General features: G+C 37.1%; 17 protein-coding genes across 17 annotated transcripts; 4 read left to right on the top strand and 13 right to left on the bottom strand.

The window, feature by feature from the left end:
* Positions 1-3,757: 3,757 nt before the first annotated feature.
* On the bottom strand, positions 3,758-4,000 carry BDCG_17486 (uncharacterized protein; the record flags this gene model as incomplete). The annotated part of the gene is made up of 1 exon (XM_045426603.1): positions 3,758-4,000. One exon carries the CDS (start codon positions 3,998-4,000, stop codon positions 3,758-3,760), a length of 243 nt encoding a protein of 80 aa, XP_045282054.1.
* A 22,858-nt stretch (positions 4,001-26,858) lies between these two features.
* Positions 26,859-30,752, bottom strand: BDCG_07235 (protein kinase C substrate 80K-H). The gene is made up of 3 exons (XM_045423032.1): positions 30,503-30,752; positions 29,446-30,384; positions 26,859-29,361 (listed from the first exon to the last, which is right to left on the bottom strand). The coding sequence occupies exons 1-3, from the start codon at positions 30,609-30,611 to the stop codon at positions 28,703-28,705; spliced, it is 1,707 nt and encodes a 568-aa protein (XP_045278516.1). The 5' UTR covers positions 30,612-30,752; the 3' UTR covers positions 26,859-28,702.
* A 75-nt stretch (positions 30,753-30,827) lies between these two features.
* On the top strand, positions 30,828-34,170 carry BDCG_07234 (uncharacterized protein). The gene is made up of 3 exons (XM_045423031.1): positions 30,828-30,925; positions 30,977-31,427; positions 31,501-34,170. Exons 1-3 carry the CDS (start codon positions 30,906-30,908, stop codon positions 31,993-31,995), a joined length of 966 nt encoding a protein of 321 aa, XP_045278515.1. The 5' UTR covers positions 30,828-30,905; the 3' UTR covers positions 31,996-34,170.
* BDCG_07233 (uncharacterized protein) lies at positions 32,365-34,780 on the bottom strand. The gene is made up of 3 exons (XM_045423030.1): positions 34,237-34,780; positions 33,638-34,088; positions 32,365-33,497 (listed from the first exon to the last, which is right to left on the bottom strand). Exons 1-3 carry the CDS (start codon positions 34,716-34,718, stop codon positions 33,204-33,206), a joined length of 1,227 nt encoding a protein of 408 aa, XP_045278514.1. The 5' UTR covers positions 34,719-34,780; the 3' UTR covers positions 32,365-33,203.
* Positions 34,781-34,874: 94 nt separating this feature from the next.
* BDCG_07232 (acetyl-CoA acyltransferase) lies at positions 34,875-36,871 on the bottom strand. Its single transcript, XM_045423029.1, has one exon. It carries the CDS (start codon positions 36,407-36,409, stop codon positions 35,168-35,170), a length of 1,242 nt encoding a protein of 413 aa, XP_045278513.1. The 5' UTR covers positions 36,410-36,871; the 3' UTR covers positions 34,875-35,167.
* A 2,070-nt stretch (positions 36,872-38,941) lies between these two features.
* BDCG_07231 (uncharacterized protein) lies at positions 38,942-41,169 on the bottom strand. The gene is made up of 2 exons (XM_045423028.1): positions 40,748-41,169; positions 38,942-40,623 (listed from the first exon to the last, which is right to left on the bottom strand). The coding sequence occupies exons 1-2, from the start codon at positions 40,826-40,828 to the stop codon at positions 39,523-39,525; spliced, it is 1,182 nt and encodes a 393-aa protein (XP_045278512.1). The 5' UTR covers positions 40,829-41,169; the 3' UTR covers positions 38,942-39,522.
* A 1,198-nt stretch (positions 41,170-42,367) lies between these two features.
* BDCG_07230 (uncharacterized protein) lies at positions 42,368-42,978 on the bottom strand (the record flags this gene model as incomplete). Its single annotated transcript, XM_045423027.1, has 3 exons — positions 42,368-42,409; positions 42,503-42,783; positions 42,858-42,978. 3 exons carry the CDS (start codon positions 42,976-42,978, stop codon positions 42,368-42,370), a joined length of 444 nt encoding a protein of 147 aa, XP_045278511.1.
* Positions 42,979-43,003: 25 nt separating this feature from the next.
* On the top strand, positions 43,004-46,478 carry BDCG_07229 (3-deoxy-7-phosphoheptulonate synthase). The gene is made up of 3 exons (XM_045423026.1): positions 43,004-43,383; positions 43,453-43,508; positions 43,634-46,478. Exons 1-3 carry the CDS (start codon positions 43,338-43,340, stop codon positions 44,678-44,680), a joined length of 1,149 nt encoding a protein of 382 aa, XP_045278510.1. The 5' UTR covers positions 43,004-43,337; the 3' UTR covers positions 44,681-46,478.
* On the bottom strand, positions 46,090-46,744 carry BDCG_07228 (uncharacterized protein; the record flags this gene model as incomplete). The annotated part of the gene is made up of 2 exons (XM_045423025.1): positions 46,090-46,258; positions 46,380-46,744. 2 exons carry the CDS (start codon positions 46,742-46,744, stop codon positions 46,090-46,092), a joined length of 534 nt encoding a protein of 177 aa, XP_045278509.1.
* Positions 46,745-48,333: 1,589 nt separating this feature from the next.
* On the bottom strand, positions 48,334-49,243 carry BDCG_07227 (uncharacterized protein; the record flags this gene model as incomplete). Its single annotated transcript, XM_045423024.1, has 3 exons — positions 48,334-48,588; positions 48,707-48,749; positions 48,828-49,243. The coding sequence occupies 3 exons, from the start codon at positions 49,241-49,243 to the stop codon at positions 48,334-48,336; spliced, it is 714 nt and encodes a 237-aa protein (XP_045278508.1).
* Positions 49,244-49,509: 266 nt separating this feature from the next.
* On the top strand, positions 49,510-51,400 carry BDCG_07226 (uncharacterized protein). The gene is made up of 2 exons (XM_045423023.1): positions 49,510-49,989; positions 50,178-51,400. Exons 1-2 carry the CDS (start codon positions 49,680-49,682, stop codon positions 50,651-50,653), a joined length of 786 nt encoding a protein of 261 aa, XP_045278507.1. The 5' UTR covers positions 49,510-49,679; the 3' UTR covers positions 50,654-51,400.
* A 734-nt stretch (positions 51,401-52,134) lies between these two features.
* Positions 52,135-52,823, bottom strand: BDCG_07225 (uncharacterized protein; the record flags this gene model as incomplete). The annotated part of the gene is made up of 2 exons (XM_045423022.1): positions 52,135-52,350; positions 52,485-52,823. 2 exons carry the CDS (start codon positions 52,821-52,823, stop codon positions 52,135-52,137), a joined length of 555 nt encoding a protein of 184 aa, XP_045278506.1.
* Positions 52,824-53,759: 936 nt separating this feature from the next.
* On the bottom strand, positions 53,760-54,177 carry BDCG_07224 (uncharacterized protein; the record flags this gene model as incomplete). The annotated part of the gene is made up of 2 exons (XM_045423021.1): positions 53,760-53,891; positions 53,971-54,177. 2 exons carry the CDS (start codon positions 54,175-54,177, stop codon positions 53,760-53,762), a joined length of 339 nt encoding a protein of 112 aa, XP_045278505.1.
* Positions 54,178-55,807: 1,630 nt separating this feature from the next.
* BDCG_07223 (cytochrome P450 alkane hydroxylase) lies at positions 55,808-59,139 on the top strand. The gene is made up of 5 exons (XM_045423020.1): positions 55,808-56,837; positions 57,011-57,409; positions 57,484-58,305; positions 58,442-58,705; positions 58,849-59,139. The coding sequence occupies exons 2-5, from the start codon at positions 57,133-57,135 to the stop codon at positions 58,998-59,000; spliced, it is 1,515 nt and encodes a 504-aa protein (XP_045278504.1). The 5' UTR covers positions 55,808-56,837; positions 57,011-57,132; the 3' UTR covers positions 59,001-59,139.
* Positions 59,140-60,719: 1,580 nt separating this feature from the next.
* On the bottom strand, positions 60,720-65,865 carry BDCG_07222 (hexokinase). The gene has a single exon (XM_045423019.1). It carries the CDS (start codon positions 63,200-63,202, stop codon positions 61,421-61,423), a length of 1,782 nt encoding a protein of 593 aa, XP_045278503.1. The 5' UTR covers positions 63,203-65,865; the 3' UTR covers positions 60,720-61,420.
* A 163-nt stretch (positions 65,866-66,028) lies between these two features.
* Positions 66,029-67,659, bottom strand: BDCG_07221 (uncharacterized protein). The gene has a single exon (XM_045423018.1). It carries the CDS (start codon positions 66,539-66,541, stop codon positions 66,146-66,148), a length of 396 nt encoding a protein of 131 aa, XP_045278502.1. The 5' UTR covers positions 66,542-67,659; the 3' UTR covers positions 66,029-66,145.
* An 801-nt stretch (positions 67,660-68,460) lies between these two features.
* On the bottom strand, positions 68,461-77,459 carry BDCG_07219 (acid phosphatase). Its single transcript, XM_045423017.1, has 4 exons — positions 75,625-77,459; positions 72,074-75,545; positions 71,386-71,914; positions 68,461-71,312 (listed from the first exon to the last, which is right to left on the bottom strand). The coding sequence occupies exons 1-2, from the start codon at positions 75,771-75,773 to the stop codon at positions 73,943-73,945; spliced, it is 1,752 nt and encodes a 583-aa protein (XP_045278501.1). The 5' UTR covers positions 75,774-77,459; the 3' UTR covers positions 68,461-71,312; positions 71,386-71,914; positions 72,074-73,942.
* Positions 77,460-143,590: the final 66,131 nt, after the last annotated feature.

Raw genomic sequence — 143,590 nt, 5'->3', positions numbered from 1 at the left:
ATAATCAATTAAATGAACAGATAAATTCATATAGAATATAAGAAGATGTTTTACAGAATTTTAAAATGTATCAAGATAAAAATATTTAATAATTAATTTTAAATTAATTTTAAATTGATTTTGAATTGATTCTGAATTGATTCTGAATTGATTATAGTAATAAAAATAGATTCAATTTATATATTTAAGTAATTAATAATTGATTGAAAATCAGTTGATAATCAATTCAGTGTAAATTATATAAATACTTACTTTATTATTAAATTCAAGAATAATTTCAGTATTAAATTGATTTTAAATTGATTTTAAATTGATTGTAGAATTGATACATAACGAGGTCAAGTGGCGCACTTAGCGAGGTCAAGTTTTCTGCTTTCTGGAAGGAAGGAACAGGAAGCAGAAAACTTGACCTCGCTAAGTGCGCCACTTGACCTCGTTATGTAAGCTGACCTCGCAAATGTGGCCCGTGCCACTACCTGACCTCGCTCAATACATCTTTTCTTGTAATTTGAAACCACTTAATTATTTATCATCAATTCTACAATCAATTCAAAATCAATTGTTAATTACTTAAATATACAGATTGAATTTATTTTATTACTATAATTAATTAACAATTAATTCAGAATCAATTCAAAATCAATTCAAAATCAATTTGTGATTCAAAGGTTGCTTAAGCCAGCGTACGATTACAGGCGTACACCGGCTTCTTATATATTGTAATATCATATGCTAATTTAATTAGCGGCCGCTATGGCCCCTTTACACTCATATGTGTATGCTAGTAGCTCGGAAGTGGCTGTATATGCTAGTAGTTCAGAAGTGGTCATGTTATTATTCAATGATTATATATTCTTTCAAATCACATTCTCTCTCATCAGATTCAGTCACACTCACATAATCATATTATACACTCTAGCTTCATGCAGATTAGCTCATTACTAGTGTTTTATAATTATATAATCTATCTCTGATTCAGCTAGTGTTCTGTATATACTCTTACAAAGAAACTTTTACTATATTATATCACTTATTCACTAACTTTTCTTATTTTTTAATTATCTTCTTCATTTCATTATCATTGAATATTATAATTATTCAAGATTTCTATCTCTTCTTCTATTTAACTCTTTCTATCTGTTTATCTATTACATTGTACATGTTTCTAACAATGATCTCTCATTCTCATAATAAGTATTATCATAGTGCTCATATCAGGCAGTTTGTTAGCAGTAAGTGTAATATGTTGTGAAACATGATCAGAACTTGTTTATCTTCTAATAATTATCAGAATGATATATTATTATAAATAATAACACATCTTCTTCATCTTCTTATACATTTCTGATTATTTTCTTCTCAGTGAGTTTCTGATTGTGTTTTCTGACATGATTTTACATGAACACAGATGCTGATATATTTGTTTTTATTTATATAGAATCTTCATGCATTGACAGATTCACATCTATCAATAATAGTGAACTCAGTATTAAATCATTGATTGAGAACTTGAAGAATGTGATAATGAAGAAATTATCTGTGTTATATATAATCAGATCTTCTGTGTCTCTCTTTATTCTCTCTATTTCTTTCTCTACTGCTTCTCTTTAATTTTCTATATCTATTTCTGTGTCTGATTTCTCTTCTGCTATCTCTGTTTCTGTAACTCTTACTTCTACTACTTCTGGTTTTACTGTCTCTGCTTTCATTATCAGCTCTTCTCATTTTAAGAAGATATTGTATAGACTTAATAAATTATCTCTCTCAGTATATATACTCTTACTCTTCTTACTGACTCTTAGAATAATTTATTGTATAAAGACAGTGTATAATATAACTATCTGAAGCTTGATTATAAACACTGATTATTACATTTGTTTTAAATATTTATAATAAGAGAATTATTCATTTATATCAGAGAATTGTCTCTCTTTTCAACAGTGTTGAAATTATAAGTCTTTTTCTTTTTCATCTTTTCTTTCTGATACTGACTTTTCTATTCTTAGAAGAAATTGTTATAAGTTTTACTGTGTATAAAGTCATAACATTTACAGATATCAAGGAACTTTTCACAACTATTAAATTTAATATTATAAGTATATCTGCTCTGACTAATATCTTCAAAATAATTGACTTATATCAGTCTATTCTCTGATGATTGTCATTCAACTTCATAATATAGATGAAGAATATCTGTATTTTCAGAAATGAAAACATGAATGTTGTACTCTTTTACACTCACAGATGTGAGACTTGTACATCTTGTCTGAGATATTGTCATAAGAATGAGCTGTTTGTATACTGTGTTCTGCTTTCTGTATTTCTCTATATCTCTCTCTCTCTTTCTGAGAAGTCTTGTATGTATTGTAATTATGTATACAATTCTAAGATCAGTGAGTGTTTATTCAGTAATTATTACTTCTGTTTTTATAGTTTTGTATACTAATAATAGTTCTTAGTTACTTTAGCATCAGAGGTCATTTTAATTGAAGATGATAATACTGCTGAGACTACTCTCTTCTGTTCTTAAGCTTCTTCTGTTACTTCTTCTCTCTCTTCTACAGAGAAGATTGTATACACACTGAGTTATAAGTGTTCAGCTCTGAATGACTTCTGTTATTATTATTATTATTATTATTATTATTATTATTATTATTCTTCAATTATAAATGTATGCAGTCAGAGACTATGACATCTACCTGAGAATCTTTAGTTCTCAGAGTTTTTCCTATATCTATAGAGTCAACTATTATACATTTATCAATTTCAAATATGTAAAATCAAAAAATTCCAGTCTAGAATATAAAAACTGTTTACAAATTGCAGTATTTCAACACCTTCTGATAGTTTGAAATCATTTGAAAATATTATGACAAAAGAAAAGAGAATATAGTCTTAAACTACGGGCGCTAGCCACTCGCAGAATGCATCTTAAGCTAATTACATTTAACTCTCTATAATTAACTGATCATCACGTCTGTCCTCTCAGGCCAGCCACTAATTTCCAGAGACATTAGTTAGTGACTGTCACTGCTCACTTGATAATATACACATCAAGCTTTCAGTTGCTGATCTCAGCCTTATTAAATGCTCATAGATCTATCAATCAGCTGTCATGGCCTCACTTGTAAGAATAAGTGCTCGCAGGCGATTATTCGGGTGTTTGCAGCTTGGCGTGATATGTACTGTTAACTACTAGAAGTGTTCATGGTAGAAAGATAAATGTAGGGGTCAAATGTATAATAGCATTCAAGCTGAGTTACAAATAGTATTCGCGAACTCCAGTCTATATAGTTGTGTGTAGCCAAGGGCCGCTAGCCCTATTGATTACATGAGAGATAGGAATAGGGGTAAAGGATCCGCGAGGAGCGGGATTTCTTACATATCCTCCTCTCTCTAAGACTTCATCCGCGAAGCCTTTCACTGAGTGACTTCATAGTCAGCTCAGCACTGCAGTGATACTCACTAAAAACCCTTCACATCTGTAAAAAACCTCAGTGAGGAAAAATCCCTTGTTACCACAAAGGGAAAAGAGTCTGTCACTCAGTTCCTTATTCTGCAAGGTTCTTTGTGGCCTACAGATCCTTCTCTGACTACCATGCAGATTCATCTCGCACCTTCCATACAGGAGGGTTCCGGTTGACTCTCAACCATTTCCACGAGGTTCTTGTGTGACCATCACACAGATCCATCTCGCAGGTGAATCACTCTCTGTGAGATCACCCCCATCAAAGAGAAACATTCATGAGTTGATCTTTCATTCATCTTCGCAAACAATGTCTGGCCGCCGCCGAGCTTCTCGTGGGCGTCCCCGCGACTCCTCCGGTCGCTTTTTGCCGGCTGGTGGAGCAGGGGCGCCGCCGCCCACGACCGCACCTCCACCCCCCCCAGCCCTGCCACCGCACCCGATCTTCGGGCCAGCGGCCCATCCCATCCCTCCCCCAGGCCAGCCCCTGGCTCCAAGCAGCGCAGTCCTTCCCTTTGCTGTAAGTCTTCTCATAAGTAATTCCTTACAGACCCTAGCTGACAGTTCTTACAAAGCTCTCAGTGTTGCCAGTGCCTCCTGCAGTCTCACAGGCCTACAACCACCCCCCCCCCTGCCCGCACAATCTCTGACCAGGCATATGTGAATATGCCTAGGTTCCCTATCAATGGTCCTCGCGCCGCGGCGCATTTCCACAATCCCATTGTCAATGAGAGATAGATCCTCAGATACCTGCAAAATCCAGGTAGTCAAGACAATGCAAATGTCATGAATTCATGACAGAAGTTGATCTGAACAGATGAGCTCTCTCTCTGTATTCTCATTGTTTTCAGGCTGAATACTTCAGCACAACTGAGAGAGCAGACACAGCTTCATGAGAAGTATCTGATCATATGTGTAGATGACCAGTCTTCAAGACTCTGCTGCAACTGCATGTGCTCTGATATTCAGCTTCTCTGAAGTCTGTGCATTTCTGACAGTCTTCATGTCAAATGCAACAATTATCTGTACTGCAGACATGATGCTCTCTGCTTCTTTAAAGAGAGAAATTAATAGTTGTGAGGAGATTGAGTGTCATAGATATTAATAATATAAGTGTGAGTTTTCTTTATTTTTTCTTTATTAATCTCTAAATTGTATTTGCAGCTCTGTTTATTTTCTTATTTTTTAGCTTTAATAAGAACATGTTTTCTTCTTTTCTTATGTATACTGCAGACTGTTCATCCCAGTAGAAACTCATTATCTTATAGACTAGAATTCACAAATGACAGTGTTAATGTCTTTATCACAATCAGATTCTTAGTGAAGACTGCATTATTCTGACTTATCAGAATTCATAGTATAAAAGTCATGTCTCAGCTTCTGTAGATATCTTATCTGCTCAGATGATTCTCAAGTGAACTCATTCATTTTATCAGAATACTCTTGTCACTGAATCTTGAATCAGAGCTTACAATCTCACTTCTCTGAGTCAATAATCTCTTTGATCTGATATTCTCTTTCACTCTCTAGTGCTTTACAGACAGAGTGATGAGTCACAGAGTTCTCTTCTGAGAATTCCTTATATTCATGAAGTAAAGAGACATGAAAAACATTATATATCTGTAACTCAGATAACAGTTTCAATCTATAGAACTGTAAACTAACTTTCTTCACAATCTTGCAAGACTCTGTCTGCAAGAGATTCAGCTTCTTGCTAGATCTTTATATAGTGATGTTTTCTAGACTCAGTCAGACTCTATCATCTTTCTTAAAACTCTTTATAATATACTTGAAGTCATAGTATCTCTTCTGATACTCTTGAGTCTTTCTCAAGAATTCACAGACTTTCTTTCAAATCTTCTGAATTCTCTCAGCTCATTCACAGACATCACCACACTCTATAGTGTACTCTCGCGGGTTCATCAAGATCATTCACAGATGAGTCTCAGTGAGCATCTCAAAGAGGGTTTTATCTGTGCTGACATGTTTTAAGTTGTTATATATGAACTCTGTAAGTGATAATCAATGCATTCAGTCATTCTGATTGTAATTGACAAAGCATCACAGATACTGTTTCAATATACTCATCAGACATTCTATCTGATTATCTGTCTGTTAATGAAAAGCTGTGCTTAGATCTTATAAGATCTTCAGTATAATTATCAGATCAGATCAGAACTCTTCTGTGAAAATTGATTCTCTATCTGAGATAATATTCACAGACAATTCATGCAACTGAATCATATTGCAGACAAAGATATGAGTCAAATTCTTTAACTTCAAGTCCTTGTGAGTGAATATAAAGTATGTTATCTTAATAAAGTAATTCACTATCATCAGCACACTGTCAAAGCAGGCATCATATATATTCTTACTTTCAGAGAGACTTATAAGAGCATTCATTTCTAGCTGTTCTCAAGGTTTCTGTGAGATGAATAGAGAAGTAAGTTCTTCATATAACCTGAACTGTACTATTCATAAACTCTGATAAATAGTATAAGAATTCACTATCTTCTTCACAAGTTCTCATATCTTCAGTCAGAAGTATTTTCTTGCAAGCAGCTCATGAGTTCTAGTGTCTATAAAATGACTCACTAGAGAAGAGTCATGATACCTTTTAATGAGTTCTACATGTAGAAACTTATTTACAGGCATATAAATCTGACTCTCTCTTCATAAGAGATTATTTAAGTCTCTTTAACTCTTTATTTCTGCAGGGTTGATCCCTGCTGTGAGCAGTTTTCAAATATACTGAGTATATTCATTCTTCAGTTGCAGTTCAGACAATCTGAATAGAAGATCTTGTGAAGACTTATACTCTGTTTCTCCTTACACCAGGTCTTCCACAGTACTTCTCAAAGCCTGCAAACTCTTCAGATTATAGATACTCTCTTCAAGAATCCTTGCAGAGATTCTCAGAGTGTTGACTCTCAGTGTTGTAGAGAGTAGTTGTACAGACTTCTTCTCTCTCTTTTCTCTCTTCTCTCACAGAGAATTGAGAGACTCTTCAATTAATCTCTTCACAACACTCAGTCTGAGCATTTCACAAAGCTTTTCTGTCTTCTCTAGTCTCTCTGTATCTGTCATCCTGATCTTCTTAACATAGTCTGGCCTGTGAGAGAGTCTGTCTGCTGAGTTCTTAGTTCTCTTGATATGTTCTATTTTGAATCAGAACTCACTCAGTCTCTGAGCTCAGCAAATCTGTCACTGTGAGAGTTTCTTGATTGAAATAAACTATCATAAGCTGTCATGATCAGTTCTAACAGTAATCACTGTCATGAGACTCTTGAAGTAGTGATATCAGTGATAGAAGAATTTCACTATTATAAGAAGCTTCTGATCATGAATGCTATAGTTAATCTTTACAGATTGCATCTTCTGTGAGAAAAAGGTCACTGAAACTCAGTTCTCATTTAACTGTAGTTGTAAGACTATTTCTGAAATCACAAAGAAGGAGATATCTGTCTTCAATCTGATTAAGAGCAAGAGATTAAAGTGAAACAGTATCACTGTATTCATGAATACCTGTTTCAACCTTGCAAAGGCTCTGCAAGCTTCTGAGATAAGAAAGTTCTCACAGTTCTCTCTTCTCAACAATCTTTTCATTCTTCATTCACAGAATGATTTCTTCTTGTTTTCATTCTTCAGCATGTCTGTAAGAGTCAAGAAGATTCTTATAAATGCAAAGATAAATCATCTATAGAAATTCACAAAGCTCAGAAAGATCTGAATCTCATGAATACTAGTTAACTCTGATCATGATAGAATAGTCTCAATTTGCAAAGATTTCATCTGAATATCATCTGCAGTGATTACATATTCTAGGAAATTAATTCAATAAGCACTGAAGTTGCACTTCATAAGCTTAATATACAGTTCTGTCTTATCTAAGACCTTCAACACACTTCACACATGCTCAGTGTGTTCTTTCTTCTTCATGAAGTACATTATCACATCATTCAGATATATTATCATGAAGACATTTAGATATGCACAAAGTGTTTTATTAATAAAAGACTGAAATGCTGTGAGAATATTAGTCAGATCAAAAGATATCACTAGATATTCAAATAATTCCAGTGCAGTTCTAAAGACAGTCTTTCATTCATTCTCAGATCATATTCACAGCTGTGTATATGCATTGATCATATTCAGTTGTATGAATATAACAGCTCTTATAAGACAGTTGATCACATTCTCAATCAGAGACAGAGAATAGTGACTCTTTATTATCTTGAAGTTCAGATTGCAGTAGTCTACACACAATCTGAGATCTTCATTCTTCTTCTTCACAAACATCACAGAGACTCCCGCAGAGGCCTGTGAAGATCAGATGAAGTCATTCTTCAGATTCTTCTTTACATAGGTCTGCAAGACCTCTGTCTCATAATGAAAGAGCTTATAGATTGATTCTCAGAAGAGTTTCTACTCTTCTATCAAATCTATTATCAGATTCTTCTTATAATAAGAAGAAAGCTCAGCTGCCTTAGCTGAGCTGAACATCTCTGCAAGATCTCAGTATTTCTCTGATATCTGAAGCTCAGTTTCCATAACTGTAAGGTTCTCAGACACTTGTAAAGTCATTATATAGATGAGCTTATCTTCTCTAATCAACTCTGCAGCATCAACTGCTTCTATCTCTGTGAGTGAGTCTGTTAACACTGATCAGAAGTATAAACCTGACTTGCAGACAGCTATGTGTGAATTATGTCTTTGAAGTCATGCAAGTTTCAAATACATGTTATCTGTGATATCTGTGATAATCACAGTTTTCATAAATCTTCTTCAGATTTCAGAGAGATCTTGCAATTTGAAGATGACTCTTATAAGTCTCTCAGCTCTCAGATCTGAGTTCTCACACTCTGCTTATTGCAAGAGCAGGTTCTCAGTCTTCATCTTTCAGCTCATTCACTCTGTGAGCTTTAGAGACATTACAGTGACCTGAGATCCTGAGTTCATCAATACTTTTCATGCTTGTGAGGCAGCAGCACCGCGGTGCAGTCTCTTCTCATAAGCAAGCATTTTCATTAAGAGAGCAACAGATTCAGGTGTCAGCTTCAAGATTCTTAAGAAGGCTGTTGCTGACTCTGTCTGCGACTCCTCAAATTCCTATTTTGATTTATTCAGACAGTTTGCACAAAGATGTTCTGATTTAGAATAGATAAAGCAGAGTCTCTTTTTCTTAGTCTCTCTGTTATACACTCTGTTCACAGAAGCTTGTGAAGCTCTTTCTCTCTGCTCAGTAGTCAGATGTGAATCTCTCTATATCTTATTATCTTTTTCTGACAAATCTGTTCTCTGTTGTTCTGACTCTTACAGAGCTGATTGATGATTCACTCTCTGCAGGTCTGTGACTCTCACAGTGATCTGTAAGTGATGAATGAGAGTCATCAGTTTCTTCAGAATCAAGGACTTAGAGTCTTGCTCAATGAGCTTGTTCTGCATGTCTTTATTCAGTCTCTTTGCAAATATCATCATTCAGGTCTTGTTTCAGAGCCCTGTTTCTACAGATCTCAATTCACATCACAATTTCATGAAGTGCTGTGAGTAGTTTTTATCAGATTTCTCACCTCTTTTTCTAATATTAGTGATTGCAGCTCAGGTGTTCTCTGTTCAGCTCATAAAGTTCTTCAACTTATTCTCTAGATAGGTCTTGAGAACAGATCATCAGAATCTCTCATGATCATTCTCTAGATAATTCAGTCAGTTCTTGGCTTCAGTGTAATAGAGATCTATCATCACATAGATGACAGCTTCTTCATCTTTCATGTCACACAGTCAGGCTTGTAAGTCAATTTCAAATACAAACTCACAAAAGCTTTTATAGATTGTGATTCAATAGATAATCTTAAGTGGTCACAGCTTGAGAAAGTTTCTTTTCAGTTTGTAGATGTCTCTGAAGATCATGTCTAAAGACTCAGTTTGAGAGTGTTTGCAGACAGTAAGCATTTCTTGTAGAAAAATAGCTTGATTCTGTGAGAGATGCTCAAGAATGTTCTTCACTGAGATTGGTTTGTTTGTGAGTTCAGAGAATTCCTCTGTCACAGATGCAGAGAATGATGTTCTGTGAGTGATTGATAAGTTCTCTGGGACTTCTTTCACAGAGATTATTCATGATTCAGGTGGCTGCTTCTGAGTGTCTGCAGTAGGGTTCGCAGGGGTTGAAGCATGTGAGTTTCTAGTTCTTCCAGTCATAATGAGTGATTGCTGACTGACTGAGCTTGAAATGTAAGAATAAGTGCTTGCAGGTGATTATTCAGGTGTTTGCAGCTTGGCATGATATGTACTGTTAACTACTAGAAGTGTTCATGATAGAAAGATAAATATAAAGATCAAATGTATAATAGTATTCAAGCTGAGTTATGAATAGTATTCGCGAACTCCAGTCTATATAGTTGTGTGTAGTCAAGGGCTGCTAGCCCTATTGATTACATGAGAGATAGGAATAGGGGTAAAGAATTCGCGAGGAGCGGGATTTCTTACATCACTCTGTATTAGAAACTAATTATAGACTTGATGACTGCAGTTCTCTCTATCAGTATTAGAGACTGGCAGTGAGCTTGCAGACTCTAGTCTATCAGAGTACTCTGTCTAGAGTCTAGATGCATGTCTAGACCTGCTAGTCAGATAATTTTTAAAATCATTCTCTGTATTTGAGAGAGAGCTAGGCTCTGATGTCAGCTCTAGTTAGAGACTTGCTTAAGTAGTGTATAATCACTACATTAGGCTTGACTCTATATTGTTAGAACCTTGACAGATGTACAGTAGAATAGTGAGATATTAACATCTCATATCAGCTCTGATGAGTGTTCACAGAATCTCACTTAACTAGTGACTTGACTTGTAGTAGAGAGTTCTACTCCATATCAAGTCTTACTAATTAGACTCAGCCTCTATTACATGAGGGCTTTCATGGGTAAGAAGTGGCAGGTGCCAGCGGTGGGATTTGAACTCACACATCTCTAATGTGTGCAGTCTTGATTATCAGTCTTATCAACTGAGCCACGCTGGTGAATGGCTTCTGTTATTTGTCTGATTCTGTGTCTCTCTCTTCTGTTTCTTCTGCCTCTGCTCTCTCTGCTCTGACTTCTGATCTTACAGATTTCACACTCTTCTTCAATTTCTCTATGCATACGCGTACACATTTCTATATTGACATTTCAGTCAATCTTGTGATAAATGACATTAATGTTGTATGCAGAGTGATAGAGAAATCAGAGATGTATATAATATTGTTATAAAAGTGACTTACAGCTCTCAAATCTCTTGTGAATCTTGAGTTTTGAGATTTCTTTTGTTTTTGATGTTTTTCAGATGATGTGGCATTGAAAATAGATTAATATGTGATGTATAAAAATAAATAAGATGTGTATGATAATATTTGTCTTTTATAACTGACTCTTACAGTTGATAATCATGTAAGAATAAGTGCTCGCAGGCAATTATTCGGGTGTTTGCAGCTTGACATGATATGTACTGTTAACTACTAGAAGTATTCACAGTAGAAAGATAAAATGTAGAAATCAAATGTATAATAGTATTCAAGCTGAGTTGTGAATAGTATTCATGAACTCCAGTCTATATAGTTATATGTAGCCAAGAGCTGCTAGCTCTATTAATTACATGAGAGATAGAAATAGAGATAAAGAATTCATAAGAAGTGAGATTTCTTACATATTCTTCTCTCTCTAAGACTTCATCTGTGAAGTCTTTCACTGAGTGACTTCATAGAATCAGCTCAGTATTGCAGTAATACTCACTAAAAACTCTTTATATCTATAAAAAATCTCAGTGAGGAAAAATTCCTTGTCACTGTGAAGAAAAAAGAGTCTATCACTTAGTTTCTTATTCTAAAAGATTCTTTATAATCTACAGATTCTTCTCTAACTATTACACAGATTTATCTTATATCTTTCATATAGAAGAGTTTCAGTTGACTCTTAATCATTTTCATAAGATTCTTATATAATCATTACACAGATTCATCTCATAGATAAATCACTCTCTATGAGATTATTCTCATTAAAGAGAAATATTTATGAGTTAATCTTTCACTTATTCTCATGAATTATTGTTCTTTAACACTGTAGAATTGTGAGGAATTTTTTATTCTTTTATTAACTCTGTAGAATTGTAGAATCAAGATATCTACAGTCTGTAATTACTCTTTATAGTTATATAGAAAGATTCAGATCTATAATTTATAATCACTCTTATTTACTAGAGTGATCTGACTGTTTTATAAAATCACTCACAGTGTAAGCAAATCTCTCTAGAGTAGTATAAATATCTTAGATCTATTCATGAAATCTCATCTTCTTTTCTCTTTTTTTATAACAGCTCTTATCTTTATAAACTGTGAGTATCTTCATTCATTTATAAAGTGTTTTCACTCAGATGACAGAGAGAGAGTGTTTCTGACAATATTTATATATTGATTCAAGAACTTCTCAAGAATAAAAATTTTTTAATTTTAATATCTTTATAAACAATGTCTGACTGTTACTGAGCTTCTTGTAAGTGTTTTCATAACTTCTCTGATTACTTTTTATCAGCTGATGAAGCAGAGATGCTACTGCTCATAACTATGTCTCTGTTCTCTTCAGCTCTGTTATCATATCTGATCTTCAGGTCAGCAGCTCATCTCATCTCTCTCTTAGATTAGTCTCTAACTTCAAGCAGTGCAGTCTCTCTCTTTACTATAAGTCTTCTTATAAGTAATTTCTTACAGACTCTAGCTAATAGTTCTTATAAAGCTCTCAGTGTTATCAGTGTCTTCTGTGACTCTGTGAGTCTATAATCACTTCTCTTCTGTCTGCACAATCTCTGATCAGATATATATGAATATGTCTAGATTCTCTATCAATGATTCTTGCGCTGCAGTGCATTTCTGCAATCTTATTATCAATAAGAGATGAGTTCTCAGATACCTGTAAAATTCAGATAATTAAGACAATGTGAATGTCATGAATTTATAATAAGAGTTAATCTGAACAGATGAGTCTTCTCTCTATATCTCAATTATTTTCAGGCTGAATACTTCAGCATAACTGAGAGAGTGAATACAGCTTTATAAGAAATATCTGATCACATGTGCAGATAGTCAGCTCTTAAGATTCTGCTATAATTATACACATTCTGATGTTCAGCTTCTCTGAAGTCTGTGCATTTCTAACAGTCTTTATATCAAATGCAATAATTATCTGTACTGCAGATATAATACTCTCTGCTTCTTTAAAGAGAGAAATTAATAGTTATGAGAGATTTGAGTGTTACAGATATTAATAATATGAGTATAAGTTTTCTTTATTTTTTCTTTATTAATCTCTAAATTGTATTCACAGTTCTGTTTATTTTCTTGTTTTTTAATTTTAATAAGAATATGATTTCTTCTTTTCTTATATATACTGCAGACTGTTCATCTCAGTAGAAACTCATTATCTTATAGACTAGAATTTATAAATGACAGTATTAATATCTTTATTATAATCAGGTTCTTAGCAAAGACTGCATCATTCTGACTTATCAGAATTTATAGTATAAAAGTCATGTCTCAGCTTCTGCAGATGTCTTATCTATCTGAATAATTCTTAAGTGAATTTATTCATCTTATCAGAATATTCTTATCACTGAATCTTGAATCAGAGCTTGTAATCTCACTTCTCTGAGTTAATAATCTCTTTGATCTGATATTCTCTTTCACTCTCTAGTACTTCACAGATAGAGTGATGAGTTATAGAGTTCTCTTCTAAGAATTTCTTATATTTACAGAGCAAAGAGATATGAAAAACATTATATATCTATAACTCAGATAATAGTTTCAATCTATAGAACTATAAGCTAACTTTCTTCATAATCTTGTAAGACTCTATCTATAAGAAATTCAGCTTCTTACTAGATCTCTGTATGATGATGTTTTCTAGACTTAGTCAGACTCTATCATCTTTCTTAAAACTCTTTATAATATACTTAAAGTTATAGTATCTCTTCTGATACTCTTAAGTCTTTCTCAAGAATTCATAAGCTTTCTTCTGAATCTCTTGAATTCTCTCAGCCTGTTCACAGGCATCACTATACTCTATAGTATACTCTCACAGATTTATCAAGATCATCTGCAGATGAGTCTCAGTGAGCATCTTAAAGAGAATTTTACCTGTGTTGACATGCTTTAAGTTATTGTATATAAACTCTGTAAGTGATAATTAATACACTTAGTTATTCTGATTGTAATTAATAAAGCACTGCAGATACTATTTCAATATACTTATCAGGTATTCTGTCTGATCATCTGTCTGTTAATGAAAAGTCATACTTAGATCTCATAAGATCTTCAGTATAGTTATTAGATTAGATTAGAACTCTTCTATAAAGATTAATTCTCTATCTGAGATAATATTCATAGATAATTCATGCAACTGAACTATATTACAGATAAAGATATAAGTCAAATTCTTTAACTTCAAGTTCTTATAAGTGAGTATAAAGTGTGTCATCTTGATGAAGTAATTCACTATTATTAGTACACTGTCAAAGTAGGTATTATATATGTTCTTACTTTCAGAGAGACTTATAAGAGCATTTATTTCTAGCTATTTTCAAGATTTCTGCAGAATGAGTAGAGAAGTAAGTTCTTTATATAGTCTGAACTGTATTATCTGTGAACTCTGATAAACAGTACAAGAATTCACTATCTTCTTCACAAGTTCTTACATCTTCAGTCAGAAGTATTTTCTTATAAGTAACTCATAAGTTCTAGTATCTGTAAAATAACCTGCTAGAGAAGAGTTATAATATCTTTTAATAAGTTCTATATATAGAAACTTATTTACAGGTATATAAATCTGATTCTCTCTTTACAAGAGACTATTTAAGTCTCTTCAATTCTTTATTTCTGCAGAGTTAATTTCTGTTATGAGCAGTTTCTGAATATACTGAGTATATTCATTCTTCAGTTACAGTTTAAACAATCTGAATAGAAGATCTTACAAAGACTTATACTCTGTTTTCTCTTATATTAGGTCTTTTATAGCACTTCTCAAAGTCTACAAACTCTTCAGATTATAGATACTCTCTTCAAGAATTCTCACAGAGATTCTCAGAGTATTAACTCTCAGTGTTATAGAGAGTAGTTATACAGACTTCTTCTCTCTCTCTCTTCTCTTCTCTCACAGAGAATTAAGAGACTCTTCAGTCAATCTCTTCATAATACTTAGTTTAAGCATTCTGTGAAACTTTTCTATCTTCTCTAGTCTCTCTGTATCTGTTACTCTAATCTTCTTAATATAGTCTGATCTGTGAGAGAGTTCATCTACTGAATTCTTAGTTCTCTTGATATGTTCTATCTTGAATTAGAACTTACTCAGTCTCTGAGCTCAGTGAATCTGTTATTGTAAGAGTTTCTTAATTGAAGTAAACTATTACAAGCTGTTATGATCAGTTCTAACAGTAATCACTGTTACAAGACTCTCAAAGTAGTGATATCAGTGACAGAAGAATTTCACTATTATGAGAAACTTCTGATCATGAATATTATAATTGATTTCTGTGAGTTACATCTTCTGTAAGAAAAAGATCACTGAAACTCAGTTCTTATTTAACTATAGTTATGAGACTATTTCTGAAATTATAAAGAAGAAGATATCTGTCTTCAATCTGATTAAGAGTAAGAGATTAAAGTGAAACAGTATCACTGTGTCTATAAATATCTGTTTCAATCTTACAAAGACTCTGTAAGCTTCTGAGATAAGAAAGTTCTCACAGTTCTCTCTTCTTAACAATCTTTTCATTCTCTATTTGTAGAATGACTTCTTCTTATTTTCATTCTTCAGTATGTCTGTAAGAGTCAAGAAGATTCTTATAAATACAAAGATAAACTGTCTATAGAAATTTACAAAGCTCAGAAAGATCTGAATCTTATAAATACTAGTTAACTCTGATCATAATAGAATAGTCTTAACTTATAAAGATTTCATCTGAATATTATCTATGATAATTACATATTCTAGAAAATTAATTCAGCAGATACTGAAGTTGCACTTTATAAGCTTAATATACAGTTCTGTCTTATTTAAGGCCTTCAACATACTTTATACATACTCAGTGTGTTCTTCCTTCTTTATAAAGTACATCATCACATTATTCAGATATATTATCATGAAGATATTCAGATATACATGAAGTGTTTTATTGATAAAAGACTGAAATACTGTGAGAATATTAGTCAGATTAAAAGACATCACTAGATATTCAAACAATCTCAGTACAGTTCTAAAGACAGTCTTTCATTCATTCTCAGACTGTATTCACAGCTGTGTATATACATTAATTATATTCAGTTGTGTGAATATGACAGCTTCTGTGAGACAGTTGATTACATTCTCAATCAGAGACAGAGAATAGCAGCTTTTTATTATCTTAAAGTTCAGGTCACAGTAGTCTATACATAATCTGAGATCTTTATTCTTCTTCTTTACAAATATCACAGAGGCTCTCATGAAGATCTGTGAAGATTGAATAAAGTCATTCTTCAGATTCTTCTTCATATAGGTTTGTAAGACCTCTGTCTCATAATAAGAGAGCTTATAGATTGATTCTCAGAAGAGTTTCTACTCTTCTATCAAATCTATTACTAGATTCTTCTTATAATGAGAAGAAAGCTCAACTGCTTTAGCTGAACTGAATATCTCTGTAAGATCTCAGTATTTCTCTGATATCTGAAGCTTAGTTTTCATGACTGCAAGATTCTCAGACACTTATAAAGTTATTATATAGATGAGCTTGTCTTCTCTAATCAACTCTGCAGTATTAACTATTTCTATCTCTGTGAGTGAGTCTGTTAACACTGATCAGAAGTATAAACCTGACTTACAGACAGCTATGTGTGAATTATGTCTTTAAAGTTATACAAGTTTTAAATACATATTATTTGTGATGTCTGTAATAATTACAGTTTCTGTAAATCTTTTTCAGATTTCAGAGAGATCTTGCAATTCAAAGATAACTTTTGTGAGTTTCTCAGCTCTCAGATCTGAGTTCTCACACTCTACTTATTATAAGAGCAGATTCTCAGTCTTCATCTTTCAGCTTATTCACTCTGTGAGCTTTAGAGATATTATAGTGATCTGAGATTCTGAGTTTATTAATACTTCTTATACTTATAGAGTAGTAGTACTGCAGTGCAGTCTCTCTCTGTAAATAAGTATTTTTATCAGAGAAGTAACAGATTCAGATATCAGCTTCAAGATTCTTAAAAAAACTGTTACTGACTCTGTCTGTGACTTCTCAAATTTTTATTTTAATTTATCTAAACAGTTTGTGCAGAGATGTTCTGATTTAGAATAGATAAAGCAGAGTCTCTTTTTCTTAGTCTCTCTGTTATATACTCTGTTTATAAGAGCTTATGAAGCTCTCTCTCTCTGCTCAGTAGTCAGATATGAATCTCTCTATATCTTATCATCTTTTCTCAGTAAATCTGTTCTCTGTTGTTCTGACTCTTGCAGAGCTGGTTGATAATTTACTCTCTATAAGTCTGTGACTCTCACAGTGATCTGTAAGTGATGAATGAGAGTCATCAGTTTCTTCAGAATCAAGAACTTAGAGTCTTACTCAATAAGCTTGTTCTGCATATCTTTATTCAGTCTCTTTATAAATATCATCATTCAGATCTTGTTTCAGAGCTCTGTTTTCACAGAATTTAATTTATATCACAATTCTATAAAGCACTGTGAGTAGTCTTCATCAGATTTCTTACCTCTTTTTCTAATATTAATGATTGTAACTCAGATATTCTCTGTCTGACTTGCAGAGTCTCTTAACTTATTTTCTAAATAGATCTTGAGAACAGATTATCAGAATCTCTTATAATTATTCTCTAGATAATTTAGTCAGTTCTTGACTTCAATATAATAGAGATCTGTCATTATATAGATAACAGCTTCTTCATCTTTCATGTCACACAGTCAGGCTTGTAAGTTAATTTCAAATACAAACTCACAAAAGCTTTTATAGATTGTGATTTAATAAGTGATCTTAAGTAATCATAGCTTAAGAAAGTTTCTTTTCAGTTCATGAGTGTCTCTGAAGATCATGTCTAGAAACTCAGTTCAAGAGTGTTTACAGACAGTAAGCATTTCTTGTAGAAAAATAGCTTGATTTTATAAGAGATGCTCAAGAATGTTCTTCACTGAGATTGATTTATTCATGAATTCAGAGAGTTTCTCTGTCTGAGATGCAGAGAATGATGTTCTGTAAGTGATTGATGAGTTCTCTAAGACTTCTTTTACAGAGATTATTCATGATTCAGATGACTGCTTCTGAGTGTCTGCAGTAGAGTTCACAGAGATGAAAGTATGTGAGTTTCTAGTTCTTTCAGTTATAACAGACAGTTGCTGACTGACTGAGCTTGAAATATAAGAATAAGTACTCACAGACAATTATTCAGATATTTACAGCTTAATGTGATATATACTGTTAACTACTAGAAGTATTCACAGTAGAAAGATAAAATGTAGAGATTAAATGTATAATAGCATTCAAGCTGAGTTATAAATAGTATTCGCGAACTCCAGTCTATATAGTTGTGTGTAGCCAAGGGCCGCTAGCCCTATTGATTACATGAGAGATAGAAATAGGGGTAAAGAATCCGCAAGAAGCGGGATTTCTTACAAATCAATTCATTATCTCTTTTCTTTTCTTACACTTTTTCTTTGTCTGCTAGTCACTACTCTTATATGACCTCTATATAATACAGTGTTCAGTGACTAGATTCAGCAGCTTTCATCTTTGTGATTCTATCTCATGTATTATACTGTCTCTCTTCACTCACTCAGATCACTACAGTGAATAGCTTATTAAAACTAATCTCACTCAATCTCTAAGTGTCTTCAGAGATTGAGATGACTTGATTTCACATGTCTGTGAATGTTTCAGATAGTTCATCCTCTGTAATCTCTGTAATTAAACTGATGTAAACAGTTAAATTCAACTCTGAATTTCTTTTTCTTCTGTAATCTGATTCATGTGTAAGTCTGCTGCTCTGAGACTGCTCTTTATCATGTTGCATCTGCTGTCTGCAGCATGTTATTATATGACTGACTACAGTCTCATTACTTATTGAAGTGTGATGTTTGTCTGATTTCTTCATTTCTTCTCATTCTTTTCTTATAATTATGAAAAGGTCAGAATAAGTAAGATTATCTGATTTGTAAGCATCTATGATTTCTCTTACTTTATAAGACTTTTCTATTATAAGTCTCTTCTTTTTCAACACTGACAATAGTGCTGTAGATGACTATAATCTGCTCAGGTCTTACATCTTTACTTTTATAAGTTATGAATTATTGATTAAGTTGTGTAAGATCTGTCTCTCTGATTCTTTCAATGTGTACATTCTCAGAGAATGTGATTTGAGTATTTTATATAACTTAAATCATCTAGATTGAAACTTCTCAGAACTCTCATTATATATGAGAACTTATATTCTTATCTTGAGACTCAATTTCTTAACAAGTGAGTCTCATATTCTTTTTGATTGAATTGCTCAGTTTAAGAGTAACTCATTAGCTTTTGCACATGTGTGGCTGATCTCTTTCAATCTTGATTTCATGTTCATGACTGTTGCATCTGCAACTGCTGTTTCCTTTCTCATCTTTTTCAAAGCATTCTCTGAGATGCGCGGATGCAATTCATACAACAGATAGAATGATGAATGCTTGAAGACTGCATACTGTTGAATCTGTGTGATCAATAGTGTCTGCCCGAGATATTCATCTCATAGTCTTGTAGACTTGCTCACTAGATATTTTATCAGTATATTGCTCAAGATTTCATTCAAGTGTTTCATCTTCTCATTTATTTGTAAGTGATATGATGTTGTTCTACAATGTCTTGTCTGTAACTAGCTTATGAAATGTCTCACTGCTCCTTCTACAAGGTTCACACTGTTATCAGTTAGAATCTCACACAGCATTCCATAGTTAATATAGATCTTATTATATAGAAACTTCATTATCATCTTCTCTATTATCTCTGAAACTGCTTTTACAACTGGTCAGTCAGTAGTGTAATCAATAGCAGTGATTATTCATTGATTTTCATTTGATATTTATAATAATATGTCTATGAGATTCACTTCTCATTATTTGAATAGTTGTATTGTACACTTTATCTGATGTTGCACTTTCTCACATTCTAATCCTTTCTTAGATTCTTTCACAATCTGGCAATTCAGGCACTCATGAGTGTACATCTGAATGTCCTCAGCCATGCTTGGCCAGTATACTCTTGATTTGAGTACACTCATAAGTTCAGGGCTTTCTAAGTGACTGAATTTCTTGTGCATGTGAGTCATCAAGTTGCATCTAAATAAAGATTCTAGATAGAGAGCTTCTATGTATTCTAGATTGTGATAGAGTACAATGTCATTTTTCAATTTTCTCAGCTTGAAGTTTGAAAGCATCTCTTCTACTACTTTTATAAGACACTTATCATCTAATATCTTGTCATTCTTCAAGTGAGAGATCATGGCATTCACTCATTTCAATTCCTTACATTCTCTCAGTATATTTAATGTGAATGTTTCTTGTATCTGATTTGCAGAACTCTCACTCATGAAATTGAGTCTGTGACTGATTATATCAGATATCACAGCATTCAATCTCTTTCAGTATTTGATATGAAGATTGTACACTTGAAACTCTGAGATTCAATATGCTAAGCATTTGAAAGATTTTATTATCAATTATAGATAGATGAGACTTTCATGATCTGTGATCACTGTTATTATATATCTGTTATCAATATATCTATTTCACAATATCAGTGTGTGCTTAATTGCTAGCAATTTCTTTTCATGCACTGAGTAATTGAGCTCAGTATCTGATAGTTTTCTATCATTATATGTCACTGAGTGTAGCTTGCTATTCTTACTCATCTGTAGAAGAGTGTCTCTAATAGCTCATTCAGATGTGTCTGTCTCAATATAGAAAGATTTATTATAATCTGATTGAATAAGCACTGAGAATGTTATTATACATTCTCTCAGTGTGAGAAAAGTCTCTTCACATGCAGTATTTCAGATAATTGAATGAAACTTCTTCTTTCACAGATTTGTATCTATTTCTCTTAAGAGATCTGAGAGTGATGCAGATATTCATGCAAAATCCTTGATAAATCTGTGATAATATGAGATCAACTTAAGAAACTGTTGTATATGATGTATATTTCTCAGCTGTGATTAATTTACTATAACATTTAATTTCTCTGAGATGAGATGTATACAGTCATCACTCACTACATGTTTCATGAACTTCAACTCTTCTATTTTAAACACACACTTGATTAATTTGATATAGAGCTTATGCTCTGTCAGAGTTATAAGCACTTTATTAAGATGCTTCAGATGTTTATTATATGAGTTTGAAAAGACTAGAATGTTATTGAGATATATGAGACATGAGGTTCTATTCTGTTTATAAAGAATTGTATTCATCATTGTTTGAAAGATGACAGGCACATTTATCAGACTGAATAACATTACTAAGAATTTGAACTTTCTTCATTATATATTGAATGTAATTTACAGAACTGACAGTTCATCTACACAGATCTGTCAGTATTCTGAGAGAAGATTGATCTTTGATAGATATCAGGTGTTTCTGACTGTATTCAACTGTTATTGAATTTATAGCAGTGAATATTCATTCTTGATTATAAGCTTATTAAGTGCTTGATAATTAATACACATCTGTCACTCTTCATCTGTCTTTTTCACAAATAGAACTGAAAAGCCTCACATACTTGATAAGAGTTATATGAGATTATATTCTAGAAGGTCTGTGATCTGATACTTCTGTTCTTCAAGATATGTTTGTGACAGAGAGTATACATTCTGATTGACTGATTTTGCATTCTCTGTATCAATCTTATGTACAAATTCTTGTTTCAGTGACAATTCTGATGAAAGATCTGTTCAGAAGATCTTTCTATACTTCTTCAGAAGCTTCTTCATACACTTATTCTTCTGTATATTCTTTATCTTGATTTTCTCTGCTTCTGAGTCTTATATAATATACAGAATGCTTTCAGATAAGGTCTTGCAAATTGTTCTCTTTACTTGTTAATATATAAGCAGATTTAATTCTTTTATATCAGAGATATGAAATGTCCTTCTCATATCAGTTAATAGAATTGTATGAATTATTTTCTTTCTATCAGTCAACTGCATATAACATGTACATTATTGAATCTGTGAATTGAATCTTTGAAATCAATCAAGTCTGAGAATAAGATTGTATTTCATGTTCTACAGCTCTCGCGCTTAAATATAGCAAGATCATTCTCTGAAGTGCAAGAGAACTCTTACTTTTGCAGATAATATTAAATATCAGTTATCAGATAATCTTATGCATCAGAGATTCTTCACTCAGCAGATCTCTTTCAATCTTCAGATTATATAATTATCAATATATTGTGTAGAAGCTTCTGTATCTGCTAACACTTTTACAGTCATCTCTTGATTCTTATTCAAGTGCTCTCTATATATTAACATTTCAGACTTTAAAGTATTGAGATAAGTGTTCACTTTATCATTCTTATCTGCATCTCATTCAGAAGCCTGCTTCTTCTTTGCATTTACAGAATTCAGAGAGTTATTTAACACAGATATCTCTTTCACTTTGAAGACTTTTCATAGAATATCAGTGAGTGTCTCTGAGCTCATTAATTCTGCTAGTTTTTTAACTCTCTTACTTCTCTTAACTGTACACACTGAGTGTAATCTTTTATATCATGATTTTGACATCTGCAGTTGAAGCAAGCTTGATGCTTATAATATCAAGATTTTCACTCAGAGAATCTCTTTTTCAGGAAATTTAATGCTTTAGTGATGACATTCAGATCTAGATTCATTGCATTCAGATATATGACTTATGTTATAGAAGTCTGATTATCTGTTCTCTGCTGAGATATACTTGATTGCAGTATTTTCTGTTATAATTAACTTACTTATTTCTGTATAATGAGAATGTTGTATACTTCTTTCATTATATCTGATTACAAGGTTAAGCATTTTCATTCTGCTCTCAACTCAGGTGTAAGATCATGAATAAAAATCTGTAAATAGAAAGATGTTAAAAGCTCTTCATTCAATGCAAGATAGTGTAAACTGAAGTGTGTGAAGTATAATATAAGATTACTTACTTATCTACACTCAGTGAAGTATTTGTAATGCTTATCTTATACATTCACTTTCTCAAAGTTATGCAAGATTCATTTGAAAAACTCATTTCATATTTATAAGAATGAATATTACTCTGAGTCTGTGAGATTCATTTTTTCATCAGTTATTTATAATAACTTCACTTTTTCATATAGAAATGCAGCAGATCTTAAGACTTGTTAAAATTCTGTTAACTATCTATCTGTGAGTTCATATTTAATCTGATAATATAATCATATCTGACTTAGTCAGCTGATTGCAGCATCATTTTTTCAGTTGCTATTAAAGCTTAATAGCTCTGACAGATCTCTCAGCTTGATATATCTTATACTCAGATTCTTATTCTATATAGTAATCTCTGATAATATATATACTTCTAAAGAGATTGTGAACAATTGTGATAAGATCTTCAGATTCAGTGTAGTTATCTATCTATGTAAATATTTAATCTTCTACTGCAGATCTAAGATCTGGTTTTCTCTATTCTTATTAATGATAGTGATTGTATTGACAAAGCTCTTTATAGTGAATACTTGATCTGTAGCAAATACTAATTATTATTTAACTTCTATCTCAGTCTGTCACTGTATATACAAGGTCTTGATCTTGTTTAGAATTCTTGTACATATACAGAGCTTCAATTCTAGTTTGACAGTTTCAGCTGCTTTTCTTACTGCTTTGAGTAAACTCTCTGAGAGATTCTGCATATCTTTCAGTTCAGATAGCAGAGAAGAGTATTGTTTGTATTAGCTAGAGAAGATATTCATTTCAGTGATTTCTTATTAATTATATAATGTCTATTATTATATCACTGTATTATTATATCAGTATATTATTCTATTACTATATCATTATATCACTATATTATTATATAATTTCTGTTATTATTATATAACTTCAGTGATAATCACTCTCTTCTTTTTATTCTTCTTTTAAGTAGAGAGCAGACTTCTTTGAATCTGATTCACTACTCTCATTCTCTTTCTCACATCTCATCTGTTTGCATACATGGTATTTGTCTAAGTATGAAGTTTTTCCTTAACAAGTAAAGCAGTATTAATCAGATGCTTTTTCACTCATCACTCTTTATATACTATCTTTTGAGATGTTCTAGAACCACACTGATATAATAACTATGAATTACTTTGTAGATGAAATTATCATACTCTGAAGAAGTCTGTACTTCTCACTGATTTTTAGACATGCTATCAGATGTGATTCAAAGATTGCTTAAGTCAGTGTATAATTACAGATGTATGCTGGCTTCTTATATATTGTAATATTGTATGCTAATTTAATTAGCAGCCGCTATGGCCTCTTTACACTTGTACATGTATGCTAGTAGCTCAGAAGCAGCTGTGTACACTAGTAGTTCAGAAGCAGTCGCGTTATTATTCAACAGTTATACATTCTTTTGAATCACAAATTCAAAATTAATTTAATACTGAAATTATTCTTGAATTTAATAATAATACTGAATTGATTATCAACTGATTTTCAATCAATTATTAATTACTTAAATATATAGATTAAATCTATTTTTATTACTATAATCAATTCAGAATCAATTTAAAATCAATTTAAAATTAATTCAAAATCAATTTAATACTGAAATTATTCTTGAATTTAATAATAATACTGAATTGATTATCAACTGATTTTCAATCAATTATTAATTACTTAAATATATAGATTAAATCTATTTTTATTACTATAATCAATTCAGAATCAATTTAAAATCAATTTAAAATTAATTCAAAATCAATTTAATACTGAAATTATTCTTGAATTTAATAATAATACTGAATTGATTATCAACTGATTTTCAATCAATTATTAATTACTTAAATATATAGATTAAATCTATTTTTATTACTATAATCAATTCAGAATCAATTTAAAATCAATTTAAAATTAATTCAAAATCAATTTAATACTGAAATTATTCTTGAATTTAATAATAATACTGAATTGATTATCAACTGATTTTCAATCAATTATTAATTACTTAAATATATAGATTAAATCTATTTTTATTACTATAATTAATTCAGAATCAATTCAGAATCAATTTAAAATCAATTTAAAATTAATTATTAAATATTTTTATCTTGATATATTTTAAAATTCTGTAAAATATCTCTTTATATTCTATATGAATTTATCTGTTTATTTAATTGATTATGAATCAGCTATACATGCTTTGATTAGTTGATGAGCTGAATGAATGAGTGAATTGAAAGGTTGAAAGTCAATTACCATCTGATTATTACTGTATTGTGCGAGGTCAGGGTCATGATTATGTAACAAGGTCAAGTGGCGCACTTAGCGAGGTCAAGTTTTCTGTATACACGTCACGAAGGGGGGGTTGATCGAGGAAGTCTGCTTATATAAGCATATGCGAACACTCTTGGTAAACTTGCCCGGGCTGGACTGACATCATTCAGCATCAAACAACATCACCTCACCAAGCTACCAGCCCGGTTATGCCACACACAATCGTAAATGGCCCGGATAAAAGGAGAAGCACCTAGTTTTGTCAAAGCAGACCCTGTCCCGCCACGGATGTGACATCCCAACCAACGCTTCTGGTTCTCCTCTTCGGTGTACTCTCATTGGGCTATGAGATAATGGTATTCCGATGCCAATCTCAACCTCCTGGCAGCCCAATAAGCATTTGGGAGATGGAGGCCTAAACGTGGATCACAAGTCCCACTCCGTGGGCTGTTTGCGGAAAATGCGCTGTTTTTTGCTCGCTTAGCCTGGTTGACATGCGATAGGAATTGCGATGCTATTTCCCATCACGGGATGCTAGAAATATGCCTACTAGCATGGAGAATCGTCAGAATCCAGCATGGAGCGCTAACCTACAGGGGCCTGCCAGGTAAAATTAAATATCTTGATTTCTGATTCATCCTTTTGATTCCCTAGGATCTAAAAACGAAGGTGTGGGCGCTGCACAGACTCTCAGAGAGGGAGTTGGAACCTAGTGGCGTGGAAGCACTAGAATTGCATTCGGCACTGTTCAAAGTGGGCGGCTCATGATCTCAGCGGTACCGGGAAATAGAAATGTGATATTGTGGAAGTTGGAAGGCCGAAACTCCACACATCAACTTTTTGCTTTTTGATTCCCTCCCCTTGGAGGCATTTTAATTCGATATCATTTCCAATGAGCGCAGGCAACGGTGAGGCAATGGTGAGACAAGGAACAGGGGCCAGCAAATCTCTCCCCACACTTACCATTCCCAACAGTCTTTCTCTCATCGTGATTTATAAATTATAACCCAAGCAGCCTGAAGAAGGGTTGTTTACCATAGTCTGCATCATCACACCTCTTCTCCGCCCCGCTAGCGTCCGGTTGGGTCCGCGCACGTGCAATCAGGTGGGCGAAACATATGGAAAGGGAAGGGCACCTGGAATATAAAAAAGCGGTTCGTTTCCCCCTCTTCCTCTAGAAATCTTTCCCTTCACTATTCTCAAGACTAGCTTCGTTGACAATAATACATTTAAAGGCAATCCAAAAATCTTACCGAATTTCAAAACAAATTCATCACCCATCTACCCATCCAAAAATGTCTCCCTGCAACTGCAACTGCTGTGCCGGCGACTGCAACTCCTGCAGCTGCACCAGCTGCTCTGTGAGTTGATATAAAAACAAGGGTTTACTCTTTTGTACACTCATCTGACCATTTTAACAGCACTAAGCAGCTCCCGATGAGCTAGCCTCTCTCTTCCGCCTTTCTCTTCCCTTATACACCGCCATTCCCTGCCGCTGAAAAGGTACCTTAACGTATCCGAACTCTCCCTACTCGATACGTTCATTCAGTCCACCACTACCGTAGGACGGGAAGGGCGCTCTATCCTAAACGTTTCCACCTGCGTCCACTCCACTTGGATTCGTGACCGAGCGAATTAGAGGAGGAAAATATGTTCAAACTACGGAAGAAATACCTCTAGCTCTTGGAAATTAGCATTTCTTGCTTTCCTTTGTTCCTTCAATTCGACGTATGTTATTGTTGTTATTTTTTATGTTATTTGAGCTTACCCAGTCCTTTCCGAAATGGGCCAGGGAAGTTCTGAGGAGCAAAGAAGTGGGCATGTTGGTGTCTGGGCTGTGTTGGTACTGAGACGTAGCGAAGTTGCAGAGATACACTTTCATTAAAGCAATGAGATCTCAACTATTAGTTACATACTCTGAAACAACCTTTAATCTTCATCCATTATACATTATCGGGGTACTTTTCTTCCCCCGCAAATCAGCCTAAATTAGAATACAACAAGGGCTGAAAGGTCGGCTCAAGCACGCAACCTTCTTTGAGCATCTCGGTTATTTTCCACGTCACATTCCCTGCCCTTCCGGCGCTGGATAAATAGATATGTAGATCTTGTCAGAGCTCATGATACAGCGGGTCATGCACGAGAGTTTCGTGGGAGCACCACTCTTTTGCTCTTCTTCAGCTACCCCCAACCATCACCAAAGAATAGGAACCAATAATATCCACACCGAACCTTGCTCAAAGTCGAATCTAACCATCTAATAACCGGGGACTTCCAAATCTAAGCAGTGGTGATTTCTGTTATCACTAATCTCCCCCTGCTTAAGACCAAAGGCCTAGGACCTACTAGTGGGTTGGAGCGTGGGGGGAGGGGCAATATAAAGAAAACAAAATATACCCTAGCCCCGACGTCGCTACGATAGTGGTGTATATGATGCGCACCCTCGTCCTCGTTCTGAGTCAAATTATTACGTTATCTAGTGAATGCCAGTAACTCTACTTTATTGGTGTTATTGTTGAGCCTTGAATCGTCGATATAGCGACGTGCTTGGGTTGGGATTGGAGTAGGTAGGAGGGCAGGGGTAGGGCCCGGAGGGGGGGAGTGTGGGGTAACATGAGCGCAAAAGATCGAGTTTAGAATAGAATCAGGGCCACACAACGGGCGTTAGACTGACAAGGCATGTAAATACGAGCAAGGCATGCATGGGGATGAGAGTACCCGCCACCTATCCCTTCCTTGGGAGTATCAAAACCATGACATTTTCAATCCGCAAGTGCGAGGAAAAAATCACTTCTTTTCCTTCTGCTAAACCCCAACAGTTTCACAGCTGTAGAAAGTTCAAGGATCATGTTTTGGGTCTGAGGAGACCGCATTTGGGCGGATAGGGCGTCAGGAAGGTGGGTGATAAGGGGGACAAAAGAAAGAAAAAGAAAAAGGCTTCAAACACGTAAAAGAATAGAGAGAAAAATCAGAATGGGAGACAAAAAATATACCAAAAGGTTTTAACTTCGACATTAGCATATACGGTACTTGGCGAGAGACAGACCCTTGTCCGAGGCAGGATTCTGCAAAGAGAAACAGAATGTTGAAAAGCGAGACGCCAGGACGGTTGATCAGTTGATTCCATACATTGTTCGCTTCGTTTTCTCACTTTATCCTTGTCGTTGGTCCTGCATATTAAATGATAAGTTCGCTAATATAGGTGAATTCTGCTGACAAGGTCTATTGGCATGATGAGGTCTCAATCAGATTGAACATTTCGAGTAAGTTAGTTACGGAAGAGGCTTTGAGTGGGAAGATGCTTTTTTTCCCCCTTATTTTCATGTGGGATGGTGGAATCGGTAGTGTTTTTGCCCCTAGCGTGTTGTTGTAAGTCGTACATTTTTCCATAGCAATACTGTGATGTACAGTATATCAAACTGAACACATAGGTAGCCCGAGAAGAAAGGCAAAACACGCACAGGAAGTCAAAAGTAGCGGAATATTCCCAAATGGGAGTACAATATATCTGAGGCGAGGAATGGAAAAATTCAGGATAAAATGACCCAAAAACAGATGATGGAGAAAAGGGGTAATCATAAGACGATATATTCTATGTTTGAAATTGTGTTCAACATGGCAAGAAACAGAAAGGAGAAGCAAAGAAAAGGAAGAAAAGAGAAGAATGGAATCCTGTAAAGTTTGTAACAATCCAGTGTAACTAACCAAGCACTATCAAACCATTCTGCTGTACGCTCAATCCTTCAAAGCTCATCTTTGCGACCATCACGGACGTTATTTCCGTTCCTGGAAGGTCCTTCACAGGCCGCTGGGGTGGTCACAAACATACTGTACACACATTTTTCGTCTTCCGTGACTTTCAAGATCTCATCCTGCTCTCCACACTCCAAAACAATCTTTGTTGAACGCGCAGGGCCGTTCCAGCATGTTTGTCCATTGGTGTATTCCAGAGCTATCTTTTCCTGAGGAACGACTTTGCCAGCTGCGTTCTGCTCGTCGACAGTCACGGTTGTAAACGCAGAAAACGTGCCCATAGTCGTGTAGGATCCACCTTTTTTGGGTATCTGCTTGGTTTTCTCCAGCCAACAGAGTTCATATGTATATTCACCCGAGTCTTTAGATATGCATGAGCCTTTCATCGAGCGAAATACGGAATCCCGTCCATAATCCTTGTCCAGGTCTAATTTGTGGTCGTCTAGCTGAGAGCGAATATTATTCAAGGATGATTCTTCAGCGGAAACCGCATTCCGGGCTTCTGTCACGGCTCTGGGCTCTGTGGCATCTGAGTCGCTACTGGTATCGGCAACGATGCCATTCGATACCAAAATCGACCGGAGTTGGAGAGCTTTGTCTTCCAAGTAGTTAACCAATGAATCGGGAAAATAGGCGGCGACTTTGTAGACTGGAGAACTTGTATTAGCATCATCCGGTGGCTTTAAATAGAACAGGATGCTTCAAAAGTAGATGAAAATAAAAATAAACTCACGAAGACTAATTTTAGACTCCCCATCTTGTTCATTTTCCCAATGATCCCAGTTGATACCTGAATTTTCACTGTCCGGCTTGCATATTTCATCCAAGTCTCGATTAAGAGTTTCGTCACCGTGGCTACCTTTGTCGTCACGCGCAGCGTAATCCTCCCAGGCGCGGACAGCACGCTTTACTCCTTCATCGTTAAAGTTGGGATTGTATTCTTCCTTGAATTTTGATAGGATAGCCTCAAGTTGGTTAACTCGCGCCAAATTCTCATCCCTTTCACGGAGAACCTCCACCAATGCTCCTCGCAACTCTTCAACCCTCTCCTTGGCCAGTCCAGCAAGAACGTTAACTTTGCCCTTCTTTTGCCCCTTCACCACTTTACCCCTTTCCTTGGCCCGGACTGCTTCGAGCGCGTCTTTGAGGTTCTGCACCTTCATCTCTGAAGCTTTAATTTCCACCTCAAGATCTGAGATGCGATCTTCTACCTCCTTTCGTAATCTAGCTGCAGCTTTAACAAGCTCTCCCCTCTTCCTCACTGCAGCAGTCAGAGATTTTTGTCTCTTTTCTTCATTCTTTCGCCATTCCTTTCCAATCTCCTTGCACCTGTTTTCGCATTTTACACCACCAACCCGGGCCCATTCATCGCTACCGTCGCAGCAGACGTCATAGTCGCAAACGCCATCATTGACTCGCTGGAATGATATGAATGATGGTCTGTGGCCTTTATTTATGCAGTAGAAACCGGGGAGAGCTGGGGCACGATTGGCCCCATCGTCTCTAAGGCCAGATGGAGAGAAATTTGATATATAGGCGCATGCTGAGGTGCCCGGTTCGTCACTGCCATCAGGACAGTCGCAGTAATCATCGTTCACTGTGGAGAAGGGGATTTGAACAGAGGGGTTGGAAATGCAGGCGAATGTGGAAGTGTCCTTGTAGTATTTGGCAACTAGTGTTTTTAGTTAATCAAACGTTAGCTAACTAATTGTAATGTGGAGTGCCATAGTTTGTGAAGAGAAGTGAAATATAGCTGCAGGCAATTCAAGCACAGTCTTGTATACACTTACACTCAGGACCTACTCCTCGAGGGCGTGCGGAGGCATCACTTCCCACCACACCAATGGCAGAACATATGGTTACGCCCAAAGCAACGAAGAGATTGCCGGAGTGTTTCATGATGGCAGCATTGGGTCTACTGTGAAGCCGCTCACGGTTCCAACACTGTCGTTGATATCAGACCAAGTTGGAGCTCTTCACACTTCTGGCCTATCACATACATGCTTGGCGGCTTAGTCATATATAATAACATTATTAATCAATAACTATTAGTTCTCGGAGCTTAAAAACTATTAGCCGATCTCCCTCTACCCAACCGGCGTCTTGAATTTGCCGCCGAAATCGCGAACTCTTCCCAACGTCAACCGCCAACTATTTCATTGCTACTGGAGAATCATAACCAAGCTAGAAATCATGGGTAATGATGGCGGGAGGTAAGTTTGCATGCGCCCAGAAAGAGGCTTCATATTCTTACTCGCATATAGTATTCCGAAGCGATGCGAACTGGTCAAGTCTGCCGCTCGCAACCCCACAGCCGCTGAGCTTAAAGAAACCCTACGCGAACACTTAGAGCATTACTGGTCGACTTGTCCTCTCTCGCATAAACAGCTACTTGCGCCTATAGTATCCGATTCCGCTGGAAATCTTTATAACAAGGACGCTATATTAAAGTTCCTCATGCCAGCAGATGACGCCGAAGATATCAGCTCGAAAGACGACTGCGAAGAGATATTGAAAGGAAGAGTCAAGGGACTCCGCGATATTGTTGAGGTAAAGTTCGAGATCGACGATGATGCAAACGGTAAAAAGCGCAAGGTCTGCCCGATCACTCGTAAAGAGCTGGGTCCAAATGTGAAGGCTGTATACATTGTTCCCTGCGGCCATGCGTTCTCCGAAGAGGCGATCCGAGAAATGAAATCCGACAACTGCTTACAGGTTCGTATATATGTTATCCCTTTTTTTTTTTCTTGTTCTCCTAGACGGTCATTAACCTATGAGATTTTTTTAGTGTAACGAGCCCTACCTTCTCGAGAACATCATTCCAATTCTCCCGTCACAGGACGCTGAAAAGAAGCGGTTGATATCTCGTGTGCAAGATTTAAATAGCCGGGGTTTGACACACTCACTTAAGAAGGCCCCTGGCTCGAAAAAGAAACGGAAGAAGAACGGGAGTAGCGCTGAGTCGGGTGCCACAGCTACCGATTTTGACACACGTCCTGGCGTTGATGGCACAACAAATACAGCCAAACCTCCATCTGCACCTAATAATAGGCCTGATAGCAGGACCTCCACACCAGTACCTTCGGGAATTAAGAACGCTGCAACAGCGAGATTAACAGCACGAGTACTAGAGGAAGAGAGGGAACGCAATAAACGCCGAAAAATGATGGGCGACAACGAAACCATACGAAGCCTCTTCACATCCGACTCAACGAGAGAGCGCGGAAAGGACACAGATTTCATGACCAGAGGCTATTCAATACCAGCAGGGGCGAAAAGATGAGGTTCTGAAACACGTTCAAACCTTCAACCGGTCACTCCACACTTTCCAGAAGACTACCACCTGCACCAGCAGCACCAATCGGGTTTCTCAACTCCTGCCCGTGCTGATGTATTTGAGCTTGAGCCTCAGAAAACTGCATGGGCCACACACTACATTCCAAGCTTCGGCGCTTTGGATGGCCCACCACGCTTAAGAAAAACATATCGCCCTTCGTTCATAAATTTGTAGCAAGATCCACGATTGTCCCGTCGAAGTTAATCTGGGTCTTAGCCCGTGGGCTACATAAAATACAAGTGACTGGTGATATCATCTAGTAGCCATTAGCACTCTATATAAGTCTAGATGTCGGCTCTTCGAGAGACAAAACAAACCTTCTTGTGACGGTTTGACGGTGACATTAGAGAGAAACTTTATAAATGGTCTCTCTAGCAGTTGCAGAGGTTCGGAAAGTCGACATCTGTAATTTCCGGGGGCGGAGCCGAATTTTGCGGAACCTGAGCTGTGGAAACCCTCTCATACCAGCACTACCCGTCTTTCTGACACTGCATTCGCATATGAATTTGTACGGCTAGCAGCACCATGCGATTACGACCGCAATGTGGCTTGTAAATGGCGTGCGAACTTTTGAAATGCTTGTCCAACAAAATTGCGGTGGGCTTAGAGTGTCATGAATAAACAGTATACGGAAAGGAATCACAAACTCAACAACGGGCAGGCAACAGTGGGAAACTTGTGCGGAGCCGATACTGTGGTCCATGTTATGTTCTTTGTAGGATTGGACAGATAGAATTCAATATATTGAATAACCATCTTTGAGTTGAATTTTTGGACTCTTGAGTGAAGCTGTAATTATTCCCCTAGAATATAGCGAGCGTGGTAAGAAATACTCAAAGTGCGCAAGCGCTTTCACCCATTTCATAGTTCATAGACAACTTCTAAGTTTTTAAACCAGACCTACAGATATATTTATACAGATTAGCATGACAAAAAAAATAACCAGAAAGGAAAAGCAGGAAGTTCCGAACGTAGATAGAACAAATCCAAAGCAATAGTCTACATGCGCCCGCCAACTGAAAAGTGGTACACAATTCCCCGCCACTCTTCACAGCACCGCACTCCAATCAATCTATGATCAGGTTCCCCTTAATAGCCAACGGATTAACCAAACCCGCCAATCTTCACCGCTCTCTTTCTCATCACCACGTCCCTCAAGCCCTCGCCCGACCAGTAACCGGCAAACCCCTCCTCGTCAACTCCTCCTCAATAATCTTCCAGCGCCCAATCTCCTTCTCCTTATCGATCGGCGTGTATCTCCTATCCATGATCTTGACGTTGGGCAGGCTGGTAAGACGTTTATCCTTAAGGAGGTGCTCTGCCAGCTTCTTCGGCTTCGGCTTCGAGACTTCAGAGAGGAAGCTCATAAGTCGTGATGGTTTGGTGATTTTGGCCACTTCTGGGTCTGGGATGCGGTAGCCGGCTAATTGGCTGGCGCGTTTGAGATACTATTTTTGTTTTGTTTTTGTGTCAGTTCTGCTAATGTTGGGTGGGGAGATGAGGAGGGGCGAAAAAGGAGGGGACGAGAATAAATCCCTGTGATTGTCATATGTATTATTTACAACAGCCGGGAGATGGACGAGCTTACAGCAAATTTGAACTCGGGGTCTGAAAGAGGCATGCCGAGGAACCCGAGATTCGTAGGACGGTAGGGTCTTGGGTCATTAGTATCCATTTCGTCTTGTCTGGCCTCCTCAGGCAGAGTCTCGTCCGCCTGGGTGGATTCCGCAGCAAAGTCGACTTCTTCCGCTCCCGCTTCAGCGCTATCTTCTACTGGTTCATAAAGTTGTGAAAACCATTCATATATAGTTTTCTTCGCTTCCTCGCTAGGGAAAGTCAGGGATGCAGTAGCGAAATCGGTAGTTGGCGTCACCTCCGCCTGGTTAATGATAGAGAGGATCTCATCTTCGTAGCCCATGATATTGCAGCCGTCTGTGAGAGGCTTGTTCATGGTTTTCAAGATGAGTATTTCGACCATGGTTTGGTGGAGGATTTGGTAGAATTTGGTGCGGGAGGTGACTTTCTCGATGCTCATAAATCTGTAAGAGGCAGTTAGAATACAACTGGGGGCATGCTTTCCCATTCGACCGAAGGGGATCTTCAGAAGCAAGTGGAAAATGCATCGCTCCGTGTGCATTGTTGAACACGACGATAGCATAGAGGGATTGACATGTATAGTAAACGTACGGTGCAAAAAAATCCTCGGCCTTAGGAGGATTCTCCCACCATTGCTCCGCGCCAACCTGTCTTAAACCATCCCAGGTATCCGCACTCTTATATTCCGCTTGTTCTTTTTCTTCAGCAGTGGCAATACGCACTCCCTGCTCATCCTCTCCCAACTCAGATGCGAGGTAAGGGTCCGCCTTTGACAGTTCTTCTGGTTCGACATAGTCTAGCTGGCTTTCACTTCCGTACGGATCCTTGACTCCCGGGGGATTGTCGGTTCCCCATAGCTTCCTCCGCAGTTTTTCAGTCACAGGAAGGTCGCCGTTACCGTTACTTTGGCTGCTGTTTGATGGGGTGTACTGGCGAAATTGGAATCGGTGGTTGATAGATCGAAAGGACTGGGGCAGGCATTGGCGTCTGCAGGTCGAACAGACGTATAACGCACTAGATATTCTAGAGGGCGCCCCCTCTAATGGAGCCAACAGGCGTGCTGGTAGTGACATTGTTGGCGTTTTCGTTGACTTCGTCGTTGAAGGTTTTTTCGATTTTTCTCCGCAAGAGAAAACGGAGCTTGCTGAAAATGACATGGATCACGTGATTCTCTCCTAAAAGCACTACTGCGGAAGAACCGAAACTACAGAAAGATATTGGAGGGATAATCCGGTAATAAAGGAAGTAAATTGCTTAAATATGATTATAGAACTATATATATCCTTTCATACGTCTTCAACCAATGTTCTTTATTACGCCAACTATAGAACTTTGATAGCGTCGCACACTCCCTCCCGACTATCTAACCGCATTTCAAGAGCCAGCAAGCAATAGATCCAGATTGCTCGGGGTAGGAGTCTGGTGTATCGCAAGGTGAAGAAAATTGACTGCAACTCAGGATACAAAGAAAAAGGTTGAAATGAAAAGGATAACCCGAAAATGACACAATCCAGCCAAAACTCTATTCCCGGACAAATACACTTGCCATCCCCATACCGGTTCCTATGCACATACTTACTACTCCAACCTGCTCCCCATGCCTCTCCATCTCGGGAAGCAGAGTCGCAAGCTGCCTCGCACCCGTTGCTCCCAGCGGGTGCCCCAATGCAATTGCTCCGCCATTGGGATTAACTTTACTTTCATCGATGCCAAGTTTCCGAATGCAGTACACAGCCTGGCTAGCGAAAGCCTCATTGATTTCCCAGATTCCAATGTCGGAAATCGAGAGACCGGTGTGGGAGAGGACTTTTGGGATAGCAACAGAAGGACCGATACCCATCTCATCAGGAGCGCAGCCGGCTACTTGCGTGGACACCCATTTTCCGATGATGCTGGACGTGAGGCCAAGTTCAGCTGCTGTGGAGCGACGCATAAGCAACGTGGCAGCGGCCCCATCGCTGACCTGAGAACTATTTCCAGCGGTGCTTGATCCCGTTGCTGAGAACGCTGGTTTAAGAGCAGCCAGTTTCTCAAGAGAGATCGACGCTCGGACGCCGTCATCTTTAGTGACTGTGATTTCCGTCGCCGGGCCATCCGTCTGACCTTCAGGGAAGATTTTAGTCGTAACGGGTACAATTTCGGTACCGAATAGTCCCTTCTCCTGCGCTGCTGCGGCTTTCTTATGAGACTCCGCAGAAAATAAGTCTTGGTCCTTGCGCGATATTCCATACCGCTCCGCAACATTCTCGGACGTTATTCCCATGGGCATAATGCAATCTCTCGCATCCTTAGACGGCGAGTCGCGCAGCTCCGGCCACAGAACTGTAGGAAGACCCCGAGAACCATAATTGCGCGTCATAGATTCCATGCCCCCGCCAATTCCAACTGATATCGCGCCCACGGAAATCGAGTGTGCAATGGCAGTGATAGCAGCCAATCCAGAGCTGCATTGCCTGCTGACGGTATGGAAAGGAACGGTGTGAGGGAAGCCGGCGTGTATTTGAGCCATTCGAGCTGCCTTTGTGCCACCCAACTCCTGTAGAACACTTCCAATGGCTACGTCGTCGATCAATGCGGGGTCAAGCTTCGGGTTTGCTGCGAGTGTGGCGCGAAGAATGTGGGAAATCAGTTCTTCGGGGTAGGCATCTTTAAACCCGCCTTTTTTGGCCCGGGTGACTGCTGTTCGCAATGAGGAGAGGATGACGACATCGGAGGGGGATTTTTGGAGGATTTGCCGCAGGCCTTTCTGAGCCCTTCCTGACATGATGGCTGTGACTCTGTTCAAGCCAATTTGCGATTAAACGGAAAACAAGGTAGTTCACGGAGGGGATCAAAATTGGATGCTGGGAGGAAGAAATAATGTATAGCCCAGTGAGAGGAAGGAAAGCTAGAAATCATTTGGCGTTGCTAACAGCTGAACTCCTGCAGCTGTGTAGATCGGGTCCCCGCCGGGCTGCCGACGGCGACTAAGCTCTCAACCGAGAGCAAGAACATCCGCTGCTCTGGCTGATTTGTTTCATGCAACCCAACATTCATTCATTAATGGATGGAGCAAAGAAATCATCATTAAGAGGGATCAGCGCACTCAATCCAAAGGCCCGCTCACAATGACTACAATCCTTCACCCATCCCATCCCTCGCTGTCGTTTGTTGGTATCTGGTTGGGAAAATTATCAACTTCAGATGTTGGTGATAGCAAAACCACGTGAGCTGGATCGTTGTGGAGAATTAGAGTTTCGGCTCAAATCTCGGCAATCGCCCTCAGGGCATACCTTCTCTGCCGGTAAAATGTGCCTCTTTTCTAGAAGATAAACCTCCATTGTATGCATCACGTTTTATGTATCCTCATTATGGCAACTGCTATCATTGGATATTCGTCGTGCACAGTACATCGCATCTTCGGAGCCATAAGCAAGCGTCCCGGTTTCCCTTCCAGCCCGCCCGATATGTGTCTATGTGGCCGAGATATCTTGAGGCTGGGGAAGAAATAAAAGACACAAAAGGCGGATGCAAATCTCTAGACATTTCTAGTTTGTCCTTCCAGTGATAAGTTAACGAAATAGATACACGGAGATGTCATGAGCAAATGAAATAATAACATGGGCCGATCGAAGCTGGCATGCAGAAATGAGAGCGCGTCTCACGCCGCCCCTGATCTATATTTAGTTACCTTTTTGTCGGTTTTCACCCCTTCAACCTCAACAACCTTCCTAGGTTCTTTCAATATCAAACAATATCCATGAATAAAAAAGAATTGCTGAAACTTCACACTCAAGCGGTTTGCCCCTCTCAGGAGAATTACTTTCCCCGGAGTCTGCCTCCCGAGTTTGCCTTTCTATTTTGTGGCTGTCTCGATACGACGACGTCTTCCAGGCAACCGCCGAAGTGTTTAGCGAGGCTGTATCCAGCAAGCGGCTTCTATGCGCATACCCCGCTTAAAGAATGACTCCTCGGAGGGATCAATTATCATCATGGAAGAAGAAGAATGAGGCTGCAATGTTAAAAATATATTTCTGACTCCATCGCGTCGTCGATCTGCCTCGAGGGCCGGAGGGCCGGGATGCCGCAACGCTTGTCGCGTACCCCTACTTGTCATCTGACTAGCCGGTGGATACGATTCACTCAAGGGCCATGGCAGATCCGTATTTCTTCTATCATAAGCATTTTCATATTGCTTCACAAGCAAATTCTACTTCTCCAAACTCTTCTTCATTGAAGTAAGATGTGAGAAATCTTTCAACTTGAGAGGGGGCTATGCATGTCATGTTTGTCACACAGACGAAAAGCAAGGCAGAAACAATACAACTAGCTGGACTAACAGGTAGTTAGTGCAAAATTCCTTTCTCTTTTCTTTCTTTTGGGCTGTGAAGCTCGATGCTAAATATATCAATCAAGTAGGGGATGTTTTGCGGATTTTCCCTCTCAACCTCCCTTGGTCGCTGAAATATCATATCTATATATATATATGGGATGCACCCCAGGACTTACAGAGTTGTTTACTTCGTCTCCTTAGCACAAGTCTTCAAAATCCGTCTTCTGTGTGATTCAATGTCAAAAACCACATATCAACCTTCAGAGTTTACTTTTCATTCAACCTGTTTTTGCCCGTCTTACACCAGACCTAACAGCCCCTCAAACCAAAACACAAGAATACTCCCCCTCAGCCCCTCGGCTAAAAACAACAAACCTACATCAACAAAAAAACACCACCAGGCAAAGAAAAGAAGGGAAAATATATATATATATATACAATGTGCTTCTCCTCCTCGGACAGAGATAACAACACGGAGCCCTACCGCCCTGTCCGTTACGATCCGAAAACAGGCGACCCCATCACATACAACCTGCTAGCCAAAAAGAAGAAGAAGAAGTCGAGGTACGACGGCGGAGGTGGAGGAGGGGGCGGCGGGTATAGCGGTGGTGATGGTGGTGGAGGTGGCGATGGAGGTGGATGTTGACTTTGTTTAGGGAGGTGGGTTCAGGGGATTGAGACGGGGGAGGGGGGACTACAAGCCATTCTATTGTGAAGACGAGGTGGTGTATGAAGGTTTTTGACTTTGATATTACAAACGGTAACGATCATGACGATGATATTTATGAAGTGGGTTTATTATGGAATTATGGAGGGCAAGGACTGGAGCATTGATTATGGTCCATTATTGTTGGATTTTGATGTGCACTGCCTGTTTTATTGATTATCTGTTTTCCCTTACGCATTTCTGTTGGCATTTTCTTATATATCATTCTCATACAGTGTTTTTATCATCAAATGTCTCTAACATTCATCTTTTTTAACTCAGCTTTCTTATCAATTTTATTAATCTTAACTTAATTAATTAGTTACTACAACTGATACTTTCAATGATGATTCAGAAATTTCCTTCATTTGCAGATTACATTTAGGTATATATATACCTGTTTATATATCCTATCCACTGCTATGCTCACTCATAAAATAACAGTTACAATCAGCTGAATCACAAATAAAAACATCACATGCGTGCATGAATCAAAAAAAAATCATCATGAACTATATACATGTATAGCTAGAGGTTATAGACACTCACAGGAACAGGAACACAGGTTTTTTGATGTGCATATAAAAACAATTATGATACCTCTTGTTACAAAATGGGGGGAATAGAGAGCTGTAAACAAGAAATGAAACAGACAAGCAAATATACTCAACTTCATAAATCATGATAGAAAAGAACCAAAAAAAAAACAAAAGTAAAACAGAGGGGGTCATTTATCATCAAAGCTTTTAATCTCTAATACATGGAGAAAAGGAAAAGCAAGAAGCAAAGAGAAAGAAAAAAGAAAGGGACAAATCAGGCCGCCCTCCTCTTTCCCCAAAGGAAAAAGGAAAGTTCCAAATCACCCACGAATGATATGGCTATAATGCCCCGGCACACGTCTCTGGCACTTATCGCAATCAGCACGGTAACCCATCGCAATGCTTACTTTTGGCGGGCGGCTGGCTTTGTCTCTCTGGAGAGGGAATATATCGTTATTTGAGAAAGGGAAAATGCCGTTGCATTGCGGAAAGGTGGTTGTCGTTGTTGTAGATTTTTGGGGGGTCCAAGTACGAATGGCTGGGTTACTTGCGATTTGCCAACTGTTATCTTGAGCGATCATGGGTTGGTGGTTACGTTCGGGAAATTTACTATTCCCAGCGGCAGCGGCAGCATGTGCCGCGATGTGATTTAAGGGGTCGTGCTGTGCCCAAGTCTGTTGCTCTAGTTCCGCCGTGGCTGAGGGCTTCCGTTCCCAGGGGAGAGTGAGGAATGAAGATGTTGAGGTATCATCAGTGGTGGTTGAGATATTGGATTTCAAGTCCCGATTAATTGGGGGGAATGTGGTCGTGGGAGAGACTTCATCTTCGCTGATTGGGCTTGGAAGTCTCCGACGACGCCACCAGTCCTCTCCATCAGTCAACGCTGGTAACGAACTAGCAGAGGAAGAAGAAATAGGAATAACGACATCAGCTCTAGCGGAAACGGTAGCGGGGCAAGGTATGAATGCAGAGGTATCATTTGCAATATTGGAATCCTCTCTCATAGTATTGAGGCTCATATTCGCAGTGAAATGCCCATAAATGGGTGTTGCAGTGCGGCCACCACTGATATTGAGAGATTGGACAATCAAACTCTGCGGGATTGGTGACAAGATCGCTGAGTATGGGGTAATGGGGTTCGAAGAGGTACGGGGCGGGTCGGTCATCTCAAGATCTGAGTCGGCGTCGTGGCATGGATGGACTCTGATCGTAAGGAATGGTATGTCATCTTTTTTCGCCATCTGGCCTTGAGGGGGCATGACCATGTATGATGCCGTTCCATTATCGTCATCATCTGAAGATTCGACAGGGGTGATGGTTGGGGGAGAAATATCGGCGGAGGGGAAGAAGTGGTGAGTTTGAGAGAATAGGGTGGTATGTTTTGATGTGAGAGAGGTTCGGAATGGCAGTGGTCGCGGTTTCTAGAGAGAAGTATTAGTATTAGAAAGTTAAAGAACAATCCACAGTGGGAATGGTCGTTATATTCTAAATGAAGAGCCCTCCGTGTTTAGAGAGAAGCAAATGGGGCTTGTGTCCAACACATACCTTGCGACCCCGCTCCCAATCCAACTCCGCCTTCTCAAAGTCATCTTCCCGCTGGCGTTTGGCAGATATGCCCGACATCATTTCCACCTCTTCACCAGGAGTAACTACGAAGGCTCGAAAAATATAGAACAGTGTATGGGAGCGGTAGACGTCCCAACAACATCTGTTTGACGCTGTATCTGTAGGGAGTTAAAGGAAGAGAAGGAGTCAATCCAAACAAAGATCGGGGTATTAATGAGCGTGGCAAACGACGACGAGCCAAGGAGAAATGAGCGCTACATGACGTGAGGTTTCAGTGAGCATGACACTGCTCCTGTCTGATCCTTCGAGATAGTTGTTTGAAGATGTCGGCTTGGATGTTGTTGGAACCGGTTGCGGCTCATCCTGAAGCGTCGGGCTGATGATCGGCGCTTACATAAGGGGGTTCAAGTCAGAATTGACCAATCATATTGTATGGGCTTGCGGCCAAAAGTAAACGCTAGCCCTAATGTGTCACTAGTGTAAAATAAAGCCGGGGCTGGCGGAGATGGAGAAACATTAATCCATTGCTTACTTTCAAGTCTTGTTTTGATTTAACTACTTTCAGCTTAGTGCATAAATTTTTCAAGAACTAGCTCAAGTATTATTTCTTAACGAATTGGTTTCATGTTATACACCAGGAATTGTTCTAAACAAGGCATTGTTTTCCTGTTGGGATTTGTTTGTCCTCCATCGGGCACGCAAATGTTTTTGCCGTCGACGCTTGAGTTTCCGAGCCAAAACTGTCTCTCAGCTGCTTTCCGAAAAGTATCTACTCCGTATATTAAACTTAAACCGCCTAGAAAGATAGAGTCATATAATTGGCTCGAACTAGCAATTAACAAACTAAAAGAGTAATGTAATTATCAAGCTCTCTGAAATTGGATTTGGGCAAAAGCTGATTGGAACGAGCTGTTGATCGTCGATTTGGCCCTCATGACTTCCCAAGGCTGAAGATTGGGGAATCAGATCGCATTCTGGCCCGTACTGACCTTTTATTCTTAACCAGTGCAACGAATGTCGTACATCAATGTGGGGCTTGGTAGGTTGAGTTGACATCATCAAACACTCATTTGCGGACTGGCGATAAAACACGCCCTCCTGTTACAGTCATATGAACTGAAGAGTCTAAGTAGACGGGTTCAGTTAGTACTACGTACCTATAAAAGTGGGCTTCACGGACCGCTCTGGTTGACGCCTTGAATTTCTTGTGCAAGTGTTCTTTAAAATGGAGGCGCCGTCGGAAATCATAACCGAGTAATCAATCAATCACAATAGCTCCCCGAACGGATACATTTCCGAAATCGACCTGCCAAACCCTTGAAGCCAAACAAATGCAAGTGAAAGGTTCCGGCAGTGCCGACCGAAACACGGCATGCTACTTGATTCGTATCCTTCGTTTGCAGCTTGCTAGCTGTCTCTGCTTCTGTTCATTCTTCGCAACACCCCACCTCATCGCTTTGTATTACCCACCAAAGAAGGCAGAGTTGGACGAGCTGGCACCATCACTGCAGGATGATTCAACCCACAAGCAACTACACAGCTCCGCCTCCTAAACTGGGTGCTGAGAAGTCCAATTTTGAGAAGAAGATGTGGATGTCCCTAGTCCGGAAAAGAGGGTGGTCGTCCCTGTAGATCAAGGAGCTGGGCAAGGTGCATCAGCATAAAACCCAAAGTTGGGCGCTAGTTCCATTGGCTGCCCAGCGACAACTCAAGCATGACAGTAATAAATCTTACCGGGGCAATTCTGGGGCGGCGATTGCTCGGTGGTGGGGCCGTAGCACCACACCCGGCACCCCAGGAGATCCCTATTTTTGGTTTGACGAAGGGCGAGCTCAATCCTGCAGGCGGATCGCGAATCGGACGGCGCCAGAAATTTTCAACCTTGAGCTGCAGAGCCAATGAAATCGTTGAGCTCCGAAGACCTCCTTTGAGAAAGGTAATTGAATGCTCTGTAACAATGGCATGGGCAGATGGATCCCGGGAGACAACTGCAAGCCCAAACCTTGTCCAGCTGCCTGTATCCCAACCCATCAGAAATGCGGATCCGACACATCCCAACTTGAAATTATGGACTTGTCTAAGTTCTTACGGCTGGCTGGCTTTTGTGGGGGGCTGGCCTGAAGATCGTTCTGCTCGCTGAGTGAATCTGACCAGTCGGAGAGTGTGGGTTTCGCAGCTGGCTGGTCTGAAAAGGCTGCGGGATGGTGCATATCACGTGATGTGACACTGGAGGCTAAAAAAAGAAAAAAAAAAAAAAAAAAAAAAAAACGCTGAGTCATTCGGTCCCGCATCACCGACGACCAGAACAGAACTTCTTCTACGTAACAAACACCGCAGCAAGGGAAGAGTGACGACAGGACAAGAAACGAAGCTCAATTTTGTGTCTTACCATTTTGCTTCTTAAATACCACGCTGCCCTGCAAGTTAGCTGTGTTTCTTTTCTTTTTTGTGCTCCCTGTTTGATTACTTCTGCCAGAGTTTTAAAAACCCCTGCCGCTCCCCGACCCTCCCTCCCCCTCTCCAGAGAGCTAATTTTACTTCTTCTGTGACCCATTCGCATACCCTCACAATGCCGCTGGTAAAGGCCTCTGTTGAAGTCAACGAAGACACCAGGAGTGAGTCAGGCTTTATATCTTATACTATTAACTTTAAAAATCCCATCATGGAACTGACCGATACGTTAGTCCTGGGATACGACCCCCTCCTCTCTCCTCAATTCCTCCAGACTGAAATCCGTGCTGTGAGTCACACCTGTCTGAAGCTACGGGGATGGCATGTCAATAGAACTATATGTTGCGAGAACATATATATCGAGCAAAAGAAAGGCCAATGGGAAGATTGGACAATATCTGACACTCAATACAGCCAGAACTAGCTATTAAAACCGTACAATCCGGCCGCAACGAGGCCATTGAAATCATTGAACAGCGCGATGACCGCCTCCTCGTTATATGTGGTCCTTGCTCGATTCACGACCCAGATACCGCCCTAGAATATGCCAGACGATTGAAGAATCTCTCCGACAAGCTGAAGGCGGATCTCTGTATCATCATGCGCGCCTATCTCGAGAAGCCCCGTACCACCGTCGGCTGGAAGGGCCTGATCAACGATCCAGATATCGATGAATCCTACAACATCAACAAGGGTCTACGCATCTCAAGAAAGCTCTACGCCGACCTGAACGGCATGGGTATGCCCATCGCCAGCGAAATGCTGGACACAATCTCACCCCAATTCCTCGCAGACCTTATCTCCCTTGGCGCCATTGGCGCCCGAACAACCGAATCGCAACTCCATCGGGAGCTTGCATCGGGCCTCAGCTTCCCCATTGGCTACAAAAATGGCACGGACGGCAACCTGGGTGTCGCCATCGACGCCATTGGCGCCGCCGCAAATCCCCACCATTTCCTCGGTGTCACCAAGCAAGGGTTAGCAGCCATCACAAAGACAAGCGGCAACGAGCACGGCTTCGTGATCCTCCGCGGCGGCTCGAAGGGCACTAACTATGGCCCCGAGAGCATTGAGGCTGCGCGCCAGGATCTGCGCAAGAAGAAGCAGCGCGAGATCGTCATGGTGGACTGCTCGCACGGAAACTCGAAGAAGAACCATCTCAACCAGCCCATTGTTGCTCAGTCCGTTGGTGACCAGCTGCGGAATGGGGAGGAGGCTATCATTGGTGTGATGATCGAGTCGAATATCTATGAGGGGAACCAGAAGGTGCCGCCCGAGGGGCCGTCGGGGCTCGTCAAGGGTGTCAGCATTACTGATGCGTGCATCAATTGGGAAATGACCGTTGATGTGCTTGAGCAGCTTGCCGAGGCTGTACGCGTTCGCAGAGCCGTTCGCGCATCGAAACAGAATGGTGTCGCGAGTAATGGGACGAATGGGAATCATGTCAATGAGTCTTCTTGAGTTTTCTTTTCTCTTCTGTTGTCCTTTTTTTTTTTTTTTTCTCCTTTGCTTTCATCCATTTCTAGAACAAAATAAAACGGGAATGACTTTTGCTGCACTTCATGTTCACTCTCAATTTATAATTTCCCTGTTCAACTCTCCTAAACCATCTTTTGTTTGTCACTTAATCATTTTGATCATTTATCAAAAGTTTCCTTCGGTTCCATCCGGTGCATTTCGTTCTTCAAAAATCGGGTTGCATCGAAATCAAATCGGCCAAGGCATGGGGTGATACAAAACACGATCTTGGGTACAAAGAGGTTATTAGGGAGAACATTTTCATTGTAATCTGTTGTGCTATATGTAGCGAATCTTAATTTAATCTCCTTTTTCCTTTTACAATATTTTCGCCTTGCAACCCAACCTCCGCTCATGACTCGCCTCTGATTACTATTTTTGCTTTTCCCTTTCTTTTTTGTCCCTTTCGTTATCTCCTCCGTTCCCTCCGCACACTCTCAAACGAAACATGTAATGAGAATTTCTCGGGTTTTAGATAGTCAGAAGGCAGTGGTGGGTAGAGCAGAGTTTCAACATTTAGTTGGCAATCAAACTCCAATCTGTATGTTCCCTGAGCAATCCTCGGACTCACGTTATCGGAAAAAAATGCTCCTGTCATGCTGGAAGGAGAAGTGAAGTCGCGTTTCCAGTCGCGGCCCCTCTACGGTTTTAACGTTGGGTGTCTACAGAAGCTACGAAATACTAAATTTTCCTGGCTGTGTGTGCTACCTTGAGAATCCTAGAAGGGACATAAATGCATATATCTATGCAGCTGAGTACTCTAGTGCTGTGATTTTTCATTCCTCTTCCAGCGCCCAGCACAGCCTAAGTCATCACCTTCGGATTCAACCGTTCTTCAATGACCTTGCTACGCCAACACAGGCCATATTGGGGAACTCCGGTTCTAGTTTAGCGTTTATTAACTCACCTCGATATGACCTCACATGAATTCCAAGGCGAAATCCTCATGCAGTTACCCCATTCATTTCACGGCTACTTGCTTGGAGTGGTCTTCGCCACTAAGCCCTCCGAAGTAAGCGGAAATGGCCGGGAAATCAACAGCGAATATCTATGTACGGAACTTGGCGATGCGGGTGAAAGAAGACTTGCAATTGTTGCATTGGATCGCTATTTATACATCACTATATGGGCCGGAAAACAGCTCGAGAATATGAGAGCGAATGCTATCCCTATTCTAAATCAGGCAGCCAATACAACACCTGGGAGATTGTATATTATACATGATATATCCTATACAAAATCAAGTGATACGCACCGGGCAATCGATATCTACCTTGATTTATATTATATGCCTTTGAAAACTATTATGATAGGCCAAACGACAAGAAAAAGCCCCAGTTAACTGATTCAATTCACCGGAATTCCGGTAACACGTAACCACTAGCAAAGGTACCTGGAATGATATCTATCCAGGCAGGGGGCGCGTTTGCATAATACCGATATCTTAGATTTCCAAGCATGGTCTGAAAAACGCTGTACTGAATGAACTCAGCATTGGCGAAGTCCGATAAAACCGTGGCTCTATAAAGAAAGATGGTTAACAAAATAAGTCGAGAATAATAATAAGACAAAGAATATCTATAGAACAATTGGAGAACGGAAAGAGAGGAGATACAGATGAAATGAACCCAACCCGACTTACATCCAATACCGACACCCGCCATTATTCACCGAAAATGTATACTTATCCCGTCCCAGAGTAGTGATATAATTAGCAAAATGTCGAACTTCAGAGTCGCGAGAAACAGGCCAGTCCCAATGCATTGTTTTAGGAATTGGCATCTCGTAGGGGTGTTTGGTCCAGTCTAGGATACCCTCTGGCTCACCCCATATGGCTCGCATGTTTATGCGCGTGGAGCCAAGGTTGTTCGGCTTGCATAGGTAGATGGACCAGTGGCCGTAACTGGCGGAGGAGACTTGGCTGAGGTTGTAATGAGCGACGATCCGGATGCGGATGACTGGAGTATTGTCGTTGAAGGGGCTGTAAGCGACTTTGCCAGATGCCATGACTGCTGGTTATCCGTTCACTCCTATTCTCTTGCATCTAGCTTTCTTCTCTCTTGTCTTGGTTTTCAGGATTAAGGGTTGGTTGTATTGAAGATGAGTATGTGCAAGATTTCTTGTGAAGTAAAGATTGAGGAAATGTACAAGCACAGCTTGGAGAGGTGATATGGCTGATTTTATCATAGTTTTTATATACCAAACGGAGGATTAACTTCTGGTCTGGAAGTCATCCCGAGCCTTGAGAGTTTGTCGTTCTGCACGGGACCTTCCATGAAAGCAAGGCCTCTAGCTATCTAGCAGTTTTCTTCTACGAGGAAGAAAGAAACTCTTCTCTCGACGCAAGCTTCCTTTTGTATCAGCCCTCGAAGCATCTAAGAAACGTTGCATCCCGAGCGCATAGGGTTAAAGGTGATGCCGGATTCCTGACGATATAGGAGTATAAAACACTGGAGAATCTCGGAGTATGGTTTTTCGTCTTTCAGATTCGGTGCTGTTTCGTGTAGAAAATATGTCACTGTGACGAGAAACAATGGATAACTCCCCTTTCTGGTGTCCTGATAAGGTTCGTAGCCGGCATAACAAATAAACTCAAATCTTCGCAATGCCTTTGGCGTCTTTGCTCGGGACCAAGCGTGACCTTGGAGACAATGGGAGTCATCGTCGGCTCTTCAACTAGAAATTCAAAAATGCTTGTTGTCCAAACGTCTCTAAGTAGCTATCGGGTAGTTTCGAGCCAAGTGTAGGCGAAACCCAGCTGTGCTGGTTCTTGGAGAGGCTTACTCGATATCCGTCTTTGATGTATTAACGGCGATACGTTTCGTATAGCATTTCGCGCGGACCGCATTTTTCCGGAAATTAAAAAGTACACTGACGCTCCTTTAGATTTAACAGCCACAATAACGGAGAAAAGGTCAATTATACAAGACAAGAAATGATGTCCAGGGGGAAAAAGGCGAAAGATTAATTTTTAGTTTGCTGGTTAGTTTGCTGGATCGAACCCACCAAACCTCTATCACGTAAAACTCGATGGTACATTGCTGAAAAAATAATTCTTTTCCTGGGTGGAAGTGAGTAAGCCCATCTCCCCTCTTTATATCGACCTAAGTGGTTAACCACTAAAATATGGCCATCCAATTCCTCGTAGACCTGCCACAGACAGCACATTACGAGCAAAAGGAACTCCTTCGCTAATCATGTCAAGTATCTTTCTTCAAAGACAAGCAGGGTGTTTCCACCGCAGTTGGGCATAGAGACCTGAGAAGAGTGAGAGCCGAGTGGTTCAAGTTGTGTTTGATACATTCGTTCGAATGGAGTGTGTCGGCCAATGCAATGCGCCAAGCGGATCGATTATTCAAGTTACACAACGCAGTTTGCGCTCTGGGGACACATCCAATGGGCCTCGAATCCAATCCACGACTTCGAACCTGAGAGATGATATAAACAATGCCAAGAATTTTTATTTTGGCGAGATCAAAAATTTCTGACATATGCATATGTAAACTGCTTCCCGGTAGAGGCACCGTATGGTTGTAGCTCTTAAATTTCAAAGAGGGCTATGGGTGGACACAGATTTCCCTGGGACATTTCAAGTCTCAATCTTTACAAAGATCTTCCAAGAGCTGCAGCATTCGCAGTTGTAGAGCCTTGAGTTCTTCCGGCTTGAGAGGTTCACTTGAATGTGAATCCGAAACATGATTGGATGACGAAGTGACTAGCTTGTGCGGAATAGTAAAGAAAGGTATACCCAGGTCGCGCAGTTCCATGTCAAGAGCTTTCGACATGGTTGTTAGGGCCCTGTATACCTTTTTATCGTAGGTGTCAAGTTCGATTTTATCATCTTCAGCGCTCTACATAGAAAGAAGGAGGAATCAGCATTAGAAACTCCTTCAAAGAAAGCCCAAAGCACGGTTTTACCTGCAAAAAGGAGCATCGCGTTTTGTGGGCATGATCGGGGTATGGACATACAGGAGGATTAGAGTCTTTCGACACAGCCCCGCCAACTGAACGTCTAGGAACGAGAGTTATCAAACTATTCTCAGAAGCATCATTTCAATAAAGCGGAGTGGATTAGAATTCCTGAGCTTACAAGACATCATCAAGCTGTTTCCTCTTCGCTTCCCGGCCTGCCTGCTTTGATAGCAATGCCTGCCTGCCCTCCCACCATTGTTTCTCATGGTCATGCTGCGTGCGAATCATCTTCTTAATCTTGGACTGGGTTGCTTCATTTTGCGCCACGGTTTTCATGACATATTTCAATGCCGCGGGCCAGGTGGTTATTGTGGACGGGTCAGGTAGATTGGGCGGCTGGTTCGGATGAAAAGGGTTCTGTTCCAGGGGAGAATGTCTAGAGGTTGGAATTGCTCTAGCATTCAGGCTATGATTCGAGCTCCCGACTGGAGGATTATGAACTCTAGATTGATCGACAGTACCTGGCGCATAGGCTGAAAGTGTCCTCAGAACTGAAGCGAGATCCGGGACAACGTCGTTTGATGGAGCTGCCATTGCATGTGATGGTAGTTGTTGTGATGATAAAAACTATAGCAGAGCAAATCAGATAAGATCCCTCAACCGCTCCTCAAAATCGCTCCCTTGTATCTCTACTTTGCGCTTTCTCTTATGTTGCTTGTAGAACTCGTGTCGTCCTAACTATAACTTAGATAAGTGTACGGAGTAACCTCTAGGTTTCAATGGCAGTTTACGCGCTAGTCCCTATTTGGTCCCGAGTCTTGGCTGACCGTGCGTTCTCATCCGAAAAATTTCCCTAAGCTGCGAACAACATCCAGACACCTCAGATCAACAACCCTAGACAGCTACGAGCCCAGCCTTTATCACTACTCAATGGGATATACTCTGCCGTAGTCTGCATTGCCAGTATTATTTTGAAAGCTCCATATCCCCCTCCCACGGGCCAATTGGCCTAGCTACCCCTCCTTTGACCATGTCTCGTTCCGCAGCAGACGCAACCCGTTTCACAGCGACGGGCCCCTATGCGTCCTCGAAACCGTCAGTAGCAAACTCCGGCACTTCAAGGTCGGCGGGCGCAGGAACTAGCTCATCTACGACGACCGGATCGGGCCCCGGGGGCAAACAAGAGACTCCCAAGCAGAAAGTCGAACGGCTACGCGCTCAGGCTCGTGCGGCGCGATATGCGAAGGCCTTTACCCCGATGGATCGGGTTATGTCAAAGGGGCGGGTATGGGCCGACCGTGCACACAGGGTTACAGTTTATACTCTTATAACTGCATCTGGTAGGTTAATTTCCTTTTTCCCGGATCAACCGGTCGTGTGATTTAAATTTTACCGTTTCCATGATGGATGGTTTTTATCAGGATTGGAAAATGGGAAATTGGAATGATACTTCATTTGCTACTCCCGTTCACTTGTTCTCTATCCTTGGATGCAGGGTTCTAACTCGACGGTTATCTATCAAATTTAGGTCTCGCTGCCGCCCTCACCATCTACTCAGCAACCTCGCTGATACTTTACAATCGCCGCCAAAAGCAACTGTGGATTGATAAAGAATTAGACAAGCTCCTGGAGGCAAAAAAAGCATATGTCGCAGGCAATCCCACAGTAGAGCAGCTTAAATTATTGGAACAAGAGAAGCAGGCGGATATGGAAAGGAGACAAAAGGAGGAATTGAAAAAGCAAACGATGTTTTACAAGGGAAAGGAATGGCTATTCGGAGGACTTAAAAATGAAGACGGTACAAGTGCTGAACTCAAAGGTAACGACGAAGTTGCCAATGCGAGACCAAGCGTGCTTGAAGCTGTGAATGCTAGCAGAGTGGAAAACGCTGCGCCATTCGAGCAAGGTCCCAACCCCGGTGAGCCCGGCCAATTAGAACCGAAGGTAGATGAAGCGTCAAACCAACCGAAGAAGAGTTGGACGAGCTGGATAACAGGACGGTAGAAACGGTGTGAAACCCAGTGCGAAGTCGCCATCTTTCAGCAATTTTCCAGCCCAAATTGCGACATGAGAAGGCAGATCTTCCTCAATTTATACTTTCATTTTTCCATTTATTTGCATGTGTTATATACCTGTTTTACTTGGCCTTTCTCTTCCACCTGGTCTCATTGGGATGGAATCTTCACTGTACATTTTATCAGCATTGTCTTATTTTTGGGGCCATTTTCAGGTGTTCTTTGGTGAATACATATTGCTATTTTCCTCTCCATTATGTACGATCATCTCTCGCACCCATCTCCTCGGAATATAGATATACAGAGTTGCAGAAACTCTGAATTTCACTTGGCGTTTATCCGCGATTTGAGCCCTTACTGCAATCACTCCCTGTGTCTTGGTGTGGCGAATGGTGTTTAGGGCGGAACCTCGCAACTCAACTCTAGTCAGATAACTCGGATCCATGTGGAAATGTCCGCTATTATTGCTCATTTATAGGGAATTAATTTTGAGTTAATTGAGCCTATGTTCTCGATGTAGCGAGACTATCGACCTATGATACATGCTTTTAGTTGAGAATGGAGCAACCTATTCTTCTACTGCACTATATGATACTGTTCAAAACCTATGCAACAGGTTCTCAGATGAATTTGTCATGTCAAGGTTTAGAACAACACACGCGGTATCCCAAGGCCGCGGTGACGACCGGGTTCACCCATTGCTGTCCTGATTGACCTGTTTCAGAACTAGAGTGTAAGGAATACTCAGGCGCAACCAACTCTACGCTCTGCGAGGGTCTTGAAGGCCGGAAGAGGCTAGAGAATAAATCGCCAATACGGAATTCTTAGAATTCTTAAAATTCATGGTTGTCTTCATTGCACACAGGCTATATGGAGAGAGGTTTGTATCGGAAGTGCTAAGACAAGCCCTACGTAGCGAACTAAAACAAGAACAGGCGCACTGGAGATATGAGTAAATGTTGAACTTTGTTGGCCAAATCACATAACTGGAGGAGGTCCGGTTTCAGGTCTTTGGAGTGGGATGAATAAGGGAGAAATGCTCTACCATATATGAGCTTTGGCAGAGTGAATCTGTAAGAAAACTCTCTGCGACGCGTGTAGGAAAGCAACATTTAAAGAGAGCAAACCAGGTATGCTATTTTGCTAGCTTAATATGAGAAGGATATTGCTTCGCTGGATGTGCAGCTCCGCTTTCAACTAGATTCCGCCCGTTCACCCTGGTAGTGCTTTCCCCCTCTCACCGGATGTTTGACGTCCCACTCATCATAGCTAAAAACATGCAAGTATGATGCTCATTTCAACAAGTGTTAGGGTTCGGGCAACGCAGTTTCTCGGCCCGTGTTCTAAAGGGACACCAGGCGCCGGGTGAAGGGTGTAACTCATGGTCAGGGAGAACGAGCCAACGTTCCGGTAAGAAAGCACCGGGTTTCACCCAGTACTTTCTGAAGTTTGCATTTCGACGTGCAGGATCTATAGGATAGCATCGTCGGTTGAGCAAACGTTGCCTGCATCATCTGTTACACTGATGCCCCGCTTACCCGCACGGGTAGCACCTGCAGGTGGGAAAAGACGCCTCGATTCTCTAATGACGGCAAGTGTGTATTGTAGGCTGTTTATCACGCGAGGATTTCCCCTGATGACGATGGCTGTAGCAGCTGCATTGGGACCTAGTGCCACTAGATCTGCCTTAGCATGCCGTCTGTTAGAGCATTATAGCCTCCTTGAGTACCTAACGATAAGGAAGCTTTCAGTTTCTTGCAAATCCCTAGACACTGCTAAGTTCGAGGAAGATATGAATGGATAAATAAAAACACGCCTACAGGCTTGTTTTCCCAATTATATCGATCGTGAAACGAAGCGTGATTGGATCCAAAAAGCACATATCTCCGGTCTCCGCTAAAGGTTTCGGCGTAGACTAATACCTCTTCCACCATGCAAGGCACAAGAGAGATGACTCGGTCACGGTGAAATGCTTTGTTATAGATTCCACGCCATGGCTTCCATTCTTTTTCATCCATGTCTAAAATGGTGGGACCGCCGGTAGTAGGTTTGAGGTAACGACACAGTTGTTTAGGACGGTTAGATGCAAGCCTGGGGTTTTGTTGGGTAATCTCCATACCGATCGTAGGTGAGACTACAATAACGAACAAACCGCTCATCGGCCAGCGGTCTATGTAGAAGCCCCCCGTCTCGTAGAATTGCTCTCGAGCAATCGTTGCGAGGCCAAACTGATAATGGGCATCTCTTGGCAAGCCGGTCAAAAATGTCTTTGAGATAAAAAGAGATGGCCAAATCGAAACGAATGGCCTGGAACCACGGGCTTAGAGTAGTTTAGCTATGCTCTTGAGTAGCAGAAAATATGAACATGAAAATCAACGGGTGGGAGTTTACCAGACTGCTTCTTCGACGGTCAATTAGCAGCATGCGCGCATGGTACAGCTTCACAAAGAAAGTGCCAATGACGATTGCTAGCCCCACCAGCACAACACTTGCGAGGCCGAGTAAGTATGTCGAGTGAGTATATCCGGGCATGTTTGCCTTGCTGAAAGGCTCGATAGTTGGGCCCGTTTCTGCTCGTTGTCCTCCTGTCGAAGTCCAGCTCGAGTGGGGCAGCAAGTCAAGGTCAAATGGCCGAACGTTGCCGAGGGAAGGATGGGTAAAAACCCGCCTTGAGCAATGTCTGTTGTAGAGTATGAAGCTGAAATGCGGGGTCCTGAACTGGACATGGGTCTGTCCAACATATATACTGTGTGAGCCCCTTGAACTGAGTCACCTTCAGTTGGGGTCCTCCTTATGCCAAAACGGACCTTGTCCAGCAATGAGACAGCTGGTTTTCTAACCCTTGAAATTACCATTCAGGGCGCTGTGAGGAATTTCTCTCTCTCTCTCTCTCTGCAAATCAGCAAATATCTGCGGGTCTCACCGGTCAATGACAGTTGGGCTGGTTAGATGGAATAACAATTGATAGAATGATAAAAAGAGCTAAGTTAACATCTCACATAGGGAACAAGAACAAGGGAAGATGCACAGCTCTAATAGGCATCCTGTTCATAATGTTGCCTGGGCCTGTCAGTGCAATTGGCGGGTAGCACTGCTTAGTTGGCATCTAATGAGCCGGCATTCATCTTTAAAACCGTCTTCCGTACAGTCTTCATTAGCCGCTTTCCATATCTTGAAGGTGTTCGGGAGGATGTTGCGTAGGATAGAAAATCTTTCCGTAAAAGTCTCTAGGTCAAGTTATATACCAACCTGTGTTCTCCTTATATTACACCAAAGTCCCTTGAGTTGTACAGCTAAATAGCATACACCCATATCCAGCAGACCCTGGTCAAGTTTCGCGCCATCATTCAGGCGCTCACCAGGGTCCAATGTTAATAACATCTCATTCCAGAAATCCATTTGAGAAAGTTTCCAGGTGTAGGGGTTTAAAAGCGACAACGACGTGTCAGCATGCCTTAACCTAGCCACCCAGTACAATTCCTCACTGTCTAATGCCTGTTGCCTAAAAGTCATTGGAAATCGGGCACATTTCTGTGAAATTGCGGTCACGCTCTACCTACTTGTGCATTCCAAATTCCCAATACTCTCCGGCTTCTGGTATCCAGCCATCCGGCCCATGAGCCTACGCATCGACATGTAGCAGAGGGCTGCTTGTAGGTGGCCAATGGCTCCGCCTTTTCTGCTGCAGTCAGCTAAACGACAGTGAGTCCGACCGTAACAGAGGAGAAAGTCCCATTGTTTTTAGGGCTGATATCGGAGAGAACAGGATCCAAAAATCGAGGGTGGCAAAACACTTAACTAGATAGAGGTCAGCTTTCTCTTTTCAGCCAAAAATACAATTGATCCATTGAGCCCCACGGGAAGATGTAAGCTCAGGGTGTATTTCAACCAGTAGTTTCTCGTAGTTAAGCCACAGGAAACCGAAAATAGGTAGTTCGCACGTCGTTATTACTTATTAGAAATCGAGAGATAAATGTTTCGTGCTTATGAAGGGGCAGATTGATCATGATTAGAAAGAATGATGACATACCTCAACCTCAGCCAGATACAATATATCGTTGACTGTGCCAGATTTATACTGCTCATAATTAGCTCAAGTAGCTGGTCAAACACACAACTTTTTAACCAGCCCTGAGCCAGATAACCTCATTATTTACGTAAAGAGAAAATGCGTCGGCCACCGACTCACTCACCGAGTGAGTAAAATGCTAACAACCCAAAGCCGTCCCCAACAGAACCTCACGAGAAGAAAAGTAGAAGGTTAGCAAGTGCTGGCTTGTAGTTATCCGTAATAGATTCGTATTCGGAAAAATGAAACATATCTCAAGTCTAGGTCGAACCAAAGGCGCTATATTTCTTTCTTTCTTTCTTTCTTTCTTTCTTTCTCTCTCTCTCTCTCTTTTTTTTTTATTTTAGAAAAGAGCATTCTTCAAGGATGATTAGGTTTTGGGGATGACTGTATTGGTACTCCATCCTTTAACCTATTCGATTCCCATGTTTCCTTAACTCCGTTTTAGAGGGTAATCGACGCTCTTGATGATGTGTTCCTTTCATTAACGACTCATCAGAGTACAGAGTATCTTTGTGCAAGATCAAACCATTGTAGGAAGCCCAGTCGGCGCCTCCGGTTCGGGAGAGTCCGCAATCTCGAAAGAAAGGTTCCCCAGGCTCCTGGGTTCGCTAGCAGGCGTATTATTCCCAAAGAACCAGATCCAACGCAAGCCTGATGTAAAGATGCCTATCCAATAGGTGACCCCATACGTAGCGTAAATCTAGTCAGTTGGCCATCCATCCCGTAGCTGTTGAGCTGGTGGGCCGAGGTAGATGAGGAGTTAAATATGCACACAATTATTTGAACGATCGTGTCAACCGCTGAAACTTGCATGGTTTGAACTGATTCGGGGTATTCAGGAGGGTTCTCAACCAATGGTAGCTGGCTAGTTCGACATAGCCCCCAGACAAGCGTCAATCCTGTCAGGGAATTTTATGCCCTCTTCACGGAGATACTCGTACAGTCTGCAGTTACAGCCCCGGTAGTTAACTAATTTGGGAATAGAGTTAGCGTAGCTATGCTGTTAGCGGTAGTGGCTTGGCTGGGTTAAGCTTAACCTCTCGTGAATCGTTGTGGATGAGCGAGATGTTCTCCTACTGCTCGATTCACACATCAACTAACGGTTGCATAACGAGAGCATCGTATCAAAATGAGCAAAGAGCTCTCCCGATCGTGTTCCCTTGAAACCGAGGTTCCATCGTTAAAAGGGATTAACTATCCAAGAATAGCCTCTAAGCCTAGCATTCTGACTGCGAAACTAGAAAATATCCGCGGTTTTTTCCCCTCTTACTCGCCGACCTTCCGGGTAGTTAACTAATATCTTTCTTCCTTTTTCATGTCCGACCTGATGTTGGCAACTCGGATACTTGGACTCGGCGTGCGGGGTGACTTTTACCCCATTATTGCACCTTAAAAAGAGCGCCGGTTGATCGCCTTGGTGGAGCACTTCTTCGGGCAAGGACACGCGGGGGAATTTCCAAGAAATGAAATCATTTGCTTGCTTGCAAGTTGCCCCCCCCCCCCCGTATAGCCAGAGTGGTCATCATGTCTGGAAGCCCACGCGAGGTGGCGCTGTCTAGCTGGGGCCGACCACCAACCAGACGACTTAGGCGGGCAGCAAAAGCGTCGAATTTCTAGAAAAACTAGTTACTTTGCCCCGGAAATGTCTAGATGGGATTCGCTGAACTACTGCTGCTGTGGTGCATGGCATGGACAAATACGCCGAGCCCGTTCCCCGCCCACGCATGCAATCCCAGGCCGGCAAATCGATATCGAACCTAGGTTGTTTTGACGCTGTTGTCGCCGGTTGGGTTGTGTGCTTTGAGCATCCGGCGAGTCTGTTGGTAGAGTCCCTACATAGTAACTTACGTAGCAAACTCTATGCGCAGATCGAACCGCTAAACTTAGGTATCGCCCGCTGCGGATTGGCTAGATCTAGGGCCCAAAATTCCTGGAAATAGAGCATGAATCCCACATTTCTTTGGCCTTTTTTCAGTTCTGCTCAAAAATTATCAGCCTACATAGCTCGCTTTGTGGAGGTACTATAAATATATCCTGGAGCTTCCTCCTTGTTGTTCCTCAACGCCGCATCGCTTTGGTTGACGTTGATTGATTAAACAAAGTAAGTAATGAGCCCTATCATGCCCTGTAACAATGCCCTTTGATGGTGTTTCTTTGGTTTAACTATTCATTTGTTGCGGATGTGTGTCCCTGTACATGTACATGTACATGTATGTATGTATGTCAGAGTATGCAACGTTGGAAAGATCACCACTTACACAGCTCGTCTCACAGTAAATCTATAACCGTGCACTCGGCCCTGGATCGAGGGGTCTATCAAACAGCGATTCGGTGCACAGAACAGCAGATTTCCGTACAATCGCGCAATCGTACAATCTTGCGCGACAACATCCACAATGTTGTCCTTGATACACCTCCTATTCGGAGGTCTGGCCTTCTTCGGCCTATATCAAATACACCTTTACTTAACCGTTGGTGCTGCTCGCCGTAAACTAGCCAAGGAGAATGCATGCAGACCACCTCCTGCATATCCACACAAAGATCCTATTCTTGGACTGGATCTCGCTATTAAAGCTAGCAGACATAAGAAGAAGAATATCCTCCTCCAAGAAGCCCAGAAACGCTTCAAGACTGTTGGAAATACCTACTCGCTGAACAGTATCGGAATACCCGGTAAGTCCTATTGCCACAAATATGTATCCTATAGTTATCTAGGTTATTCATAGCATCTAACTCTCTTTGTAAAGCAATTTCTACTTGCGAACCTGAGAACATTAAGACCGTATTATCCCTCAAGTTCGCAGATTACCATATCAACGCCCTTAGAAAACAGGCTTTCCATGGCGTTTTTGGCCATGGCATATTCACCACAGACGGTCCCCAATGGGAGCACTCGAGAACCATGCTGCGTCCAAATTTCAACCGCGCTCAGGTCGCTGACCTTGCTATTTTCGAACGACATATCCAAAGCCTTATCCAGGTGGTCCCGACCGATGGATCTACCGTTGACCTCCAGCCACTGTTCTTTCACCTGACCGTAGATACTGCAACCGAGTTCTTGTTCGGAGAGTCGGCTGACACTCTTCATAAAAGTACTAGTCCTCTCACCGGAGAAAATTTCGGCGAGGCCTTCACGTACTGCACGACAGAAATTGGCAACTCCCTACGATTCGGACTCCTCGACAGATATTTCAAGACCGACAAACGCTTTGAAAGGGATCAGAAGCTGATTCATGATTTTGCGGATCGGTATGTGATGAAGGCGCTTGAGCATTTCAGGGATGAAAAGGCAGGACGCCTCCCTGTACAGGAAAAGGGCCGCTACGTATTCCTGCAAGAACTGGCGAAGCAGACTCAAGACCCTATCGCTCTCCGTTCCGAAACCCTGAACATCTTGCTTGCGGGCCGCGATACCACAGCGAGTCTTCTAGCGAATGTCTGGAACATCATTTCCAAACGCCCAGATGTGTGGAGCAAACTCCGCGTGGAAGTTGACGAACTCAACGGAAGAAAGCCTACATTCGAAGAAATGAAAAATATGAAATATCTCAAATACGTGCTTAACGAAGGTGAGTCTCGCGCAAAAATTCCTATACCAAGCAAACCCTTTATAAACCCACTGCCAAACCCCCCCCCCCATCCCTTTTTATTTTTATTTTTATTTTTTTTTTTTGCCACCTAACATTTTTCCCCGCCCCTTCCCAGCTCTCCGACTCTGGCCCGTCGTCCCATTTAACGCCCGCGCCGCCATCCGCGACACTATCCTCCCCCGTGGTGGTGGACTGGACGGCAAATCGCCGATTCTTGTCAAAAAGGGCACGACGCTCGCCTACAGCGTCTACAGCATGCATAGACGCGAAGACATCTATGGGCCCGACGCTGCTGAATTCAAACCGGAGCGATGGGAATCATTAAGGCCTGGGTGGGAGTATTTGCCGTTTAATGGTGGGCCGAGGATTTGTCTTGGTCGTAAGTTTTCTACCTTCCTTCCTCACTAACACCCCCATTTTGCGCTTTGAAAACCCCCTGCCATCCATCCGTTCACCCGAATGCTTCTTTCAATGTGATGGGCTTTTTCAAAACCCCCCTTTCTAACAAACCAAAAAATATAGAACAATTCGCCCTCGCAGAAGCTTCATACACCACAATCCGGCTAATGCAGCATTTCCGCTCTATCGAATCGCGCGATCCGGAGCCATGGGCTGAGTGGATCACCATCACATGTGCCAGCCACCATGGTGCTAAGGTTTCACTGAAGCAATGAAATGGGAAATGGGAAATGGGAAATGGGAAATGAAATGATCTGATGCTTTGTTCTTTATGTGTTAGAAGGAAGTGATATTTTTTTACATGCTAAATGTTGATTCATTATTATCATTATTATTATTATTATTTTTTCCCCCTCCATGAATATGAATTTAACAATAGATGAAGTGTTATCAAAGCTATATTCTTTTAATATGAAAAAGCATGATATCTGTTTCTTTTTCTTTTTTTCTATCTGTTCACTCACTCACTCACATCTCTGTTAACTAGATATCAACTCTAAAAATTGTCTATGAGCTCAACTCATAGACAATGTGGCGGAAGCCCCTGGCTTCCACCCCCTACCTAACCTTCCGCTCCACCCTCTCTGCCCCATTCCTTCCTTCTTCCGCCCACACTTAGGGCCCTATTATCTTCTTTCCTATTGTAACCCCGCGATCGCTACTTCTATGATTGCAACTTGCAATCGCTCCTTCTATGATCGCAATGGGCATGTTTACTTGTATATATCAGAGGGCGTACCCCCCCCTATCTTAGAGAAATGAGACATGAATATATCTATCTACCCACTTTGCTATATGCACCCAGGCGCACGCCTCAAACAAGCCCTCTATTCAAAGCTCAATTCAGACTTAAGAAAGTCAAAGTACTTCGTCAAACTTTGCTCAGATTCGTCTATTGTCAAATTTATCAATTATTCAATTGAGTTTTACAGAGAGAGATATTTATCTCTTGCAATCTATGAGAGATGAGAACTGATGAATGAGTACACATGTGTCTGTATAATCTCTTTTCAGCTGATTAGGTCTTTTTGCAGATATTTTTTAAGATTCAACAGATGGATGAATGAATAAATAAATGAATAAAAACAGTGCAATCAGAGAAATTTTAATAAATGAGTTAACTCTCAAGTATATATATACTCATCAGGTTTCAGTTAAAAGAAATAAGAATATCTATTAAAGAAAAGTTTTAAATTACATGAACAGTGATTAGTGTAAGAATAATAATATTAATACTCTCTAACATCAATCAATATATAATCTGATAATGGTGATAGAGGTGATATGAGGTGGAAGAGAGTGGTGGAGGCGGTAGAGGCGGTGGTGGTGGAAGGGGTGGAAGTGGTTGTAAGGGTGGAAGGAGTGGTAAGGGGGGTAGGGGTAGAGGGTGGAACTGGTAGCAGAGGCTGCGCAAGCAGCAAAGCGAGTGTAAGCGAGCGTTTGATGCTTTGTAATAATAATAATAACAATAATAATAATGACAATAGCAGCAGCAATAGCAACAGAAGAAAAATCAATAGTTTTTAATTGATGTGGTTAGAATCAGAGCTTGTTATATTTCTACTAAATTAGCAATCAGTGAAGTGAGAGTAAAAGTGGAAAAACAAGTCAGAACACCTGTATGTAATAAAACCTATTGAATATAAAAGAAATAAGTAAGGAGAGAGAACAAAGAAAGAAAGAAAGAAAAAGAGAATAAAATGCACGACACAGCCAGAGAAATAAGAACTTCATGTATTTATTTCTTTTCTCTCTTTCTTTCTTTAGAAATCCGACTAATGCAATTGATAGCAAGTAAAACACACAAGTGAAACAGGTACAGAAATCCAGAGTTGAAATAACACATAAACCACAGAAGGTAAAAGGTAGAAAAGAGATATGTATGTTTCATGCAATTCCAGCCCGTCCGGGGTCCCGCCTGAAGAGGGAAAAAAAAAAAAAAAAAAAAAAAAAAAAAACCCAGTGAATTAAACACTGACACTCACATTTTTGTTTTGCAGATGCAACTGGACATGTGAGAAGTGAAACATAATGAGGTAGAAGTGAAAGGTAACAGTGTATGATGCAACAAAGAAGGGAGAAGAGAAGAAGGTATGTATAGCTACGGAAAATAGAATGGTGGGGGACGATGATGAGGACGGGATTGGCTGCGAGGTTCAGCAAAACCGGGACAAACTGGGGTGATAAAATAATAGGCTACTGGGGTTGAGAATTGAGATGTAGAAAAAGAAGAATATAAGATAAATATATACAATACATAAAAAATATCTGAATCGCTCTCGACAAGAAAATGTGGGGGTGTGGGCCGTGGGGGCCGTGGGGGTAAGGGAGGTGTAGAGTAAGGGGGGATTGCCTACAAAAATCAGAATTAAAATCAAGGCCATAGAGAAGGAGGAAGTTGGTTGGTAAAAAACACAATCCTCAACCTGGTCTTGGTATTGATCTGAATTCATCATTTTAGAGTACGTTCCCATCCTGACTAGATGAAGGGGCTAAAGGGGGAGAAAAAAAGGGTGTGAAAAAAAGGGTGTGAAAAAAAGGAGGTGTGTTTTCTTTTCGAAAAGAAGAAACTCTCTAATAATAAAAATGATCTCAAATGAAAACAAAATAGCAAAAACGCAAGAACGCAAAAAGTCTAATGTTCTGAAACAGCAACAGCAACCGCAACCGCAGCACCAAAGATAGCGCTCTCATTGGCTCTTTCAAGCGTGATGGATGGCGACGAAGTTATTACAGTGGTGATTGCCTGCTTGGAAGGTGATGTTGTGGCTGAGTCTGGTGGGGAGATGGGGCGGGAGGGCTGTGAAGGATCTCGTTCGAGAGTCAGGTCGTTGAGGAATTGTTGGCACTGGTCATGGAAACCCGGGTATTTGTTGATGACGGAACCGTCGCAAGCGATCGTGACGTTGTAGTCGCTGGTGGCGGTGGCAGTGGTCGTGCTGGTGGTGTTGGTGTTGTTGGTGCGCTTCTTGTTTAGGTCGGATGGCATCTCTGAATTGACATCGCCGCTGCCGTTGTCGTTTGATGTAGAGGAGGATGTGACGGAGTCTGGCGTTGGCGGGAGGGCGGGAGCTTCGCTAGAATTTCGTAGACACCATAAGGCATGGATGGCTGCGGCGAGATAGGCGGCTGCTCTTCGTGTGACGGAGGTGCATATTTGTTTAAGGAATAAGAGGTCCGCTGGAGATGGGGCAGTGGCGAAAGTATGGTGTTTTTGGAGGTAGGCGGATGAAGACGCTAAGGAGGGAGAGGTGTCTGCTTGGATGAACGCGGCGATGCTGGTGTCGAACGTGTATGGGACTTGCAGGGATTCTGGAAGAGTACCTCCAAACAGGCCTGCTGTCTTCACCGCTTCGGCTGCGATGAGACGCACGATCTCGCCGAGATATCGCCCTGTGCACATATATTCCAGGGGTTGGTAATCAGGCTTTATATGTGTCTGGTTGAGGACATCATCCCATCTCGTAGTTGGCAAAACCCCACCACCGCCAAACATGCTGAGCTCGGTGTTGACAATGACATGATCCGCTTGAGCAAACCATTCAGCTGGCCGAGTTCCAAACTTGTCCAGCCCTATGGCATGGACTGGGTAATGGATGGCAGCATTGGTACCAGTTCCCAATATCAAAGAGACTCGGGTCGATGTGTCCTCGTATGCCCGCGAGAGGAGTGTCGAGGAGCTATCATTAATGATCGCGTCAATGCGAACATTAAGATTCCGCTGCCTACAAGCCTCCATAATCAACTCGCTCAGGTCGTCACCCACAGTGCCGTTAGAACACAGGAATCCCTTCCCCATTGCAATGACACGCCCACTACGTATCGAGGTTTGGTCGATCGGGAACGACCACGATAGTCCCATTGGCAAGGGTTCCGATTCCATACCATACTTCTCCTCGCCGGCACTTAACATCTCCTCGATCTTTCCCGCCATCCATACAAAGAAAGCCTTCCCCTCCAGCTTCTTCACAGTCTCATCAATCACAGAAGAAGTCATACGCACAATCCTCATTTTCCCACCTCCTGAAAGTTCAACAAGGGCAACTCGGAAAGTCGAACCTCCTAGATCCATGGCGATGTACGTTCCGGACTCCTTTCCAGTGGGTAGCGTATGGTTGAACGATGGCAACATGCAGACTGGACTAGTCTTCGCACCTATGTCGATCTGAGCTCGGATCTTTTTCGACATGGAGAGCAGGTTCGAAACGCCCAGGTGTCCTGTGAAAAGGCGATCCACCTCTTGCGACAAATCATCGAGCGACCGGCGGCGTCGTTTGGAGCTGCTGAAGGACTCTTGCCTCGCGACGGATGCATCCCCTGCCCGCGAAGGGATCATCATCATGCGCTTCAAGAGCGTCATGATGTTGTGGAAGAAGGCCCGCATGCGGCGGTTCATCTTTGCAAGTGCGTCTGCCATCGTGGGAAAAAGAGGTATATTGGTATGCCCTCCAATGGCACCCTTTAGTTGAAGGAATGAGGGTTGAGATAGATGATCGATAAGTGGCACTGGGTGTATATTATTTTATATACTGGATGCAAGCCGGAGAACGGATTTCCAAAAGGGCCACGATAAGAGCTCAGGTACAGCTCATATAACCAGTTTCAAAAGCCTGAACACATTTTTCTGCCCTCAAGATCAGCTTTTGGTTTTTGTTGGGCGTAAACATGAACGACCTTTGGCACTCGTGAAACGGGTGGCTGTCGTCAAGCGCGGTTGTTATGCCTTTTAAAGAATGTCTCAAGCAACAACAGCACTGTAACGCGGAGGATGAAGATGGGCGGGGAGATATAATTATTATTAAAGAGAGCGGAACAAAAGGCGGGACAAATAAGGCGATACTCTATCCGGATGTAGCAGTAGTTTCTCGAACCGCGGGAAGGGGCGGAGTGGCTCGTAGATATATACTATAGAAACGCCTGAGGAAGAGCAGATTTCTAAAGTTGTATCTGGGAGTACCTTGCAGCGGCCTTTCGAGTGGTTGAACCCAGGTAGGTACCTGATACCTTCCAGAAGAGTAAAGGTCCCCCTGCCAGCCCTTCTATTTTTTCCCGCCAAATATGCGCAGCGACTTTTTTTTTTTTTGAAAATAAAAATAAAAAGGGAAGTACAAATTTAAACCAGCCAGCAACGACAGTCGAGTGCGACAGTGAAGTCGGATTTTCTGGGCAATAAAAATAAAACGTCGACAGGCAGCGTTGCAGGCGCTATTTGCTCCGCTTTGCCTGGTTTATGCTGTTTATTTTGGCCCTTTGTATCGCGCGCTCCTTCCGGAATTTACCTTTCCTGCTTGGCACTGGCACTGGCCTTGTTTCTGTTTCGACGGGGCTCTTCTGTATGCCTCCCTTTGTGTATCTTATGTTATTGTTGTACTCCTTCCCCCCCCCCCGCAGGAAACCCAACGATTTGATCTTTGGCCCGGCAATCCCTTCACCACTGGGATGCGACTATCCACCCTGAAGGGGATCAGGAGGCGGGAGAGTTACTGAATTGAGTCACCTCTAAGTCTCAGATCGCATAAAATAGGCAAAGGTAAAAACGATAGCTGAAGAAAGTAAAAATCAAAAAATCAAATCAAATCAAATCGACAAAAATAGAAAATTTCCCCCAGAAAACAAAAAAAAGGGGAGAGAGAGGAGAGAGTACCCAGTCTGGCAAACCCGGAGAAAAGCGCGTGGAGGAGGGACACGAGCAACCCCGATCTATTAGGCTGGGGAAGGTGGCTTTCTGACGGTGGTACCTGGGGGTGAAACGATGCGCGCACACTACTGCGGAGGCACCGGACGTACCGCAACAGGTTTCTCTGGACAGGGAAAAGACAGACCTGCCGAATTTCCTGCCTGGGGGTTCGGCGAGAGAGGCACAGGCTGGACAGGAGGGATAGCTACTGTATCAACGAAAGGGCTCCGGGATCACTCGGTCCCAGGAACAGCTCCATGTGACAGCTGTGTTGGCAGAGGATTAGCGGTGCTAGCGAGCAGTTTGATTTGGGGGGAGATTTCGAGTGATCGTTAACTATTGTCGATTTGCAACAAGTTCTGAAGTAGGAAGCTTGTCGCGTTGGAGTCACACAGGTGACAGCAAGCAAGCTGCCTGCGGGTTGATGCTCGCGTTGGTAGCGGGAGCTTTGGCTTCCCACCGCAACAGCGTCATGCGGCGGGGTGGAGCGAGGCTAAAAGAAGGTGACATCCAGGGTGGAATCCGTGGTGACTCTCTATTCTGAACCCTCGTCCAGGGTTGAATTCAGGCTGAAAGGACACACTCCCTACTACTGGCGACAGCGTGGTGGATGTACCTGTTGATTGCGTGCATACTATGGTACTGGGGATTGGGAAGACAGCCGGGACCAAGCAACCCAGGATGTCGGAGACAAGCTGATAGCGGGCCTCCGAAACATTCGAGCCCACCGCCACGGGAATCGGCAATTATACAAGGGGGGGGGGGATTCACGGGTGTGTGGGATCGCCTCGTTGTAACGTTCCTGGTCACCTATCCAGGTATCCCAGGGTCCAGCAGCAGTCAACTTCGCTGGCGGGGAGGGGGAGGGTGGGAGGTTAGGAGGAGATTGGGAGATTGGGAGAGAAGATGTGTGGTGGGCTCGCTCTGACTTCCTTCTCTGCAACGCTCCGGCCGGGCGGGTCCCAGGTTGGCCACTACTACTAGGCAGCGAGTGGCAGCCACTAACGAGATAACTAGTAGTTAGTACGCAGCGTAGTTACAACGTACACGCAACGTACTGACGGGGGCCTCGAGATATGAGATAACTATCTCTGCTCGATGGGATCAGGTCTAACACACAGCTTCTTTCTTCTTTCTTCTTTCTTCTTTCTTCTTTCTTCTTACCTTCCCACCACCCCACACACCCCCCCTTACAATACCGACAATACCTGGACAGCTGGGAAACTGTCTGATACGTTGTAATCGCAGAACCCGTATCGTATTAATCTGACCGCGGGCTGTATCGAGCGCGTATTTGATATGTTTTGGTACTGTGTCTCGCACAGACCATGTCCCTTTCTGCACGTAAAATGCCAAGGTAGGAGGTTAACTAGTAACCTAACAGGTTCCTTATGTACAGTACACCGGACATTACTTTGTAAATATATTCCCAATGCGGACTGGACTCCCTCTTCTTTCTTCCGCATATCATATCAATATCTCCTTCATTATTCTTGTCAGACTACGGAGTACATTACATGTACTCCGTAATGTACTCCGTAATCAATCTCCCATGGCATGGCAAATGCTCTCTCCAATTCCTCTCCCTTGCCTTGCTGTTTCCTGCCAAGCTCGACCCCCCAACCCCAAACCAAGTCCGCCAACGCGCTAATGCGCCAATGCGCCATCTGAAAGCTCTTATCCTTAGTGGCAATGTAACGTTGCTCCCAAGCGTGCAACCTTGTTCTGCGACCAACTCGCTTGATCGACGACCACTTCTAAGCACAGGCCCTGATTCCAAACCGCCACGTCCTTTCCTGCCTTTGACCTGACCTTTTTGTTGGCCGCCCTCCTCATGCTGGTCTTGTTGGCGAGCAGACCCTTGGAGAGAGAAGCCAGCTTGCAAATCTTGATCTTTGAACGGAGGAAGAAAAACAAACAACGGTGTTGTGCATGAATGACCGCAGGGACTACGGAGTACGGAGTACAGTAGTTACTAGAACTGGGAATTGAGGTTCCTGCTCCCCATACTCCGGACTTGGCTCCTTGATGTTTCGGCGCGTTTAATAGTTCTTCTACTTTAGGCTTAGATTCCACCATTTAGCGCCGTCAATGCTTGACTCGAAGCGTGGTTTAATCCATTCGAGTCAAAATGTCGTGCCACAGGATGGTGTGTGCTTGCTCCCAGGAACTGGCCAGCAGAGGATGATAGACGATCTGGAAAATCACTGTGAGACAAACAGACATTTGTTGGAAGGGAATAGAGAGATTTTGAACCAGCCAGTCTGTCCCTGGATCTTCAACCAAAAAGATCCCAAGCTGTCCAAATGCAGGCCGTTTCTAAACAAGGATGGGGCTTGGCAGAACACCAAATACGGGGAGTACGCTTCCAAAACCCCGTCGCTGCATAGCTCTCTACCTTGGGGAAACATATATTCCGCCGATAAGTTCAATGACATTTTGCAAGTCAGCCTTGAAGGGATATTCAAATATTTTCTCAGCGTTGGTTATTATCTGCCAGGTTCCCATCCGGGCGTTTTATACCTATTTTGTGACCGACAAAACTTGCAAAATCTAGCAAAAGATCGGCAGGTACAAAACTTTGTTACCACCAGAGATCATCTTGAAACCAATGATGGGCAGCAAGTTGTTACACCCAAAGCTTGTGTTTCACAGACCCCCATGGCTTACCAGCGTATTTTCTTCTCCCTGATTAGAGTTTCAGCCGATGATACACCTCTCTATCAATATTTTGAACTAACTAGAAGCCCAGTTCAGTCAGAGGAGTGAAAAACAACACCGCGTTGGCGGGGAAGGAGCACGAATGACCTCAAGTTTTTCACTCCCTTGCCGTGTCCCAATTTGGCTTTCAGGGAGAAATGAATTTCTTTGCAACCTCAAGCCATGTTTTTACCGACGTTACCTTATTTGCGCGAGTTCAACGAAGCGGCGTTGACGGCCAAGAGCGTATGGCATAATGTCGAGAATGAGTAACAACCGAGGCTGGATATCACACGTGAAAGGGACAATCTGGCCTGGCAGCAGTTCGTTCATTTCAATAATACATACATGATGACCAACAGGCTGCTCGACAAGAGGGATCTATAAGGGGCTCTGCAGGGAGCCTCTTTTGTTCCCCTGTGAAACGTAACTCCCGGCTAACAACAAACGGCAAAGGGGGGAAACATGGTTATTCACTTCATTTATGGACTTCCCGACTGGACAGGAAGATGGAAGATTGAGAATAAAAATAGAAAATGTTTGATAACTCTCTGTCTGTTTCGTTTGCTCCCTCCCAAAGCTGCAATTAAAATTGCCAAGGCCCGAGCTTTGCTGGAAAGGGTTTAACTACCGTCAAGGGGGCGCGTATGCCTGAATCTTTAGTTACCCCACGGAGTAAGAGTCCCACCTGCAACCCACCCGTACCGTACCTACCTAGGGAGAGAATTTCATTTTCTGGGGTAAAGGGGGTCCAAACCAGGATGGCCAGAACAAAATCCGGGCGCATTTCTATGCCAAGCTTTGAAGGGAGCATGTTGCACGAAGCTCTCTCTCTCTCTCTCTCTCTCTCTCTTTTTTTTTTTTTTTTTTTGTTTTTTTTTTTTTTTTTTTTTTTTTTTTGAACAGATGTGTTTATGAACAACATCACGACATTTGATATCTCTTTTGATGAGGGTCCATCGTCCTCCCTTTAATAATTTCACACAAACGCGCAGCTCCTCATGATAGAGCTGCCGCATAACGTCTGTTGATGGTTATACGCACACTTCAATATAACGTATGCGTATATAAATATACATATATCTATATCTATATATATATGTCTAGCATATCGGGGCAATCCCGATCCCTATGGAGTCAAAAGGCCCCACAAAATTCTTTCTCTGCTTTGATGTTGTTTGGCCCATGGTGATTCAACACCATCACATAAAGCCAGGTCATGCTGTATTCTATCAGTGATCTCAACTTCTCATATTTTTGCCAGTTTCGTTCTTGCTTCTCCTTTTAAATAAATGGCGGATATTATATCCCAGTGATTTGAGGACTTTTTGATACCTACAGCAAAAGAAATTAGAAGAGAAACGAATAAAAGAAGATTTTATTAGTGGTTCATCAATCTTAAAAAAGATCAGATTCCTGATTATATATGTCTGGGATATATGGACCAGGGCTCCGCAATTTACTACAAAAACAAATTCAATGCCTATCTTCTGCTGCTGTGCAGGTTGGTCATGGCCAGTTCAGCTGATGCGGTTTTCAAGAGGACCTCTGTCAGGGAAGAGACAGACAGATTCTAGGCGTTTTTGTTGTTAACAATGACATCTTGAGATCGAGGTCGGGGTTTGGATGGCCGTCACTGATGGCGATGGGGCGGGAGATTTTTTTTGCCCCTTGGGTTCGTGGAAGCTCTCATACGACCGCTATACCTACCTACTCTTTGCCCGAGAGCTGATGTGATACCTCAGTCCCACCCGTCTGGGAAACGTAGGGGTTCAAAAGAGTCGGGTGCGTTCATGGTCTTTCGTCTTGCTAGCAGGAAATCACAGAATTGACGCGTGCGTGTCTGGCGTTGATGACAATGCTGATCGATATCGTGCCTCCCCCCTTCCTCTCTTTCTCCCTTCCTCCCCCGTGGTGGTGTTTGTCTGCCCGGTGAAGTAAATATATTATGATATGGTTAGTAGCTAGGTCGCACATGGCCTTTTCAGGTCCAAAATCGAGGGTTTGAAGGTGGCTGGTTATGTTTGTACGACGATGGTAGCTTTTCTTTCGATGGGCTATCGTTCCATATCTTGGTTTGTTTCTTCGGAGGTATGCTTGCTAACAACCTCTAGGGGATGATGCTGGCAGAAATAACGGGACATGAATTGAAAATGGATGTTCTTAACTAACTATACGCTAGCATGTGCTTTGTATTCTACGAAAAGAGACGCTGTTCCTTCGCCCCACGCCCGCGGTTTAGCTAACTATATACATACACACATACATATGCCAGTGAACAAACCAGAAAACGCCCTGGAAACAGATAATGGCTACCTACCTACCTACCCCTTTTTCCATTTCCGGACTCTCTTACATATTCAACACCGCATCCCATTCAAAACTCAACAACTCATAACCACGCTGTAGCTATTCAGCAGCGTTGCATCTGCATGTCATTCCAGCAAATGCATGCGATGCGCGGATACTGTCAACTCCCTACGCGCTGACACCACAATTGGATATCCGCCTCTTAGCCGCAGCAGGATTCCTTGTATGTTGCTCTCACGGGACTGACGGGGTGGAAATTGAGGGGCCGATCATCGCGCGCAAATTTTTCAACTTGAGAGGTTTGAGGCTAGAGTTGTTGGCGGGGCGGGGTTGATATGAGATGCGGGCCTTCTATGTGATGGTTGCTCTATGGTAAGTTGTTTTTTATAGATCGTGCCCAGATGGGATGATTTAGCTGAGAGTGATGGTGCGCTGTTTTCGCACATTGACACGTACATAAGGAGATAGGGAGGAGATAATCGGTAACATTTCCTCTTTCAGCATTTAAGAGCCCAATATATCTGTCTGTCTATCTGTCTGTCGATCTCATCGCGATAGTGTTATGTAGACGGCCGGCCCTGCTGTCTTAGGTTTCAGATAATGTTGGTTTCTCTGAGAATCTTCAGCGCCCTTTGGCGCTTCACACGTCTCATTCAGGTGATCTGATTCGCCTTGGGCCACTATGCATTCTTCGTTGTAAAATTGTCGAACTCGGTTGACAGCGTCTTGCGAACTTTTGGATAGAAAGTTTCTATTTCAAAGATTTCCTATGAGCGCGGATTGCATTAAGAGATCTGACAGAGTCAGATGTTGAGCATGGGGTAACATTCACCCCCACTGCTTATTTTTATCCCTGAGCTTTGTGTCGGCTTTTCCGGCTTCCCCGCCAGTTTCTAAGCTATCATTCATGCCTTTCCATCTTCAATATATGGAATGGGATGGATTCGTATAAAATCTATGCGGAGATGGGACTCCCATCTTGAAGAGAGGAAAGTGTGAGTGTCCTCTGCGCAACGGCTTTTGGTTTGACAAACATCTCCTTTCCCCTCACCCCCTCAACAACATTTCGCTGGAAGATTAATATGGGCCATTCTGGCGTTCCAATCATCAAACTGGAGTTCTTACATCTTTGCTCAAAATAGCCATGTATCACACAATTATGGCCAAATCTAGCTGGTGAGAGCTGTGGAAGTGCGGGGTGTGATGGGTTGTCTCGATGTCTATTCCCATGAAGTTGTGCCGAGTGGATATTGGGCAAAGCCACAGATATCAAGAGCACAAAGCGATATATATATATACGTATATATATATATATATTTTTCTTAGGGCTCTCCAGAGGACGGAATCATATTTCTCCAATAAAACTCCTTAATCCCTTGGGATGGGAGATAACATCCAGCCTGTTTTTTGCGCGTCATTCATCAGAGATCCATAACATGGCATATCATGCAATTGGCTAAGGGCATCTCTCGTGCTCAAGGAGTGTGTGTGTATTGTATTGCGACATGACCTGGTCGGCCAATCTTCTGCGCCAGCCCCCCTCCCTTTTGGTCCGGGGCGAGCTTGGTGGCTCGAATCTGGCAGCTCTCCTCCAGGTGGTTGGAAGACTGTGGTTGGGGTTTCCCAACCATCTGCATGAAGGGTGGGTTGCTATTCTAAACATTTGTGTGGGATCTCCCTGTGTGGGTTGAGTGATTCTGTTCTTCTTTCAGAGCATCCGGGTATGATCTCCTAATGGGTAGGTAGGTAGGATACACCGACGGGTCGGTTCTGTGATGGGATTGATCGATCATCAGTGCTGTACGAATTCAATCCCTTTGGCTTTCAGTTTGTCCTTCCCCTTCGCTGGAAATTAGAACGGGAATTTCGTTAATGCAAGTATATAAGATGGTGTGGTTCAGATATCAAAATACCTGTGAGCTGAAAAGTATCAAATCTTCTCTCTATACGGAGTAGCTGATTTAGAGCCGTATGTTCCCTAGTCAAAACTAGAAATCACAGCTGAGTATAGAATATCATATTTAAACCGTTGTGCATAGTCAGTCTCCTTACCCTCACCCAGATGCTTTAGAACCTTGCTCGTGAGGCACAGGAGTTTTCATACATCCTGTTTATCTGATTTTCATGGTGCTTCTCAATTCCTGGCTAAATTTTCAAATAAACATGACGGCGTATTGGTCAAGGCTTTTTCTGAAAATGGTGAGCTTGAAATTCGCCGGGTATGAAAAATCTCAATCCCTGACCAAAAGATTTTCAGGCATCTGTTTCGTTCCGCCGTTTTCATTCTCCTGAGAATGAATATTCAGAGGGGTCATTGTGGTTTTCAAAGCAGACATATTATTGAGGAAGGGGAGGAACAAGAAAAGGAGGCCGAGCATTAAAGTTTTTATTTGTTTTTCTGACTTTTTTTGAACTACTCTTTTACTTTCTCATTTAATGTCCCTGTTTAAATGAGTTAGCAATCTCCGCTAGATCAAGGGCTTCTTTTTTCCACACAAGGTCTCCCCGGCTGAGTTCTCCGGGAGGTATCGCATAACAAGTTTGAAGGGTGAGCGGAGCTTTTCGGAAAACTTGCCATAAACTAGCAACTTTGCCACGTACCATGGGGGATAGTTGGGCATGATGGGCAGAGGTGAAGGTGTATAGGGACCCTCTCCGCGCCACTCCCAATTCCCGCGACATCAGGCGCCTTGGTAAGATGCACTGAGCAAGAATATCAACAGCATCGTCCAGGGGAAGACGGAAAAAAAAATCCCGCCGCGAAGCCTAACTTAGTTGCTGAACTTAGACGCTGAAGGGGGGCGCGTTTTGAAAAGGTTGTTTCGTAGCGCCTGGTTTTCGCTGGAAAGTTTCTTTTCTTTTTTTCCTTTTTTCCTTTTTGCTTTTCTTTTTTGCAAAAAAAATCCCCTTTCTAACGGCTTCCAGAATGGAAGGTGATTAGAACATTCTCTGCACAACGCCCCGTTGGAATCAAAACTCTGACTGACGCAAGCAACTGAGGCCCCCACTTAACTGACCTTCTTCTTCTTCGGACATATCTGCGGACATGTGGTTGGAGGTTGGCTCGCTTGAAATTGCTGGATATTTATATCCTATTTATGGATGAGGGGAGATAAATGTTTGGCCCCTTTACGTAGAATTCATTCTGCAGAAAGTAGTCCCACTTACAGCATGTCTGGCTCATGCTATCCACAGCTCCTCCCCTCCTCCCACGTGGCAGGTTAGGAATCTTTTTCTAGGGAAAAGTCAAAAAGGCTCGCTAGTTGGAAGATTAAGGTTAATTTGATGAAATCTCGATTTCCGCGCCCTGCTCCGTCTGACAAGGAAAATCGGATGTTGATACGCGGGATCCGAGATAGCCTACATCCAGGTACTCCTCATCCATGGATTTAACAGCGTGGATGTCCGTGGGACACAGGCTACGACTGAGTCTGGGTCGGTTCAGGCACTGTACCTAGGTAATAATAATGATGATGATTGCGTCGGCGTCGATCCTCGGATTTGCTTTATCATTTTTGAGTTATCTCCAGAACCAAGATTCAGAAAACTAAAGTCAGAGAAAGTGGGTTTGGTGTTTTGATTGGTTCGATTTCAGCCGGAAATATTTGGGAAGAGGTTTCCAGCTCTGCCTGCTTGCTTCCTTTTTCTGGGGTGAGAATATCGGCCCTTTGCGCCTGCTAGTAATAATACATACAATCTCTATAAGCTGATAAGCGAGGAGGGGGGGGTGGAGATTTGGAGGGATTCCCTTGCCACGCTGTGCTTAAACAGGGATTTCGCTTTACATGCAAACGAGAATGGGGACAGAAATCCATTCCACCCGAAGCTTATTTCGCCCAGGTCTGGCATAAGACGCTGGTGGCTTGAGGGGCTGAAAAAGGCCTGAACTGTTAGGTTTAAGAACCAGTGTATGTAAGGTATTGTGGTTATATGTGTACGTATATACAACTGAAATGGGGGTGCCTGCCTAACGAATCCAGTTAGGTATAAAAATTCGAGGAGGTTCAATGTCGAAATCGGTCGGATATATAGGAAGGGGGCGCATTCAAAAGAGCAAAGTCAAAAAGGGAGAGGAAAAGAGTAGATATAAGACAAAATTTCGAAGGGAGGGGTGAACATTATAAGAAAACAACATATAGGTATCCAAGAAGAAGAAAAAAAGGTTACAGCAAGAAAGAAAACAAGCCCCCTAACAAAAAAAAGGGCTCCCTTAATTTCCCAAAAATACTTTTTCCCGCCCATATCCAATTCATGAAGAGAGGGGGAAGAAAGGAAAAAAGAAAAGAAAAGAAAAGAGATTTTCATCGCCCCCAAAACAGAAAGTGTGAACGGCAGTTTAACAAACTTCATGGGAAGATCCTAACCAGGGAAAGTGAAACAGATAGAATGATGGGAGCTATATCAAACGTGCTCGTGGATCCCAATAAAAAAGACGTCTATGGAAAGGCGGCGTATGTAGCTATGTATGCTTTAGCTCCCCTCGACGAAATATGTCCTACTCCGACTCCTTGCGGCGATCGCCTTGGGGTCATCCGGTAAGTGGGTATGATGGACAACGTGAGGTCGATAAACTGCATCAACAGGGGCTTGCCAGTCATCCAAACCGAGCGGGAAGTACTCGTAGAGAAAATCTGCAGTTTCATTGGGATTGAGTATCTGTGATGCTAGGAGGGGCAGCTGATGTTGGTGCTGCGTTTGGTTTAGAGTGGGCATATTGCCTGAGGAATTGTGATTGTTGTGGGCTAGAGGTTGACGATTTGGTGGCGCTGTGGAAATCTTCTGCAGCTTCTCTGAAGGTGACCCGTCACTGTCCCGCTGTCTATGGTTGTTTACGTTTGTAGCCATTGGCATGACGGGGGGTGTGCCATTTGAATCCCCCACAGAATTTCCTGGGCTTGACCCCTCATCAATGAATGAAAGGCTGATGGGACGTGCCGTGGCACTGATTCGCCGTCTTTTTTCACGATGTTGAGATACCTCTGGACTGGAGTTCGCATAAGAATTCGCTGCATCGTTTACACTGGAGTTGGTAAAAGTGGATGTGGGGAGAGGAGCGGAAGGGCCACTTGAGGCCTGCGTCCATTCCGGATATGATGATGATGGGAGTTGCTGTTTCTTAGCGTCTTGATCCTGAGGAGATTTGCTCCGTTTTGTTGCTGTTCCAGAGGCCTCGCTTGTCGACGCCCGGTTGGCGTTTGCCTGGGCATGTTTTCGTGAGGATGCAGCACTCCCGCTAAGAGGAAGATCCTTTCGCGACTGGAAATTCCTTGGGCTACGACCGCGCACGATCACAGGTCCAGAATGCGCCTCACAGATTGAAATTTTATCACCTGTTGACAATGTTGCGACAATCTTCAATCTCACGACAAAGTGTTGTTGTAATTCCTTCCGCCGGCCATTATTCGCTGTAGCGATGCGAAACTGCAGCCGTTTCCACGCAATCGAGAAAGTGGCATAATCCGAATCGATATCCTGACCTGCCATGATATCCAAAGGAATCGAAGGGGGTTCCTTTTCCGTCTTGTCCTCTGGTTGACCTGTAGCGTTGGCAGCAGGTGTTTTCCAGGGAACGGAAATAATCTTCACGGGATTACCCTCCACTGATTCAGTCGCCGAGACTCTGAGCTCCTGCGCAAGGATGGGAATGCGATCGCCCTGCTCCGTCATGATATATCTCATTGTACGTGGTAGTGTCACTGAGCCTGTGATTTGGAAAAGATTTCGTCTGTAGCAAGTTAATTCCGCCATCGGGGGCGGTCCACTTGGTTTGGTCGTTGGTGAAGTCGTCCACGGCGATTCCGCAAGGAAAAACATGCCATGAAGCTGGGCAGCCATTGATATGGAAGTTCGCCGTAGTGAGTAATCTAGCAAAGTAAAATTGTACATGGGTATAGAAAAGCTGAGCAGCTTATGGTTATGGTCGATGGAGGAGTCTTGTTGAAGTTGCTGGTCGGACGGGAGGGTTTCGAAGGGGGGCATCATTTCTGGGAAAGGGTCGTCGAAGTGAGTATTAGAGAAGCGCCGTATAGAGTGAGCTGGAAGTTGAGGTTGCGCAAAGCCAATGTCGTCACCGCTATGCAAGTACGGACTGGTTAGTCAAAGGCGCAAGCAGGGATGGGAGATAGGGATACTGTAAACGGGACAGACAATACCTAACAAATGTCTCATGGTCATAAGTTGAATGGGAGTCTGGAATATCTAGTGAAGGCATGGCATTGAGATAGTCGGTATTTTGCATATTGGCCATAGACAGCGGGCTGCCTAGGTATGGAATGGCGGTCATGGTGTCGAAACTCTCCATTATTGGGGAGGAGGTGGAAGAGATAGATAGATAAGGCGGTACGGAAGTCGCAAAACAGCGACGGGCAAATCCAACGATGTTATCTATCTGGTAACTGCAGGAGTCGAGAAATCAAACCTGCAGCCACAGTGAATATGCTGAGGGTGGAATGGGCGTAAAATGCCACAGAAAAGATACCCAAGCGAAAGCGAGAGTGGAGCGAGTCGGAGAGGACGAGCAAAGTTTTGAAGCGGCCTAGAGGCGCGGAACGAAGATATTTCTTCCTCTTGCCAGGGGGAGCGTTCGTCTCCAAGAACCCGAGTCTTGTCAAGCAACTTGATAACTTGATAATTCTCCTCTGAGAGTCGAGGAGGGTCGAGGAGTGTCGGTAGTAAGGGGGGTGTGGGGGGGGAAAGAGGTGAGGAGAATGCTGCGGGAGAAACGAAGCAATAATAATTAATAATAATGGCGAGGTGAGAGGGTTGGGGTGAGGCGGTTGGTTGGTTTAAGGTGATGTGGTGAGGTTTGTGGTTTTGGTTTGTATGTGGGGATGCGCTGGGGAAATCGCTGGGGGAAATCGCTGGGGGGAATCGCTGCTTTGCTGGTGGGCGGCGTGGGCGGCGTGGGGAAAAAAAAAAAAAAAAAGCGCGGGGGGTGTCCGACCAACTCGGCGGATCCAAGCACCGGGAAAACAGGAATACGCTGCGTAAGTCTGCGTAAGTCTGGAGTTAAATTGACGACTGGGAAGACCTGTTATGCAATAATTATTATTATTGACTTTGGTCTGTCGCTCTTCTGATTTTGACCTCGTCCTGAGCCATTGGTTAACGCTGATGTTTTATACAGAAGAAGACCCCGAGGGAAGATAGCGAAGCAAACAACACTAGGAAGAAGAGAGAGGAAACAGAAAGTCTACGAGTGCTGGACGACGATAATGCCAATCAATAATAATAATAAGAAGAAGAAGAAGAAGAAGAATTAAATCCGACGGATATGGAGGTATTTGCCCCTCCCTCCTCACCTCACACTCTCTAGGCGCGCCTCTTTAGTGCGATACGAAGCCTGATACACAGCAGCAGCTAGCTCCGCCGCCCATCCAGCTAGAGGCAGTTGAGAAGTTTCCAGGCATGTAAGCTCCGGCCTCCTCCAACCGAAGCGAAAAGCCCAGTTGACACTCCGCAGATCAAACAGTGGGGGGGAACTGTGTTTACGGATGCATGCAGTTTTGTACTGCGTAGGGAAGGTCATGATCTTTCCGCCCGGCTGTTACGGTGTATTGCCTGATATCTCGATACCAGATATTCAAATCGATGCTTGATGGCGACATCCATGTGTCTCATCCTAGCCAGTGCTTGCTGACAGCCTACGACCGCCGGGGCAGATTGGCACCACTTAAAACGGCTTAACGGACCCCACTAAGACCGCATGATTTAAACACCCCGACAATTACTCTCATTATCCCCGGATTACTTGCTTCCTGGAATCATATGCGAAGGACCCATGGACGCGATGTTTGGAACAACATTTCATGACTCGTCCTCATCAAAGCATCCAGTTGTTGCGGCTCAGGATAGGGGCCCAAAGTCAGGTGGGATGGATACCCCCATATCCGTTTAGCGGTAACTACGGAGTAACTACTCCGTACTTGTACTTTGCTCTGGTATTTGTGCTGTATCGCCCTTGCAAAAAAAGACGGGTTGAATGAAGACGACTTCATTCAGGCTTAGCTCGTGGCTGCCCCGAGGTTTGGTGGACCCTTCCCGCGCCCATCGCCCATTTCTCCGGCAGTTTGTGGCGACTAGCTTACTGAAAGACCAAGTTGGCGTCTACAGTAACTCTGATGCAAGAAATGAGAAAAAGAAAAACAACGCGCGCCATTTCGAACCAGGAAACCAGGAGCCGAAAGTCAAAAATATGTGGCCTGAACCAAGATAAACATTACTGCGTATGTACGAGAATGGCCAAAAAATAGATTGCTTTAAATCGGTCAAGATTCTGTCAGCATCGACCAAAAGTGATAACAATAATAATACCCCGTGATAAGCTGGCTTCTTGAATCATGAGCTCTACATCCTGCATTAGGCGGACCCCATGTTGTGCTTCTTCTTGCAATGTATCTCTGCTGTCTCGACTACGCTAAGCCCCGGAGATGGGTTAGACTCGCTAACTTCTCCCTATCTCAACCTGGCTGGGCGCCAAGTCCGGGCTCGTCCGCTCCTTGCAATTTGCAAAGGCATCGGCGTCACTCTTGAGCTTATAAGATGCACAATGCTTGTCTGTACGGCCGTTTGCTTCGAGATGAGATTATATCATCTATACTATAGGCTTGCTTGCCCTGCGCTCAAATCTCTACACCCCAGAAAATGCTTTTGTTTTGCCATAGATAATGCCTATTGTTCTCCCAGTCTGCCCGATATTCATTAGTGGCCGTTTTCCGCCCAGACAGGCACAAGAATTCCAGCGCCTGCCAGTTTCTTTAATGCCAACGGCGTCCTGCTCTTCATGATTTCGATGATGTATCAAAATATGTCACGCAGAGCTAACAAATAATAAGCTCTGCTCGAAAGGTACAGCATACCTGTCCCTACTCCTATTGGTTGCTTATAGTCGGCAATCCCCGCCCCTCACTCACTCCCTCCCTCGATGAACCCACTTCGCCTCGTCCTCCTGTCTGTCAGGACTCAGGAGCTGCACCAAATTGGAGAGATGGGGCAACCTCCACAGTCTCCACCCAATAAGCGGAATAATAGAATTCGCGCGGTGAAATTCCAATGGGAAAGCTCAAGGGCCAGCATCAGCTGCGAGAATCCCTAACAGATACCCAGCAAAAAGGTCCGATACCATTTCTTCGCTTTTTATCAATCCAAATTCTTGGAGGGAAGCAATGAGGAACGCTGATAACTCGAATACAGTGCACACCCAAAGATATGCGGAGGACATTGATTCAGGACGCTTATTAAACTTTTTTTTTTTGTTCTTGCCCACCCACCCCTTCCTATGAAGGATGAAGTTCATCTCCACAAACGCTAATGGAAAAATCACCCGATACTAGTCGGAACGACAGGTTTACTGACTAGTTCCTTGGAAAGTCCCAAGACTAAAGAACGAGAGATGCATGCATGCTGTTGATGCCCGACGGGAGGTCAGGGAAAAATAGGATGTGCGTTCACATCACGAAGACGAAGACCGATGGGGAAAGTTTCCATCACGAGTGCATGGACTCTTTTGTTAAGCGAGGAATACTTTCTCGTTGCTAAAGGTTAAAAACAGAACGAATGCAAAAGAAGCAATGGAGAAGCAAAAATCGGACGGACAAAAAGAAACAAGAGTCAGGCCGAGTCCGACGCTGTTTTATCTCGCTAAAATCAGGTAAAACTGACCAGCCGGGGGTTGGAGATGCAATCCTTCTAATTGGAGCAACATAGTGGAAACTCCTCTTTTGTCCTTGTCTTGGACCCTGAGCACATGCCGTGAAGGGCAATTATGCAGCAATCAACGGTGGAGAGGACCTCTTAATGAAATGAAAGGACCAGGCAAAAAAACAAATTTGGGACCTAACATGCATGAATTATTTCTTTCCTTTTCAGCCTTTCCTTTTTTGATAATCGACCAGTTAACTTATTTCCTTTTGGTTTTATTTTTTCCTTCATCACCCCAATTTTGAGGATTCGCTGCTTTCGTGGTGATCCCCACGATAGGCGAAGTATTTTTTCCCTTCGACCGGAATGTATACATTCCCATGGGTCTAAGCAACGAATCAGGTCAAGTGACCGTTGAATAACCCCTCTCCTATTTTCTGATCGTCCAGATACAAGTAGTACTATATAAGTTAACTACATGTGTTGTGTGACATGTGGCTGCGGGTGCTGTTTTTCTTTTCTTTTTCTTTGCACAATGGAATCTTCTCACCCGTTTCCATACGTCGTTCTAACCCCAAAACTAAAAATAAAGTAGGAAAGGCAAAACCTGCCAAATTAGCTATCTTGACATGATTATTTATTGCTGTTCAAGGGTGCGGTTATGTTCGGCACCCGCGGGGGGTGAGCTGATATAACTCCACGACCGACGAGGTTTTCCATTTTTCCTCAATTTCGATCGCTGACAGCTCCGATTGTTCGAGAACAAAAAGGGTGGCTTGATCAATGACGGGGAACCTCATGCTTAGGGAGGCGGGTGGACCTGGAGATCAATCACGATTCACAGGCTCAAGTTCGAGCAGACGAACACGGGGAAATTAGTTTTGTTTTACGATGTCCTGTCCTGTGCAAGGGCTAAACCCAAAATGAACCATGTAGTTACTGTACAAATACGAGCACACACCCAACCGAAGGAGGCAAATTCATGCTGATATTATGGAGGAAGAAAGATGGACTTCTCCGGAGATGTTGAGTTCTGCTTTCTCATTTCGATCCTTGACCGACCATTATTGGTGTCTTTGTTGTTCTCAGGGGTGCAAGCTGAAATTTTGTTCGGGCGTAATATATCACTCATCCCCCAACTCACTTGTGCTCTCCTCTCTCTACACTGTACAGTACAGCATGAGGTCAACCGGCCACTTGAAGTATAAACTACAAACTTACTTTCATTCCCCTCGGGAAACTCACTCGGTTGTCCATTTCCCGTCGGAAAGAGCTTGGCCGTTGCATCTTCTAGGAGATAAAACGGGCTAGCCCTTCTCCTGACGTTGGAAAGTTTCTTACTTGTGTAGATAAGAGGAGGTTCAAAGATGTTCCGGCCATTGTGTAAAAAAGCAATTAGTTCCTTGTTTAGTGACTTTCTCAACAATAATGATAATTCGCTGATAGGAAGAATCTTAGTCTGTCACAGCTAATTTAACTTCAAAACTTTCCATCTTTTTACAATTACCCTGATTGAAAGTATTCTATGAAAATGGAAATGGAAAAGATGAAAGAGAGAACTGAAAGCTGATATTGAATCAGTGCTTGTATTTTGACAAATCTTATACTGCTTGCGGTGTCCATGCCTTTAATGTAAACAACAACTTTTAACTGCTGTTAACTAATATCAATTGTTTTCAGTAACCTAGGTGCTTAAATAAATAACAAGGCTCTCCTGGTAATCGGAAGCGGTACAATGATGATGAACTCATACCCTGGTTGCGTGCAGCTCAACAACCCGGGGTACTTCTAGTGTATGATGTTTAACATTTTACCATGGTATACAAATAAACTCAATAATATTGCAATTTAATATCAACATTTTTTTAAAAAAAAAAAAGTTGGGATTCCCTAATTTTGGTGCTCGACATATACCTCTGCAAATAATTGCCCCGTTCTGGTTACGTAGCTCAAGCGCCAGCAAATATCTATACAGAATACTCGTTGACGAGGAACGATATGGAAGGATCGTAGCTAAGGTTTAAACGCGGGTGGGTACTGTACTGGTCTTTTTTCCGGGGTAGTCGGTACGGAAACGTTGGAGGGAGGATACACAGGTTTGCGCCGGGTGTCGGAGCATACCATCGCCTTGAGACGACACGGGGTTCATGATAAATGAAAAGCGGTGTGTTGAATGCGTAACTTGCACTGGCAGCTCTCAATGCCCCCTCCCCCCCTTAGCTGTACATTACATGCGAATCTTCGATCCTGTGAACGTAGCGCCGTGACGACTAGATTCCACTGCATGGAAAACAAATGCAGGGACATGTTGGCGGATCACCCATATTCATGGGCCATAAAGATATTCTCCGGTTCTGTAGGGGAGGGGAGTCGAGAAAATCTCATTTTATCAAATCCATTCATGTTGGTATTCCAAGTTGAGTAAATTTTCTCAACTTCACGCTCTAGGATACGCTCAGATTTCACAAAACGCGGGAAGTTGGAAGCGCTGAGGTTTTTACTGTCGTTATTTTGGGCTCTGTGGACTTTCTATTCCTTGGAACGTTCGTTTATGTTCGTCCTAACGATTCAAGCGGTATGGTATTGGAAGTTGTGTATCTGAGAGTTGGATCCTTGGTTGTTCGTCCAATGTTCAAAATGATGTTCCTGTGGCTTCGCGCTATGGTGAAGGGTTTGAAATCTACTGTCTATGAGGTAACGTGATCAACCACCCAACGCCCGCTTACACCCAACGCCCGCCATTTTGTCATCACAATAATGAAATATTTTCATCAATATCTCAACAATGCAATTAGATTTTAAGGTGATATATTATATGATGAAAACATATATAGAAAATTACATATAAAAATATACAGCTAATTCTGTAGATATTTATTAGACTTAATAACTTACTCAGAATATAAAATTTTGAATAAAGACAGATTCAGTGAGTAAGTAGTTATTAAATCAGTAGAGATTATAATATTATTGAATTTCTCTGACAGTGAATTCATAAGCACTTTAACAGAGCTCTAAAAACATAATTTAGTTACTCTTTATAAAATTAAAAATCTACTTTTCTGATTAGAAAAATGATTTTTAAATTCTTTAATTTTTTTCTTATTTAATTATAATTACTACTATATAGTAGACTGTAGCTTATTCTTTTTTCTCTTTTTACTCTTAAGTCTTTCTTATATCTTTAAGCTTCTTTTCAATCTACTGTTAAGTAACTCTTATAGTCTTATTTATATCTTTTTATTATTTTACTATTTAATAAGCTATCTCTTACTTTATTCTCTTCTTTATAATATCTATCTTCTTCTATTTCTTAAGAATAGTATATTATAACTTAGTATTCTTTTTATAAGTCTACTTATTCTTTTTAACAGCTTCAGAAGTAATTATTTTCTTATATATAATTTATATCTTTACTAGTGAAAAGAACTGTATTAATAATAAATTTAAAGAATTTATAATGTGGCGGAACTGAAGCGGTGACTAGTCAGTGATATCATGTAGAAGTAGTTGTTAAAAAAGCTGTATAAGTAAGCTTGACTATCTTGCTTAAATAGTGAGCTTGTAGGCTACAGAGTTATTGCAAGAATATCACAGATATAATACTTAGTATACTAAGAAGATTGTATAAAGTATGTAGTAACTCTCATATATATTTCAGTAGAAGAAAAACAAATCACTGACTTTCTTGATAAGAAGTCAGCATCTAGCTATTCTATATAGATAATGAGTAGATACTTTTCTCTCATTTTATAAGTAAGAATAGCTGAAGTAATACTTCAGCAGTGTCTTATTATCAAGAAAGAGTAATCTGCTGATCTTGTATAAAAGCAGAGTTCTTATATTTATTAATCAGGTCTTTCTATGATATATCTGAATAATATTATAGAGTGATTGAAAATCAGTTCAGATAGAATGAAATTATCTGTATGAAAGTAATAAGCTGTATAAAACTGTAACAGAGTCTTGATATAGCTGAGAGTGTGATAATACTCTTCTCTTTAAGAGTATAGTCTCTATACTCTTAAGATTATCAGTTTAGAAATTATCTTTATTGTATAGCAATAATTATCAATCAATTAACAGTATATATACTGTGTGTAATATAAAGAAATAGATGAGTTTTTCTACTAACTATATAGATCTTTCTTTCTCATCTTCATTCAAATCAAATATATGATAAGTGAGTTTCTTATATATTAATTTAAAATGTGAAAAATGTAGTTAATAAGTAACTTACAGATCTTTTAATATATTCTGTTCTATATATGAAATTTTCTACAAAAGTAATGTGTTTTTAGAAACAAAGCTAATAGTAGTGACAGGATTTTTTAAAAAGATCTCTCTCTCTGTGAAACATTTTTCTTTTCTCTTTCTCAATTGTAACAGTGAGTATATAAGAGTATCATTCTTAAAGAATAATTAAGAACTTATTCTGATATTTTCTAGTGAGTAAATATCTTCATGATGCAGCTGCAGTCTCTGTAACTGTTAAGAAAGTTAGATTGAAGATAGAGACAGTGTTAATGAGCTGCAGAAGCACTGCTCTCATTATTACATCTTCTTCTTCTTCTACTTCTCTTACAGCTGCAGCAGTAGTTATTATATCTTGCAGTGAAGTGTTATTTCTTCTATCAGTCAGTTTATTCATGTTCAGTTCATTCTCTGCCTCTCTCACTGTTATTGTGACACTGTCTCTCTTCTCAGTCAATACAGTGATATATGACCTCATGTGATCATTTGAAGAGAAACTCAGAAAGAGCTTGATTTCAGAGATAGTAACTCTGAGAAGCTTAATTCATAGTTTCTCTCTCACAGCACATCTGAGCTCTGCTCAGAATACTACTGAATTAAGTTCACAGAATTCTGCAGTTTCTTTATTTTCTTTCTATAAGAAGGCTCTGATATAGCTTCTAGTCAGTATTACTACTTATCTGCACTGTGTTAAACAGCTGAAGAAGAGAGAGATTTTATATACTTACTTCTTCTCTTACTCTTATTATTTCTGTTATATCTGTAATAATAACTTCTATCTCTCTGTAAGTATTATCTCACAGAAAGATATTATATCAGCTCTGATAAGAAATCTAGATACTTAAGCAGTACAGAGTGAGAATCTCAGAGCTTTAAGTATTGATAGATTCTATCAAGACTGAAGAGGTCTCTCTTACTCATCTGTAAAAGAAGATGAAAGTATAAGTCTTTAAGATAAAAAAACATCTCAGAATGACTGATCTCAAGAAGAGATTAATTAGTACTATTATTAAAAGTATTACAGAGATTAATCACTAATTGAAGAGAATCTCACTTTAATTGAAGTAGATAACTGAGATACTTTATAAATTAATAAGTTAATACTTTAAATATCTCTTATACTCTTCTACAGTATGCTTCTCTATAATGCTGTAGCATTAACTTCTCAGCAGATAAAGATATCAGTACTGAAGACTTTAATAGTGAAGAATGAGTTTAATAAGAGTATGATTATTAATAAGTAGACTCTGAGATTCTCTCTTTTTACTTTTTCAGTGAGCTGTAGTCTCATTAAATTAGCAGCAGTCTGCAGATTAATTAATATTAATCTTTTTATTAATTTTAAATATCTCTTTCTTTTCTTATTAACTGCTTCAGGAATTTTACACTTATATAGTCTTATTAAACTTCTAAAAAATTCTTTAAGAGAAAATAGAAGAAGAGTACTACAGAGTCTATAAGATACTGACTCATTATTATGAGATTATCTCTAAAAAATTCTTTGAGAAAAATAAGAAGTCTTTAAATAGTATTTCTTATTCAATATCTCTGATATATAATAGAGCAGTCTTTACTAGTCATCTCATAGCTTATAATCTCTTTCTCAGTATTTTTCAAATGCTTAAGTGATTTTCATGAATTCTCTGATAATGAATATTCTTTTCATTTAATAAGATATTGAAGCTTACTATAATATATTCACTTATTCAATATTTTCTTCATAAGATATTCAGTATCACTCTCAATCTTAATATTATTCAGCTGAGACAGCTTCACTTCAGAGTATTACTTATAGAGCTTTAAATAGAAAATATAAAAAACAGAATAAATTAATTTCAATTCTGTGAGTAATTTCAACTTACATATCTGCTTACTCATTACTCTTATTGTGATTCGGAAGAATGTACAACTGTTAAATAATAACGCGGCCGCTTCCGAACTACTAGCGTACGAATATAAAGAGAATCATAGCAGTCACTAATTAATTTAGTGTATGATATTACAATATATAAGAAGCTGATGTATATCTGTAATTATACACTGACTTAAGCAATCTTTGAATCACATCTGATAGCATGTCTAAAAACTGGTGAGAAGTACAGACTTCTTCAGAGTATGATAATTTCATCTATGAAGTGATTCATAGTTATCATATCAGTGTGATTCTAGAATGTCTCAAAAGATAGTATATAAAGAGTAATGAGTGAAAGAGCATCTGATTGATACTGCTTCACTTGTTAAGAGAAAACTCCACACTCAGACAAATATCATATATAAGATATAAACAGATAAGATGTGAGAAAGAGAATAGAAGCAGTGAATCAGATTCAAAGAAGTTCACTCTCTACTCAAAAGAAGAATAAAAAGAGAGAGATAATCATTATCAGAGTTATATAATAATAATAGAAATCATATAATGATATAATGATATAGTAATATAATAATACAGTGATATAATAATAGACATTGTACAATTAATGAGAAATCACTGAAATAAATATCTTCTCTAGTTAATACAAACAACACTCTTCTCTGCTATCTGAACTGAAAGATATGTAGAACCTCTCAGAGAGTTTACTTAAAGCAGTAAGAAAAGTAACTAAAACTGCTGAACTGAAATTGAAGCTCTGTATATGTATAAGAATTCTAAACAAGATCAAGATCTTATATACACAGTGACAGACTGAGATAGAAATTAAATAACAATTGACATTCACTGCAGATCAGACATTCACTATGAAGAGCTTTATCAACATAATCATCATCATTAATAAGAATAGAGAAAACCAGATCTTAGACCTGTAGTGAGAGATTGAATATTTATACAGATAGATAACTACACTGAATCTGAAGATCTTATCATGATTATTCATAATCTCTTCAGAAGTGTACACATTATCAGAGACTGCTGTGCAGAATGAGAATCTGAGCATGAAATATATCAAGCTAAAAGATTTACTGAAGTTATCAAGCTTTAATAATAACTGAAAAAATGATGCTGTAATCAGCTGACTAAGTCAGATATAATTATATTATTAAATTAAATATGAACTCACAGACAAATAGTCAACAGAATTCTAACAAGTCTTCAGATCTATCACATTTCTATATAAAAAAGCAAAGTTATTATAAATAACTGATGAAAAGATAAATCTTACAGATCTGAAGTGATATTCATTCTTATAAATATGAAATGAGTTTTTCAAATGAATCTTGTACAACTTTGAATATGTAAGATAAGTGTTATAAATACTTCACTGAGTGTAGATAAGTGAGTGATCTTATATTATACTTCATATACTTCAGTTTATACTATCTTGTGTTGAATGAAGAGCTTTTAATATCTTTCTATTTATAGATCTTTATTCATAATCTTATATCTGAGTTGAGAGTGAAATGAAAATGCTTAATCTCACAGTCAGATACAGTGAAGAAAGCATACAATATTCTCATTATATAAGAATAAGTGAGTCAATTATAATAGAAAATACTGCAATTGAGTATATCTCAGCAGAGAATAAGTAATCAGACTTCTATAACATAAATTACACACTTAAATATGATGAATCTAGATCTGAATATCATTACTAAAGTGCTGAATTCTCTGAAAAAGAAATTCTCTGAGTGAAAATCTTGATATTATAAGTATCAAGCTTGCTTTAACTGCAGATATCAAAATCATGATATAAAAGATTGCACTCAGTGTACACAGTCAAGAGAAGTAAGAGAGTTAAAAAACTAGTAGAATCAGTGAGCTCAAAGACACTTGCTGATATTCTATGAAAAGTCTTCAAAGTGAAAGAGATGCTCATATTAGATAACTCTCTGAATTCTGTGAATATAAGAAAGAAGCAGGCTTCTGACTGAGAAGTAGATGAGAATGAAGTGAATACTTATCTCAATATCTTGAGATCTGAAATGTTAATATATAAGAGACACTTGAATAAGAATTGAGAGATGACTGTAAAAGTGTTAGCAGACACAGAAGCTTCTATATAATATATTAATAATTATATAATCTGAAGATTGAAAGAAGTCTGCTGAGTGAAAAATCTCTGATATATAAAATTATCTGATAACTGATATTTGATATCATCTGCAAGAGTAAGAGTTCTCTTGTACTTTGAAGAATGATCTTGTTATATTTGAGTGTGAGAGCTGCAGAATATGAAATATAATCTTATTCTCAGACTTAATTGATTTCAAAGGTTTAATCTGCAGATTCAATGATGTATATATTATATATAATTGACTGATAGAAAGAAAACAGTTCATACAATTCTATTAACTGATATAAAAAGAACATTTCATGTCTCTGATATAGAAGAATTAAATCTGCTTATACATTAATAAGTAAAGAGAATGATTTATAAGACCTTATCTGAAAGTATTCTGTATATAATATGAGATCTGAAAGCAGAGAAAACCAAGATAAAGAATATATAAGAGAACAAGTGTATGAAGAAGCTTCTGAAAAAGCATGAGAAGATCTTTTAAACAGATCTTTCACTGAAATTGCTGCTGAAATGAGGATTTATACATAAGATTGACACAGAGAATGTAAAATCAGTCAATCAGAATGTGTATTCTCTGTTATAGACATATCTTGAAGAACAGAAGTATCAGATCACTGACTTTCTAGAATATAATCTCATATAATTCTCATCAAGTATGTGAGGCTTTCCAGTTCTATTCATGAAAAAGATAAGTGAGAAGTGATAAATGTGTATTAATTATTAAGCACTCAATAAGCTGATAATCAAGAATGAATATTCACTGTCACAGATTCAACAACAGTTGAATATAGTTGAAAATACTTGATATCTATTGAAAATTAATCTTCTCTCAGAATACTGACAGATCTGTGTAGATAAACTGTCAGTTCTGTGAACTGTGTTTAATATACAATGAGAGAAGTTTGAATTCCTAGTAATATTATTCAGTCTGATAAATATGTCTGTCATTTTTTAAATAATGATGAATATAATTCTTTATAAATAGAATAAAATCTCATATCTTGTATATCTTGATAACATTCTAGTCTTTTCAAACTTATATAATGAATATCTGAAGTATCTTGATAAAGTGCTTATAACTCTGACAGAGTATAAGCTCTATATTAAATCAATCAAGTGTGTGTTTGAAATAAAAGAGTTGAAGTTTGTAGAATATGTAGTGAGTGATGACTGTATATATCTCATTTCAGAGAAATTAAATGTTATAGTGAATTAATCATGACTGAGAAATATACACTATATATAACAGTTTCTTGAATTGATCTCATATTACTGTAGATTTATCAAGAATTTTATATGAATATCTGTATCACTCTCAGATCTCTTAAGAGAAATAGATACAAATCTGTGAAAGAAGAAGTTTTATTCAATTATCTGAAATACTGTGTGTAAAGAGGCTTTTCTCACACTGAGAGAATGTGTAATAATATTCTCAGTGCTTATTTAATCAGATTATGATAAATCTTTCTACATTGAGATGAATGTATTTAAATGAGCTATTAAAGACACTCTTCTACAGATGAGTAAGAATGACAAGCTGCATCTGATGATATATAATAATAGAAAACTATTGAGTGCTGAGCTTAATTACTCAGTGTATAAAAAGAAATTGCTAGTGATTAAGCATGCACTGATATTATGAGATAGATATATCAATAATAAGTATATAATAACAGTGATTATGAATTATGAAAGTCTTGTCTATCTATAATTAATAATAAAATCTTTCAAATGCTTAGTATATTGAATCTTGAAGTTTTAAGTGTATAATCTTCATATTAAATACTGAAAGAGATTGAATACTGTAATATCTAATATAATCAGTTACAGATCTGATTTTATAAGTGAGAGTTCTGTGAATCAGATATAAGAAATGTTTGTATTAAATACACTGAGAGAATGTAAGAAATCAAAATAAGTGAATATTATGATCTCTTGCTTAAAGAATAGTAAGATATCAGATAACAAGTATTTTATGAAAGTAGTAGAAGAGATGCTTCTGAACTTCAAGCTGAGAAAATTGAAAAATGACATTATACTTTACTACAATCTAGAATATATAGAAGCTCTCTATCTAGAATCTTCATTTAGATGCAACTTAATGACTTATATATACAAGGAATTCAGTTACTTAGAAAGCTCTGAACTCATGAATATACTTGAATCAAGAGTATACTGATCAAGCATGACTGAGAATATTCAGATGTATACTCACAAGTGCCTGAATTATCAGATTATGAAAGAATCTAAGAAAGGGTTAGAATATGAGAAAGTGTAACATCAGATGAAGTATATAATATAACTATTTAAACAATGAAGAATGAATCTTATAGATATATTACTACAAACATTAAATGAAAATCAATGAATAATCACTGCTATTGATTATGCTACTGACTGATCAGTTGTGAAAGCAGTTTCAGAGATGATAGAGAAGATAATGACAAAGTTTCTATATAATAAGATCTATGTCAACTATGAAATATCACACAAGATTCTAACTGATAACAGTGTAAACCTTGTAGAAGAAGTGATGAGGCATTTTATAAGTCAGTTACAGACAAGACATCATAGAACAATATTATATTATTCATAAATAAATGAGAAGATGAAATGCTTGAATGAAATCTTGAATAATATGCTGATGAAATATCTGATAAGCAAGTCTATGAGACTATGAGATAAATATGCCCCGGTGGCCAAATGGTTAATGCGGCCACCCGGTAGCGCCTTGGCGTGGGAAACCAGGGCGTGTGGGTTCGAAACCCGCAGGGGATACATTAAATCCGGAACCCAAGCACCTCAGGTTTCTAATAAATACAGAGGTGTACAAATCGCTTCAATAAAATTACTCTATGTTCCTGGGCTGGGAAGTTATTATCGCATGTATTTAATTGTCACTCCTTTGTATTTCCTATGTTCTTATTATCTTGGCGTGGTCTCAACACCTGTATTTCCTCCTGTATAACCAACACTTGGCCTGTATTTAACATCACGCAAGGACTCATCATAAGCTCCGCTTGCATATGAGTATAATGGAAGAATAATAATAATAATAATAATATGAGATGAATATCTCAGGCAGGCGCTATTGATCATGCAGATTTGACAGCATGCAGTCTTCAAGTATTCATCATTCTATCTGTTGTATGAATTGCATCCGCGCATTCTGAAGAATGCTTCAGAAAAGGTGGAAGAGAGAGCAGTTGCAGATGCAGCAGAAACAGCAGTTGCAGACACAGCAGAAACAGCAGTTGCAGATGCAACAGTCGCGGACACAGAACCAAGATTGAAAGAGATCAGCCACACATGTGCAAAAGCTAACAAGTTACTTCTGAACTGAGCAATTCAATTAAAAAGAATATGAGACTCACTAGTTAAGAAATTAAGTCTCAAGATGAGAATATGAGTTCTTATATATAATGAGAGTTCTGAGAAGTTTCAATCTAGATGATTTAAGCTATATAAAATACTTAAATCACATTCTCTGAGAATGTATGCATTGAAAGAATCAGAGAGATGAATCTTATATAACTTAATCAATAATTCATGACTTATAAAAGTAAAGATACAAGACTTGAGTGAATTATAGTCATCTACAGCACTATTATCAGTGTTGAAAAAGAAGAGACTTATAATTGAAAAGTCTTACAAAGTAAGAGAAATCATAGATGCTTATGAATCAGATAATCTCACTTATTCTGATCTTTTCATAATTATAAGAAAAGAATGAGAAGTAATGAAGAAATCAGATGAATATCACACTTTAATAAGTGATAAGACTGTAGCTGATTATACAATAACATACTGCAGATAGTGAGTGCAATGTGATAAAGAGCAGTCTCAAAGCAGCAGACTTGTATATAAGTCAGATCACAGAAGAAAAAGAAATTCAGAGTTGAATTTAACTATTTACATCAGTTCAATTACAGAGATTACAGAGAATGAACTATCTGAAACATCTGTAAATATATGAGATTAAGTCATCTTAATCTCTGAGAATGCTCAGAGATTGAGTGAGATTAGTTTTAATAGACTGTTTACTGTAGTAATGTGAGTGAGTGAAGAGAGACAGTATAATGTATGAGATAGAATTATAAAAGATGAAAGCTGTCAAATCTAGTCACTGAATACTGTATTATATAGAGATTGTGTAAGAGTAGTGACTAGCAGATAAAGAAAAAGTGTAAGAAAAGAAAAGAAATAATTGTAATGTGGCGGAACCGAAGCGGTGGCTAGTCGGCGGTGACATGTAGAGGTAGTTGTTTGAAAAGCTGTATAAGTGAGCTTGACTATCTTGCTTGAATAGTGAGCTTATAGGCTACAGAGTTATTGTAAGAATATCACAGATATGATACTTAGTATACTAAGAAGATTGTATAAGATATGCAGTAACTCTTGTGTATATTTCAGTTGAAGTAAAAGATAAATCACTGACTTCTTTAATAAGGAGTCAGTATCTAGCTATTCTATATAGACAATGAGTGAATACTCTTCTCTCATTTCATGAGTGAGAATAGCTGAAGCAATACCTCAGTGATGCCTTATTATCAAGAAAGAGTAATCTGCTGATCTTGTATAGAAGTGAAGTTCTCATATTCATCAATCAGATCTTTCTATGATATATCTGAATGATGTTATAGAGTGATTGAAAACTGATTTGAACAGAATGAAATCATTCACATGAAAGTAATAAGCTGTATGAAACTATAACAGAGTCTTGACACAGCTGAAAGTGTGATAATACTCTTCTCTTTAAGAGCATAGTCTCTATGCTCTCAAGATTATCAGATTAGAAATTATCTTTGTTGTATAGTAACAGTTATTAACTGATTGACAGCACATGTGCTGTGTATGATATAAAGAAATAGATGAGTTTTTCTGCTGACTGTGTAGATCTTTCTTTTCTCATCATCATTTAAATCAAATGTGTGATAAATGAGTTTCTTATATATTAATTTGAAATGTGAAAAATGTAGTTAATAAGTGACTTATAGATCTCTCAATATATTTCATTCTATATATGAAATTTCCTGTAAAAGTGATATGTTTTAGAGACAAAGCTAACAGTAGTGACAGGATTTTTTAAAAAGATTCTCTCTCTTATGAAACATTTTTCTTTTCTCTTTCTCAATCATAATAGTGAGTGTATGAGAGTATCATTCTTGAAGAATAATCAAGAACTTATTCTGATGTTTTCTAGTGAGTAATAAATGTCTTTGTGGTGCAGCGGTGGCCTTCATAGCCATTAAGAAAGCCAGGTTGAAGATGAAGATGATGGTGTTAATGAGCTGCAGAAGCATCACTCTTATTATCACATCTTCTTCTTCTTCTGCTTCTTTTGCAGTTACAGCAGTAGTTATCATGCCTTGTAGTGAGATGTTATTTCTTCTATCAGTCAGTTTGTCTGTGTCTATTCTGTCCCCTGCTTCTCTCACTGCTGTTGCAACACTGCCTCTCTCTCAGTCAATACAGTGATGTATGACTCTGTGTGATCATTCAGAGAGGAACTCAGAGAGAGCTTGATTTCAGAGATAGTGACTCTGAGAAGCTTAATCTGTAGTTTCTCTTCTGTGACATGCTTGAGCCCTGCTCAGAATACTGCTGAGTTGAGTCTGCAGAGTTCTGCAGTTTCTTCATCTTCTCTCTGTAAGAAGGCTTCAGTGTGACTTCTGACTGACACTGTCATCTGTCTGTGCTGTGTCAAGTAGCTGAAGAAGAGAGGGATTTTATGCATCTACTTCTTCTCTCACTTCTGTTATTTTTATTATATCTGTAACAATGACTCCTGTCTCTCTATAAGTATTATTTCACAGAAAGACATTGTATTAGTTCTGATAAGAAGTCTAGATACTCAAGTAGTACAGGGTGAGAGTCTCAGAGCTTCAAGTATTGATAAATTCTATCAAGACTGAGAAGATCTCTCTTACTCATCTGTAAAAGAAGATGAAAGTGTGAATCTCTGAGATGAAAAAACACCTCAGAATGACTGATCTTAAGAAGAGATCAGCTGATATTACTGCTGAAAGTACTGTAAAGATTAATCACTGATTGAAGAGAATCTCACTTTAATTAAAGCAGATAACTAAGATACTTTGTAAGTTGATAAGTTAATATTTCATGCATTTCTTATACTCTTCTACAGCATACTTCTCTGCAGTACTGTAGTACTAACTTCTTGACAGATAAAGATGCTAATATCAGAGACTTCAATGATGAAGAATGAGTTTGATGAGAATGTAATTATTAATAAGTAGACTCTGATCTCTCTTTTTACTTTTTCAGTGAGCTGTGACTCTATTAGAATAGCAGTGATCTGTGAATTAATAATATTAATCTTTTTATTAATTTTCAATATCTCTTTTCTCTAACTGCTTCAGGAATTTTATACTTGTGTAGTCTCATTAAACTTCTAAAAACTCTTTGAAAGAAAATAGAAGAAGAGTGCTACAGAGTCTATAAAATGCTGACTTATTACTGTGAGATTATCTCTAAAAAAACTCTTTGAGAAAAATGAGAAGTCTTAAGCAGCATTTCTTACTCAATGTCTCTGATATGTAACAGAGTGATCTCTACTAGCTGTCTCATAGATTGTAATCTCTTTCTCAGCATTTTTCAAATGCTCAAGCAGTTCTCACAAATTCTCTGACAATGAATAATCTTTTTATTTAATGAGATATTGAAGCTTGCTGTAATATATTCACTTATTCAATATTTTCTTCATAAGATATTCAGTATCACTCTCAATCTCAATATTATTCAGCTGAGACAGCTCTGCTCTGAGATATTACTTATAAAGCTTTAAATAGAAAATGTGAAAAATAGAATGAATTGATTTCAATTCTGTAAGTAATTTTAACTCATATGTCTGCTTACTCATCACTCTTGTTATTAGAAAAGATTCTAGTCATCACTCACTGAGCTTCTTATATAATCTCATTGTCTTGATATTCTTTGCTGAAAGTAGCACTTGATTCTCTATCAAGAACTTCATTGAAAGATGTTTTTAATTATAGTATTTCATCTATCACTTCTGAGTGCAGTGAATGCTTTTCACTGTCTTCTTATGAATTTTATTCAAAAGTTTTAATCTCACTTTTACTTCTGATACTGAGAAATACTTCATTCTCTGTATCTGTCTGACATTCTGACTGTCTATCTCTCTCTTTGAAATGTCATTCACAATGTCACTGAATAATGAAGAATTATATTTATAATAAGTATAGAAAGAAGATATCTTTAAGATTGTATTCTTTGCATTATTATATATGAATTTGATGATCAGAAGATATTTAAGTCAATTATTCTGATAATATAAACAGAACACTTAAAGATACTGTTCTAGTGTCTGATTCTGATGTTCAGTCTGATCATCAGTCTGCAGATGAAAAGTAATACTGAGAAGATATCTTATTATAAGATGATAGTAAAAAGCTGATCAGTACTTGCTGATGAAGAGGGATTCTCAATCTATTATTAACAATTTTGAAGCATCATAATCATAAATGATAATATCTAAAAACAGGTCAGTCAATTCAGAGACTTTAATCTTTTTATAAATAGAAATATATCTGATTATCTTTGTGAAGCAGTTAACAATGATCAAAATTGAGTTATATTCTTTGACTCTTGTTGACTTTAGCAGGTTAACTATGAAATTCATTGATAGATTCTGTTATGAGTTCTTTGAAACAGGCAGTAATATCAACTTGCTGTATTACTTATACTGCAGAATCTTTATTCTTTGATAGATATCATAAGTCTTAATATACTCTTTGACATCTGTCTGAAGCTTGTCTCAAGTGTATTTATATTTTAGAAGCTTCTCAGTCTTCTCTAACCTGAAGTGCTCTGTATGAGAATTATTATGATAAATTCTCAATAACTTCTAATACACTGCTCTGCTACAAGAAATGAAGACTGAATTATTCAGTAGTAAAAGTTCATATTCTTCTAGTTATCAGTGACTTGATTTCTTAGCAGCACTGTTCTACTCAGAGTCTGTCTCTTTCAAGTTTAAATTAGACTCTTTCTTCTTTAACTTCTAAATTCAAGCTGCAGTAGAGATGTCTCTCTTCTGTAACTTATTAATAAATTTCAAAAGTAGTTGAATTGAAAGATTGTAGATTATTTCATTCTTTATCAATTCAATGATTGTAAGATATAATATGAGAAGCTCATGATCTTCAGTGTTAGTTCTCTATAAGAATCTGAGTTCTCTTTCACCTTCTATACTGAGTTGCACAGCTGTCTCTTCAGTGCTGTTTCTGAGCTTTAGAGAATCTCAATCCTCTGCAGTCAGCTTCTTCTGCAGTGATGACAGAGATTCTTTTGTAGAATTCTTCTCTGTATCAATGATATTATAATCAGGTCATCTAGACAGTGCATCAGCAGGATTAAGCTGATCTGAACAGTATCAGATATAGAAATCATACTCTGAAAGCAGCTTCACTCACCTGACTTGACATTCTGTCAAGCTCTTTGTTATCAAGAAGTAATGCAGATTTGCATGATCAGTGAGAACTTACACTGAGTACTTACTACTCTGAAGATAATGTTATCAGATCTTAAAGAATTTGATAATTACTAATATCTTCTGATCATGAGTATCATATCTTCTCTATGTGAGTAATAACTTCTTGAAGAAGAAGATCACTGATCTTTATTCACAGTATCTTATAGACTCTGTGAAAAAGTCTTCTCTCACAGACAATTCATTACCTGTTTTCTCAGAAGTGATTATTCTCTGATTCTTTCAACATTGAAAGATCTTCAATGTCAACTGTGAAAAGATTTCACAGATCTCATTCTCAGATACATCAGTCTCACACTGACTGAATAAGTCAGAGTTAAAATGATTCAGCATTGTAATATCTGTGAAAGCTTGTTTCAATTTCACAAACACCTGCATGATATCTTGAGTGAGAATAAACAGTTTCATTTTCCTGTCTTTCACACTTCTCTTTAACAGATCTGTAAGAGGGACAGTAATCTGTGAATATGTATAAATGAATCATCTGTAGAAATTTGCAAATTCTAGAAACATCTGCACCTCATGATACATCCGCGGTGCCAGCCAGTTCTCAATGACAGAGACTCAGCTCCTGTTCATTGAAATGTCATTCATCTCAATAATATAACCTAAGAAATCAATCTTCTGCATGTAGAATGAGCATTTTTCAGTGTTTATATAGAGTTGATACTGTCTCAAGTGACTTAACACTTCTTGAACCTGAGTATCATATTCTTTCTCTGTTTTTGAGAAGATTAAAATGTTGTCTAGATATACTATGCAGAAGACATTGACAAGGCCCTGCAGTGCCTCATTTATATAGGTCTGAAAGATGACTGAAGCATTACAAAGATCAAAAGACAAAACAAGATATTCAAAATTATCATACTTGATATGAAAAGCTGTTTTTCAAACATTATCTTCATTAACTCTGATTCTATGATAGACATTCTGTATATCAATCTTCAAGAACATCTTTACTTCAGATAATCAATTGATTATCTTATTAATTAACAGTAATAAATAGTGATTCTTAACTATCATCTTATTAAGGCCTCTGTAGTCTATATATAGATGTAGTCTATCATTCTTCTTAAGTATAAAGAGTATAGACATCTCTGCTGAACTCTTTGATGAATATATTCAGTTCTTTGATTGTGCTTCTTCAAGATATTTGTGCAGAACATTCAACTTCTTTACAGACAAGTTGTAAAGAGATCTGTACAGTATCATTACACTATCTTCAAGATAAATCTTATATCATATCTTGATATCAGAAAACTTCACTGCTTCTCTTTCTGAAAAGACATTCTTAAAATCTGTAAAGAGACATTGTATACATTCATCTTCAATAATGAATACTGCTGCTAATCTTACAGCAAGAGTGATGACTTCTTCATCTATTCTCAAGTTTCAATCATCTACTACACAGTATATCAACTCAATCTTTTTCTCAAGATTCTTCTGATGAAACTCTTCAGATTTCTCTATTACTGTCTCTTCATCAGTGAGATGATACTGTCATGTCTGAGTGACTCAGTTAATGAGAGAATTGTTTTCTCTCAATCACAGAAGATCTAGAATGACATTCTCATCTATGATATTAACTATGTGAAGAAGCAGACTGCTCTTCTTAAAGATTTCTTCTGAGTCTGTGATCACATACTTTGCTTGAATTATATCAAAACAGTGATATTTTGTTTCATCTGTAAATTTCACATGATCTGATGAATCTATCTTCTTTCAACTCTTTATCAAAGAAAAGAAATAGAATATGAAGTTAGTATCTATTCTGAAGTTAAGTAGACATCTCACTGATATCTCTTCATTCAGAGTATATATTGTAATTGTAATATGAACTCAGAGATATGAGAATTATCAATTCTTTTCTTTCTCTTCTTTATCTTTCATGAATACATTTGTCAGAAGAGAAGTCAACTTTAAGAAGATATCTTCTCAGTTTCTTTTCTTCTTTGATTTCTTACAATCACTGATGTAGTGATCATCAGCTTCACAGTTGAAATAGAGATCTTTGTCAAATCTTTTTTAATATTTCTTCACAGTGAGTGAAGAATCAGAATACTTGAAATTCTTCTTTACTTTCTTCACACTGAAGTCATTATAATGTCATTTAGATTCTGTCATTAATTACTTAGAAGAGATCTTGTTAGTCTTTTTCTCAGAGAATTGATTATTCAAATAGATCTGAGAAGTCAGATTGACAAGCTCAGTGTAATTGATTAATGAACTCTGATATTGTGATATTATTATTCACATCTTGTGAGTCAGCTTTGTGAGATAAAGCTGCATTTTTAATTGATTCAAATCATTGATCAGTTTCTCTCAATATTCTTTAAATCTTGCATTGAAATTGAAAGAATTCTCATTATCTTATTAATATAATGAGTTGAACTACTGCACTGCTGTGAAGCTGCAGTTATAATAGTCTTCAATTTGATTCAGTAGAAAGTTCTTGAATTCTTCTCAAGTCATAGCAGTATTGATATGCTCAAGCTCTCTCTTCTTGATGACTCAAGTAGTCACAGAGATGCCTTCAAGAAGGTTGACAGTGTATATTACTTATATCTTGTGAGTATTATACTGACTCAAATTAAGGTGGAATTTCTGTTCAAGAGTACAGATAAAGCTGTGAAATTCAGACAAGATATTTCTCTTATATCTCAGTAAATCTATGATCTTAATCTCTCTATCTTCATGATAGATGTAGATATGTAGAGGCTGCAGTGATGACAGAGTGATTGAAGAGCTTATGTCAAGATATGCAGTGAGTTCAGAAATCTCAAATTCCTGCTGAGATAGAGATGTACACACTCTAGAGAATGATGTAGTGTTTTCTTCAGAGAGTGAGATTGAGTCAGTCTCAGTATAAGTGTGTGAGGTCATATCAGTCTGTTAGAGCTTGACTGATTCAAACATATAATCAGATTAAGTGATTTGAATTGTAATATAACAGAATCAAAGCAGTGACTAGTCAGTGATAATATATAGAAGTAGTTGTTTGAGAAGCTGTATAAGTGAGCTTGACTATCTTGCTTGAATAACAAGCTTATAGGCTACAGGGTTATTGTGAGAATATCACAGATATGATACTTAGTATACTAAGAAGATTGTATGAGATATGTAGTAACTCTTGTGTATATTTCAGTCAGAGTAAAAGACAAATCACTGATTTCTTTGATAAGAAGCCAGTATCTAGCTATTCTATATAGACAATGGATGGATACTCTTCTCTCATTTCACAAGTGAGAATAGCCAGAGTAATACCTCAGTGATATCTCATTGCCAAGAAAGAGTAATCTGCTGACCTCATATAGAAGCAGAGTTCTTATATTCATTAATCAGATCTTTCTATGATATATCTGAATGATGTCATAGAGCAGTTGGAAACCAGTTCAGACAGAATGAAATCATCCGCATGAAAGCAATGGGCCGTGTGGAACCGCAACGGGGCCTTGGCGCGGCCGGAAGCGTGACAATAATAAATTAATCATCAACTGTAAGAGTTAACTGTAAAAGATAAATGTTATCATACACACTTCATTCATTTTCATATACTATATATTTAATCTATTTTCAACATCATATCATCTGAAAAACATCAAAAACAAAGAAAATCTCAAAACTTGAGATCTGTAAGAGATTTAAGAGCTGTAAGTCACTCTTATAATAATACTACACATGTCTCTGATTTCTCTACTGCTCTATGTATGATATTAATGTCATTTATTACAAGATTGACTGGAATGCCAATATAGAAATGCATATACATATGTATAGAGAGATTGAAGAAGAGTGCAGAACTCACAGAATCAGAAGTTAGAGTAGAAGAAATAAAGACAGAAGAAATAGAAGAGAGAGATGCAGAACTGAATAAATAACAGAAGTCACTCAGAGCTGAACACTTATAACTCAGTGTATGTACAACCTTCTCTGCAGAAGAGACACAGAAAGTGATGAGAGAAGTTTAAGAGCAGAAGAGAGTAGTCTCAGCAGTATTATCATCTTCAATTAAAATAATCTCTGACACTGAAGTAACTAAGAACTATTGTTAGCATATGAAACTGCAAAAGCAGAGATAATAATTACTGAATGAACATCTGCTGATCTTAGAATTATACATATAATTACAACACACATGAGGCTTCTCAGAAAGAGAGAGAGAGATACAGAGAAATACAGAAAGCAGAACACAGTGTGTAAACAGCTTATTCTCATAATAACATCTCAGACAAGGTATATGAGCCTCATATCTGTGAGTGTAAAAGAGTACAATATTCATATTTCTGTTTCTGAAAACATGAATATCTTTCATCTGCATCATGAAGTTAAATAACAGATGTCAGAGAATAGACTAATACAGATCTATCATTCTGAAGAAATTTGTCAGAGCAGATGTCTCTGTGATATTGAATTTTACAGTCATGAAAAGCTTCTTAGTATCTGTGAATGTCATGACTTTATACACAGTAAAACTCATAACAATTTCTTCTAAGAACAGAAAAATCAGTGTTAAAAAGAAAAGATGAAAAAGAAAAAGACTTACAATCTTGATACTGTTGAGAAAGAGAGTGATTCTCTGATATGAATGAATAATTATCTTATCATGAATATTTAAAATAAACATAATAATTGATATCTGCAACTGAGCTTTAGATAGTTATATTATACACAGTCTTTATATAATAAATTATTCTGAGAGTTAGTAAGAAGAATGAAAGTGTATGCACTGAGAGAGATGATTTATTAAGTCTACATAATATCTTCTTGAAATGAGAAGAGCTGATAATGAAAGCAGAGATGATAAAACCAGAAGCAGTGAGAGTAGAAGTTATGAGAACAGAGGTAGCAGAAGTGGAAGAACCAGACATAGAAACAAGTATAGAAGATTGAGAAGAAGCAGTAAGAGAAGAAGCAGTAAAAGAGATAAGAAAGAACACAGAAGACTCAGTCACATATAATACAGACAATTTCTTCATTATTACATTCTTTAAGTTCTCAATCAATAATTCAACACTGAGTTCACTATCATCAGTGAATGCAGATCTGTCAACATATGAAGATTCTATATAAATAAAAACAACATATCAGCATCTGTGTCTATGCAAAATTATGCTAGAAAACATGATTAGAAATCTGCTGAGAAGGAAATGATCAAGAATGTATAAGAAGATAGAGAAGATATGTCATTCATAATAGTATATTCTGACAATTGTTAAAAGATAAACAAGTCCTGATCACATTTCACAATATATTATACTTACTGCTAATGAACTGTCTGATATGAGCACTACAAGAATGCTTATTATGAGAATGAGAGATCATTGTCAGAAACATATACAATATAATAGATAAACAGATGAAAAGAGTTGAATAAAAGAAGAGATAGAAATTTTGAATGAGATGATAGTATTCAATGATAATGATAATGAAGATGATGATTGAAGAATGAGAAAAGTTAGTGAATGAGTGATGTAATATAGTGAAAGTTTCTTTGTAAGAGTGTACACAGAATACTAGTCAAATCAGAAATAGATTATACAATTGTAAAATGCTAGTGATGAGCTAATCTGCATGAAGCTAGAATATACAACATGATCATATAAGTGTGATCAAATCTGATAAGAGAGAATGTGGTTCAGAAGAATATATAACTGTCAGATAATAACACAGTCACTTCTGAACTACTAGTGTACAAATGTAAAGAGAATCATAGCAGTCACTAATTAATTTAGCATACAATATTACAATATATAAGAAGCCGGCGTACGCCTGTAATCGTACACTGACTTAAGCAACCTTTGAATCACATTATTACTGAGAAAGATTCTAGTTATCACTCACTGAGCTTCTTACACAGTCTTATTATCTTGATATTCTTTACTGAAAGTAGTACTTAATTCTCTATCAAGAACTTTATTGAAAGATATTTTCAATTATAGTATTTCATCTATTACTTCTGAGTACAGTGATGTCATACTCCCGGCCGCGTCAAGACTCTGTTACGGTTTCACACGGCTCATTGCTTTCATATGAATGATTTCATCTTATCTGAATTAGTTTTCAACTACTCTATAATATTATTCAGATATATCATAGAAAGATCTGATTGATAAATATAAAAACCTCACTTCTATATAAGATTAGCAGATTACTCTTTCTTGATAATGAGATACTGCTGAGATATCACTCTGACTATTCTCACTTATAAAATGAGAGAAGAGTATTCACTCATTATCTATATAGAATAGCTAAATACTGACTCTTTATCAAAGAGATCAGTGATTTATTTTTCTTCTACTGAAATATATATAAGAGTTACTGTGTGTCTCATACAATCTTCTTAGTATACTAAGTATCATATCTGTGATATTCTCATAATAACTCTGTAGTCTACAAGCTTGCTATTCAAGTAAGATAGTTAAGTCTACTTATATAACTTCTTAAATAACTATCTCTATATAATGTCACTGACTAGTCACTACTTCAGTTCTGTTATATTACAATTTGAATTGCTTAATCTGATTACATATTTGAATCAGTCAAGCTCTAACAGACTGATATAATCTCATGCATCTGCACTGAGACTGATCTGATCTCACTCTTTGAGAGAAACACTATATTATTCTCTAGAGTATGTACATCTCTATTCTAGCAGAAATCTGAGATTTCTGAACTCACTGTATATTTTGATATAAGCTCTTCAATCACTCTATTACTGCTGCGGCCTCTACACATCTATATCTATTATAAAGATAGAGAGATTAAGATCAGAGATTCACTGAGATATGAGAAAAATATCTTATCTGAATTTCACAGCTTTATCTGTATTCTTGAATGAAAATTTCATCTTAATCTGAGCCAGTATAATACTCATAAGATACAAGTAATATACACTGTCAATCTTCTTGAAGATATCTCTGCAACTACTTGAGTTATTAAGAAGAGAAAGCTTGAGTGTATCAATACTGTTATAACTTAGAAAGAATTCAAGAACTTTCTACTAAACTAAATTGAAGATTACTGTAATTACAGCTTCACAGCAGTGCAGTGATTCAACTTATTATATTAATAAGATAATGAGAATTCTTCTGATTTCAATGTAAGATTTAAAGAATATTGAGAGAAATTGACTGATGATTTGAATCAATTAAAAACACAGCTTTATCTTGTGAAGCTGACTTATAAGATGTAGATAATAATATTATAATATCAGAGTTTATCAATTAATCACACTGAGCTTGTTAACCTGACTTCTCAGATCTATTTAAATAATTAATTCTCTGAGAAAAAGATTAATAAGACTTCTTCTAAGTAATTAATAACAGAATTTAAACAGTGCTGTGATGACTTCAGTGTAAAGAAAGTAAAGAAGAATTCTAAGTATTCTAATTCTTCACTCACTGTGAAGAAATATTAAAAAAGATTTGATAAAGATCTCTGTTTCAACTGCAGAGCTGATAATCACTATATCAGTAATTATAAGAAGCTGAAGAAGAGAAGAAACTGAGAAGATATCTTCTTAAAGTTAACTTCTCTTCTGACAAACATATCCACAGAAGATAAAGAAGAGAAAGAAATGAAGAATTGATAATTCTCACATCTTTAAGTTTATATTACAATTATAATATATACTCTGAATGAGAAGATATCAGTGAGATGTCTACTTGACTTCAGAGTAGATATTAACTTCATATTCTATTTCTTTTCTTTGATAAAGAGTTGAAAGAAGATAGATCTGTCAGATTATATAAAATTTACTGATGAAATGAAATATCACTGTTTTAACATAATTCAAGTAAAATGTGTGATCACAGACTTAGAAGAAATCTTCAAGAAGAGCAGTCTGCTTCTTCACACAGTCAATATTATAGATGAGAACATTATTCTAGATCTTCTATAATTGAGAGAAAACAATTCTCTTATTGACTGAGTCACTCAGATGTGACAGTACTGTCTCACTAATAAAGAGACAGTGATAGAGAAATCTGAAGAGTTTCATCAGAAGAATCTTGAGAAAAAGATTGAGTCAATATACTGTGTAGCAGATGACTGAGACTTGAGAATAGATAAAGAAGTCATCACTCTCACTGTAAAATTAGCAGCAGTATCTGTTATTAAAGATAAATATACACAACATCTCTTTACAGATTTTAAGAATATCTTTTCAGAAAGAAAAGCAGTGAAGTTTCCTGATATCAAGATATAATATAAGATTTATCTTGAAGACAGTGCAATGATGCTATACAGATCTCATTACAACTTGTCTGTAAAGAAATTGAATATTCTGCATAAATATCTTGAAGAAGTGTAATCAAAGAACTGAATATATTTATCAAAGAGTCTGACAGAGATATCTATACTCTTTATACTCAAGAAGAATAATAGACTATATCTATGTATAGACTACAGAGATCTTAACAAGATGATGATTAAGAATTGCTATTTATTACTATTGATTGATAAGATGATCAATTGATTATCTGAAGTAAAGATGTTCTCAAAGATTGATATACAGAATATCTATCATAGAATCAGAATTAATAAAGATAACATTTGAAAAATAACTTTTCATATCAAGTACAGTAATTTTGAATATCTTGTTTTATCTTTTAATCTTTATAATACTTCAGCCATCTTTCAGATCTATATAAATGAGATACTGCAGAGCCTTGTCAACATCTTCTGCATAGTATACTTGAATAACATTCTAATCTTCTCAAAAATAGAGAAAGAACACAATACTCATGTTTAAGAAGTATTAAGTCACTTGAGACAGTATCAACTCTATATAAACACTGAAAAATACTTGTTCTATATACAGAAGATTAATTTCTTAGATTATATTATTGAGATGAATGACATTTCAATGAATAGAAGCTGAGTCTTCATCATTGAGAACTGGTCAGTGTCACAGATATATCATAAGATGCAGATGTTTCTAGAATTTATGAATTTCTATAGATGATTCATCTATACATATTCATGAATTACTATCTCTCTTACAGATCTGTTAAAGAAAAGTGTGAAAGACAGAAAAATGAGACTATTTATTCTCACTCAAGATACTGCACAGATGTTTGCAGAATTGAAACAAGCTTTCATAGATATTATAATACTGAATCACTTTAATCCTGACTTATTCAGTCAGTATAAAACTGATGTATTCAGAAATAAAGTCTGTGAAATCTTTTCATAGTTAACACTGAAGACCTTTCAATATTGAAAGAATTAGAGAATAATTATTTCTGAAAAAATAGATAATGAATTATCTGTGAGAGAAGACTTTTTTACAGAGTCTATAAAATACTGTGAATAAAGATCAGTGATCTTCTTCTTCAAGAAGTTATTACTCATACAGAGAAGATATAATACTCATAATTAGAAGATGTTAGTAATTATTAAATTCTTTAAGATCTGATAACATTATCTTTAAAATAGTAAGTACTCAGTGTAAGTTCTCACTGATCATGTAAATCTGTGTTACTTCTTGACAATAAAGAGCTTGACAGAATATCAAGTCAGATGAGTAGAGCTGCTTTCAGAGTATGATTTCTATATCTGATATTATTCAGATTGACTTAACTCTGCTGATACACTGTCTAGACAGTCTGATTATAATATTATTAATATGAAGAAGAATTCTACAAAAGAATCTCTGTTATCACTGCAGAAGAAGCTGACTATAGAGAGTTGAGATTCTCTGAAGCTCAGAAACAGTGCTGAAGAGACAGCTATACAACTTAGTATAAAAGATGAAAGAAAACTTAGATCTCTGCAGAGAACTAACACTGAAGATCATGAGCTTCTTATATTATATCTTACAATAATTGAATTAATAAAGAATGAAACAGTCTACAATCTTTCAATCTAACTACTTTTGAAATTTATTGATAAATTACAGAAGAAGAATATCTCTACTACAGCTTGAATTCAGAAGTTGAAGAAGAAAGAATTCAGTTTAAACTTGAAAGAGACAGACTCTGAGTAGAGCAGTGTCACTAAGAAATTAAGTTACTGATAACTAGAAGAATGTGAACTTCTACTACTGAATAATTCAGTCTTCATTTCTCATAGTAGAGCAGTGTGTTAGAAGTTATTGAGAATTTATCATGATAATCTTTATATAAGACACTTCAGATTAGAGAAGACTGAGAAGCTTCTAAAATATAAATATACTTAAGACAAGCTCTGAGCAGATATTAAAGAGTATATTGAGACTTACAATATCTATCAAAGAATAAAGATTTCATGATATAAGTAATACAGTGAGTTAATATCACTATCTATTTCAAAGAACTTATAACAGAATTTATTAATGAATTTCATAGTTAATCTGCTGAAGTCAATAAGAGTCAAAGAATATAACTTAATTTTAATCATTATTAATTACTTCACAAAGATAATCAGATATATCTCTATTTATAAAAAGATTAAAGCCTCTGAATTAACTGACCTGTTTTTAAATATTATTATTCATAATCACAGTGCTTCAAAATTATTAATAATAGATTGAGAATCTCTCTTCATCAGTAAATACTGATCAGCTTTTTACTATCATCTTATAATAAGATATTTTCTCAGTACTACTTTTCATCTGCAGATAGATAATCAGACTGAATATCAGAATCAGATACTAAAACAGCATCTTTAAGTGTTCTATTCATATTGTCAGAATGATTGACTTAAACATCTTCTAATCACTGAATTTATATATAATAATACAAAGAATGCAACCTTAAAGATATCTTCTTTCTATACTTATTATAAATATAATTCTTTATTATTCAGTAACATCACAGACAACATTTCAAAGATGTGATTCAAAGATTGCTTAAGTCAGCGTACGATTACAGGCGTACACCGGCTTCTTATATATTGTAATATTGTACACTAAATTAATTAGTGGCTGCTATGACCCTCTTTATATTCATATACTAGTAGTTCAGAAGTAGCTGTGTTATTATCTGATGATCATATGTTCTTCTGAATCACATTCTCTCTTATCAGATTCAGTCACACTCATGTGATCATGTTGTATACTCTAGCTTCATGCAGATTAGCTTGTCACTAGTATTTCATAATTATATAATCTATTTCTGATTTGACTAGTGTTCTGTATATGCTCTCACAAAGAAACTTTCACTATATTATATCACTCATTCACTAACTTTTCTCATTCTTCAATTATTATCTTCATTATCATCATCATTGAATGCTATCATCTCATTCAAGATTTCTATCTCTTCTTCTATTCAACTCTTTTCATCTGTTTATCTATTATATTATACATGTTTCTGACAATAATCTCTCATTCTCATAACAAGTGTTCTTGTAGTGCTTATATCAGGCAGTTCATTAGCAGTAAATGTAATGCATTGTGAAATATGATCAGAACTTGTTTATCTTCTAACAATTATCAGAATATACTATTATGAATGATATATCTTCTTTATCTTCTTATACACTCTTAACTGTTTTCTTCTCAGCATCTCTCATTCTCATAACAAGTGTTCTTGTAGTGCTTATATCAGGCAGTTCATTAGCAGTAAATGTAATGCATTGTGAAATGTGATCAGAACTTGTTTATCTTCTAACAATCATCAGAATATACTATTATGAATGATATATCTTCTTCATCTTCTTATACACTCTTAACTATTTTCTTCTCAGCAGGTTTCTGATTGTGTTTTCTGACATGATTTTATATAAATGCAGATGCTGATATGTTATTTTTATTTATATAGAATCTTCATGTGTTGACAGATCTGTGTTTACTGATGATAGTGAACTCAGTGTTGAATCATTGATTAAGAACTTGAAGAATGTGATAATGAAGAAATTATCTGTGTTATGTATAACTGAGTCTCTTACATTTCTTTCTGTCTCTTCTGTCACTTCTTTCTCTACTGCTCTCTCTCAATCTTCTACACTTGTCTCTGTGTCTGATTCTCTCACTCTCACTATCTCTGTTCCTGCGACCTCTACTTCTGCTACTTCTGGTTTTATCATCTCTGTCTTCATTACTAACTCTTCTCATTTCAAGAAGATATTATGTAGACTCAGTGAATCATGTTTCTTAGTATGTACACTCTCACTCTTCTTACTAATCTCTAGAATAATTTATTGTATAAAGACAGTGTATAATATGACTATCTGAAGCTCAGTTGCAGACACTGATTATTATATTCATTTTAAATATTTATAATAAGATAATCATTCATTCATTTCAGAGAATCACTCTCTCTCTTAACAGTGTTAAGATTATAAGTCTTTTTCTTTTTATCTTTTTTTTCTGATGCTGATTTTCCTATTCTTAGAAGAAATTATTATGAATTTTATTATGCATGAAGTCATGATATTCACAGACATTAAGAAACTTTTTATAACTGTTAAATTCAATATTGCAGATATATCTGCTCTGATGAATATCTTCAGCATAATTGACTTATATTAACCTATTCTCTGATGTTTATTATCTGACTTCATGATGCAGGTGAAGAATATCTATGTTTTTAAGAACAGAAATGTGAATATTGTACTCTTTTACATCTGCAGATATGAGGCTCATACACCTTGTCTGAGATATCATTATAAGAATGAGCTGTTTGCACACTGTATTCTGCTTTCTGCATTTCTTCATGTCTCTCTCTCTCTTTCTGAGAAGTCTCATGTGTGTTGTAATTATGCATACAACTCTAAGATCAGTGAGTGTTCATTCAGTAACTATTCTCATCTCTGATTTTATGATTTTTGTACATTAACAATGATTCTTAGTTACTTCAGTGTCAGAGGTCATTCTGATTGAAGATGATAATATCACTGAGACTACTCTCTCTTACTCTCAAGCTTCTTCTGTTGCTTTCTCTCTCTTCTCTGTAAGAAAGATTGTGCACACACTGAGTTATAAGCATTCAGCTCTGAGTGACTCTCACTGTTATTCATTCAGTTCTGTGCCTTCTTCTTTCATTTCTTCTGCCTCTGCTTCTTCTGCTCTGACTTCTGATTCTGTGAGTTCCGCGCTCTTCTTCAATTTTTCTACATATATATATATGTATTTCTATATTAGCATTCCAGTCAATCTTGCAATAAATGACATTAATGTTGTATACAGAGTGATTGAGGAATTGAAGATATGTGCAGTGTTATTGTAAGAGTGACTTACAGCTCTCAAATTTCTTACAGATCTTGAGTTTTGAGATTTTCTTTATTTTTAATGTTTTTCAGATGACATGACATTGAAAATAGATTAAATATATAATATATGAAAATGAATGAAGTATGTATGATAATATTTATCTCTTACAGCTGACTCTTACAGTTGATGATTAATTTATTATCTCTTTTCTTTTCTTACACTTTTTCTTTATCTGCTAGTCACTACTCTTACATGATCTCTATATAGTACAGCATTTAATAACTAGATTCAGTAGCTTTCATCTTTTGTAATTCTGTCTCATGTATTATACTGTCTCTCTTCACTCACTCAGATCACTATAGTGAACAGCTTATTGAAACTAATCTCATCTGATCTCTGAGCATCTTCAGAGATTGAGATGGCTTGATCTCACATGTCTGTGAATGTTTCAGATAGTTCATTCTCTGTGATCTCTGCAATTGAACTGATGTAAACAGTTTAATTCAACTCTGAATTTCTTTTTCTTCTGTGATCTGATTCATATGCAAGTCTGTCACTCTGAGACTGCTCTTTACTATGTTATATTCACTGTCTGCAGTGCATTATTATATAATCAGCTACAGTCTCATCACTTATTAAAGTATGATATTCATCTGATTTCTTCATTTCTTTTCATTCTTTTCTTATAATTGTGAAAAGATCAGAATAAGTGAGATCATCTGATTTATAAGCATCTATGATTTCTCTTACTTTGTGAGACTTTTTAATTATAAGTCTCTTCTTTTTCAATACTGATGATAGTGCTGTAAATAATCATAATTCACTTGAATCTTAGATCTTTACTTTTATAAGTTATGAATTATTAATTAAGTTATATAAGATCTGTTCCTCTGATTCTTTCAATATGTATATTCTCAGAGAATGTGATTTGAGTATCTTATATGACTCAAATCATCTAGATTGAAACTTCTCAGAACTCTCATTGTGTATAAGAACTCACATTCTTATCTTGAGACTTGATTTCTTAACTAGTGAGTCTCATATTCTTTTTGATTGAATTGCTTGATTCAGGAGTAACTTGTTAGCTTTTGCATGTGTGTAGCTGATCTCTTTCAACCTTGATTCTACAACTGCTACTGCTGTATCTGTAACTGCTGTTTCTGCTGCATCTGTGACTGTTGCATTCACAACTGCTATTCTCTTCTTCATCTTTTTCAAAGCATTCTCTGGAATGTGCGGATGCAATTCATACAACAGATAGAATGATGAATGCTTGAAGACTGCATGCTGTCAAATTCACATGATCAGTAGCGCCTGTCTGAGATATTCATTTCATAGTCTCATAGACTTGCTCACTAGATATTTTATCAGCATGTTGCTCAAGATTTCATTCAAGCATTTCATCTTTCTATTCATTCATGAATAATATGGCATTGTTCTACAATGTCTTGTCTGTAACTGGCTTATAAAATGCCTTACTGCTTCTTCTATGAGATTCACACTGTTATCAGTTAGAATCTCACACAGCATTTTTAATTGACATAGATCTCATTATGTAGAAACTTTGTCATCATCTTCTCTGTCATCTCTGAAACTGCTTTCATGACTGATCAGTCAGTAGTATAATCAATAGCAGTGATTATTCATTGATTTTCATTTGATGTCTGTGATAATATGTCTATGAGATTCATCTCTTATTGTTTAAATAATTATATTATACATTTCATCTGATGTTGTACTTTCTTATATTCTAACCCTTTCTTAGATTCTTTCACAACCTGATAATTTAGGCACTTATAAGTGTACATCTGAATATTCTCAGCCATGCTTAGTCAGTATACTCTTGATTTGAGTACACTCATGAGTTCAGAGCTTTCTAAGTGACTGAATTCCTTGTGCATGTGAGTCACTAAGTTGTATTAAAATGAAGATTCTAGATAGAGAGCTTCTACATATTCTAGATCATGATAAAGCACAATGTCATTTTTCAATTTTCTCAGCTTGAAGTTCAGAAGCATCTCTTCTACTACTTTCACAAGATGCTTATCATCTGATATCTTGTCATTCTTCAAGTGAGAGATCATGATGTTCACTCATTCTGATTTCTTGCATCTTCTCAGTGTGTTTAACATGAATATCTCTTGTACCTGATTTACAGAATTCTTACTCATGAAATCAGATCTGTGACTGATTGTATCAGATATCACAGTGTTCAATCTCTTTCAGTATTTAATATGAAGATTGTACACTTGAAACTCTGAGATTCAACATACTAAGCATTTGAAAGGTTTTGTCATTGATTGTAGATAGATGAGACTTTCATAATCTGTGATCACTGTTATTATATGCCTGTTATTAATATATCTATTCTATAACATCAGCACATGCTTGATTACTAGTAATTTCTTTTTATACACTGAGTAATTAAGCTCAGCACCTGATAGTTTTCTATCACTATACATTACTGAGTGCAGCTTGCTGTTCTTACTCATCTGTAGAAGAGCGTCTCTGATAGCTCATTTAAATGCATCTATCTCAATGTAGAAAGATTTATCATGATCTGATTGAATAAGCACTGAGAATGTTATTACACATTCTGTAATGTGACGGAACTGAAGCGGTGGCTAGTCAGCGGTGTCACATAGAGATAGTTGTTTGAGAAGTCATATGAGTGAGCTTGACTATCTTGCTTGAATAGTGAGCTCATAGACTACAGAGTTATTGTGAGAATATCACAGATATGATACTTAGTATACTAAGAAGATTATATGAGACACACAGTAACTCTTATATATATTTCAGTAGAAGAAAAATGAATCACTGACTTCTTTCATAAGAAGCCAGCATCTAGCTATTCTATATAGATAATGAGTGAATTTCTTCTCTCATTCTATGAGTGAGAATAGCTGAAGTGATACCTCAGCAGTGTCTTACTACTAAGAAAAAGTAATCTGCTGATCTTATATAGAAGCAGAGTTCTTATATTCATTAATCAGATCTTTCTATGATATATTCAAATGATATTATAGAGTGATTGAAAACTGGTTCAGATAGAATGAAATTATTCATATGAAAGTAATAAGTTATATAGAACTGCAACAGAGTCTTAGCATGACTGAGAGTATAATAATATTCTTCTCTTTAAGAGCATAGTCTCTATGTTCTCAAGATTATCAGATTAGGAATTATCTTTGTTGTATAGCAATAATTATCAACTGATTTGACAGCACATGTACTGCATGTGATACAAAGAAATAGATAAGTTTTTCTACTGACTGTATAGATCTTTCTTTTCTCATCTTCATTCAAATCAAATGTGTGATAAGTGGGTTTCTTATATATCAATTTAAAATGTGGAAAACATAGTTAATAAGTGACTTACAGATCTCTTAATATATTTCATTCTATATATAAAATTCTCTGCAAAAGTGATGTGTTTTAGAGACAAAGCTAACAGTAGTGACAGGATTTTTTTAAAAAGATCTCTTCTCTCTATAACATATTTTTCTCCCTCTTCTCTCATCTGTAATAGTGAGTGTATGAGAGCATTATCTTTGAGAGATAATAAGGAACTTATTCTGATATTTTCTAGTGAGTAAATGTCTTTATAATGCAGCTGCAGTCTCTGTGACTGTTAAGAAAGCTCAGTTGAAGATAGAGACAGCAGTGTCACTGAGCTACAGAAGTATCACTCTTATTTTCACATCTTCTTCTTCTTCTTCTACTTCTCTTACAGCCGCGGCAGTAGTCACTGTGTCTTGTAGTGAGATATCATCTCTTCTGCTAGTCAGTTTATCTGTGTTCAGTTCTTTCTCTATTCCTCTCATCATTATTGTGACATCACTTCCTCTCTCAATCAACACAGTGATATATGACCTCATGTGATTATTCAGAGAGAAACTTAGAAAGAGCTTGGTTTCAGAGACAGTGACTCTGAGAAGCTTAATTCATAGTTTCTCTCTCACATGTCTGAGCCCTGCTCAGAATGCTGCTGAGTTGAGTTCACAGAGTTCTGTGATTTCTTTATCTTCTCTCTGTGAGAAGGCTTCAGTGTGATCTCTGATCAGTATTATCACTTATCTGCACTGCACTAAGCAGCTGAAGAAAGAGAGGATTTTATACATCTGTTTCTTCTCTCACTCTCATTGTTTTTATTGTATCTGTAATAATAACTTCTATCTCTCTGTAAGTATTATCTACTCTATAAGAAGGCATCATATCAGCTCTGATAAGAAGCTCAGATACTCAAGCAGTACAGAGTGAGAGTCTCAGAGCTTCAAGTGTTAATAGATTTCATCAAGACTGAGAAGATCTCTCTTACTTATCTACAAAAGAAGATAAAAGCATGAATCTCTGAGATGAAGAAATATCTCAGAATAACTGACTCTAAGAAGAGATCAGTCAATATCACTGTTGAAAGCACTGCAGAGATCAATCACTGATTGAAGAGAATCTTACTTCAGTTAAAGCAGATAATCAAGATACTTTGTAAGTTAATAAGTTAATACTTTCAGCATCTCTCATACTTTTCTACAGCATGCTTCTCTATAACACTGCAGTGCTAACTTCTCAGCAGATAAAAATATCAGTGTCAGAGACTTCAACAGTGAAGAATGAGTTTAATGAGAGTGTGATTATTAATAAGTAGTCTCTGATCTCTCTTTTTACTTTTTCAACAGGCTGCAGTCTTATTAGAATAGCAGCAGTCTGCAGATTAATAATATTAATCTTTTTATTAATTTCAAATATTTCTTTTCTTTTAATCACTTCAGAAATTTTACACTTGTATAGTCTCATTAAACTTCTAAAAACTCTTTAAGAGAAAATAGAAGAAGAGTACTACAGAGTCTATAAGACACTGACTCATTATCACAAAATCATCTCTAAAAAATTCTTTAAGAAAAATAAGAAGTCTCAAGCAGCATTTCTTACTCAATATCTCTGATATGTAATAGAGCAGTCTCTACTAGTCATCTCATAGCTTATAATCTCTTTCTCAGCATTTTTCAAATGCTCAAGCAGTTCTTATAAATTCTCTGATAATGAATATTCTTCTCATTTAATAAGATATTGAAGCTTGCTGTAATGTATTTACTTATTCAATATTTTCTTTATAAGATATTCAGTATCACTCTTGATCTCAATATTATTCAGCTGAGACAGCTCTACTCTGAAGTGTTACTTATAGAGCTTTAAATAAAAAATGTGAAAAACAGAATAAATTGATTTCAATTCTGTGAGTAATTTCAACTCATATATCTGCTTACTCATCACTCTTGTTATTAGAAAAGATTCTAGTCATCACTCACTGAGCTTCTTATACAGTCTTATTATCTTGATATTCTTTGCTGAAAGTAGCACTTAATTCTCTATTAAGAACTTCATTGAAAGATGTTTTCAATTATAGTATTTTATCTATCACTTCTGAGTACAGTGAATGCTTTTCACTGTCTTCTCATGAATTTTATTCAAAAGTTTCAATCTCACTTTTACTTCTAATACTGAGAGATACTTCATTCTCTGTATCTATCTGACATTCTGACTGTCTATTCTCTTCTTTGAAACATTGTTCATGATGTCACTGAGTAATAAAGAATTATATTCATAATAAGTATAGAAAGAAGATATCTTTAAGATTGCATTCTTTGTATTATTATATATAAATTCAGTGATTAGAAGATGTTTAAGTCAATCATTCTGATAATATGAATAGAATACTTAAAGATACTGTTCTAGTATCTGATTCTGATATTCAGTCTGATCATCAGTCTGCAGATGAAATGCAGTACTGAGAAGACATCTTATTATAAGATAATAGTAAAAAGCTGATCAGTATTTACTAATGAAGAGAAATTCTTGATCTATTATCAATGATTTCAGAGTATCATGATTATAAATGATAATATCTAAAAACAGATCAGTCAATTCAGAGGCTTTAATCTTTTTATGAATAGAAATATATCTGATCATCTTTATAAAGCAGTCAATAATGATTAAAATTGAGTCATATTTTTTGACTCTTATCAACTTCAGCAGATCAACTATGAAATTCATTGATAGATTCTATCATGAGTTCTTTGAAACAGACAGTGATATCAACTCACTATATTACTTATACTGCAGAATCTTTATTCTTTGACAGATATTACAAGTCTTAACATACTCTTTGATATCTGTTCAGAGCTTGTCTTAAATATATTTATATTTTAGAAGCTTCTCAGTCTTCTCTAATTCAAAATGCCTCACATGAGAATTATTATAATGAATTCTCAATAACTTCTGACATACTGTTCTACTATGAGAGATGAAGACTGAATCATTCAGTAATAGAAGTTCACATTCTTCTAGTTATCAGTGACTTGATTTCTTAGTAATATCATCCTGCTCAGAGTCTGTCTCTTTCAAGTTTAAATCAGACTCTTTCTTCTTCAACTTCTGAATTCAAGCTGTAGTAGAGACATTTCTCTTCTATAACTTATCAATAAATTTTAAAAGTAGTCAGATTGAAAGATTATAGATCATTTCATTCTTTATCAATTCAATAATTACAAGATATGACATGAGAAGCTCATAATCTTCAGTATCAGTCTCTCATAAGAATCTGAGTTTTCTTTCATCTTCTATACTGAGTCATGCAGCTGTCTCTTCAGCACTGTTCTCAAGCTTCAGAGAATCTCAATTCTCTGCAGCCAGCTTCTTCTGCAGTGATGACAGAGATTCTTTTATAGAATTCTTCTTCATATCAATAATATTATAATTGAGCTGTCTAGATAGTATATCAGTGAGATTAAGCTGATCTGAATGATATCAGATATAGAAATTATACTCTGAAAGCAGCTTCACTCATCTGACTTGATATTCTATCAAGCTCTTTGTTATCAAGAAGTAATACAGATTTGTATGATCAGTGAGAACTTGCACTGAGTACTTACTACTCTGAAGATAATGTTACTAGATCTTAAAGAATTTAACAATTACTAACATCTTCTGATTATGAGTATTATATCTTCTCTGTGTGAGTGATAACTTCTTGAAGAAGAAGATCACTAATTTTTATTCACAGTGTCTTGTAGACTTCATAAAAAAGTCTTCTCTCACAGATAATTCATTATCTGTTTTCTCAGAAATGATTATTCTCTGATTCTTTCAATATTGAAAGACCTTCAGTGTCAACTGTGAAAAGATTTCACAGACTTTATATCTGAATGCATCAGTCTCATACTGACTGAATAAGTCAGAATTAAAGTGATTCAGTATCATGACATCTGCAAAAGCTTGTTTCAATTTCACAAACATCTATACAGTATCTTGAGTGAGAATAAACAGTTCTATTTTTCTGTCTTTCACACTTCTCTTTAACAGATCTGTAAGAGGAGCAGTAATTTATAAATATATATAGATAAATCATCTGTAGAAATTTGTAAATTCTAGAAATATCTTCATCTCACAGTACATCTGCAGTGCTGATCAGTTCTCAATGACAGAGATTCAGCTTCTGTTCATTGAAATGCCATTCATCTCAATAATATAATCTAAGAAATCAATCTTCTGCATGTAGAACAAGCATTTTTCAGTGTTTGTATAGAGTTAATACTGTCTTAAGCAACTTAATACTTCTCAAACATGAGTATCATGTTCTTTCTCTGATTTTAAGAAGATTAAAATATCATTCAGATATACTATGCAGAAGACATTGACAAGGCTTCACAGTGTCTCATTTATATAGATCTGAAAGATGACTGAAGCATTATAAAGATCAAAAGATAAAACAAGATATTCAAAATTACTGTACTTGATATAAAAAGTCATTTTTCAAATGTTGTCTTTGTTAACTCTGATTCTATGATAGACATCTTATATATCAATCTTTGAGAATATCTTTACTTCAGATAATTGATTAATCATCTTGTTAATTAATAGTAATGAATAGTGATTCTTAACTGTCATCTTATTAAGGTCTCTGTAGTCTATACATAGATATAGTCTATCATTCTTCTTGAGTATAAAGAGTATAGACATCTCTGCTGAACTCTTTGATGAATATATTCAGTTCTTTGATTGCACTTCTTTAAGATATTTATACAGAACATTTAATTTCTTTATAGATAAGTTATAAAGAGATCTGTACAGTGCTGTTGCACTGTCTTCAAGACAAATCTTGTATTATATCTTGATATCAGGAAACTTCACTACTTCTCTTTCTGAAAAGATATTCTTAAAATCTGTAAAGAAATATCATATATATCTATCTTCAATAACAGATACTGCTTATAATCTTGCAGCAAGAATGATAGCTTTTTCATCTATTCTCAAGTCTCAATCACCTGCTACACAGTATATTAACTCAATCTTTTTCTCAAGATTCTTCTGATGAAACTCTTCAGATTTCTCTATCACTGTCTCTTCATTAGTAAGATAATACTGTCACATCTGAGTGACTCAGTCAATGAGAGAATTGTTTTCTCTCAATTATAAAAGATCTAGAATGATATTCTCATCTATGATATTAACTGTGTGAAGAAGTAGACTGCTCTTCTTGAAGATTTCTTCTAAGTCTATGATCACATACTTTACTTAAATTATGTTAAAACAGTGATATTTTATTTCATCAGTAAATTTTACATAGTCTGACAGATCTATCTTCTTTCAATTCTTCATCAAAGAAAAGAAATAGAATATGAAGTTAATATTCACTTCAGAGTCAAGTAGGCATCTTACTAATATCTCATTCAGAGTATACATGATAATCATAATATGAACTTAAAGACATGAGAATTGTTAATTCTTTTCTTTCTCTTCTTTATCTTCTACAGATACATTTGTTAGAAGAGAAGTTAACTTTGAGAAGATGTCTTCTCAGTTCCTTCTCTTCTTCAGCTTCTTACAATCACTAGTATAGTAATCATCAGCTTCACAGTTGAAACAGAGATCTTTATCAAATCTTTTTTAATATTTCTTTACAGTGAGTGAAGAATCAGAATACTTGAAATTCTTCTTTACTTTCTCTGCATTGAAGCTGTCACAGCATTATTTAGATCTTATTATTAATTACTTAGAAGAGATCTTATTAATCTTTTTCTCAGAGAATTGATTATTTAAATAGATTCAGAAAGCCAGATTAACAAGCTCAGTATAATTAATTAATGAACTCTGATATTATGATATTATTATTCACATTTTATAAGTCAGCTTTATGAGATAAAGCTGTGTTTTTAATTGATTCAAATCATCAGTTAATTTCTCTCAATATTCTTCAAATCTTACATTGAAATCAGAAGAATTCTCATCATCTCATTAATATAATAAGTTGAATCACTGCACTGCTGTGAAGCTGCAGTTGCAGTAATCTTCAATTTGATTCAGTAGAAAGTTCTTGAATTCTTCTTAAGTTATAACAGTATTAATATACTCAAGCTTTCTCTTCTTAATGATTCAAGTAGTTGCAGAGATGCCTTTAAGAAGGTTGACAGCATATATTACTTATATCTCATGAGTATTATACTGGCTCAGGTTAAGGCAGAATTTTCATTCAAGAATACAGATAAAGCTGTGAAATTCAGACAAGATGTTTCTCTTATATCTCAGAGAATCTCTAATCTTAATCTCTCTATCTTTATGATAGATGTAGATGTGTAGAGACTGCAGCAGTAGCAGAGCAGTTGAAGAGCTTATGTTAAAATGTACAGCAGGTTCAGAAATCTCAGATTTCTGCTGAGATAGAGATATATACACTCTAGAGAATAATGTAGTATTTCTCTCAGAGAATGAGATCAGATTGATCTCAGCACAGATGTATAAGGTCATATCAGTCTGTTAGAGCTCAACTGATTCAAACATATAATCAGATCAAGTGATTTGAATTATAATATAATAGAACTGAAGTGATGACTAGTCAGCAGCATTATATAGAGATAGTTATTTAAGAAGCTGTATAAGTGAGCTTGACTATCTTACTTGAATAGTGAGCTTGTAGACTACAGAGTTATTGTGAGAATATCACAGATATAATACTTAATATACTAAGAAGATTGTATAAGATATGCAGTAACTCTTATATATATTTCAGTAGAAGAAAAACAAATCACTGACTTCTTTTATAAAGAGTCAGTATCTAGCTATTCTATATAGACAATGAGCAGATCTCTTCTCTCATTTCATAAGTGAGAATAGTCAGAGTGATACCTCAGCAGTGTCTCACTATCAAGAAAAAGTAATCTGCTGACCTTATATAGAAGCAGAGTTCTTATATTCATCAATCAGATCTTTCTATGATATATTCGAATGATGTCATAGAGTGGTTGGAAACCGGTTTGAACAGAATGAAATCATCCGCATGAAAGTAATGAGCCGTGTGAAACCGCAACGGGGCCTTGGCGCGGCCAGAAGTATGACACATTCTCTCAGTGTGAGAAAAGCCTCTTCACATGCAGTATTTCAGATAATTGAACAAAACTTCTTCTTTCACAGATTTGCATCTGTTTCTCTTAAGAGATCTGAGAGTGATGCAGATATTTATGCAAAATCCTTGATGAATCTGCAGTAATATGAGATCAACTTAAGAAATTATCATACATGATGTACATTTCTTAGCTGCAGTCAATTCACTATAACATTCAATTTCTTCAGAATGAGATGTATACAGTCATTACTTACTACATATTCTATGAACTTTAACTCTTTCATTTCAAACACACACTTTGTTAATTTGATATAGAGCTTATACTCTGTCAGAGTTGTAAGCACTTCATTGAGATGCTTCAGATATTCATTATATGAGTTTGAAAAGACTAGAATGTCATCAAGATATATAAGATATGAGATTTCATTCTATTTATAAAGAATTGTATTTATCATCATTTGAAAGATGACAGATACATTTGTCAGACTGAATGATATTATCAGAAATTTGAACTTTCTTCATTGTGTATTAAATGCAGTTCACAGAACTGACAGTTCATCTACACAGATCTGTCAGTATTCTGAGAGAAGATCAATCTTCAATAGATATTGAGTGTTTTCAACTGTAATCAACTGTTGTTGAATCTGTGACAGTGAATATTCATTCTTGATCATAAGCTTATTAAGTGCTTAATAATTGATACACATCTGCCACTCCTCACCTGTCTTTTTCACAAATAGAACTGGAAAGCCTCACACACTTGATGAGAATTATATAAGATCACATTCTAGAAGATCAGTGATCTGACACTTCTGTTCTTCAAGATATGTTTGTAACAGAGAGTATGCATTCTGATTGACTGGTTTTACATCTTCTGTGTTAATCTTATGTATAAATCCTCATTTCAGCAGCAATTCTGATGAAAGATCTGTTCAGAAGATCTTTTCATACTTCTTCAGAAGCTTCTTTATACACTTATTCTTCTGCATATTCTTTATCTTGGTTTTCTCTGCTTCTGAGTTCTGTATGACATACAGAATGCTTTCAGATGAGATCTTGTGAATTATTCTCTTTACTTGTTAATATGTAAGCAGATTTAACTCTTCTATATTACAGATGTGAAATGTTCTTCTCATATCAGTTGATAGAATTGTATGAACTGTTTTCTTTCTATCAGTCAACTGTATATGACATGTACATCATTGAATCTGTGAATTAAATCTTTGAAATCAATCAAGTCTGAGAATAAGATCATATTTCATGTTCTGCAGCTCTCATGCTCAAATGTAGCAAGATCATTCTCTGAAGTGTAAGAGAACTCTTACTTTTGTAAGTGATATTAAATATTGATTATCAGATAATCTTATACATCAGAGATTCTTCACTCAGTGAATCTCTTTCAATCTTTGAATTATATAATTATCAATATATTGTATAGAAGCTTCTGTATCTGCTAACACTTTTACAGTTATCTCTTAATTCTTATTCAAGTGTCTCTTATACATTAACATTTCAGGTCTTAAGACATTGAGATAAGTATTCACTTCATTATTCTCATTCATACTTCATTTAAGAGCCTGCTTCTTCTTTGCATTCACAGAATTCAGAGAGTTATCTAACATGAGCATCTCTTTCACTTTGAAGACTTTTCATAGAATATCAGTGAGTGTCTCTGAGTTCACTGATTCTGCTAGTTTTTTAACTTTCTTACTTCTCTTGACTGTGCATACTGAGTGTAATCTTTTATATCATGATTTTAACATTCACAGTTGAAGCAAGCTCAATACTCACAGTATTAAGATTTTCACTCAGAGAATCTCTTTTTCAGAGAATTCAGTGCTTTAACAATGACATTCAGATCTAGATTTATCATATTCAGATATATAACTTATGTCATAGAAGTCTGATTACTCATTCTCTGCTGAGATATACTCAATTACAGTATTTTCTATTATAATTGACTCACTTGTTTCTGTACAATGAGAATATTGTATGCTTTCTTTACTATATCTGACTGTGAGATTAAGCATTTTCATTCTGCTCTTAACTTGAGTGTAAGATCATGAATGAAGATCTGTAAATAGAAAGATGTTAAAAGCTCTTCATTCAATATAAGATAGTGTAAGCTGAAGTGTGTGAAGTATGATATAAGATTACTCATTTATCTATACTCAGTGAAGTGTTTATAATACTTATCTTATATATTCACTTTCTCAAAGTTGTGCAAGATTCATTTGAAAAACTCATTTCATATTTATAGAAATGAATATTGCTTCAGATCTGTGAGATTCATCTTTTTATCAGTTATTTATAATAACTTCACTTTTCTGTGTAGAAATATGACAGATCTTAAGACTTGTTGAAATTTCATTCACTATCTGTCTGTGAGTTTATATTCAATCTGATAATATGATTACATCTGACTTAGTCAGCTGATTACAGCATCATTTTTTTAATTGTTATTGAAGCTTGATAACTTCAGCAGATCTCTCAGCTTAATATATTTCATACTCAGATTCTCATTCTGCACAGTGATCTCTGATGATGTGTACACTTCTGAAGAGATTATAAATGACTGTGATGAGATCTTCAGGTTCAGCATAGTTATCTGTCTGTATAAATATTCAATTTCTCACTGCAGACCTAAGATCTAATTTTCTCTATTTTTATTGATGATGATGATTGCATCAGTGAAGCTCTTTATAGTGAATACTTAATTCACAGCAAATGTCAATTATTGTTTGACTTCTGTCTTGGCCTGTCACTGTATATACAAGGCCTTGATCTTGTTTAGAATTCTCATGTATGTACAGAGCTTTGATTCTGATTCAGCAGTCTCAGCTGCTTTTCTTACTGCTTTAAGTAAACTCTCTGAGAGATTCTGCATATCTTTTAGTTCAGGTAGCAGAGAAGAATGTTGTTCATATTAACTAGAAGAGATATTCATTTTGATGATTTCTTGTTAATTGTATGATGTCTATCATTATATCACTGTATTATTATATGATTTCTGTTATCATCATATGACTCTGATAATGACTATCTCTCTCTTTTTATCCTTCTTTTGAGTAGAGAGCAGACTTCTTTGAATCTGGTTCACTACTCTTATTTCTTTTCTTACATCTCATCTGTTCGCATACATGGCATTTGCCTGAGTGTGAAGTTTTCCCTTAACAAGTGAAGCAGTATCAATTGAATGCTCTTTCACTCACTGCTCTTCATATACTATCTTTTGAGATGTTCTAGAATCACACTGACATGATAACTACAAATCACTTTGTAGATAAAATTATCATGCTCTGAAGAAGTCTGTACTTCTCACTGGTTTTTAGACATGCTATTAGATGTGATTCAAAGGTTGCTTAAGTCAGTGTATGATTACAGGTGTACACCAGCTTCTTATATATTATAATATTGTACACTAAATTAATTAGTGACTGCTATGACCCTCTTTACATTCGTACACTAGTAGTTCGGAAGCGGCCGCGTTATTATCCGACGGTCATACGTTCTTCCGAATCACAAAGAGAAGAATAGACAGTCAGAATGTTGAACAGATACAGAGAACAGAGTATTTCTCAGTATCAGAAGTAAAAGTAAGATTGAAACTTTTGAATAAAATTTATAAGAAGATGATGAAAAGCATTCATCACACTCAGAAGTGATAGATAAAATACTATAATTAAAAGCATCTTTCAATGAAGTTCTTGATAGAGAATTAAGTACTACTTTCAGCAAAGAATATTAAGATAATAAGACTGTATAAGAAGCTCAGTAAGTAGTGACTAGAATCTTTCTCAGTAATAAGAGTAATAAGTAAGCAGATATATAAGTTAAAATTACTTATAGAATTGAAATCAATTTATTCTATTTTTCACATTTTCTATTTAAAGCTCTATAAGTAATACTCTGAGACAGAGCTGTCTTGACTGAATAATATTAAGATTAAGAGTGATACTGAATATCTTATGAAGAAAATATTAAATAAGTGAATATATTACAGTAAGTTTCAATATCTTATTAAATGAGAAGAATATTCATTATCAGAGAATTCATGAGAATCACTTAAGTATTTGAAAAATGCTGAGAAAGAGATTATAAGCTATGAAATAACTAGTAGAGACTACTCTGTTATATATCAGAGATATTAAGTAAGAAATACTGCTTAAGACTTCTCATTTTTCTTAAAGAGTTTTTTAGAGATGATTTTATAATGATAAGCTGATATCTTGTAGACTCTGTAGCACTCTTCTTCTATTTTCTCTCAAAGAGTTTTTAAAAGTTCAATGAGACTACACAAGTGTAAAATTCCTGAAGCAGTTAAAAGAAAAGAGATATTTAAAATTAATAAAAAGATTAATATTATTAATATTATTAATCTGCAGATTACTGCTATTCTAATAAGACTACAATCTACTGAAAAAGTAAAAAGAGAGATCAGAGTCTACTTATTAATAATCATATTCTTATTAAACTTATTCTTCACTATTAAAGTCTTCAGTATTAGTATTTTTATCTACTGAGAAGTTAGTGCTGTAGCACTGCAGAGAAGCATGCTGTAGAAGAGTATAAAAGATACTGAAAGTATTAATTTATTAACTTATAAAGTATCTCAGTTATCTACTTCAACTGAAGTGAGATTCTCTTTAATCAGTGATTAATCTCTGTGATACTTTCAATAACAGTACTGATTAATCTCTTCTTAAGATCAGTCATTCTGAGATATTTTTTCATCTCAGAGATTCATACTTTTGTCTTCTTTTATAGATGAGTAAGAAGAATCTTCTCAGTCTTGATAGAATCTGTTAATACTTAAAGCTTCAAGATTCTCACTCTGTACTGCTTAGACATCTGAGCTTCTTATCAGAGTTAATACAATGCCTTCTTGTAGAGTAGATAATACTTATAGAGAGATAAAAGTCATTGTTACAGATATAACAGAAATAATGAGAGTGAGAGAAGAGATAAGTGTATAAGATTTCTTTCTTCTTCAGCTGCTTAGTGCAGCACAGATAAGTGACAGTACTGATCAGAAGTTATACTGAAGCCTCTTTACAGAGAGAAGATAAAGAAACTGTAGAATTCTGCAGACTCAACTCAGCAGCATTCTGAGCAGAGCTCAGATATGTTATAGAAGAGAAACTACAGATTGAGCTTCTCAGAGTCACTATTTTCAGAATCAAGCTCTCTCTGAGATCCTCTTCAAATGATTACATAGAGTCATATGTCACTGTGTTAATTGAAGAGAGAGACAGTATTGCAACAGCAGCAGAGAGAGCAGAGAAAGAATCAGACACAGATAAACTGACTGACAGAAGAGACAACATCTCACTGCAAGACATAGTGACTGCTGCCACAGCTGTAAGAGAAGTAGAAGAAGAAGAAGAAGATGTAATAATAAAAGTGATGCTTCTATGATCTGTCAATGCTGCTGTCTCTGTCTTTAACTGAGCTTTCTTAACAGTCACAGAGACTGCAGCTGCATCATGAAGATATTTACTCACTAGAAAATGTCAGAATAAGTTCTTTATTATTCTTTAAGAATAATACTCTCATACACTCACTGTTGCAATTGAGAAAAGAGAGAAAGAAAAATGTTTTATAAAGAGAAGATCTTTTTAAAAAAATCCTGCTACTACTGTTAGCTTTGTCTCTAAAACATATCACTTTTACAGAGAATTTCATATATAGAATGAAATATAATGAGAGATCTGTAAGTTACTTATTAACTACATTTTTCTCATCTTAAATTGATATATAAGAAACTCACTTATCACATATTTGATTTGAATGAAGATGAGTAAAGAAAGATCTACACAGTCAGTAGAAAAACTCATCTATTTCTTTATATCACATGCAGTACATGCACTGTCAATTGATTGATAACTATTACTATATAACAAAGATAATTTCTAATTCAGTAATCTTAAGAGTATAGAGACTATACTCTTAAAGAAGAGAGTATTATCATACTTCTGACTATATCAAGACTCTGTTATAATTTCACACAGCTTATTACTTTTATATAAATAATTTCATCTTATCTTAACTGATTTTTAATCACTCTATAACATTATTTGAATATATCATAGAAAGATTCAATTGATGAATATAAGAATCTCACTTCTATATAAGATCAGCAGATTACTCTTTCTTAGTAATGAGACACTGCTGAGGTATTACTCTGACTATTCTCACTTATGAAATAAAAGAAGAGTATTCACTCATTATCTATATAAAATAGCTAGATACTGACTTCTCATTAAAGAGATCAGTAATTCATTTTTCTTCTACTGAAATATATATAAGAGTTACTGCATATCTTATACAATCTTCTTAGTATATTAAGTACTATATCTGTGATATTCTTGTAATAACTCTGTAGTCTACAAGCTCACTATTCAAGTAAGATAGTTAAGCTCACTTATACAGCTTCTCAAACAACTATCTCTACATAACACCGCCAACTAGCCACCGCTTCGGTTCCGTCATATTACAAGTGAATACTTTTCATCATCTTCTCATGAATGTTATTTAAAAGTTTCAATCTCACTTTTACTTCTAATACTGAGAAATACTTCATTCTCTGTATCTATCTGATATTCTGACTGTCTATTTCTCTCTTTGAAACATTGTCTATGACATCACTGAGTAATAAAGAATTATATTCATAATAAGTATAGAAAGAAGATATCTTTAAGATTGCATTCTTTGTATTATTATATATAAATTCAGTAGTTAGAAAATGTTTGAGCTAATTATTCTGATAATATAAATAGAATACTTGAAGATGCTGTTCTAGTGTCTGATTCTGATATTCAGTCTAATCATCTATCTACAGATGAAAAGCAGTACTGAGAAGACATTTTATTATAAAATAATAGTAAAAAGCTGATCAGTATTTACTGATGAAGAGAAATTCTCAATTTGTTATTAACAATTTCAGAGTACTGTGATTATGAATAATGATATCTAAAAACAGATCAGTCAATTCAGAGGCTTTAATCTTTTTATAAGTAGAGATATATCTAGTTATCTTTATAAAGCAGTTAATAATAATTAAAATTAAGTTATATTCTTTGACTCTTGTTGACTTTAGCAGATCAACTATGAAATCTATTAATAGATTCTATCATGAGCTCTTTGAAATAGGCAGTGATATTAACTCACTGTATTACTTATATCACAGAATCTTTATTCTTTAATAGATATTATAAGTCTTAATATACTCTTTAATATCTGTCTAAAGCTTGTTTTAAATATATTTATATTTTAGAAGCTTCTTAGTCTTCTCTAATCTGAAGTGCTCTGTATAAAAATCATTATAATGAATTCTCAATAACTTTTAACACACTGCTCTACTATAAGAGATAAAGACTGAATCATTCAGTAGTAGAAGTTCACATTCTTCTAGTTATCAGCAACTTAATTTCTTAGTGACACTGTCTCACTCAGAGTCTGTCTCTTTCAAGTTCAAACTGAATTCTTTCTTCTTCAACTTCTGAATTTAAGCTGTAGTAGAGATGTCTCTCTTCTATAATTTATTAATAAATTTCAAAAGTAGTCAGATTGAAAGATTATAGACTATTTCATTCTTTATCAATTCAATAATTATAAGATATAATATAAGAAGCTTATGATCTTCAGTGTCAGTTCTCTGCAGAGATCTGAGTTTTCTTTCATCTTCTATACTGAGTTATACAGCTGTCTCTTCAGTACTGTTTCTGAGCTTTAGAGAATTTTAACTCTCTGCAGTCAGCTTCTTCTACAGTGATAATAGAGATTCTTTTATAGAATTCTTCTTTATATTAATAATATTATAATCAGATTATCTAGACAGTGTGTCAGCAGAGTTAAGCTAATCTGAACAGTATCAGATATAGAAATTATACTCTGAAAGTAGCTCTATTTATCTGGCTTAATATTCTGTCAAACTCTTTGTTATTAAGAAGTAATATAGATTTATATAATCAGTGAGAACTTACACTGAGTACTTACTACTCTGAAGATAATGTTATCAGATCTTAAAGAATTCAATAATTATTAATATCTTCTGATTATGAGTATTATATCTTCTCTGTATAAGTGATAACTTCTTGAAGAAGAAGATCACTGATCTTTATTCACAGTGTCTTATAGACTCTGTGAAAAAGTCTTCTTTTACAGACAATTCATTATCTATTTTCTCAGAGATGATTATTCTCTGATTCTTTCAATATTGAAAGATCTTCAGTGTTAACTGTGAAAAGATTTCACAGATTTCATTCTCAGATACATCAGTCTCACACTGACTGAATAAATCAGAGTTAAAGTGATTCAGTATTATAATATCTATAAAAGCTTGTTTCAATTCTATAAACATCTGCACAGTATCTTGAGTGAGAATAAACAGTTTCATTTTTCTATCTTTCACACTTCTCTTTAACAGATCTGTAAGAGAGACAGTAATCTGTGAATATATATAAATGAATTATCTATAGAAATTTATAAATTCTAGAAACATCTGTATCTTACAGTACATTCACAGTGCTGATCAGTTCTCAATAACAGAGACTCAGCTTCTATTCATTGAAATGTCATTCACTCTAATAATATAATCTAAGAAATCAATCTTCTGCATGTAGAACAAGTATTTTTCAGTATTTATATAGAGTTAATACTATCTCAAGCAACTTAACACTTCTTGAACATGAGTATTATATTCTTTCTCTATTTTTGAGAAGATTAGAATATCATTTAAGTATACTATATAGAAGATGTTGACAAGGTCTCACAGTGTCTCATTTATATAGATCTGAAAGATAACTGAAGTATTATAAAAATTAAAAGATAAAACAAGATATTCAAAATTACTGTACTTAGTATGAAAAGCTGTTTTTCAAATATTATCTTTATTAACTCTGATTCTATAATAGATATCTTATATATTAATCTTTGAGAATATCTTTACTTCAGATAATCAATTAATCATCTTATCAATCAATAGTAATAAATAGTCATTCTTAACTATTATCTTGTTAAGATCTCTGTAGTCTATATATAGATATAGTCTATTATTCTTCTTAAGTATAAAAAGTATAGGGCCCGGTGGCGTAGTGGTTAACTACGCTACCATAGAGCCTCAATTAACGGCCTTCCCCCCGGGGAATGAATGCCAAGAGGGGGCAGGTTTGAACCCTGTGAGAGCCATCTTAATCACAGCTTTCACTGTTAAGTCATAAAATAGTACCGGGGGCCCCCGGGTGCACTATAGTGAATCATCATCAAGCTTAAGATGTCCATCCTGGGGGTTCCCGGGCGCTAATTCTCACTGATCTTAGGGTTAACTAGACTGGCCGCTGGGACCATGAATTTCACGTTTGATCCCATTTGGTCTGGTCCCATACATTTCTTGGCGTGAATCCCGCTGAGACTGGCTATCAAAAAACCATGCAAAGTGACTATATATCAGATCTTAAAATGGGATCATGACTTGAAAAAAATGAGAAAGTGGTTCCATTTGGTCCCATTTAGTCCCATTCTTGGCATAAAGTTACTATTTTTAGACATTTTAAGGTTTTTTTTAGACTATTTTTAATTTTTTAAAAAGTAATGCTTTTTGGTAACACTCAAATGAGATTTAAAGTCATTTAAAGCAATAAAAATAATTTAAATTGAGAAGTGGAAATCATGGTCTCATTTGGAAAATGTGACAAGAGTAGACAGTAAGTCCCACTGAAACAGTATGAGACTACTATCTAATGATAAAACCGTGTAATGAGATCAGTCGAATTGATAATGAAACTATCAAAAAATCTGGTCCTGGTCCCAGACACGGTCACACAGTCAGTCTAGGGTTAACAGCCCTCTGAGCGCTTCAAGTTAGATCAGTACTAGAGTGATTGAGGTCTAGAGTGTCTGCAGAATAGTGAATCATTGTCAAGCTTAACTGGCCAGGCCTCATCTCCCTCACTCTAGACACTCACTTTCAGAGAATGAGATTTAAAAACTATCTGATTAGGACACTCTGAGCCTAGCAAGAACCTAGATGAGATGAGGCCTAGATACTCTTAATAGATGATTAGTGCAAGCAAGACTGTGATGGTCAATTGATAGGCTGAAATGCTGAGATTGACAGTCAGAAGATTAGAGACTTAACTAGAATTGAGTAGCTCTGATGTTATTCTTAGTGAGAATCTCACTTATGAGTAAGCTAGTTACAGGAGCTAGCTGGGCAGTGACTCTTTAGAGAGAATGATAACCTCTGAAGCAGGCCTGAGAGAACAGAGGCAGTGATCAGTTATATAGAGTGTTAAAATATGTATATAGCTTAAGGTGTAAACTGCAGAGATCTTGTTCTGTAGCTCTCTTTACTGTACTGATTTTCTTCTGTTCTTTTCTCTATCTATTTAATATATCTATCTTTAAGACTATGTTCTCTTTTCTTTTATCATAATATTTTCAAATGATTTCAAACTATCAGAAGGTGTTGAAATACTGCAATTTATAAACAGTTTTTGTATTCTGAGCTGGAATTTTCTGATTTTGTATATTTGAAATTGATAAATGTATAATAGTTGACTCTATAGATATAGGAAAAACTCTGAGAACTAAAGATTCTCAGGTAGATGTCATAGTCTCTGACTGCATATATCTATAATTGAAGAATAATAATAATAATAATATAAAAAGTATAGATGTCTCTGCTGAACTCTTTAATCAATATATTCAGTTCTTTGATTGCACTTCTTCAAGATATTTGCATAGAACATTCAATTTCTTTACAGATAAATTGTAAAGAGATCTGTACAATATCATTACACTGTCTTTAAGATAAATCTTATATCATATCTTGATATCAGAAAACTTCACTGCTTCTCTTTCTGAAAAGACATTCTTAAAATCTGTAAAGAGACATTATATACATTCATCTTCAATAATGAATACTACTGCTAATCTTACAGTAAGAGTGATGACTTCTTCATCTATTTTCAAGTCTTAGTCATCTGCTACACAGTATATTAACTCAATCTTTTTCTCAAGATTCTTCTGATGAAACTCTTCAGATTTCTCTATTACTGTCTCTTTATCAGTGAGGCAGTATCATCATATCTGAGTGACTCAGTCAATGTGTCACGCTCCCGGCCGCGTCAAGGCCCCGTTGCGGTTTCACACGGCTCATCACTTTCATGTGAATGATTCCATTCATCCCGCAGGCTGTCTGAACCGGTTTTCAACCGCTCTATGACATCATTCAGATATATCATAGAAAGATTCAATTAATGAATATGAGAACTCTACTTCTATACAAGATCAGCAGATTACTTTTTCTTGATAGTGAGACACTGCTGAGATATCACTTCAGCTATTCTCACTCATGAAATGAGAGAAGGTATTCACTCATTATTTATATAGAATAGCTAGATACTGACTTCTTATAAAAGAAGTCAGTGATTCATTTTTCTTCTACTGAAATATATACAAGAGTTACTGCATATCTCATACAATCTTCTTAGTATACTAAGTATCATATCTGTGATATTCTTATAATAACTCTGTAGTCTACAAGCTCACTATTTAAGTAAGATAGTTAAGCTTACTTATACAGCTTCTTAAATAACTATCTCTATATAATATTACTGACTAGTCATCACTTCAGTTTTATCATATTACAATTTGAATCACTTAATCTGATTACATGTTTGAATCAGTCAAGCTTTAACAGACTGATATGACCTCATGTATCTACACTGAGACTGACTCAATCTCACTCTCTGAGAGAAACACTACATTATTCTCTAGAGTATGTACATCTCTACTCTGACAGAAATCTGAGATTTCTGAAATCACTGCATATTTTAGCATAAGCTCTTCAACTGCTCTGCTATCATCACAGTCTCTACACATCTACATCTATTATGAAGATAGAGAGATTAAGATCAGAGATTCTTCAAGATATAAGAGAAATATCTTGTCTGAATTTCACAGCTTTATCTGCACTCTTGAATAGAAATTCCATCTTAATCTGAGTCAGTATAATACTCATAAGATATAAGTGTAAGAATAAGTACTCGCAGGCGATTATTCGGGTGTTTGCAGCTTGGCGTGATATGTACTGTTAACTACTAGAAGTATTCGCAGTAGGAAGATAAAATGTAGAGATTAAATGTATAATAGCATTTAAGCTGAGTTATGAATAGTATTCACAAACTTCAGTCTATATAGTTGTGTGTAGTCATGTAAGAATAAGTGCTCGCAGGCGATTATTCGGGTGTTTGCAGCTTGGCGTGATATGTACTGTTAACTACTAGAAGTATTCACAGTAGAAAGATAAAATGTAGAGATCAAATGTATAATAGTATTCAAGTTGAGTTATGAATAGTATTCATGAACTCCAGTCTATATAGTTATGTGTAGTCAAGAGCCACTAGCTCTATTAATTATATAAGAGATAGAAATAGAGATAAAGAATTCATAAGAAGTGAGATTTCTTACATATTCTTCTCTCTCTAAGACTTCATCTATGAAGTCTTTCACTGAGTGACTTTATAGAATCAGCTCAGTACTGCAGTGATACTCACTAAAAACTCTTTACATCTATAAAAAACCTCAGTAAGGAAAAATCCCTTGTTATCATAAAGAGAAAAAAGTCTGTTACTCAGTTTCTTATTCTGTAAGATTCTTTATAATTTACAGATTCTTCTCTGACTATTACACAGATTCATCTCATATCTTTCATACAGAAGAGTTTCAGTTGACTCTCAATTATTTTTATAAGATTCTTATGTAATTATCACACAGATTCATCTCACAGATGAATCACTCTCTGTGAGATTATCTTCATCAAAGAGAAACATTTGTAAGTTGATCTTTTACTCATTCTCATGAATCATTATTCTTTAACACTGTAGAATTGTGAGAAATTTTTCATTCTTTTATCAACTCTGTAGAATTGTAGAATCAAGATATTTACAGTCTGTAATTACTCTTTATAGTTATATAGAAAGATTCAGGTCTGTGATTCATAATCACTTTTATTTACTAGAGTAATCTAACTGTTCTGTGAAATCACTCACAGTGTAAGTAAATCTCTCTAGAGTAGTATAAATATCTCAGATCTGTTCACAGAATCTTATCTTCTTTTCTCTTTTTCTATAATAACTTTCATTCTTATAAACTGTGAGTATTCTCATTCATCTGTGAAGTGTTTTCATTCAGATAATAGAGAGAGAGTGTTTCTTACAATGTCTATATATTGATTCAAGAACTTCTCAAGAATAAAAATTTTTTTCAATTTCAATCTCTTTATAAATAATATTTGATCACTGCTGAGCTTCTTGTGAGTATCTCTGCAACTTCTCTGATTACTTTTTATCAGCTGATAAAGCAGAGACACTGTCACTCACAACTATATCTTTATCTTTCTCAGTCTTATCACTGCATCTGATCTTCAGGCCAGCAGTCAATTCCCTGTCTTTTTCAGACCAGTTTCTGACTTTAAGCAGTGCAGTCTCTCTCTTTACTGTAAGTCTTCTCATAAGTAATTTCTTACAGACTCTAGCTAACAGTTCTTGTAAAGCTCTCTGTATTATCAGTGTCTTCTGCAGCTCTGCAGGCCTACAATCATTCTCTCTCTGCCTGTACAATCTCTGATCAGATATATGCAAATATGTCTAGGTTTTCTATCAATGATTCTCACACTGTGATGCATTTCCACAATTCTATTATCAATGAGAGATGAGTCCTCAGGTATCTGTAAAATCCAGGTAATTAAGATAATATGAATATCATGAATTTATGATAGAAGTTAATCTGAGCAGATGAGCTCTCTCTCTGTATCTCAATTGTTTTCAGGCTGAATACTTCAGCATAACTGAGAAAGCAGACATAGCTTTGTGAGAGATATCTGATCACACACATAGACAGTCAGCTCTCAAGATTCTGCTGTAACTGTGTATACTCTGATGTTCAGCTCTTCTGAAGTCTGTGCATTTCTAGCAGTCTTTGTATTAAATGTAATAATTGTCTGTGTCACAGATATAATACTCTCTGCTTCTTTGAAGAGAAAAATTAATAGTTATGAGAGAGTTAAGTATCACAGATATTAAGAGTGTGAGTATGAGTTTTCTTTATTTTTTCTTTATTAATCTCTAAATTGTGTTCACAGCTCTGTTTGTTTTCTATTTTTTAACTTTAATAAGAATATAATTTCTTCTTTTCTTACATACATTGCAGACTGTTCATTTCAGTAGAAATTCATTATCTTATAGACTAGAATTTATAAATAACAGTGTTAATATCTTTATCACAATCAGGTTCTTAGCAAAGACTATATCATTCTGACTTATTAGAATTCACAGTATAAAAGTTATGTCTCAGCTTCTGCAGATATCTTATCTATCTGAATGATTCTCAAGTGAACTCATTCATCTTGTCAGAATATTCTTATCACTGAATCTTGAATCAGAGCTTACAATCTCACTTCTCTAAGTTAATAATCTCTTTAATCTGATATTCTCTTTCACTCTCTAGTGCTTCACAGACAGAGTGATGAGTCATAGAATTCTCTTCTAAGAATTTCTTATATTCACAGAGTAAAGAGATATGAAAAATATTATATATCTACAACTCAGATGACAGTTTCAATCTGTAGAACTATAAGCTAACTTTCTTCATAATTTTATAAGACTCTATCTGTAAGAGATTCAGCTTCTTACTAGATCTTCATATAATGATGTTTTCTAAACTCAGTCAGACTCTATTATCTTTCTTGAAACTCTTTACAATATGCTTAAAGTTATAGTATCTCTTCTAATACTCTTGAGTCTTTCTCAAGAATTTATAAGCTTTCTCTCAGATCTTCTGAATTCTCTCAACTCATTCACAGATATCATCACACTCTATAGTATACTCTTGCAGGTTCATTAAGATTATTCATAGATAAGTCTCAGTGAGTATCTTAAAGAGAGTTTTATCTATGCTGACATACTTTGAGTTGTTATATATAAACTCTGTAAGTGATAATTAATATATTCAGTCATTCTGATTATAATTGACAAAGCACTGCAGATACTGTTTTAATATACTTATCAGATATTCTATCTGATCATCTGTCTGTTAATGAAAAGTCATGCTTAAATCTCATAAGATCTTCAGTATAGTTATCAGATCAGATCAGAACTCTTCTATAAAGATTGATCTTCTATCTGAGATAATATTCACAGATAATTCATGCAACTGAATCACATTACAGATGAAGATATAAGTCAAATCCTTTGACTTCAAGTTCTTATAGATGAATATAAAGTGTGTTATCTTGATAAAGTAATTCACTATCATCAGCACACTGTCAAAGCAGGCATTATATATATTCTTGCTTTCAGAGAGGCTTACAAGAGTATTCATTTCTAGCTATTTTTAAGATTTCTGTGAAATGAGTAGAGAAGTAAGTTCTTTATATAGTCTGAACTGTATTATCTGTGAATTCTGATAAACAGTATAAGAATTCATTATCTTCTTCATAAGTTCTCACATCTTCAGTCAGAAGTATTTTCTTATAAGCAACTCATGAGTTCTAGTATCTGTAAAATGATCTGCTAGAGAAGAGTCATGATATCTTTTAATAAGTTCTACACATAGAAACTTATTCACAGACACATAAATTCAGCTCTCTCTTTATAAGAGATTATTTAAGTTTCTTCAATTCTTTATTTCTGCAGAATTGATCTCTGCTGTGAGCAGTTTCTGAATATACTGAGTATATTCATTCTTCAGTTACAGTTCAGACAATCTGAATAGAAGATCTTATAAAGACTTATACTCTATTTCTTCTTACATCAGGTCTTTCACAGCACTTCTCAAAGCTCACAAATTCTTCAGATTATAAATTCTTCAGATTATAGATACTCTCTTCAAGAATTCTCACAGAGATTCTCAGAGTGTTAACTCTCAGTGTTGTAGAAAGTAGTTGTACAGACTTCTTTTCTTTCTCTTTTCTCTTCTCTTATAGAGAATTGAGAGACTCTTCAGTCAATCTCTTTATAATACTCAGTCTGAGCATCTCATAAAGCTTTTCTGCCTTCTCTAGTCTCTCTGTATCTGTCACTCTGATCTTCTTAACATAGTCTGATCTGTGAGAGAGTCTGTTCACTGAGTTCTTAGTTTTCTTAATATATTCTATCTTGAATCAGAACTCACTCAGTCTCTGAGCTCAGTGAACCTGTTATTACAAGAGTTTCTTAATTGAAGTAAACTATTATAAGCTGTCATGATCAGTTCTAACAGTAATCACTGTTATAAGATTCTCAAAGTAGTGATATCAGTGATAGAAGAATTTCACTATTATAAGAAGCTTCTGATTATGAATGTTATAGTTGATCTTCACAGATTGCATCTTTTATAAGAAAAAGATCACTGAAACTCAGTTCTTATTTAACTATAGTTATAAGACTATTTCTGAAATTATAAAGAAGAAGATATCTGTCTTCAATCTAATTAAGAGTAAGAGATTAAAGTGAAACAGTATCACTGTATCTATAAATATCTGTTTTAATCTTATAAAGACTCTGTAAGCTTCTGAGATAAGAAAGTTCTTACAATTCTCTCTTCTCAATAATCTTTTCATTCTCTGTTTACAGAATGACTTCTTCTTATTTTTACTCTTCAGCATGTCTGTAAGAGTCAAGAAGATTCTTGTGAATACAAAGATAAATCATCTATAGAAATTCACAAAGCTCAGAAAGATCTGAATCTTATAAATACTAGTTAACTCTGATCATAATAGAATAGTCTCAACTTATAAAGGTTTCATCTGAATACTATCTGTGATAATTACATATTCTAGAAAATTAATTTAGCAGATACTGAAGTTACACTTTATAAGCTTAATATACAGTTCTGTCTCATTTAAAATCTTCAACACATTTTATACATACTCAGTATATTCTTTCTTCTTTATAAAGTACATCATCACATTATTTAGATATATTATTACAAAGACATTCAGATATGTATGAAGTATTTTATTAATGAAAGACTGAAATGCTGCAGAGATATTAGTCAGATTAAAAGATATTACTAGATATTCAAATAATCTCAGTGCAGTTCTAAAGACAGTCTTTTATTCATTCTCAGACTGTATTCACAGCTGTGTATATATATTGATTATATTCAGTTATATAAATATAACAGCTTCTGTGAGACAGTTGATCATATTCTCAATCAGAGACAGAGAATAGTAACTCTTTATTATCTTGAAGTTCAGATTACAGTAGTCTATATATAATCTGAGATCTTTATTCTTCTTCTTTATGAATATCACAGAGGCTCTCACAGAGGCCTGTGAAGATTAGATAAAGTTATTCTTCAGATTCTTCTTTACATAGATTTACAAAATCTCTGTCTTGTGATGAAAGAGCTTATAAATTGATTCTCAGAAGAGTTTCTATTCTTCTATCAAATCTATTATCAGATTCTTCTCACAGTGAGAAGAAAGCTCAGCTGTCTTTGCTGAGCTGAACATCTCTGCAAGATCTCAGTATTTCTCTGATATCTGAAGCTCAGTTTTCATGACTGTGAGATTCTCAGACACTTATAAAGTTATTATATAGATGAGCTTATCTTCTCTAATCAACTTTACAGCATCAACTAATTCTATCTCTGTGAGTGAGTCTGTCAACACTGATCAGAAGTATAAATCTGACTTATAAACAGCTATGTGCAGATTATGTCTTTAAAGTCATACAAGTTCTAAGTACATGTCATCTGTGATGTCTGTGATAATCACAGTTTCTGTAAATCTTCTTCAGATTTCAGAGAGATCTTGCAATTCAAAGATGACTCTTGTAAGTCTCTCAGCTCTCAGATCTGAGTTCTTATATTCTGCTTATTATAAGAGCAGGTTTTCAGTTTTCATCTTTCAGCTTATTCACTCTGCAAGCTTTAGAGACATCACAGTGACCTGAGATCCTGAGTTTATCAATGCTTTTCATACTTGTAAGACAGCAGCACTGTGATGCAGTCTCTTCTCATAAGCAAGCATTTTCATTGAGAGAGTAACAGATTCAGATATCAGCTTCAAGATTCTTAAGAAGACTATTACTGACTTCATCTGCAACTTCTCAAATTTCTATTTTAATTTATCTGAACAGTTTGTATGAAGATGTTCTGATTTAGAACAGATAAAGCAGAGTTTCTTTTTCTTAATCTCTCTATTGTATACTCTGTTCATAGAAGCTTATGAAGCTCTCTCTCTCTACTCAGCAGTCAGATATGAATCTCTCTGTATCTTATCATCTTTTTCTGATAAATCTGTTCTCTGTTATTTTAGCTCTCACAGAGCTGATCAGTGATTCACTCTTTATAAGTCTGTGATTCTCACAGTGATCTGTAAGTGATGAATAAGAGTTATCAGTTTCTTCAGAGTTAAGAACTTAGAGTCTTACTCAATGAGCTTGTTCTGTATATCTTTATTCAGTCTCTTTATAAATATTATTATTCAGGTCTTGTTTCAGAGCTCTGTTTCTATAGATCTCAATTTGCATCATAATTTTATAAAGTGCTGTAAGTAGTCTTCATCAGATTTCTCATCTCTTTTTCTAATATTGATAATTGTGACTCAGATGTTCTCTGTCTGACTCATGAAGTCTCTTAACTTATTCTCTAGATAGGTCTTGAGAACAGATCAGTGAGATCTCTCATAATCATTCTCTAAATAATTCAGTCAGTTCTTGACTTCAGTGTAATAGAGGCCTGTCATTACATAGATGACAGCTTCTTCATCTTTCATGTCACACAGCTGAGCTTGTGAGTCAATTTCAAATGCAAACTTGTAAAAGCTTTTATAGATTGTGATTTAATAAGTGATCTTAAGTGATTGCAGCTTAAGAAAGTTTCTTTTCAGTTTATGAGTGTCTCTAAAGATCATGTCTAGAGACTCAGTTCAAGAGTGTTTATAAGCAGTAAGCATTTCTTGTAGAAAAATAACTTGATTCTGCAGAAGATGCTCAAGAATGTTCTTCACTGAGATTGATTTATTTGTGAATTTGAAGAGTTTCTCTGTCACAGATGCAGAGAATGATATTCTGTGAGTGATTGATAAGTTCTCTGAGACTTCTTTCATGAGAATTATTCATGATTCAGATGACTGCTTCTGAGTATCTGCAGTAGAGTTTGCAGGGATTGAAGCATGCAAGTTTCTAGTTCTTTCAGTCATAATAAGTGATTGCTGACTGACTGAGCTTGAAATGTAAGAATAAGTACTCACAGACAATTATTCAAGTGTTTGCAGCTTGATGTGATATGTACTGTTAACTACTAGAAGTATTCACAGTAGAAAGATAAAATGTAGAGATTAAATGTATAATAGCATTCAAGCTGAGTTGTGAATAGTATTCATGAACTCCAGTCTATATAGTTGTGTATAGTCAAGGGCCACTAGCTCTATTGATTACATGAGAGATAGGAATAGAGGTAAAGAATCTGTGAGAAGCGGGATTTCTTACAAATAATAAGCTGATGTCTTATAGACTCTGTAGCACTCTTCTTCTATTTTCTCTTAAAGAATTTTTTAAAAGTTTAATAAGACTATACAAGTATAAAATTCCTGAAGTAGTTAGAGAAAAGAAATATTTGAAATTAATAAAAAAGATTAATATTATTAATCTATAGACTGCTGCTATTCTAGTAAGACTACAGTCTGCTGAAAAAGTAAAAAGAGAGAATCTCAGAATCTACTTATTAATAATTATACTCTTATCAAACTCATTCTTCACTATTAAAGTCTTCAGTATTAGTATCTTTGTCTGCTGAGAAGTTAGTACTGCAGTACTACAGAGAAGCATGCTGTAGAAGAGTATAAGAGATATTAAAAGTATTAATTTATTAACTTATAAAATATCTCAGTTATTTACTTTAACTAAAGTGAGATTATCTTCAATTAGTGATTAATCTTCACAGTGCTTTCAAAGACAGTATCAGCTGATCTCTTCTTAAAGTCAGTCATTCTGATATGTTTTTTCATCTCAGAGACTTATACTTTCATCTCTTTTTATAAATAAGTAAGAGAGATCTTTTCAGTCTTGATAAAATTTATCAATACTTAAAGCTCTGAGACTCTCACTCTGTACTGCTTAGATATCTAGACTTCTTATCAGAGCTGATATAATATCTTTCTGTAAGATAATACTTATAGAGAGATAGAAGTCATTGTTACAGATATAACAGAAATAATGAGAGTGAGAGAAGAGATAGATATATAAAATTCTCTCTTTCTTCAGCTGCTTAATACAGTGCAGATAAGTAGTAATATCAGTCAAAGATTATATCAGAGCCTTCTTATAGAGAGAAGATAAAGAAATCACAGAACTCTGCAGACTCAACTCAGCAGCAGTCTGAGCAGAACTTGAGCATGTCACAGAAAAGAAACTATAAATTGAGTTTCTCAGAGTCACTATCTCTGAAATCAAGCTCTTTCTGAGTTTCTCTTCAAATGATCACATAAGATCATATATCACTGTATTAACTGAGAGAGAGAACAGCATCACAACAGTGATGAGAGAAGTAGAGAATATATCAGAGCCTTCTTATAGAGAGAAGATAAAGAAATCACAGAACTCTGCAGACTCAACTCAGCAGCAGTCTGAGCAGAACTTGAGCATGTCACAGAAAAGAAACTATAAATTGAGTTTCTCAGAGTCACTATCTCTGAAATCAAGCTCTTTCTGAGTTTCTCTTCAAATGATCACATAAGATCATATATCACTGTATTAACTGAGAGAGAGAACAGCATCACAACAGTGATGAGAGAAGTAGAGAATAAACTGAATACAGATGCACTGACTGATAGAAGAGATGACATCTCACTGCAAGACATGGCAACTTCTGCCACAGCTGCAAGAGATGCAGAAGAAGAAGAAGATATAGCAATGAAAGTAATACTCCCGCGGCTCATTAACATCACTGTCTCTGCCTTCAACCTGGCTTTCTTAGCAGTCACAGAGACCACAGTCACATCATGAAGATATTTACTCACTAGAAAATGTCAGAATAAGTTCTTTATTATTCTTCAAGAATGATACTCTTATGTACTCACTATTACAATTGAGAGAGAGAAAAAGAAAAATGTTTCATAGAGAAGAGAATCTTTTCAAAAAATTCTATTACTACTATTAGCTTTGTCTCTAAAATATATTACTTTTGCAGAGAATTTCATACATAGAACAGAATATAATGAGAGATCTATAAGTCACTTATTAACTATATTTTCTTCATCTTAAATCAATATATAAGAAACTCATTTATTACATATTTGATTTGAATGAAGATGAATAAAGAAAGATCTACACAGTTAGTAGAAAAACTTATCTATTTCTTTGTATTACACACAGTACATGCACTGTTAATCAGTTGATAACTATTACTATATAATAAAGATAATTTCTAATTCAGTAATCTTGAGAGTATAGAGACTATACTCTTAAAGAGAAGAGTATTATCACACTCTCAGCTGTGTCAAGATTTTATTACAGTTTTACACAGCTTATTGCTTTTATACAGATGATTTCATTCATTTCATAGACTGTCTGAACTAGTTTTTAATCACTCTATAATATTATTCAGATATATTATAGAAAGATTTAATTAATAAATATGAGAATTCTGCTTCTATACAAGATCAGCAGATTACTTTTTCTTAGTAGTAAGATACTACTGAGGTATCACTCTGACTATTCTTACTTATAAAATGAGAGAAGGTATCTGCTCATTATCTATATAGAATAGCTAGATACTGGCTTTTTATAAAAGAAGTCAGTGATTTATTTTTCTTCTACTGAAATATATATAAGAGTTACTATGTGTCTCATACAATCTTCTTAGTATACTAAGTATTATATCTGTGATATTCTTGTAATAACTCTGTAGCCTATAAGCTCATTATTCAAGTAAGATAGTTAAGCTCACTTATACAGCTTCTTAAACAACTATCTCTATGTGACATCACTGACTAGTCACTGCTTCAGTTCCGTCATATTACATAATAAGAGAATTGTTTTCTCTTAATTATGAAAGATTTAGATTGATGTTCTCATCTATGATATTAACTATATGAAGAAGCAGACTGCTCTTCTTAAAGATTTCTTCTAAGTCTGTGATCACACACTTCACTTAAATTATGCTAAAACAGTGATATTTTATTTTATTAGTAAATTTCATATAATCTGACAGATCTATCTTCTTTCAATTCTTCATTAAAGAAAAGAAATAGAATATGAAGTTAGTATCTATCTCAGAGTTAAGTAGGCATCTCACTGATATCTTCTCATTCAGAGTATGTATTGTAATTATAATATAAACTCAGAGATGTGAGAATTGTCAATTCTTTTCTTTCTCTTCTTTATCTTTCATGAATACATTTGTCAGAAGAGAAGTTAACTTTGAGAAGATATCTTCTCAGTTTCTTCTCTTCTTCAGCTTCTTACAATCACTGATATAGTAATCATCAGCTCTGCAGTTGAAACAGAGATCTTTATCAAATCTTTTTTAACATTTCTTCATAGTGAGTGAAGAATCAGAACACTTGAAATTCTTCTTTACTTTCTTCACACTGAAGTCATTACAGTGTTATTTAGATCTTATCATTGATTACTTAGAAGAGATCTTATTAGTCTTTTTCTTAAAGAATTGATTATTCAAATAGATTCAGAAAGTCAGATTAACAAGCTCAGTGTAATTGATTAATAAACTCTAATATTATGATATTATTATTCACATCTTATGAGTCAGCTTCATGAGATAAAGCTGTGTTTTTAATTAATTCAAATTATCAGCTAATTTCTCTCAATATTCTTCAAATCTTATATTGAAATTGAAAGAATTCTTATTATTTTATTAATATAATAAGTTAAATTACTGTACTACTGTGAAGCTGCTGTTACAGTGATCTTTAATTTAATTCAGTAGAAAGTTCTTGAATTCTTCTCAAGTCATGATAGTATTGATATACTCAAGCTTTCTCTTCTTAATAACTCAAGTAGTTGCAGAGATGTCTTTAAGAAGATTGACAGTGTATATTACTTATATCTCATGAGTATTATACTGGCTCAGATTAAGGTGAAATTTTCATTCAAGAGTACAGATAAAGCTGTGAAATTCAGATAAGATATTTCTCTTATATCTCAGTGAATCTCTGATCTTAATCTCTCTATCTCTATAATAGATGTAGATGTGTAGAGACTGCAGCAGTAATAGAGCAGTTGAAAAGCTTATATTAAAATGTACAGTAGATTCAGAAATCTCAGATTTCTGCTAAAGTAGAGATATACACACTCTAGAGAATGATATAGTGTTTCTCTCAGAGAGTGAGATCAGATTGATCTCAGTGTGAGTATATGAGATTATATTAATCTATTAGAGCTCAACTGATTCAAATGTATAATCAGATTAAGTAATTTAAATTATAATATAACAGAACTGAAGTAGTGACTAGTCAGCAGTGTTATATAGAGATAGTTATTAAAAAAGCTGTATAAGTGAGCTTGACTATCTTACTTAAATAGTGAGCTCATAGACTACAGAGTTATTGTAAGAATATCACAGATATAATACTTAGTATACTAAGAAAATTGTATAAGATACATAGTAACTCTTATATATATTTCAGTAGAAGAAAAATAAATCACTGACTTTTTTAATGAGAAGTCAGTATCTAGCTATTCTATATAGATAATGAGTGAATACTCTTCTTTCATTTCATAAGCAAGAATAGCTGAAGTGATATCTTAGCAATGTCTTATTATCAAGAAAGAGTAATCTGCTGATCTTATATAAAAGCAGAGTTCTTATATTCATCAATCAGATCTTTCTATAATATATTCAAATAATGTCATAGAGTGATTGAAAACTGATTCAGATAGAATGAAATTATTCACATGAAAGTGATGAGTCATGTGAAACTGCAACAGGGCCTTGGCGCGGCTGGGAGCGTGACAGAATTTAATAATCTTATTACTCTATTATACTTATAATATCTTCTCTTTTAATTAAGAGCTTACTGTAGCTATCTATTCTCTATTAAAAGAATCTCTTTTTCAAGAGTAAGATTTTTCTCTATATAAATTATCTGATTGAGATTACTAGATATTAAATATTATTACTATTTAACTTA

The sequence above is a fragment of the Blastomyces dermatitidis genome, assembly GCF_000003525.1.
Source record: "Blastomyces dermatitidis ER-3 genomic scaffold supercont1.8, whole genome shotgun sequence".
Classification (NCBI taxonomy): domain Eukaryota; kingdom Fungi; phylum Ascomycota; class Eurotiomycetes; order Onygenales; family Ajellomycetaceae; genus Blastomyces; species Blastomyces dermatitidis.
This window is presented reverse-complemented; position numbering and strand designations above follow the sequence as displayed.

Excerpts from the sequence above, each read along its gene's own strand:
- BDCG_07226 (XM_045423023.1), top strand. The coding sequence starts at position 49,680 with ATGTCTCGTTCCGCAGCAGACGCAACCCGTTTCACAGCGACGGGCCCC. Across the intron at positions 49,990-50,177 it reads TACTCTTATAACTGCATCTG|GTCTCGCTGCCGCCCTCACC; the intron begins GTAGGTTAATTT and ends TATCAAATTTAG.
- BDCG_07221 (XM_045423018.1), bottom strand. The coding sequence starts at position 66,541 with ATGGTGGAATCTAAGCCTAAAGTAGAAGAACTATTAAACGCGCCGAAA.
- BDCG_07219 (XM_045423017.1), bottom strand. The coding sequence starts at position 75,773 with ATGGAGAGTTTCGACACCATGACCGCCATTCCATACCTAGGCAGCCCG. Across the intron at positions 75,546-75,624 it reads GACCATGAGACATTTGTTAG|CGGTGACGACATTGGCTTTG; the intron begins GTATTGTCTGTC and ends GTACTTGCATAG.
- BDCG_07232 (XM_045423029.1), bottom strand. The coding sequence starts at position 36,409 with ATGTCAGGAAGGGCTCAGAAAGGCCTGCGGCAAATCCTCCAAAAATCC.
- BDCG_07233 (XM_045423030.1), bottom strand. The coding sequence starts at position 34,718 with ATGTCACTACCAGCACGCCTGTTGGCTCCATTAGAGGGGGCGCCCTCT. Across the intron at positions 34,089-34,236 it reads GCCGAGGATTTTTTTGCACC|ATTTATGAGCATCGAGAAAG; the intron begins GTACGTTTACTA and ends TGCCTCTTACAG. Across the intron at positions 33,498-33,637 it reads ACCCCGAGTTCAAATTTGCT|TATCTCAAACGCGCCAGCCA; the intron begins GTAAGCTCGTCC and ends AAACAAAAATAG.
- BDCG_07235 (XM_045423032.1), bottom strand. The coding sequence starts at position 30,611 with ATGAAACACTCCGGCAATCTCTTCGTTGCTTTGGGCGTAACCATATGT. Across the intron at positions 30,385-30,502 it reads TCGAGGAGTAGGTCCTGAGT|TTGCCAAATACTACAAGGAC; the intron begins GTAAGTGTATAC and ends TAAAAACACTAG. Across the intron at positions 29,362-29,445 it reads GGAGTCTAAAATTAGTCTTC|TCTACAAAGTCGCCGCCTAT; the intron begins GTGAGTTTATTT and ends CAAGTTCTCCAG.
- BDCG_07223 (XM_045423020.1), top strand. The coding sequence starts at position 57,133 with ATGTTGTCCTTGATACACCTCCTATTCGGAGGTCTGGCCTTCTTCGGC. Across the intron at positions 58,306-58,441 it reads CAAATACGTGCTTAACGAAG|CTCTCCGACTCTGGCCCGTC; the intron begins GTGAGTCTCGCG and ends GCCCCTTCCCAG. Across the intron at positions 58,706-58,848 it reads GCCGAGGATTTGTCTTGGTC|AACAATTCGCCCTCGCAGAA; the intron begins GTAAGTTTTCTA and ends CAAAAAATATAG.
- BDCG_07231 (XM_045423028.1), bottom strand. The coding sequence starts at position 40,828 with ATGATGTCGGGCATATCTGCCAAACGCCAGCGGGAAGATGACTTTGAG. Across the intron at positions 40,624-40,747 it reads ATTGGGAGCGGGGTCGCAAG|AAACCGCGACCACTGCCATT; the intron begins GTATGTGTTGGA and ends ACTTCTCTCTAG.
- BDCG_07222 (XM_045423019.1), bottom strand. The coding sequence starts at position 63,202 with ATGGCAGACGCACTTGCAAAGATGAACCGCCGCATGCGGGCCTTCTTC.
- BDCG_07229 (XM_045423026.1), top strand. The coding sequence starts at position 43,338 with ATGCCGCTGGTAAAGGCCTCTGTTGAAGTCAACGAAGACACCAGGA. Across the intron at positions 43,384-43,452 it reads AGTCAACGAAGACACCAGGA|TCCTGGGATACGACCCCCTC; the intron begins GTGAGTCAGGCT and ends CCGATACGTTAG. Across the intron at positions 43,509-43,633 it reads TCCAGACTGAAATCCGTGCT|CCAGAACTAGCTATTAAAAC; the intron begins GTGAGTCACACC and ends CACTCAATACAG.
- BDCG_07234 (XM_045423031.1), top strand. The coding sequence starts at position 30,906 with ATGGGTAATGATGGCGGGAG. Across the intron at positions 30,926-30,976 it reads ATGGGTAATGATGGCGGGAG|TATTCCGAAGCGATGCGAAC; the intron begins GTAAGTTTGCAT and ends ACTCGCATATAG. Across the intron at positions 31,428-31,500 it reads AATCCGACAACTGCTTACAG|TGTAACGAGCCCTACCTTCT; the intron begins GTTCGTATATAT and ends AGATTTTTTTAG.